This window comes from Chlamydotis macqueenii, chromosome 2 (assembly GCF_036417535.1).
Source record: "Chlamydotis macqueenii isolate bChlMac1 chromosome 2, bChlMac1.mat, whole genome shotgun sequence".
In the NCBI taxonomy this organism is placed as follows: domain Eukaryota; kingdom Metazoa; phylum Chordata; class Aves; order Otidiformes; family Otididae; genus Chlamydotis; species Chlamydotis macqueenii.
Window position 1 is genome coordinate 62,607,084 of NC_141557.1, and position 117,979 is coordinate 62,725,062.

General features: G+C 40.3%; 2 protein-coding genes across 15 annotated transcripts; one reads left to right on the top strand and one right to left on the bottom strand.

Annotated features, from left to right (window-relative positions):
* The first annotated feature begins 5,868 nt into the window (after positions 1 to 5,868).
* Positions 5,869 to 81,748, top strand: RECK (reversion inducing cysteine rich protein with kazal motifs). Of its 2 annotated transcripts, XM_086743115.1 has the most exons (21): positions 5,869 to 6,006; positions 9,873 to 9,931; positions 17,956 to 18,030; positions 24,885 to 24,921; positions 38,364 to 38,449; positions 41,862 to 41,909; positions 51,901 to 51,934; positions 52,810 to 53,007; positions 53,364 to 53,631; positions 55,127 to 55,306; positions 56,270 to 56,482; positions 57,248 to 57,384; positions 59,417 to 59,557; positions 61,229 to 61,417; positions 66,518 to 66,640; positions 67,073 to 67,244; positions 69,322 to 69,514; positions 71,786 to 71,996; positions 73,317 to 73,390; positions 77,522 to 77,677; positions 79,944 to 81,748. In XM_086743115.1, the coding sequence occupies exons 1-21, from the start codon at positions 5,928 to 5,930 to the stop codon at positions 80,157 to 80,159; spliced, it is 2,889 nt and encodes a 962-aa protein (XP_086599241.1). In that variant the 5' UTR covers positions 5,869 to 5,927; the 3' UTR covers positions 80,160 to 81,748. The 2 variants fall into 2 exon arrangements, with proteins under 2 accessions (XP_086599241.1, XP_086599243.1); XM_086743117.1 differs by lacking the exons at positions 5,869 to 6,006; positions 9,873 to 9,931; positions 17,956 to 18,030; ... (1 more) ...; positions 38,364 to 38,449; positions 41,862 to 41,909 and adding an exon at positions 47,255 to 47,361 and having other exon boundaries at positions 79,944 to 81,744.
* Positions 81,749 to 96,503: 14,755 nt separating this feature from the next.
* ADNP2 (ADNP homeobox 2) lies at positions 96,504 to 116,837 on the bottom strand. Of its 13 annotated transcripts, none has more exons than XM_086743105.1 (6): positions 116,240 to 116,375; positions 110,863 to 111,154; positions 110,529 to 110,689; positions 108,913 to 109,032; positions 104,701 to 104,790; positions 96,504 to 99,889 (listed from the first exon to the last, which is right to left on the bottom strand). In XM_086743105.1, exons 4-6 carry the CDS (start codon positions 109,018 to 109,020, stop codon positions 96,926 to 96,928), a joined length of 3,162 nt encoding a protein of 1,053 aa, XP_086599231.1. In that variant the 5' UTR covers positions 109,021 to 109,032; positions 110,529 to 110,689; positions 110,863 to 111,154; positions 116,240 to 116,375; the 3' UTR covers positions 96,504 to 96,925. The 13 variants fall into 13 exon arrangements, with proteins under 13 accessions (XP_086599231.1, XP_086599228.1, XP_086599230.1 ...); XM_086743102.1 differs by adding an exon at positions 113,511 to 113,552 and having other exon boundaries at positions 110,529 to 111,154; XM_086743104.1 differs by adding an exon at positions 113,345 to 113,552 and having other exon boundaries at positions 110,529 to 111,040.
* Between the last annotated feature and the right edge of the window lie 1,142 nt (positions 116,838 to 117,979).

A 117,979-nucleotide genomic window follows, 5' to 3' on the forward strand; every position in this document is an offset into this window, starting at 1 on the left:
GGATGCTCTGTCTGTCTAAGCCCAGTTACTGGAGGGAACCAGAGCACGCATGCCTGTGCGCTGGTGTGGTGGTGGGGGTTCCTCCACCAGCAGCTGAAGTGGGGCTGCAGGCTGTGGGAACCCACACACTCGGGTGCCAGAGGCTGGGCAGGTGTGAGGATCCAGGGGCAGCTGCTGGATAGGCTGCCTGAGCCCAGGCTGGAGGGATCTGCACTCTACATACATGTAGAGGTTTTCCACTGGCAGAACTCCATCCTAATCAGCCAGAGAGGAGAGCAGCATGAGTCTGTCGTGCTGTTTTTGTGTGTGCTGAGTGCTTCTTGCTGTGTCGGGTGCGGGCTGGGCTGTCCTGTGGGGCTGTGCATGGTCCCTGGACATGAGATAAACTCACCCAGTTTACTGCAAGCGAGGAGCCTGCGGGCAGCACTCACTCTTGCTAGCCCCCCTGCCTCGTCCCAGTCACTCTTCCCCGTCCTCGTCAAAAAAGTGACTCCCTCTCCCTGTTCTTCTCAGATGCGTGTGGCGCTTCCTTTCCTAGGAAAGACATCAGTGTTCTCTAGTAACTTCCTTCACTGTTAAACCAATATGTAAATTATGCATATATATTTTTATCACCAAAAGTTACAGCAGTTAGAACAAATAAAGTACCTTTTGACATTTTTATTAAGGTATTTTGAGACATATTCAGGATTAATGCATACTAGCAAAGTTCTACCCTAATTCAGTCATGTCACTCAAGTGAAAGTACAAATGGGAATAAGCATTGATCTGAAATTTACATAATCACAATGTCATCTTGACAGAACTTGCTAGCTAATGTACAGAATAGCAAGAATAAAATATTTTATTTTAGCTAAAACTGATTAATTTTAGCTCGTTTAACTAAAACTGATTTAAATAGCATGACATAAACTGGTTGCAAAAAATGGAATTTTATGCCTTCTCCTTTCTTTTTTATTTTATCTGCCAGTCTACACTGATTTTTTTTTCAGTTTGAAACTAAAAGCAACTGCATAATTGTCAATTAGCAGCATAAATGATTTCATACCACCCACACTCATTCTCGCAAAGCTTGCAGACTGTGTTCCTATGAAAATGTATGTATAGCAGTGAATGAATTACACACAGTTCTTCAAGATTACTAATTGAGAGAGTATTATAATTGCTAAAATGTGGAGGAAAATTTATAAAGCTCTTTGGGTGCTTTAAAATATCTCACTGTAGGTGCAGGTTATGATGTAATTTTTAACACAATTCCATAGTACAGCAAAATATAAAAATAACCATTGGAAAACATTCCAGTAGCAATTTGGTCCTTAAACACCATATGGAGAAGTAACTAATCCTATACACGACTTGATGATTCAGTGGGATAATCCACAGAAGAATTTCCATATGGCATTCTCAGTGTTCTTCAACACATCCTTTTCTACCTCCAACCCATGCTTGTGATACGCTGGCAGATGCACTGCTGGTACTGAAGCCTGAGTTGAAAAGCAAAATGGATATCCGTTTTATCGGTACTCAAAGACATAGCTGTGTCATCACTTGCTCAATGCTGTTATTGGTCCTCTTGGATGGTGAGCCAGAAAGAAGATAGGATTTTGAATGGCATGAGCCCAGCCTGTCTCTACTATGGTACAGATGTGGCAGACTTTGTATTTAGATGCCTGAGTTTAGATTCAGATTTAGATCTTTAGGATGGTTGAAGGATTCACTGGACTGAACATGATTCTATTTTAAATACTCTTTTCCCATGTTTTGAAGGGATCAATTTTCTACTCCCCAAACTCCAGAATCTTCCTGTATAGTTTCCCTCATTTCTGATTTCTCAAACTGAAAAAAAAAAACAACCTTTTTCTTCTATCAATCCCTTAATGTTATTCCAGAAATCAAATGGAAATTATCTTCATCCCATTAGAGAGCCTTTTACATGAAGGTACTCCACACACTTGGTAGCAACCCTGGCCTACATATAGTGGTTTTGAAAGCAGCAAATTGACAGTTACATTAATACGTAACTCCATTATAAAGAGTATGCAGTACAAAGACTACAGAGCATACAACACAGTATAGAGAGTAAAAAGCATCCAACATGGTAATTGGGCTTGACTGATGCAGGGGTTTTTTTATGCCAAAGAGAATAAATGGTCTTGATGCTTCTATCAGTCCACAACTCGTTTTTATGTTATCCATTTCATAAACTCTTTGACCAAGAAGTGTCTTTTACTTCACTCAGCACTCTCATTTGAAGAGAAGCAGACATGTCTCTAATCCCATCACTGATTTCAAGGGTTTAAAATGTAGACTCACAGGAGACTTTAGTTCCAGGTCATTTGCTCTGTTGAGAAAAGTTACACAACGTAAAGCAGAGCCAGATTTTTTTTTATGTTACCTTTTATGAAAATCAAAACTGCCTCTTTCAGCAAACATGAGATCTATTTCAAATTTCTTTCCAAAACTATAGAGTAGTTTCTTAACTTATGCTTACCGATGATGACAGAATCTTATTTACTTCTTTATTATGTTCATAGCAAATTGTAATTAATTACATACTGCACATTTATTTAATCACTTTCAATTGGCTATCCTTTCAGACTTGATGTATGCAACATTAATTATTTGCCTACAGCAAGATTTTTTTGAACTCTAATACATATCATATGTTCAACTTGCTTAAAATTAGCTGCAGACATTGTATTTACCATTAATATGCATCTTTATTGATTTTAATTTCACATCTGTGTTGCTTTATATACAGCTTTCTTTATCAATGTAACTGCACACTGCTTCTGATGTGTGCAGTAACAGCCACCACACCTTGCTTTTGTATTTGTGTTTTATCTTTTAATATAACTGTTATGAAAGAAAACATTATCATTTTCTGTTTTTTAAAAAAGTGAAGTAATTTGAAAATAAATTAATCTTTCTTATTCATTATTTGGGAAGTCAGCTGTAAATGCTGCCTGAGATCTGAGGGAGAAAAAATAAAGTAGCTAAGGTTTGCATGAACAAAAAGGTTTGTCTGTTTAAGAACAAAATATTTTTGAAAGATGCTTTGTTGTGGCAATCCATTGTTAGCCTGAAGAAACAAGCAACAGCCTCACTTACTAGCTAGCGGCTTGTTAAGGACAGTCCCACAACTGGTTCCACACTTCCTACCAGTTTGCACAGAGATGCATTTGAGGTAGCTGTAAAGCCCTACCTAGTTCCAACACAGAGATGAAACAGGACAAGCCTGAGCACAGGAAAGCTATTCAACATGCTCTAAAAATCTGGCACTGGCTTATCATGCAGGTATCTAGTTGTTGATACACAGATTAGACTAATGCTAATTAGGGTAAGACTACAAATGTTGTAAGTAGCTTTCCAATTGTGAGGTGTAGATATCCTAAGAATTACAGCAAAGCAATTAAAAAAAAAATCATAGCTAAAATATAATGGTTTTAGAAATTACCATGAAGGAAAATGCTACTGGTTTATAGTAACGAGATAAAAATAGAAGCAGAAGGTATAGAAGGTGAAAACAACCTTTTGTCTGATAAAGTACTGTGTTGAGAGGGGTAGCTCAGTGTATTGGTTCTTGAAGCTCTGAAAAGGTTGGGAAGCCAATTTTATGGTGCACGGAATTTACATACGTCTCTAAAACAGATGTAATAGTATGTTAAATTTAAATACAGGACAGTGTATTTTCAGTCCAGAGACTACTCTGCTGAAACATATACATATATGCCACATTGACAATATGGTTCTCTGGATTTAAAAAAAAAATGTGGCATCATTTTACTTTCTGAGGGGATCCTGATCAGGCCAGATCTCTTTCAGTAAAATGTATGTTTGAGTACTTCAGACCATGACTACATCAGAATCTTCACCTATTGCTGAGGGAGACTTCAACATGAAATACGGAGTAACGTTCAAACCTTTTAACGTTTCAGCAATTTTTAGGATAAGGGAGCAGGATCAAACGCTGCTCGGAACAAAATATAATGAACTAACCATTCAAGCTAACACAAAAAAATGTAGGTGAATGAGCAGATTTTAATATATTCTAAGCAACAAGAAATACAGCACAGAATAAAGTATTTCTTTTCCCTTAGCAGTTTACAGGAGCAGCACAAAACAAGATAGATTTGCAGAAGGGTTCCTGTCTTATCACCAGACTGTAAAAGTATGCTCTCAGTGAATTTGTAGGAAACTGCTTTACACTGAAGCGTTCAATTATCTCAAGCCCCAAAATACCACTTCTCATTGCTAAACATTGGGTAGGAATGAATTTCAAATGGGTTCTGTTTTAAAGAGGCTGATAAGCATGGTTTAACCAGAAAATAGTAGCGTGCTGATTCAACATCCAAGCTCCCAAGGAACAAAAGTCTTTGCTTTCTAGAACAATTAGGTTAAAATTTATACTGTCAAATTTTTTTTAAGCCAAATTTTAAAAGATTGCATCATTTCAAAGTTCAATTTGCTTCTTTAAAGTGAAAGAAATACTTTCAGTGGTCTTGGTTATTTCTTCTGGAACTGAAGCGGTGACTTGAAGTGACAATGCCAAGCCTTTAAATTATCTGACATACCAGCATCTTTTCTCTGCCTGTTCACTTGTGAGGTAAATTATTGTTGATAATGACTCCGCACATAAATAGCATTCAGGGGAAGCAGGCTGCAGAGCTGTTCACCCTCATCCAAAATCGAGACAAATTAAACCATTTAGCATGACTGGGGGTAAAAGCATTTATTCGGTTCAGGCCTCGTGTTATTTTCGGAGAAACTCAACCAGCCTGCAAATTTGATTTGCTTTTGGATCTGCTGCCACCTCGTGGGCCCATGATAAATTTTAACTCCAGCGAGAGCAGGCAGAACACGAACGAAAGTTAACCTTAGGTTTGGGGGGGAAAGCCCAGCCAGCTAACTGACATTTAAGCCCACTTACATGTAAGCATCATTTCTATCTTGGTGTGAAAAAGTGGGGTTTTTTTAATAATCAGGTTACATTTGCCACTTTTCATTTTCCTGAATTCACAATTACAGCAACAACTTTAATTTATTAGGCTTCAAATTAAAACACAACTAAACATACTGCTATTTCTTAGGGCTTTGTTCCCTGAAGAAGTAGTACATTTAGTCACTCTGTACTGGCCTACGGGCAGAGAGACAAGACACAATTTTTTTTAAACTCATGGGAGTGTTCTCCTGTATTGCCTCGGGTTTTTTTCTGGGCCATTTATGAATTTGGTACGGGAACCAAAGAGCACTACTGACTCTCCAGGCTGTAGAAGACCACAGAGTCGTTAACAGCTCGGCAGCTTGTCAGGTTGCCTTTGGAGGAGCTCATTGGGACCACAGACTGGAAAAAGGATAGAAGCAGTTTGTGGGACACCACGTTTTCCGGTTTCTTAAAAAATTTCCTGTTCTACCATTGCAGAAAATCCGATAACGGGATGCTACAGTGCTCGATAAAGGGGAGCAAAAGCGGCAGCGGCCCGGCAGAGCCTTCCAGGCTCCCTTCCCGAACTGAAGCCCCTGGTAGGCAACACCGCGAGCGAACAACGGGAGCGGCACGGGCAGGGGGAAGGGACACTGACACTGACACCGCCACTGCCACTGCCACTGCCACTGCCTGTCCCCTTCAAACCAGGCAGGAGCCGTGCCCCGCTGCGCAGCGGACTTCAAGCTGTGCTAACGCCGGCCCAGCCGCCTCCAACCGCCGGACCCTACAAACCAGCAGCCATTTCCCCTCCGCCGGCCTGCCCCGTCGGGTGCAGGGGGCGGGGCCCGGCGGGAGAGCCGCAGCCAATGGGAGCGAAGGGAGGCGGAGCCGGGGCTGGGCGGGGGCGCCGCTGGCGTCAGCGCCCGCCCGCTCGTCTGTCCGTCTGTCTGGCGGGCGGGGGTCCCGGGGCGGGGCCGCGCGGCGGGTTGGCGAGTGGGCCATGGCGGTAACGGCCGTGCGGTGGCCCTGGGCCCTGCTCTGCCTGGCGGCGGCCCCGCTACTTGTCCCTGCGGCGGCCGGTGAGTAGCGAACCGCGGGGCGGGATGGGGGGAGGCTGTGGCGGCTCCGCAGGTCTCTCTTCAGCAACATGGCGTAGGGGCGAGGCCGCCTGCGGGGTGCCGGAGCCGCGGGGCAGTGGCGGCGCCCGCGGAGGTGGGGCGCGGCCCGGCGCCGTCGGTCTCTCGTGCCCCACTGTAACCGGGGTCGGGCTGCCTGGCGGCGGGGGAGAGGCGGGGGACGGCACCCGGGCACCCGCTGCCGCTCGCACCTGCCCCGCGGGAGCGGGAGGCCAGTGGGCGCGGGGCCGCGGCAGGTGAGGGTCGAGGGAGGCTCCCCGGGTGCCGGCGGGGCGCTGCTAGAAAGGGGCAGTGTCGCCCTCCTGGTGTCGGTCCTGTTCCCGCTGCTGTCTCGGTGTCCGGTGTACCCCCCCCCACCTCCCCGCGGAAAGCACCCGCCTGAAACCCTGGGGCGAAGGCCGGCAGCAGGAGAGAGGGGGCTCAAATAGCTGCGGTAGCTAGCACTGGGGTGGGGAGGTACGGCCGCCTTTCCCACATCCTGCCTTGGCAGTGTGGTGGGGACAGACCCCTTCTTTTAGCCCGCCGGGTTACGTGACTCGGGGCCGGGATCCGTGTCTTCGGGTGTCTTGTTGGCAGTAGGTAAATTCCCAGGATTGTGGTTTGAAATGGAGAAGACCTGATGTCTTGCTCGACATGGGTACAACCTGACTTCTGGATTGCCGTACAAAGTGTCAGAACAGCCCTTGTATTCCACGGCTTGTATTCCTTGAGGTTTTCTTTTCTTATTTTCAATAAAAAGAATGGTATTGACCAAGCTATTGTCGATTTTGTTTTTTTTTTTTAAAGTGAGGGCAAGATGTTTAGTAGAGAGAAGGATAGTGGTAAAATAGGTTCCTACATTAAAGTTGTGATAGCAGATAACTTCTTGACAGGACCATAAAAGAGTAATGAAAACAGAAGGCAGCACAAGCACTGATATTGGCAAATAGCTTTTAATAAACAGATCACATCTGTAATGCTGTCATGGGAATGGCAAATACAAAATATGTAATACATTAAAGCAGAAGACTGCAATCACTGAGGCATTTATGGGCATTTCATTGTTGTTCTATAGTTTTGATTTCTAATGAGAAACAGTTTTTAGGAAGAAGGCCGTAAAAAGCTAGTGGAATGAAATACAACGTACTGTAGCCCAACTTTCCTATGCTAAACCTTCTCGTGTTGCTGAGATAGCAAATCTTATCAAAGAAGGGAGTGTAGATATTTCACAGTTGAACATCAACAAATTTTGAAATGAAACCTGGAAATTTTTTAGTAAAATTAAAGAAAGTGGGAATGAGAAAGTAAGTGACTGACTTGAAAAAGATGTCATAAGATGTTTCAGAAGAGGTTAACTGGAAAGAGAACTGAGGAATTGTGTTTGGAATGGATATTGTTAATAACTTCCATTTCTGACTTAAGCACTAAAGGTCACTCTGGGCCAGTTTAATTTGCTGCTGATTCAAGAGACCATCAATTAATTAGGGGTTTGTATAAAAGGGATTAAATTACCATAAAGTTTAGTATATTGTTACTTCATTGTTACTCTTTTTGGTATAATTGGTAAGACTTGAAATTCAGCAGTGGAAGTGATTGAGAAGGAGAACGATCCTGAATGTGTGTTAGTTCATCATAGGAGGGTTGAGAGCCGCTGAAAACAAGTGGATAAAAGGCCACAGAGTATTAAATAATCTATATGAAGGAGCATTTAATAAAAAGTTGCCTAAGATGTTCATGAACTGCAGTTGTAGTGACATATGCAGTTAAACATATGCATTTGCACCTAAGCTAATGTAGATTCTCCTCATAGGTTGAGAACTCTGAGTTGTTGCATCTCTTAAATGTAGCAGTTACTCTCAATAAAAAACTATGTAATGAAGAAACAGAACAACAAAATGTGATTGAGTAGCCAGTATTTCTGTTTGTAAGTGAAGCCTATATTTAAATATGCTTGGATGGATTTTTTTTTACTTCTGACAATTGATTTACTGGATGTCTTTTCATTGTGAACCATTTTTCTCCAGCACTATGTTAATGTGCTTGCAGTCTGATTGCATAGGCACTGAAATTTAGAAATGTTTTTGAGAATAAGTGCAATTCTTGCCTTAAAAAAACCCATCTATTCTTCAAAGTTAATGGTTTTTATTGTTGTATATTTTTAATTCCATGGCTTTGTAACAGAACTAAGAAAGTGTAAAGCAAGGCTTTTCAGTTGAGTGAAATAATAACTGAAGTTTGGACGTGGTGGAGCCTGATAATGATGAAGTTGATTCTTGGCACAGGTTGACTTACTGAACATAGTGCAGGAAAACCTGCAAGACCACATGTGTAGCCCTCAAATCTGAAAGACTTATAAGCCATCTGTGTCATATCTCACCCCTGTTCTGCAATGGTAGAAAATTGGCAAAAACCATTAAAGTCAGTTTTGCAATTTCGTTCTTTAATTTCATCACATTGTGAGCAGAACTTTGGTGCTTTCCTTATTTATTAGAGGCATTTTGCTGTGTTGTTCCTAGTTATTAAAACCTTCACCAGTAACAAGTCATACTTTGGTTTCTCTTCCCTTCTCTTCAAGAATGATAGATTTCTGCGTTAAAGTATAGCTCAATACTATAGCAGTCGTTTTAAATTGTGACTGTTTCAGACAACCTTTTCAGTGATTTCCTGCCCTCCATGCCCAGTTCCTCAACATTTTCAGTCTGAAATTTTGTTTTCTTTTTTAATGTCATTTCGATATTGGAGAATTTTTTTTTTTAGTGGTGGTGGATTCCTTTGGTTTTGAAATTGGCTGTCTTCTTCTAACAACTGTGAGCTTTCAGATGAAAGCACTTTTAAGCTGTGAAATTATCAAGGAATACATGCCCAAGATCCCTCTTATTGGTTTGGTCAAAATATATTTAGTAACTAGGTATTGTGAAATACAATTTTATATGTGTGTTATCATTATACAGTATTGATTTTATGTTGTATCGATATGATACAGTCAGGCATGTCCCTGCTCCTTGCAGGGGGGTTGGACTAGATGACCTTTGAAGGTCCCTTCCAACCCTAACCATTCTATGATTCTATGATATGTAGTTCAGATAGAGGTGAACAGAAATCTGTAATGATTAAGTGATGGGTGTGAGGATGTGCATGGAAGTAAAAACTTTGAAAGAAGCCTCTGTCTGTTTTCTAATGCACTGTTCCAAACACTGAGCAGTGAGGATGAAAATGAGTATCAAGGAATTGTGCAATTTATTTTGTATTGGCGGAGCTGAACTCTGAATGAAGGAAATATATGGATAGTAGAGGTAACAAAGCACAACAAAGTATAATCTTGAAAGTGCTGCTCTAAACCTTGATGTTTCGTGACTTCTCAGTGATTCGGTTCTCATTTGTTTTCCTGTTGATGTGTTCATATCTGTTTGCTTTATGACTTCCATCTAGTCAGGCAAAACCTCTCTTAGTCATCCATCACTAGTGAAACAATTTACAGTTTTGTTCCAGGTTTTTAAGAAGACAGAGTTCAATGAGCAGCTGTGTTCACATCTGTGTGGAAAGTTAAGCAGCAGAAATGTGGCTAGAAGTAGAAGGAAGGGGAGTGATATCTCCTTTTGGTGGCACTGAGTTTTCAGGGGTGAGACTCGATGGATGGATCTGCGTCGATTTTGGAACAAAAATTTCTCATGTTCTTTTTTCACCTTCTGGGAAGGTAGATTTCTTACGGTTATTTGTGGACCAGAAAGATTGTCCTGATAGGTCACCAAGTGGACGCTTCTGTTCAGAAGTGGTAGTTAAGTGCTTCAAGTATTTTAAGTATCTTTTTCCCTCTCTCTGCTTTTCCATAGGCTTGTCTTGTTGTTACCATGCAAAGGACAACTTAATGTGCCGTGATGTCTGTGAACAGGTAAGCTTGTTTTAAATTTGATTTATACCTCAGAGTTAAAATCCTGCCTTTAGACAACTATGTAGCAAGATTAGGGTTCTGAGTAAATGATTTTCTATGTGAATTCTATGTGTGAATCATGAGATGTAATATTATTGTTATTTAAATGAGAACTTAAAGGTTTAAAACTCTACTCCTCTTTCCTTTCGTAGTGCAAAACAAGGTTTGCTGAAGGTAAGGAGAAATAGAGGTACAAATCTGAGCTCAGGATTTGGTCAAGAAGTGATAAACATGTCAGGAATCGGAAGGGATGAAGGTATTTTACCCAATTCTGGATCTTGGGTGTTTCCAAGTTTTGGGGAATTTAAAATGAAGAACAAGGTATTAGTAGTGTTCTTTCTTCCTGACAGTTCTTGCTTCTTAGATAAGCACCTGAGTTAGAAATTATGATATATGCCAGCAAAAATCTGCTTACCTATTCTGTTCATAAAGTAATAACAGAGAGCTGCTTGTGCTAAATTCAAGCTTGGAAAATATTTTTCCACAACTTACATTTAGATTTGTACCTGTGGATAGTATGTTGTACGGCTTTGTGTGTGTGCATTTATATAAATTTTTATACATTAAAATTTTACATCAGTAAAGCATACATACAAATATACAGTTTTTATATTAAAATTGCATCCTTGCATCATACCTGCCCCCTTTTCTTGTTTTTGTTACCTGCTTTGGGGCTATTCAAGCACTAAACCTGGTTATGATTAATTTTGTGTTTGTCTGTGATTGTACTAATAGAACTTTTAGTTTAAATTGCACTTCTCCCTCCCTGATATAGTATGCCACTAAATCCCCTTTCAGCTTTCCTATTGTTAGCCCAAACAAAGAAAAGTCTTACAGTCTCTTTGCATAAGATATTCTCTCAATTTCTGTAATTATTCTTGCAGCCCTTCCAAGATAAGTTTCTCTCTTTGAATACAGGTAGGCAGAACTGTACATGATATTATAAACAAGAGTGTAGCACTCAGCCTTAAAAATTGTGTTAAAACTTATACATAAGTAAAAGAAAGATATCCATTCCTATATATAAACAAATTTAATTGGCAAGTTTAGTAGCTACATTAAGAGGGCATTTGGAATAATCAGTCCAATTCTTTCTTCTGTTCCACTGGTTTGAAGTTCTCAGTTTGTCATGTGAATTCCCATTAGCTCTTCCTGAAAGGCCTTGAGCTTTTTAGTGTCGAATTTCATCCCATTTCTGTTATACCAGTTCTAATTATCGTGTAGGGTTTTCTGTACTTTTTGTAAGATATTCTGATTTTGCCTCATCTGGATGATCTCTCTTTACTCAGATAATCAGCATATTCAGAGTCTTTGTGGTGAAAGGTCTAGCACAAGTCTAAAGCAAGACTGGCGCCCCTCAAATTGTTCTACGAGGAGCTATCTTAGACCTCACATCAGGCTAGTAGCATCATTTTCTGAATGACACTTTGATATAGGCCAACAAACTGGCTGAAGGGGCAGTCTGCTATTTTTCTAGTGATTTTCATGTTCTGTAACTTAACTATTTTGTGCAGCATGGTTCAAATGCTTTGTCTTTGTTGAATCTATTTTGGAATATATTATTTGATACTTACTCTCTTGTCTTAAACATAAAATTGGTAGCATTAAGGTTTACGTATGTGGGAGGTGACTGTAAGGGAACAGAGTGGGCTGAATCATTTGCCTTTTACTGTCTTTCCAAACACCTTTTCTAAAATATCTGCCATGCACCTGTTACCTTGTATGTACCACCCCACTATACCGTCCTGATATGATCATTTATTTTATAATAATTTTTAAAATGTTTTCCTCCTAGACTTGGTTGTTTGAGCCATAAAACATTGAAATTGCTTGCTAGGGACAGCAGGTAAAGAGAGCAGGCTTGTGCCCCATACTTCTATTTAACTAATGCTTGGAGAATGGCAGCGACCGGGGTGCACAGACAGGAATTTGGGCGTTAACACAGCCATTTCGTCTGGAGAGGGCCAGCAGGAGGTGCAGATGCACCTCTCTGCTTGAGACTGTATGTGCCTGTTGTCTCCAGCAGGACAGTCTCTTACTCTTTCTGGGCCAACCACTCGTGACATGTTGAGGTCTTGACCCAGAGGGCGCTTTTGAGGAAGAATGTTGTCCATCCAAGTCTTGGGCTGCGGGGAGAGGATTATGTCTCTCTTTGAGTCAGTGGCACTTAAACTGTGGGAGTAATGCTCTGGTCAGCTTTCTGAACTGCCAGATAAAGAACCTGAGGATAGAAGCATTGCCTCAGTGTGAATGGGTGCTAGGCAAGCTCTTCACAGAGAACCTGCAAGGGCAATAGCCTGAACTATGCATTGCCTGGAAAGAAGGATGGCCAGAGACTATGCTTCGTGGAGACTAAAATTGCAAGGTTTCTTTGACCCTCAAACTGTTACCCATTGGCTGCTCATCTACGTGGACACTAGTGATACTATTGAGGGAGGACTTGCATGGGTAAAAGGTAACTACAGCCCAGGGGCTAGGGTGAAGGGCACAAGAGACCCAGTGATGTTCTCCTTAATCTGACCAGTTAAGGAAGAGGGCTTAATTAGGAGTAAGGAATTCTGCTAACTAGTAATTCAGCTACTTTAAGTGAGCCCTTTGAAAAAGAAAACTTGGACTGCATATTTGTTTGTCAACTAACATGATTCAGACATCTAAATATTTGCATTCTTAGCAAGTATTATTCCAAGCTTAGTTCAGTATCGTCTCCTTTTCATGATTATTTGATTGTCAGGTACTGTAGGAAGGAGTAAGTGGGCCTGTCTTTCTTTAACTGACATTTTTTTCCTAAGTTTATTTCTGGGAAGTTTCACAGTGGTAAGTTTCCTGGCAGTATTTGTCTCCGTACCACTCCAGAGATCTCTATCCAAATCTCCTCCAGGCATAAGAACAATCCATCCCAGTCCTCAGGAAAACACGTTAATGTTTCAAGATGCTGGCTTGGCTAAACGGAGAAGTCATGAATAAGCTTCAGTGCAGAAAGGCAGTGTAGAGGAGGTAGAAGCAGGGAACAGTTATAAAAGAGGAATTTAGAAATTTTTCAAGTTTGTCTAGGTATGTAAGGTTGTGCTGGGAAAGAAAAGTTTGACTGGAGTTGAGACTTGCGGAGAATGTCAAGGTCAAAAAGACATGCTATGGCAGTGGTTAAAGGCTGAAGAAGGAAAAATGTCTGACTGTTACTGAATGAAGCACGTGATTTAGTGTCAGCAAACACAAATAAGGCAGAGGTATGGAATGCCTTCTTTCCTGAGTCTTTGTTTACAAGGTCTCCCAATCCTCTCTGTATAGAGACAGGATTCAAGTAGGAGTACTACCAGTAATAGGTGATGGTTGAGTTGGGAATTACTTAAGAATATTTGACCCATACAAGTCCATAGGACTAGGTAGACTGCATGTGAGGGTGCTGAGAGAGCTGGCTTGTGTCACTGCAAGGTTACTCTGTCATCTTTGAAAGGCTGTGGAGCCTAGGGGAGATCTCCAGTGACTGGAGAAGGACAAACAATGTACCCATCTTCAAAAAACCAAGAAAAAAAACAAACACGCACACACCCCCGTCCCCCCAAAGGGCAGTTCCCAATCCAGCAAACTACAGACTAGTCATCTTTTAAATCCCTGGGAAAATCATGGACAGAGTCCTCTTGGAACACATTTCTGAGCATGAGGGGAGTAAATCATGCCTGACAAAACTGATTGCCTTTGATAATAAGGCTGGATTTCTGGATGAGGGGGAAGAAGCGGATGTCATTTGTGTTGATTTTAGCAAGACTTTCAACACTGCCTCCCTCAATATTTTTTTTAATCCATTTTAGGATAATACGATTTTGATGGATGGACCACTAGATTAGTAAAAAAATTAGTTGGATAATCAGGCTCCGAGATAGAGGTTAGTGGGTCCTACTCTCCCTGCAGACTAAGTGGAATGCCAAAGGGATCTGTCTTGGGACCTGTCCTGTTTAACATATTTATTAGTGACCTGGAGGAGGTGACAGATTCCACTCTTGTTGAGTTTTCCGGCAATACCAAGTTGGAAGGAGAAGCTGATAATCCTAATGGCAGGACTGTCATCCAGAGGCATGGTGGTTAGGAAGATGGTGGAAGGAATTAGCCAGCGGGAACTTTATGAAACTCAGCAAGGAGAAATGCAAAGTCCTGCACCTGGGAAGAAAGGATCGCTTACAACAATATAGGATGGAGATTGGTTTGCTAGAGACCAGCTTTGCTGGAAAAGGACCCGGGGTACTGGTATACAGGCAGCAAGCTGAACATGAGCTAGCAGTGTGCTCCAACAATAAAGAAGGCATCCTGGGCTATATTAACAGGAGCATAGCCAGTGGGTCTAGAGAAATTATTCTCCCCATTTAGTTAGCACTTGCTGACCGCATCTAGAATATTGTGTCTGGTTTTGACCCCCCCATTACAAGAAAGACATCAGCTAACTGGAACAAGTTAGCAGAGAGTCACGAAGGTGATCAGGGTGCTTGAGCACATGCCATCTCTGGAGAGGCTGAGGGAGCTGCCTTTAGCCTGGGCAAGAAGGAGACCTCAGAGCAGCCTTCCCATGCCTGTGGTAAGATTGCTCAGAAGACAGAGCCAGGCTCTTCACAGTGGTGCATAGTGGGAGGATAAGTGAGAGCAGTCATAAATTGAAACTAAAGAGTTCCAGCTGGTTCTAAGGATAAAGTTGTTCACCATGAATGTACATAGAGGCTGTACATTCTCCATCCTCAGAGGTTTTCATACCCTGACTGGATAAAACTCTGAGCAACATGGTCTGGCCTCATAATTGACCCTGCTTTGAGCAGGAGGTTGAAATAAATTCTGTGACCCCAGAAGACCCCAAATACTACTGCCGTTCTTGTCATTTCTGAAACAAGTACTACTGTTCTTGTTTTTCTTTCCATGAGTTTATCATACTGCAAATTTATAATAGAACTGTAATGTATTTCTTATTCTGAAAGATCTGAAATGCATCCATGTTTCAGTTATTCCTGTAATTTCTAGGTTCATATCCCACATTAATAAGTCTGTTTCCATCCCTTTTGTTGCCTAGTTTCTTGCTTTAATTTGTAAGTGTTTTACTTAATTGGAGTGCTAAATGAACAAGAACTAAGAACGCGATTAATGTGGGACCAGAAAACAATTTAAAATGTGCTGAGAGCTCAACTGCCATTAACATTTCCAGGAAACTTTAAAAAACAAAACCAAAACAAAACACCACCACCAAAAAGATTGATGAGGTAAAGGGATCTTGCAATAAACTATTAAAATATTGCTACTGTTGTAAGGAAATGAGATGAGCAACACTACAGAATGGTCTGAAAAACACTTAGGAAAAAAAGATAAATTTACTTGATTTAAAATTGTGTACGAAAGTCAGTAAGGTATGGTAAGATTTCTTCCCAAGTATAGTTTTCCAATATAATTTAGTTTCTTCAGTATGAACAGATTCTTTTATTTTGGTCTGTTTCCGTATGTTGTAAAGTCCTGCATCCTTTGTGACTGGTCTCTCTGCAGTTCATTGATAACATTCCTTGCACAGGGGCGGCACAAAACTGGGTTTGGTATTACAAATGTGACCTCATCAGTGCCTAATAGAAGAGACTGGTCGTCTTCCTTTAACGTGCTGGCAGTGCTGTTGCTAATGAAGTGCCGTATGCTGTTAGATTTCAGTCCTGCATCAGTGTACTGCTGACTCATGTTCAGCTTGTCATCCACCAGGACCTAACACCCTTTTCTGCAAAGCTGCTTTCTAGCCAGTGAGCACCCTGCATGGGGTTATTCCATTTCAGCCTCTGTGTTTGTCTTCGTTGAACTGCCTGACTTTCCTGTCTGCCCATTGTTACAGCCTGTTGAAACACATCTGAGTGGCCGTTCCACTCCCCCCTCTGCCCCCCCAGTATATCAATGACAGCTCCCAGTTCAGTCTTATCTGTGAACTTGCCGAGGATTTTTTCTGTCCCGTTGTCCAGCTCACTAGTAAAGCCATTAACAGTATTGGTTTGACTCCTATATTATACCACTTCTAAGTGGCCAGCACTTAGATATTGAACTAATGACTGCTAATCTTTGAGCTGTACTGCCCAGGCAGCTTGTCGCCCACCCATCACATCCATGTGTCACCAGGTTGGCTCTAAAGATATAGTGGGAGACCATGCAAAAACTTTTTAAGTCAAGGTAAACAACATACACTATTCTCCACTTGTTTGGTTTTTTGGGGGTTTTTTTGTCTTTCTTTGGGTTTGGGGTTTTTTTTGTTTTGTTTTGTTTTTGTTTTTTTTCCTTGGTGTACCTGTGCTGACTGTTACCAGTCACCTTCTTGTGCCCTGACATGGCTTCTGTGAGGATTTGTTCTAGAATCTTCCTGCAGGGTGAGGTTAGGCTGAAGAGCGTGTAATTCCCTAGATTATCCTTCTTGCTTTTCTAATGGATATTAGGTTTGTCTATTATGTGTGTCTTTTTTCAGTCACCAAGAACCTCATCCAATCACCATGATCTTTCAAAAATGGTAGCAAATGCTTTGCAATGACAGTAGCTAGCTTCTCGACATTCTCAGTTGCATCCTATCCAATCTCATGAACTTCTGGATGTTCAATTTGTTTAGGTGGTACTTAACTTGGATCTTGCTTTGCTGTGAGTAGTATTCATTCCACTGTTAGTTTTGGTAGTCTCTTTAACTAATCTAGGTTTTGTTCATCTTTGTTCCACAAAAAGTACTTGTTTCAGGGTTTTTTTTTGGAAGGAGTTTAGTTGCCTGAGGTCATGTAACATGTAGCAGAAGGTTAATTAAGTAAATAGACTTGTATAATATTATGTGAGACTGAAATCCTCTGTTTTTCACACTGCCTACTCAATAGAAACTTTTTGACTGAAGTGTCTGAGGAGGACATTCTCATTCACTTCTAAATATTAACTTTTTTTCTTCATAAAAAAAATGGAACATCTTTTATGTATCTATAGTCTTTCAAATAAAATCTTAACTTTGCATTGTTTACGTTGTCAAAGAGTAGGTAGTAGTGAAGCTGAAAACAATGAAATCAATTGGAAAAAGTATTCAATATGTAGTTACATTCTATATGTTATCCCAAATCTGTGTTCTTCTGCCCAGTGTGCAGTGCTGCAGTCTTGCACACAGAGCAGAGATATTTATTTATTTCATTTCTGTGCAGAGATGGGTGCTAGGTGGCAATTCCACAAAGCTAGCACACCTGGTTGCAATTGTATTACCTATTTATACATTTCAGAATAACAGTTCTGCCTTTTGGTCACACCCACTTAACTGCAATTGGTCAGTACTTTTCTTACGTTAGTTTAAAAATACAATACTACTTAAATTTACTGCACGTGCTTGGTGAGTAAGGGGTCTTTATCTTAGGAGGGGGTGGTTTTAGCACTAGAGGCGTGGTTTTCATATTATAATGAGAGAGTTCACTTTAAGGACACTAATTAGTGGAATTTTGTTGACCATTCACAGCCTTTATCGATGTTATGCACCTGCAAGGATATACATCCCCTTAGTTTAATATATGTTTCCACACTCCAGATCCCTCCTCATCTGTTTGGGCTTCTTCAGCAGGTCTGCTTTCATTGAGCCTATCTTGGTGTTTCTTTGTTCTGGCAGATTTATGGCATCATCCTACTCTTTCAGGGCAATGTCTGCCTTGTTACTCTTTGCTTATCTTGGTTCTGCCTTTCCTACTCAGATCGTTGCTTACTTCATGCTCCTTTGACGGTCATCCAGCTTTCGGCACCTTCTGAGGCAAGGTGTTTCTTTTTTACCAATCTTTCAGCTTCTGTTCAAGAATAGTAGTTAGCAAGGTATGCATTATTTGTACAAAGTAACTTGGCTTGCTCAAGCCAGATTCTGTTTCACAGAATATTCATTGTCCTTACCTAATGGAAAATTTCATAAAAACTCATTCATGTATATTTCATAAACATGTAATTCATGTATCTTATACATGCTTTAAGGTGTGTTTTTTTCCTAACAGATTTTGTCTTCTAAGAGTGATTCCCGTTTGAAGCACTTATTGCAGCGAGCACCTGAGTATTGTCCAGAATCAATGGTAAGACTTGATAGGTTTTAATTAAAGGAAACAAAACAACTAATCTTTATATAAACAAAGTTTTGCTTGCAAAAATAAGGTTCTAAAATTACTTGTATTTTATTTACTTACTGAGTTTTGAGCTGGTAGAACATGTAGGTGCATCTTCAAGCTTTTTCTTCCTGTTATAAGAACTATAAAAAAATCTTACAGTGAGATTTAATCCTCACAGTAGGTGTGTGGCGGCTTTTGGTTTTGTTTTGGATTTTTGTTTTTTTTTGTAAGCCATCTCATATTAATGCTACTTGCAATAAGATGGGACTTCACAATTTTCCTGGATGTCTTCGTTGTGTAAGCTATGAAATGCAATGAAAATCTGACCTATGTTGTAAAAAAATTGTGCTGAGTGATTGTCACTTGCATGTTGATGGCAGCGACTTAAATTGCATCATGTGTTCCAGCTTGTGTATGGGACAAAGCTATGAGGTCTTGGTTGGCTAAGGCAAGGAGACCCTCATAGCTGCTCTTGAATGGCTTATGGCCACATCAGATAAACTAATGCTTTTACTGATAAGAAAGATTATAGTTTCCTAGTAGTTCTGTAATATAGCACTAAAAAAAAAAAAAAAGAAAAATGTAATCTGCTCCCTGTTTTAGAGATAATCTAATCAGGGAAGAGATAAACACTGTCATTCAGACTGTAAATTTTGGAGTCTTATCTCTTGACGACTTGGAATATCTCAACACGTTTACTTTTTTTTTTGTAATTTTTCTAACTTCTAAACTGTATCAATACTGTTTTCAGCTAGCCTAAAACATATACTCAGCTCAAGTGACCAATGGGTATGTGTAGTAAATCTGAGAATAACATTTGATAAGCAACTTTGCAGTATTGTATTTGCTTACAGATCCTTTCCCCATATATGTCAAAAGTATGTTTTTTCAGTGTTTGTTTTTTCTATGGATCATCAGCTCTAAGGTCTTGGAAAGTTGTAGACAGCTGATTATATGAGTAAAACCTGTAGCATTTGCTTTGGAACTGGTTTTCTTTATCTTTTATTCCCTGATAAGAAGGGTAGGATCTATCTGTGTAGTAGAGTGCCTTTTTAGAAGACAGGATTGGAGAGTTATCTGAAAGGGGGAGAATAACTGACACAATTATTATTTTAAAAAAAAAAACCTCCCAATTACCATTTTATAAATGACAAGTTTACTGTCCAGTGTGTGTATTAAATTAATCACTGAACTGTAGTATTTATAAACTTTTGAAAAGACATCTAGATATAAAATAGTTAACAGTTCAACTTAATACCATATTTGCTGTTTTCAGGTACCACTTGTCTTTGTGGGTGAAGTGTTCTACTGATATTGCACAGATGAGCGAATAGGTTATGAGTTTAATCAGATTATCTGTTTTCTGAAGCACTGGTTACAGACATTGTGTTGTCTACATTCCTTCAGGTAATATGATAGAATCATAGAATGGTTAGGGTTGGAAGGGACCTTCAAAGGTCATCTAGTCCAACCCCCCTGCAAGGAGCAGGGACATCCCTGACTACATCAGGTTGCTCAGAGCCTCATCCAGCCTGGCCTTGAACATTTCCAGGGATGGGGCTTCCACCACCTCTCTGGGCAACCTGTTCCAGTGTTCCACTACCCTCGCTGTAAAAAAATTTTTCCTAATATCCAATCTAAATCTACCCCCCTCTATTTTAAAACCATTACTCCTTGCCCTATCGCAACACGCCCTACTGAACAGCCTTTCCCCATCTTTCTTGTAGGCCCCCTTGAGGTACTGGAAGACTGCTATCAGGTCTCCCCGGAGCCTCCTCTTCTCCAGGCTGAACAGCCCCAACTCTCTCAGCCTGTCCTCATAAGAGAGGTGCTCCAGCCCTTTTATCATCTTTGTGGCCCTCCTCTGGACCTTCTCCAACTGGTCCATGTCCTTCTTATGTTGCGGGCTCCAGAACTGGACACAGTACTCCAGGTGGGGTCTCAACAGGGCAGAGTAGAGGGGGAGAATCACCTCCCTCGACCTGCTGGCCACGCTCCTCTTCATGCAACCCAGGATGCAGTTGGCATTCTGGGCCACGAGGGCGCATTGCCTGCTTATGTTGAGCTTCTCGTCCACCAGCACTCCCAAGTCCTTCTCCTCAGGGCTGCTCTCAATCCATTCTCCGCCCAGCCTGTATTTGTTCCTGGGATTATCATGACCCAGGTGCAGGACCTTGCACTTGGCCTGGTTGAACTTCATGAGGTTGGCACGGGCCCACCTCTCCAGCCTGTCAAGGTCCCTCTGGATGGCATCCCTCCCTTCCAGTGCGTCAACGGCACCACACAGCTTGGTGTCATCGGCAAACTTGCTGAGGGTGCACTCTATCCCACTGTCCATGTCGCCGACAAAGATGTTGAACAGGGCCGGGCCCAACACAGACCCTTGAGGGACGCCACTCGTGACCAGTCTCCACATGGACATTGAGCTGTTAACCACCACTCTCTGAGTGCGGCCATCCAGCCAACTCCTTATCCACCGAGTGGTCCGTCCATCAAACCCATGTCTCTTTAGTTTAGAGAGAAGGATGTTGTGCGGGAGAGTGTCAAAAGCTTTGCACAAGTCCATGCAGATGATATCCGTTGCTCGTCCCTTGTCCACCGATGCCGTCACCCCATCACAGGAGGCCACCAAATTGGTCAAGCACGATCTGCCCTTGGTGAAGCCATGTTGGCTGTCACCAACCACCTCCTTGCTCTCCATGTGCCTTAGCATGGTTTCCAGGAGAATCTGCTCCATGACCTTGCCAGGCACAGAGGTGAGGCTGACCGGCCTGTAGTTACCCGGGTCTTCCTTATTCCCCTTTTTAAAAATTGGGGTTATGTTCCCTCTCTTCCAGTCATTGGGGACCTCACCAGACCACCAGGACTTCTCAAATATGATGGCCAGTGTCTTGGCAACTTCATCCGCCAGTTCCCTCAGGACCCGCGGATGGATCTCATCAGGTCCCATGGACTTGTGCACCTTTAGGTTCCTCAGATGATCCTGAAGCTGCTCTTCGAGTACAATGGGTGGTTCTTCATCCTCGCAGTCCCTGCTTGCGCCTTCTACAGCTTGGGTGGTGGGACAAGAGCTCTTGTTGGTGAAGACTGAGGCAGAAAAGTCATTGAGTACCTCAGCCTTCTCCATGTCCTGGGTAACCAGGACACCAGTTCCCTTCCGGAGGGGGCCTACATTTTCCCTGGACTTTCTTTTGTCCCCTAGGTACCTATAAAAGCTCTTCCTGTTACATTTTATATCCCTGGCCAGATTCAGTTCTGTCAGGGCTTTGGCCTTCCTCACCTGATCCCTAGCCACTCGCGCAGCCTGTTTGTAGACCTCCCAGGCTACCTGTCTCCGTTTCCACCCTCTATAGGCCTCCTTCTTTACTTTCAGTTGGTCCAGGAGCTCCTTGCTCATCCACGCTGGCCTCCTGGCCTCTTTGCCCGACTTGTTCTTTGTCGGGATGCACCTCTGCTGAGCTTGGAGGAGGTGCTCCTTGAATATAGACCAACTTTCCTGGGCCCCTCTTCCCTCCAGGGCCGCCTCCCATGGCACTTGGCCCATCAGGTCCCTGAAGAGGCCGAAGTCTGCCTTCCTGAAGTCTAGGGCAGAGAGCTTGCCATGTAGTTTCCTTGCTGCCCCGTGGATCTTGAACTCCACCATGTCGTGGTCGCTGCAGCCAAGGCTGTCCTTTAGTTCCACATCCCCCACCAGCCCCTCCCTGTTGGTGAGCACAAGGTCGAGCATGGCACCCCTCCTTGTTGGCTGATAGAAAGGGTGTTGCCTCGTATTAAGTAATACAGTAACTGCCAACACAAGAGGCGACTTTATCTTAGAATCATAGAATCATTTAGGCTGGAAAAGACCCTTAAGATCATTGAGTCCAACTGTTAACCTTCCCATTAAATAAAGGCAGTCAACTGAATCAATGGGGTGGAACTAGTAGAAGCAGCAGCTCTTTACCCGTTTCTTTTGAGCTAACTTTGACTCTTATGTAGGTGGGAAACTCCTACAAATATGGAGGAGGACAGTTTTAGATAGAATCATAGAATGGTTAGGGTTGGAAGGGACCTTCAAAGGTCATCTAGTCCAACCCCCCTGCAAGGAGCAGAGACATCCCTGACTAGATCAGGTTGCTCAGAGCCTCATCCAGCCTGGCCTTGAACATTTCCAGGGATGGGGCTTCCACCACCTCTCTGGGCAACCTGTTCCAGTGCTCTACAACCCTCATTGTAAAACGTGTTTTCCTAATATCCAATCTAAATCTACCCCCCTCTATTTTAAAACCATTACTCCTTGTCCTATTGCAACAGGCCCTACTAAACAGCCTCTCCCCATCTTTCTTGTAGGCCCCCTTAAGGTACTGGAAGGCCGCTATCAGGTCTCCCTGGAGCCTCCTCTTCTCCAGGCTGAACAGCCCCAACTCTCTCAGCCTGTCCTCAGAGGAGAGGTGCTCCAGCCCTTTTATCATCTTTGTGGCCCTCCTCTGGACCCTGTCCAACTGGTCCATGTCCTTCTTGTGTTGGGGGCTCATTAAATCAATTAATTAATTTAATTAATTTAAAATTAATTAAAGATCATTAAATACAGATCTATTGCGATTTTAGGAAGTTATTAATTCCTGTGATGACAGAATCATTGCATGACAATATGTGTTGCTGTTTCTGTGATTGAATTGAACTTTTATTTTTGTCTTAAAGAACATGTTAAGTATCCTTTACTTGAAAGCCCCTTGTGGTGAGTTGAGCCTGGCTGGATACTAGGTGCCCACTAAGCCACTCTGTCAGTCCACCTCCTCAAGTGAACGGAGGAGAGAAAATATGATGAAAAGTTAATCGGTCAAGATAAGGACAGGGAGAGATCACTCACCAGTTACTGTCATGGCCAAAAGAGAATCAACTTGAGGATATTAATTTATTGCTAATCAAAAGGTCAGAGTAGGATAATGAGAAATAAGAACAAATACAAAAACACCTTGCCTCCAGCCTCACCTTCTTCCTGGGCCCAACTTCAGTCTTGACTTCTCTACCTCCTCCCTGAGCGGCACCGGGGGATAGGGAATGGGGGCTGTGGTCAGCCTCCTTTGAGCATCCACATTCCCCAGCATGGGGTCCTCCATAGGCTGCAGGTGGATCACTGATTCTCTCTGGACCTCCATGAGCTGCAGGGGGACAGCCTGGCTCACCATGGGCTGCAGGGGAATCTCTGCTGGGAGCAGCATTACTCCTCTCCCTCCTTCCTCACCAACCTTGGTGTCTGCAGCTGTTCCTCTCACAAGAAATTCTTCACAGTCCGCTCAGGCAGGTGCCTCTCCAGTTTTCTTCACATCTCTCCACTTCTTGCAGTTGGGCTGGGCCTAGTTGGGCCCAGATGGCTGCCTGGTGGGAGGCCAGAGGATGAGGGCCACAAGGCTCACGCCTGCCCCTCTCTGCTCTCGCTTCAGCTTCTTCACATCTTCTTCCTCCTTTAATTTATTTTTCCCCTTCTTAAATACATTATTGCAGAGGCCTTATCAGAGTACATTCCATCACCAATTGGCTCGGCCCTGACCAGCGGCACATCTGTCCTAGACCCAGCTGAGTCCACTGGACAAAGGGGAAACTTCTAGCAGCTTCTTGCAGAAGCTGCCACCGTAGGCCCCCCTCACTAAACAAAACCAACACAACTAGTTCCTATGAAGAAAATCAATTCTATCTCAGCTAAAACTGGTACATCCTTCAAGACTTTTCTGTACTCTTGTCATTTTAAATACTGTACTGTGATTGTATGGTCTAAGTGTTGTAAGACTCCAGTTGTAGGATGTTACATACATACAGTCTATAACAACTCCCACAGCTTTTAATTCTTCAGGCTTCTAATACAGTGCACCCACTGTAACTGTGTTATGTACTTGTTCTTGACAGTTGAACTAAAATTATACCTTAGATGGAGTTCTTCCTCTGCTGCTTAAACCTCCTTCTTCCAGGACGTTTGTAACTTCAGTTGGGTGGGTAACATAAGTACCAGTGGCAGACCAGTGTCTGACCTGAGATTTCTTTTTCACTAGCACCAATGTAAAGAATCCTCCATAGTCAGCTTGGCTGGCCTTGCTAATCACAGTAAGAAAGGGATAGGGACAGCAGCTCTTTAGTAAGATCTTAATATTTGTTTTTCTTTTTTTTCCTGCCGAAGAAAGAGAACCGTTTAAAGAATTCTTCTGCCTAATACCATCAGCCAGTTAGGTCATTTAGCAGAACCTGTGCTTAGGACCAGAAGTGCTTTGCAGTCGGGGTGAGCTCAGCAGATCACTATTGTAACTTTTCATGTTAGTAAACTTCACTTATACAACTCTCTTCCATATATCTATCTTTCCCTGAAGCTACATGTCTCTGATCTCTCGGGTACCTTAAAAACCCTTTTGTTTTGTGTGTGGTTATGTGTGTTGTTTAGGGTTTGGGTTTTTTTTCAAGCTAGTGGAAAGGAGTGCTAGAGCAATAAGCTTCTCCACAAGTCTTGGTCCTAGATAAATCTGTTTCTTTGCCTAAACAGTTGCTACTAGGTTCTCTAAACACCGATGGAGAAAGTTGACTAGCTAGCATATTCCAGGTAATCACAGCGCGTTCTGCACCTACAAAAATGCTGCTGTTGATTCCATACTCTGTAGATGGCAGCCTTCTCATCAGAGCAAGTAGTACTCAACTTACATCATGTAGTGCTTCTTCAAAAGGTGTTTTAGATATAAGAATATTTCCAATAGAATATTTAAAACCTAGGGCAAAAATGCTGAAAATGCTTTTGTGTTTGCTAGAAACTTTCTTGTTCTGTACGCTTCCTTTTGCTTAATTGCATTTTACTTTTTCAGGGAGAAGTGTGGGGTTGTATAAATTCTTCTTTGCCAGGTAAGACATACTAGTTTACTATTGAATTGTGTTGCTTTTTCACCATATGCATGTTTTGATGTTGTGTGTACCACCTGCACCTACAGATTTTGTGTTAGTTTAACTTTCATTATACATCCGTTATAAACTTGTCCTGGTTTTGGCAGGGATGGCGTTAATTTTCCTCTCAGTAGCTGGTATGTTTTGGATTTAATGTGTGAAGAATGTTGATAAACACCCTGATGATACCAATTGTTGTGAATGAAACCACGGACACCGTCCTGCTTTCCAAGTCTCGCTAATGTGCAGATGCAGGAAGCTGGGAGAAAGACAGACAGAATAATTGACCCAAACTGGCCAAAGAGAGTATTCCATGCCATAAACGTCATGCTCAGTATATAAGTTGGGGGTGGCCAGGGTGGGTATCTGCCTTCCTCTTATCCATCTTTTTCCCTCATTTGCTGGCATCGTTCCCTCTACCTTGCTGGCTTCATTTTGCTCCTTTGCTTGCCGCTCGGTTTTGTTTCAGTGATCGCTGCTCGGGATGGGCTGTATCGGTCACTGGGACATCGGGTGGTGAGAAAACATATATTGTTCACTTTGCACATTTTAATATCCTTATATTCTGTTATTATTGTAGTTTTCCCTTGTTATTTTAGTAAATTGTCTTCATCTCAACCTGCGAGTTCTCCTTCCTTCCCAATTCTCTCCCCCATCCCACTGGGGAGGGGGAGAGTGAGTGAGAAACTGTGTGGTGATTCGGGCTAAACCATCACAAAACTGTATTTGATGTCTAGTTTCCTTTAGTTTAAGCTGGGTTGCCTGTGTCTTGTTGTTTTTTTTTTTAAAAAGCTTATTTTATTTTCCTAGTTAGAAAGTGTTTAATGTATTCGTATGATTAAACGTGTGCTTCTGTGACACATTCAAGAAATATCACAGTTTCTTTCCTTAAAATATTTTCTAGTATTTTTAGTTCCAGTATACCTTAGTCTGACCTACGAAATCATGGATTATTGCAACTTTGCTCTACATGCAGTATAATTTGGAAAAAAACTGAGTAACAGAGGGACAAACAGTTTAAGATGTGCAGAAGCTCAGAACAGGAACCAAACTGCTTGGTGCAGGTGGATTTAGAAAGTTAAAGCATACATCACAAGACAAGACTGTTATGTTAAAAGGAGAGTTCAAAAATAGATGAAATTGGACTTAACTAGTACTATTCTATCATATGTCATTTCTAAAAGACTTCGAGTGAAGTTAGCGTGTTATTTTTGAAAAAGTGGTAGTGAGGAAAGAGGAGGTTGTAGCAGTATTGTGGCATCTGCTCAGGCTTCCCCCTCACCCCACCTCAGAGGCAAACTGTTGATTCCAGTGCATGCAGAGATTTACTATCTTATATTTTAATAGTTTTACTTAACCAATAATATATTTTGGAGTTGCAGTGCTGCTGTCTCATCTAAAACCTGATAAATTTTCAGTTGGAGACAATACCTAATCTTCACTGAAGCTTAGTAGCTATATACAAACGAGTGGCAATGCTTTTACCGCAAGTGAGAAATACATATTTTATTTTGAATGCTAGGTTTGTCTACGCAAATGAAAAAGCATAGGAAATCTTTGTTAATGAAGTGCTTCCAAATTGTCTTCCTGTACTTCCTAAACTGGTGTGAGGCCTCTTCGATGCCTTTATGGTAGGGTTCTGTTGTCCTCTGATTTATGGGAAAAAAGTTTTCTTCAATGGTGCTGTAAATCGTAGATCAGTCCTGTGAGAAAAGTGAAATCTTTCTGTAGTATCCTGAGCTTGTATCCTGCAAGAAGCTGCTAGAAGTTTCTACTTTGTCCAGTGGACTCGGCCAGGTCTAGGGTGGACCCGCCGCTGGCCAGGACCGAGCCAGTTAGTGACGGAATGTTCCCTGATAATGCCTCTGCGATAACATATTTAAGAAGGGGAAAAAACATTTTTAAAAAGGAAGAAGACGTGAAGAAGCTGAGTCGGGGAGGTGCGAACTTTATTCTCTTTCTCATTATCCTGTTTTGTTTTTACTACTAATAAGAAATGAATAGTTTTCCCCAAGTCGAGTCCATTTTGCATGTAATGGTAACTTAAGGATCTCTCCTGGTCCTTATCTCAAACCTCGAGCCTTTTTTCTTACATTATCTCTCTCTATTCACTTGGAGGGTCAGGGGAGTGAACGAGAGACTATGTAGCTTGATCTCGAGTGGGGCTAAACTATGACAAAAAGCCAGAGCCTGTCTGGAGTTGATCCTGGTGAGATATGTGAAGGGCAGCCAGAAAGCTGCTGCTCTTTAACTGCATCAGCAGCAAAAGGAAGACTATGGAAAATGAGGGCCTGCTGCGGAATGGGGCAGGAGACCTGGTAACAAATGACATTAAAAAGGCCATGGCCTTCTTTGCCTCAGTCTTTACTGGTAAGATGAGCCTTCAGGAATGCCAGATCTTGAGATCAGTGGTGAAGTCTGGAGCAAGGAAGACTTGCATTTGATGGAGGAGGATCATGTTAGGTAATATTTAAGCGAACTAAACACAAGTCTATAGGAATTGATAGATACCTTACAAATGCTGAGAGAGTTGGCTAATGGCATTGCAAGATCACTCTCAGTAATCTTTGAAAGGTCATGGGTATTGTGAGGAGATGCTGACGACTGGAAGAAAGCAAATGTCACTCCTGCCTGTAGAAAGGGCAAGGAGGACCTGGGGAACTACAGGCTGGTCAGTCTCGCCTCAAATCCTGGGAAGGTAATGGAACAGATCTTCCTGCAAACCATTTCCAAACACATCAAGGTAAAGAAAGTGATTAGTTATAGTCAGCATGGATTTATGAAGGGGAAATTGTGCTTAACCAACATGATAACCCTCTATGATGAGACAACTGGGTTGTTAGATAAGGGTAGTGGGTGTTGTCTGTTTCAACTTTAGTAAGACTTTCAGCACTGTTTTTTTGTAACATCCTTATAGACAAACTGATGAATTGTAGGCTGGATAAGCGAACAGTGGAGGTGGATTAAAAATTGGCTGAACTGCTGGGCTCAAAGGTTTGTGATCAGTGGCAGAGAGTCCATCTGGAGGCCAGTATCTGAGGAGGCTGATGCTGTATCTAGTCCTATTTAACATCTTCATTAATGCTGGGACAGAGTGCACCCTCGGTTTATTTGCAGATGATACAAAACTGTGAGGAGAGGTTACTAGACCAGATAGATGTGCCGCTGTTCAGAGGAATGTTGACAAGCTAGAGAAATAGGCAGACAGGAACCTCATTACGTTCCGAAAAAGGAAATGCAAAGTCCTGCACCTGGTGAAGGCCCTATGCTCCACAGCACACAGGTGGCTGACCAGCTGGGAAACAGGTTTTTAGAAACATGCCTGGGGATCCTGGTGGACAGCAAGTGTGTTGTGGTTTTGTTAGTGGGGGGGGAGCCTAAGGTGGTAGCTTCTGTAGGAAACTGCTAGAAGTTGCTCCCCTTTGTTCAGTGGCCTCGGCCGGGCCTAGGGCGGACCCGCTGCTGGCCAAGGCCGAGCAAACTGGTAGCAGAATGTTCCATGATAACGCCTCTGCGATAACGTATTTAAGAAGGGGAAAACAGAAAAAGAGGAGGAGAGATGTGAAGCAGCTGAGTGGGGGCAAAGAGGGGGAGGCGTGAGCCTTGTGGTCCTTGCAGGCCTCACCCTCTGGCCTCCCGCCGGGCAGCCGACTGGGCCTGACTCGGTTCGGCCTGGCTGCAAGAAGTGGAGAGGAGATGAGAAGTGAATGAGATGTAAAAAGATCCTGAGAGACATCTGCCAGCCTGCTGTGAGGAACGGCTGCAGGCGCCAAGGTCAGTTCAGAAGGAGGGGAGGAGTAATGCAGCTCCTGGCCAAGATTCCCCTGCAGCCTGCGGTGACGACCATGGTGGAGCAGCCCATGGAGGTCCATGGAGGGGCAGAGATCCACTTGGAGCCCGTGAAGGACCCCGTACCGGGGGAGGTGGATGCCTGAAGGCGGCTGTGGCCCGTGGAGGGCCCGCTGGGACAGCTGTTCTAGAGGGACTGCACCCCATGGAAGAGATGACCCATGCCAGAGCAGTTCCACGAAGGACTGTGGCCCGTGGGAGGGACCCCACAACGGAGCAGGGGAGGAATGTGAGGAGTTCTTCCCCCGACCATGAAGCAGCGGCATGAAGCAACGTATGATGAACTGACTGCAACCCCCATTCCCTCTTCCCTCCTGTGCCGCTCGGGGGGGGGAAGGTGGTAGAGATAATGTTAAGCTTGGGAAGAGGGAGGGGTGGAGGGAGGTTATTTTGTTCTCTGTCTCATTATCCTGCTGTTTGTAGTAATAAATGAATAGTTTTCCCCAAGTCGAGTCTGTTTTGCCCGTGACTGTAACTTTAAGGATTTCTCCCTGTCCTTATCTCAAACCTCGAGCCGTTTTTCCTTATATTTTCTCTCCCTGTTCTCTCAGAGGGTGGGGGGAGTGAGAGAGAGACTGCGTAGTCTGGTCCTGATCGGGGCTGAACTACCACAAAGTGGAACATGATCCAGCAGTGTGCCCTTGTAGCGAAGTAGGGCAACAGTACCCCGGCTGCATTAGGAGAGTGTTTCCAGCAGATGAAGGGAGAGGTGGTCCTTTCCCTCTACTCAGTATCCCTGGTGCGGTCTCATCAATGCTGTGTCCAGTTCTGGGCATCTCAGTACAAGAAAGATATGAACAGACTGGAGCAAGTCCAGCAAAGAGCCACTTTAACATGAGTAAGGGACTGGAAAGTATATGAGGACAGGCTGAGAGAACTGGGATTGTTTACTGCTATCATGAGGAGAAAGCTGAGGGGGGTGGATCTTATCAATATGTATAATTATCTGATGGAAGTGTTTAAAGAAGAGGGAGCCATGCTCTTCTCAGCAGTATCCAGTGGCAGGACAAGAGGCAGTGAGCACAAATTGAACAACGGTAACTTCCATTTAAACCTATAAAAAAAAACCACAACTTTTTTACTGTAAGAATGATTGAAAAGTGGAAAAGGTTGCTCAGTGTCCTAGTTTTGGAGTCTCCATCTATGGAGGTATTAAAAACCTTATTGTGCATGGTACTGGGCAGTCTACTCTAGGTGACCCTGCTTTGAGCAGGGAGGTTGGACTAAAGGATCTCCAGAGGTTCATTCCAACCTCAGTGATTCTGTAGTTTTCTTTCTGATTTTTCTTCCCTTTGACTGCCCTCAGTATAGAAAGTATTTCATAACGCAGTTTAGAATGGGGCCACAAACTGAGTTTTGAGTGGATCAACATCTCTGATTTTTCATAGTGCAACATCTGCAAAGTGTTTTCACACACACACTGACAGGAAGGCTGGACATTCCTCAAGAAGGAAGTCTTAAAGGCACAAGAGCAGACTTTCCCCATGTGCTATAAGATGAACTGGTGGGAAAGATAACCAGCCTGGCTGAACAGGGAGCTTTTGCTGGGACTTAAGGAAAAAAAAGAGAGTTTACCACATTTGGGAGAAGGGGCAGGCAACTTGAGAAGAGTACAGGGATCTGGTTAGGTCATGCAGAGAGAAAATTAGAAAGGCAAAAGCCCAGCTAGAACTCAATCTGGCCACTGTTATAAGACATAACAAAAAATGTTTTTACAAATACATTAATGACAAAAAGAGAGCCAAGGAGAATCTCCATCCTTCATTGGATGCGGGAGGGGGGAACATTGCCACCAGGGATGAGGAAAAGACTGAGGTACTTAATGCCTTCTTTGCCTCCATCTTTAATAGTCAGACCAGTTATCCCCAGGGTGTTCAGCCCCTTGAGCTGGGAGACGGGGATGAGGAACAGAATGAATGCCCCTATAATCCAGGGGGAAGCAGTTATCAACCTCTACACCACCTGGTTTATGGGGCTGAATGGGATCCACCCAAGAGTGCTGAGAGAGCTGGTGGAGGAGCTTGCCCAGCCACTCTCCATCATTTATCAGCAGTCCTGGTTACCAGGGGAGGTCCCCGTTGACTGTAGGGTTGCCAATATGATGGCTATATACCAGAAGGGCTGTAAGGAACGTCCAGGGAACTACAGGCCTGTCACCCTGACCTTGGTACTGAGTAGGTTTATGGAGCAGTTCATCTTGAGTGTGCTCACCTGGCATGTGCAGGGAATCAGGCCCAGTCAGCATGGGTTCATGAAAGGCAAGTCATGCTTGAGCAACCTGGTCTCCTTCTGTGACCAGGTGACTTGCCTAGTGGATGAGGGAAAGGCTGTGGATGTTATCTACCTGGACTTTAGCAAAGCTTTTGATACCATCTCCCACAGCATTCTTCTAGAGAAGCTGGCAGCTCATGGCTTAGACAGGTATACTCTTAGCTGGGTTAAAAACTGACTGGATGGCCAAGCCTGGAGAGTTGTGGTGAAAGGAGTTAAATCCAGCTGGCAACTGGCCATAAGTGGTGTTCCCAAGGCCTCAGTATTGGCCCCAGTCTTGTTTAACATTTTCATCAATGATCTGAAAGAGGGGATTGAGTGCTCCCTCAGTAAGTTTGCTGATGGCACCAAATTGGGTGGGAGGGAACTGGGATTGTCTGGAGAAGAGGAGGCCGAGGGGAGACCTTATTGCTCTCTACAGCTACCTGAAAGGAGGTAGTAGGGAGGTGGGTGTTGGTCTCTTCTCCCAAGTAACAAGTGATAGGATGAGAGGAAATGGCCTCAAGTTGCATCGAGGGAGGTTTAGATTGGATATTAGGAAAAATTTCTTTACTGAGAGAGTGGTCAAGCATGAGAACAGGCTGCCCAAGGAAGCAGTGGAGTCACCATCCCTGGCGGTGTTCTGAAAACGTGTGGACATGGTTAGACTTGATGGTCTTAGAGGTCTTTTCCAACCATAATGATTCTATGATGAAACTGTATGCAGCCTTCCCAATGTTGGTGTTATCATAGAGAGTTGCAGAATATTGACCAGATAAACAGATCACTTTGACAGTTATTTTCTTTCTTAACAGCTGTATGACATGCCTGGCAGTTTAATTAAGAATGCAGGTGGAAACCTGTTTTCCATATGGGTTTCAACAGCATCCTGTCATACCACAACATAAATGCTAAATAATTTGGACTCTACCTTGTAATTTGCTGCTTGATATATCCTTTGTTATTTTCATTTCCTTCCCCACAGTAAGTTGATATTACCAATCTGTGTTAAAATTTTTAAATTGTTTGATTTACCAGTAACTTCATCACAATAGTTACCTTAAAACATTAATATTCACAGCTACCACTTGAGCTACTGTTCTTTTTCACATTTTTTTCTACTTTCTTAAACCTGTCATGATGGTCTTCTGTTAACTTTCCTTTATGGCTTATCTTCACAAAACAACACTAAGTCATGTTTTCTTGTCCTTGCCAAGACGGTGTTGTAAGCCTTAAATACTGATGTTCAGATTTTCAGGAATGTGAGTATTCTCTGAAAGAAGATTGTTTTTCCATGTTTTCTGAAGGTAGATATCATTAGTTTGTTGATGTTTCTTTATTAAATCCAGTAGGCCTACAGAACATGTATTATTTTTTGGAACTCGTCTAGGAAATTGAAGTTTCTTGATTATCATGCACACATGATACTGTTCAAGAAACTGCCTGCAAAAGATGATCAAGGAGCACTGTCGTAGTTCAGCCCCGATCAGGACCAGACTACGCAGTCTCTCTCTCACTCCCCCCACCTTCCGAGAGAACAGGGAGAGAAAATACAAGGAAAAACGGCTCGAGGTTTGAGATAAGGACAGGGAGAAATCCTTAGTTACCGTCACGGGCAAAACAGACTCGACTTGGGGAAAAACTATTCGTTTATTACTACAAACAGCAGGATAATGAGACAGAGAACAAAATAACCTCCCTCCACCCCTCCCTCTTCCCAAGCTTAACATTATCTCTACTACCTTCCCCCCCCGAGCGGCACAGGGGGGAAGAGGGAATGAGGGTTGCAGTCAGTTCATCATACGTTGTTTCACGCCGCTGCTTCATGGTCGGGGGAAGAACTCCTCACATTACTCCCCTGCTCCATCGTGGGGTCCCTCCCACGGGCCACAGTCCTTCGTGGAACTGTTCCGGCATGGGTCATCTCTTCCACGGGTGCAGTCCCTCTAGAACAGCTGTCCCAGCGGGCCCTCCACGGGCCACAGCCGCCTTCAGGCATCCACCTCCCCCGGTACGGGGTCCTTCACGGGCTCCAGGTGGATCTCTGCTCCTCCGTGGACCTCCATGGGCTGCAGGGGGACAACCTGCTCCACCATGGTCGTCACCGCAGGCTGCAGGGGAATCTTGGCCAGGAGCCGCATTACTCCTCCCCCTCCTTCTGAACTGACCTTGGCGTCTGCAGCTGTTCTTCACAACAGGCTGGTAGATGTCTCTCAGGATCTTTTTTTACATCTTACTCACTTCTCATCTCCTCTCCACTTCTTGCAGCCGGGCCGGACCGAGTTGGGCCCAGTCGGTTGCCTGGCGAGAGGCCAGAGGGTGAGGCCTGCAAGGCCCATGAGGCCTGCACCTCCCCCTCTGCGCCTCTGCCCCTGCTCAGCTTCTTCACATCTTCTCTTCTCTCTTTTTTTTTCTGTTTTCCCCTTCTTAAATACGTTATCCCAGAGGCATTATCACGGGACATTCTGCTACCAGTTTGCTCGGCCTTGGCCAGCAGCAGGTCTGCCCTAGACCTGGCCAAGTCCACTGAACAAAGGGGAGCGACTTCTAGCAGTTTCCTACAAAAGCTGCCACCTTAGCCCCCCCCCACTAAACAAAACCACGACAAGCACCCAGCTGGGGATGGCGGGGGGACAGGAAACCCAGCAATCTGTAATTCTAGATTATAACTATGTTCTGATTTTAAGCTTTGTAATTTTCTGTAAGCAGACTGTAGAAGACTTTAATGAGATAACAAAGTTGGTTTTTACTTTCTTCTTTTTCTCTCTTCCTTCTTGTTTTTTTCTGAAGTTTCCTCAGGATCATAGTCATCTGGCCTTTCTCAGATACTTTCACAATGTAGACTGTTTCTCTCATCACAAAATAAATGTAGCAGAGATGACATTCTAATTTTTCGTGTTTGTGGAGCTTTTTACCTCTGTTTCTGATTTCAGTACTCTTGTGGAGACTGCAGTAAAATATTTTTAATAAAGAAAAATGTATATGTCTTGTAAAACATCTCACTAATGTGATGTGGCTTCTGAAAAATTTTGAAGGAGATGTGAGACAAGAGCCTGTGTTATGCAACTAGATGATCTTTTATAGTTCAGGGATGTGTATTGTGCTTCTGTAGGTAAATTTGTTGAATGATCAGAACTATGGACTCCAGTCATTGTGCACTGAGAGTGTATTTTCATCTAGAAATGCATACTTTTTAATTACCTTGACTACAAAACTAATTTATAAGTTGTTGTATTAAAATTGCAATTCAGTGTTTTTTCACATCAATTTTTTTCTTTGCAAGCTTGTCTGCTGTTCTTAAATATCCTGGGGACAAGGCCACTTGCCAAGAAAATAACTAGCTGTGGCTGAAATTTATCAGCATTCTTAATTTGGCATGTATTTGTATCTTGTTTCATTCTTTTGGCACAATTTAGTTCCCGTAAAAGTATGTCTGAAAACCACAGACTCTGTATTGCACAAAATAGAGATGCTTGATTATTCAGTGGTAATTTACTGGTGACTATTCAGTGGTGACATTGCCCCTAAAGCTGTATAGCCATATTTATCATGTGTTTCACCTTAATATAGCTAGTTATTGCGGCAGAGATTTCTGGAAATCGTGTTTTCATATTGCAGATGGTATTTCTTTTATATTTTTTAGATTACTTATATCTTACAGTATCAGTCCTACTAATAAATAGTCTACTGATATTACTGTTTAGATTGAAAGGAGTCGTGCATAGCTCCAGATATGAAAGTTATGCAGAAACAACTGCTACATTATTTTAAGTCTAAAATAGAATGTAGTGAGTAGTTGATTTGGCAATTAACTGTTCATATGTAGTTAAATATATGTGCGTGACTTACATGTAGGCATGCATTTACTTTTTGAATTATTTTAAAATATTACATCAAATTCCTACTTTTTGAACACTGATTACAAACTACGATGTGTGCACAACAGCTGTCTTTTTAACACTTTAAAAAAGATGCTCAATCTCTGAAAAAATAATTCCGTATTCCAGTTGTGGAAGTCGAAGGTGAGCTGAATTTGCAGTTATTCGTGGCCATCACAACTGCTTTGAACTAGTTTGAATTGAAAGGTGAGCCAATACTCTGAACAGATGTATCTGAACAGATTTGGACAGTCTCCAAAAAGACTGGTACATCAGTGGCCTGCAGTCCTTCCAGAAGGTCTGGACCATTCAGATGGTACACGACCACCTCAAAGTGACAGAATGCAGGCTGCAGCCAAAGCTGTTCTTCACCTTTGCCTCTCTGCTGCCTCCACCGCTATGCAATCCTTGCTTGTGTCAAGCATTAGGGTTTTAATTTCTATTTTAATAGAAGTAATTAATATTTTAATTTGCTAGGAAAATGTGTTAATTTAGCTGAAGACTTTTCTCCTCCTTTATAAATTTATTATTAGTGTGTTTTCTTAATTTGCCTATCAGAATGTTGTGAAAACTGATACTGGTAAGACTTCGTATGCCACCTGTGTTTGTAAAGCCAATAAAGTGTATTTTAAAGGCAATTTTGTTCATTATAAATACCTACTGGTGATTTTTTTTACATTGATTGCAATGATTTTTAATTTTTTTTTCCCAGTATTTCCTTAGCATTTGAATTTAAGCTCACTGGTGTCACTCCTAGCTCTTCCCTTTTTTAAAGCTGAACATTCCATGTGACTCTTCTGAATAGGAATTTCTACAAGGCTTAGGAGTACTTTTTAAAATTAAGTGGTTGATTCTTTGTTCTGGTTTTGTTAGTGAGGGGGGGCCTAAGGTGGTAGCTTCTATAGGAAACTGCTAGAAGTTGCTCCCCTTTGTTCAGTGGACTCGGCCGGGCCTAGGGCGGACCCGCTGCTGGCCAAGGCCAAGCCGATTGGTAGCAGAATGTCCCGTGATAACGCCTCTGCGATAACGTATTTAAGAAGGGGAAAACAGGAAAAAAAGAGGAGAAGATGTGAAGCAGCTGAGCGGGGGGCAGAGAGGGGGAGGCACGAGCCTCATGGGCCCAACTCGGCCCGGCCTGGCTGCAAGAAGTGGAGAGGAGATGAGAAGTGAATAAGATGTAAAAAGGATCCTGAGAGACGTCTGCCAGCCTGTTGTGAGGAACGGCTGCAGACGCCAAGGTCAGTTTAGAAGGAGGGGGAGGAGTAACATGGCTCCTGGCCAAGATTCCTCTGCAACTCGTGGTGAAGACCATGGTGGAGCAGGTTGTCCCCCTGCAGCCCATGGAGGTCCACAGAGGGGCAGAGATTCACCTGCAGCCCATGGAGGACCCCACGCCGGAGCAGGTGGATGCCTGAAGGAGGCTGTGGCCTGTGGAGGGCCCGCTGGGACAGCTGTTCTAGAGGGACTGCACCCCATGGAAGAGATGACCCACACCGGAGCAGTTTCACGAAGGACTGTGGCCCGTGGGAGGGACCCCACGCTGGAGCAGGGGAGGAATGCGAGGAGTTCTTCCCCTGACGATGATACAGCGGCGTAAAACAACGTGTGATGAACTGACCGCGACCCCCATTCCCTTCCCCCCACCCCGGGTGTCGCTCGGGAGGGGAGGTAGTAGAGATAATGTTAAGCCCAGGACGAGGGAGGGGTGGGGGGAGGTTATCTTGTTCCCTGTCTCATTCTCCTGCTAATTTTAGAAATAAATGAATAGTTTTCCCCAAGTCGAGTCTGTTTTGCCCGTGACGGTAACTTTAAGGATTTCTCCCCGTCCTTATCTCAAACCTTGAGCTGTTTTTCTTATATCATCTCCTCCTATTCTCTCGGAGGGTGGGGGGAGCGAGAGAGAGACTGCATAGTCTGGTCCTGATCGGGGCTGACCTACGACATTCTTTTACTTTGTGCTTTTTATTTCCATATAAAGGATATAATTTCTAGATGTTCTGAAATACTGCTTTATTTTTAAAATATTCATAACAAAAATGAGTGGTTCATTTAAGCTAAGTAACTCCACCTCCCACCCTAAGAAAAAAGTGTAACAAATTTGCCACAGTTGCTGGGCAGCTGCATAGGTTAAACATTTCCTTTAATTATTTCTGTTTTTAAAGTTATGTGAGAAATAAATACAGGAATGCATTCTTCTTTCATTTGAAGAAAATCTATATTTGTGAATTGAGTAAGAGGATGAAACAATTCATGGCAGCTTTTCTATGTAACATTATGGTAAGAAATTAGAATAATTGGAATAGTGAAATAAATGGGAAAAGAGAGACAGGGAGATGGAAAACTTTTCTTGAAGATAATTCTGGATATGAAACTATGTTATTGGGAGGATGTAAACTACAGAGGAAGTTTTGTGGTTTAAGCCCAACACAGCCACTCGCTCACTCTGCTGCCAGTGGGATGGGGGTAGAATGAGAAGGGTAAAAATGGGAAAACCCGTGGGTTGAGATAAAGACAGTTTAATAATTTAAAAAATGGAAGGAGAAAAAACAACAAAGAGAAATTAAAAAAAAAAAAGACAGAAAAAAAAATTATGCGAAAGAAAACAATTGCTCATCACCAAGGGACCGATGCCCAGCCAGTCCACAAGCAACGACAGCCTCCACCAACCTCCACCTCTCAGTTTTATTGCTGAGCACAGTGTCTTAGGGTCTGGAATGTCCCTTTGGTCAGTTGGGGTCAACTGTCCCTGCTGTGTCTCCTCCCAACTTCTTGTGCACTTCCAGCCTACTTGCTGGCAAATCAGTAAGAAAAGCAGAAAAGGCCTTGGCTCTGTGTAAGCGCTGCTCAGCAATAACTAAAACATTCTTGTGTTATCAACACTGTTTGCATCAAAAATCCAAAACATAGCCCCATACCAGATACTTTGAAGAAATTTAACTCCTTCCTGACTAAAACCAGTACAGGAAGCTTGAAGAAAAAGAAACATATTCCACTTTCACAAAGTTGGCAGAAAAATATGCTATTGAAAACAAGAGGATGTGTCTGTAGGAGGTAATGTTAATTTTAATGAGGTTTTTTTCCTGTTTTCTTTTGGCTTATATTTCAGATTAGATAAATTATCAAACTGATACTTTCAGTTAATATATAAAATACTTTCCATGACATCTGTAAGCTCAGTATATGTAGACGGTACTTCATAATTGCCCAGTCCAGCATTTATGAAGGTATAAACTTGCTTTTTTCTTGCTTAAAGTTGGTTTGGAATTACTTCATAAATTCCAATAAAAATGTAATCTGTAAATAGGCTTCTTGAATGAGAACAGGATTATCAAATTTGAAAAGTAACTGACTCACGGGGAGGCAAGGGAGCATGATGGCATATTTTCTCTTTCTACTGTAATATGTATTGTCTTCTTATTTTCAAAGGAGTTTTGAAGAAGTCTGACGGATGGGTTGGTTTAGGTTGCTGTGAGTTAGCTATTGCTGTGGAATGTCGGCAAGCATGTAAACAGGTAAGGCTTTCTAATTGTTTTTCTGTGGTTAATGATAAATGATGCTGTGTTTAATTCATTTATGTAGTACTGTTTATGAACTTCAGGCTTAATGCATTTTTAACATAAAAATTAAATTATCACATAAACTATTTTTAAAATTGCAAAATATGACTAGGTACTTCCAAGGAAGTACTACTGGTGATAAATGCCAGCAACCAAATTCCAAAAACTAAACAAATAATTTACATTTTTAAGTTAATTTTCAGTAAAAAAGTAAAAGTTCAAGACTGCTGAGATGAAAACCTAGTTTAAAAAAAGTGGTGAGGTTTGGGGAGTATTTTTTTTGGATATGTGTTTTCAACTGTGCTGTAGGACTAGGCTGCTTGCTGTGTCTTGATGAGCCTGAAGAAGAAATTTTAAGACCTTAGGGTTAGGTGTGCCTTTTTTGTTATGTTCTGATGCCACATTTAATTGCTCAGTAATAAAGATACAGTTAAGATGAACTCTTACTGTGTTTATAACTTGGGCACCACAGTAGCTCCAGTGCAAGAGGTAGCGAGCCTGGCTGCAGGCATATCCTAGCACCACTGCCCTTGGCAAATGGAGCTAATCCCCTTAGTTTTGTTTTGCAAGCAGTAGGCATGTGATTAGTGCTGATGTATCTAGTTTGTTACTTTGTAGTAATTTATTGACTGAATCCATAAAGATGCAGAAGCTCTATTTGATTATGCTAAACTTAATTTCTTGATTTTTTTTTTTTTGTCCCAGTCTCTACATAAAAGATGTTATTTTAAAATAATGCTAAGTGGAAGGCAACGTGTGGCTGTTTCTAAGCTCTCTTTGTTTGCAGTGTAATGTTTAGTGATGGAACATTGTGGTTAGAGCCCCAAATAGATTTTGGTGCCTCCTCAAAGAGGTTTTTGTTCATCAGATGAAAGTTAGTTGGTTTTGGTGTTAGAGTATCACTGTTTTTGTCAAGTGACAATTTTAAGCATAATACATAAATTTAGCAATGACCTTTTTATTAAAAATCTCATTTTGTGGTGTGTTTTCCCCAAATATATCCTTGTGACCTTAAAAACATCTTCAGAGTCAGAGTGTATAATTATTTATCATCATCCTTGTAACTCAGTTCTGGAGCACAGATATACTAAATATTCACTGTAGTATCTTGCGTGTTACCTGTGTGATCTTAATCTTGAACCAGCAGCCTACTGCAAACTATTGTCACACACAAAAAGATGCTACCTTCACCCAAAAGCATTTAGTTTAAACTATTTGACAAGAGATGAGCTGTAAGTACACAAACTGAATAGTGTGGAATTGAGTGAGTAAACAAACTGCATACTTTTAATCTTCTGGAAAGAGGATTCATGTATCAGTTCCCAAATGCCTTTCTTAGCAAAGCTTTTAAGTGTTTTTCAGACCTGATACACTTCTGTTTATTGCGGTGTCCTGTAAAATTCTATTAATCTTTTTTACTTTTATTTAATGGTTGTTACATCATTTCTCATTATTCTCAGAATCAGATGCTATATAGTTTGAGTGCAGACTCTGCTGTCTCAGAGTCTTGGCTATATTTTGTACTTTAGCCGACTGATACATTTCATATAATTTTCATTTAAACTAAAATACATTTACTTGCCAAACATTATGGATAATAGGAAATATTTAATTTTGATTCTTGAAACTTGAGGACCTTTTGGAGACATTTTGAAGAAGGTGATATGAGGTCCAAGGTCAGACTTCACGCTGGTATTTTAAATTACTGGAGGGGGAAATAACTAATATTAGTAGTAACAATTTTGAATATCTGTCATATGAAAAAGGAGCAAAAGGTACTCTACAGAAGAAACTGATCTCCAGTTTGAAGGGAGAATTTCTACAATTCTGTTTGACAGTAGGAACTGTAGGACTGTATGTTCAACTAGGTCAAGTGCAAGGTCCTGCACCTGGGTGAGGGCAATCCCAAGCACAAATACTGGCTGGGCAGAGAATGGACTGAGAGCAGCCCTGAGGAGAAGGACTTGAGGGTCCTGGTGTATGAGAAGCTCACCATGAGCCGGCAATGCACACTTACAGCCCAGAAAGCCAACTGCATCCTGGGCTGCATCAAAAGAAGTGTGACCAGTACATCAAAGGAGATGGTTCTCCCCCTCTACTCTGGCTCTCTTGAGACCCCACCTGGAGTACTGTGTCCAACATCAGAATCATAGAATGGTTAGGCTTGGAAGGGTCCTTCAAAGGTCATCTAGTCCAAACCCCTGTAAGGACCAGGGACATCTTCGACTAGATCAGGTTGCTCATAGCCCCATCCAACCTGGCCTTGAATATTTCCAGGGATGGGGCATCTGCCACATCTCTGGGCAACCTGTGCCAGTGTTTCACCACCCTCATAGTAAATTTTTTTTTCCTTATGTCCAGTCTGAATCTACCTCCCTCTATTTTGAAACCGTTACCCCTTGTCCTATTACAGCAGGCCCTGCTGAAAGAGTTTCTCCTCGTTTTTCTTATAAGCCCCCTTTAGGTACTAGAAGACCGCTATAAGGCCTCCTCGAAGAGAAGAAAGACATGGACCTGTTGGAGTGAGTCCAGAGGAGGGGCACGGAGGTGATCAGAATGCTGGAGCACGTCTCCTCTGAGGACAGGCTGAGAGAGTTGGAGTTGTTCAACCTGGAGAAGAGAAGGCTTGGGGGAGACCTTATAGCAGCTTTCCAGTACCTAAAGGGGGCTTATAAGAAAGATGGACTTTTGGCAAGGGCAGATAGTGATAGGACAAGGGGTAATGGCTTTAAACTGGAAGACGGTAGATTTAGATTAGACATATGGAAGAAATTCTTTACTGTGAGGATGGTGAGACGCTGGAACAGCTTGCTCAGAGAAGTTGTGGATACCCCATCCCTGGAACTGTTCAAGGCCAGGTTGGATGGGGCTTTGAGAGACCTAATCTAGTGGAAGGTGTCCCCAGCCATGTCAGGGGAGCTGGAACTAGATGATCTTTAAGGTCCATTCCAACCCAAACCATTCTATGTACAAGAAGGAGGAGAAGGGAAAGAGGCACATAAATGGTACTGTGCATGCAAAATAGGGACATTTTTATGCTCAAGTTCTTCCATTTCCTACATGTTTCCTGTATTCTACTCTTATCTCATATACCTTTCAAAAAAACAAAGTTGCTTTGTTTGCCTCTGTATCAACTAACTTGGTGCAGAAATATGAGGTTTTGGTTTTTAATTAATGTAGTATTGACAGTCATGATTTCTGTTTTTTTTTCTTAAAGCTTTATATGGATTCTTTAGGTTCTTAAAAAGGAACATCTAAATAGGTTATGAATCCACGGTTATCACAGTTAATATAAAGGTAGAATAATATTTATTTTGCAACATGATTTTATTATTTTCTACTTCAAGTGGATAAATTTGTCTTTCAGGCTTCTGCAAAGAATGATATTTTAAAGGCCTGCAGGAAGGAATATGAGGTATGTGTCTATGTGTCTGGATATATCTTAATAAAAATCAATGGTTTTGTAAATTCTGTTAAAAGTATCCTGTAGAAGAGGGAAAGTCCAGTTATCTTCATATATTCATATTTCTGGATATACTCATTTTCATCCAAATGTAAATTGCCTCTGTCTGCAATTTTTGTAAAAGTATAATCATTTTCTGTAAAAAGGACTTGTCTTTTTTTTTAGGCTTGCATATATCTTAATTTGAATGAAAAAGATGCAACTTTCAAAATGGAGATACGGGTTCCAAAAAAGTTTATTTCATAGGAGTTGTGATGAAAGTCAGCATTCAGTGTAAGCGTTCATTCCGTTAGAAACATTTCAGCTTCCATAGAGGGAGAGTGAGCTTAAAAGTAACTTGAAGAAATAAACTTAGGAAAGAATAACCTTTTAAGTACCCTTTCCTAATGTAAGCTATTTAAAATGAATATTTTTTTTGTAACATCAGTGAAGCTGTTAATACTTGCAATTATTTTTTTCTGTTCTACTCTTAAAATTAATCATCAGGGTATTTTTAGAAGTTTGCCTTTACCTATATTCTTTTTAACACAGTTTGTAGAAATGCTAATCTGCTAGGATTTATTTTCTTTCAATCTGTTTCTTAATTAAAAGCCAGATTCTTCCTCCCCCTTTCATCTCACTTCCTCCTGCCCTGAATTAGGTAGTCCTGCATGAATTCTGCTTATAATCAACAGTTTGGGATGTCGGACAGTTCTCTGTTCTCTTGATTTGGGCAGAAGTGTAGCAGGTTTCCTGTTTTTCCAGGAAATGTTAAATTCCTTTTTTTTCTTGGTTTTTTTTTTTTTTCCCTCCCTTTGGCCCTTTGATCTAAAGAGTCTACAGACTTTCCACTTTTGAAGTTACCATAGCTTGTTCTCTTAAAAATGAATTTTCATTTTAAGTAGTTCTATCTCCTCTCGTGCTATGATATGCTATACTGTCAACATCCGTAAGCTTCTCCTCTGTTATGCTGGTCTGTTTCCTTCTTTTTTTTCTGGATTTCTGCATTGCTGTAGGAGGTTGGCCAATATGGGTTGAAGGAGAACGGGAGAGGAAAGGTAAGAGATTAAAGAATGACTACAAAATGGTGATAGCCATCTTATTTACTTTTCCTAGTTCTTCTTTTTCCAGTTTTTAATCTGGAATTTTGTAAAGTGGGTCCCTCACTCATTCAAAAGTGATCTTGCTGTTATTGTACGGAAAAACCTTAACTCTTTCTATCTGTACAACTAAAAGAGAAGAAGAGGGAGAAAATAATGGGAGAAGGAATCAATCTTATGGCTGGGGAAGAAGGAAAGAGAACTTTTTTAATGAGCACTAAAGTGGTAGATACAGATACTGTGTTAGGGACAGAAGTTAGGTATCTGACATGGTAGATCTTCAGTTATTACAGAATTTTGTGTGACAAGGGTTTTCCTATGTATCTGAGCTTAATGGTAGTCATGAAAAATAGTACTTACAATGCTCTCAAGAGACTTGTTTACAAAAAATTCAAGGAAGTTTTGCATAAGATAGGAGGTTAAAAAAAAATACTTCTAGAGGGAACCCACACTTTTTCACACCCTAGTCATTCTGTCTCCTTTTCAAAAAAAAAGGTGCCTTGGTGAATGTGTCCTGTTCTCTCTATAGTCTGTTAGTAGCTTCTGTGTCTGTAACCAGTACCATACTTTGTACTCAGTTGGGCTGGCTGGGGAAGAAACTGAACCAGGATGGGAGTGGCTAGTTAAAAATGGAGACGTGATGTAAGATCAGAAACAGCTTATGAATCACATGAATGCAATGCCATACATACTCTCTTTGCCTCTGTGTTTAAGAATTCATATTTCATTCACTAAAAATGAGGATCCAATTTGAGAATTAGTTTACAATACAGGCCATAGTGCTTGTTCATCAGCTCTCAAGTCTGTTATTGAAGTATTGAATATATAAGTACATGATATGTAAGTGAAAACTAGCTGAATTAAGAATATGAAAGTGTAATTCCCTTTTTGTATATGCTCTTATAGCTTACCAACTTTCATAGCTTACTTATATGCTCAAATAAGGATTTCCCAGAGGATTTTCACAAGCTTCTTACATTAGTTGACTAAACTGTGCATAGGATTTTTCTGTAGTCTTTTGAGATTAGGGAAGCAACTTCATGAGTTACTCTTCAGCTTCCCTCTCATTTAGTGAGCATGAAGAATAAGGTAAGTCTTCCAAGGGTAGGCCATAGGATTCAGAGCAGTGGAAAAAAACCACCCAAACGTCAAGCAAGAGGTGTCACAAAGTTTGAAGTTGCTAAGTGGAGTCTCAGGTTGTACAGTAGCAGAATCACATTACCATTGATCTGCTAGCTTTTCACAAGATTAATTTAAGGTGCTTTTTCTGCTGATCATATGTTTCTAGATTACTTTTACTGTAAATGTTTATGAAGCTTGTTATTCTTCTAATTTGGCAATTTTACACATTCAAGAAATTAATAATGTTGTAATAAGCTATTCATTTTTGATCAGTACATTGAAGATTGTGTGTCCTATTAAACATTTTTTATTTTCAAGTAGCACTGCATACAGAAATTGAAAAATTTAACACAACTTGCTGAGTATTTTTGAGTGTTACTGAAATTTACTTTATTTGCCTTCTTTTGAAAGATTTTATTCTGATAGTCCTTTTTCCTATCTTCTGCCTCTCAGATACTTATTTTGTCATCTTAATTTTTCCTCTAGTTCTATGCATCGCAACTCTTTTATCTTTCACTACTTCTTCCAGCTTTCTGCTTTCTTGTTCATCATCTTCTAAAAAGAAGGTAGGTAATAGTCAAAAGAAGAAGAAAAAAGAAGTGGAGACTCTATGGATTGTATGTAGGATTTTCTGATTTTCCTTTTTTTTAGAAGTTTTGTGTAAAGTTTAGATTCATTTTTTAAAAAGACCACATGGGAATACATGCTTGGAAGAGTAACTGAAAATAGTTTATAAAGCTTGAAATAAGCTCTAAAGGCTTTTAGATCACTTTTCTTTCTTCTGTGCATGGAAAGAGTAATACTGAAATTTCCATTAGATCGCAGATCTTGAGTCTCTGCGCTGCACACAGTGAGTTCACTTTCTCTGCACTTTAAGGACTCCAGTTCTTATTTCATGTGTACTAAATAAGACATTCAAAATTCTCTAGTTAATTGGCATATGAGAGCTTTGCTGCAGCTGAGTATTATTAACATCTCCCGTGTGGTAGAAATGTAATTGGAAATGTTGCCAGTTATTTAGCTTCTGCTCTTAAAACTATTTTTGACATATGGTAGTAAACACTTTAGAGGTCCCTGAACTGTTTAAAGGTATTTTTGCTCTCACAGATTTGAGCACTCTTTAGCTTAGTCTGATTTTATTTTCTTAAAGTTTTTAAATACAGAAACTTCAAATGCAGTGCCCGCAGCTTCAAGTGCTGTAGTAGGGATTTGGAAAAGTATTCACTGTGCTGCAGTATTGGCTTTTCTGGGGTCATATCATCCTGCTTTATGCTGAGGTTTTAGTGAGTGCTGGCTACCAATTAGTCCCTCTGAAAAATGAAGTCAGCAGTTTTTAGCTCTTATCTAATTGTGCAGATTACTCAGAGACAATAGATTATAATTCAGGAAGCTGTTTAGGACATCATTTAGGAGAAGGGTCCAAAACAGTTTTAATGAACTCCTAAGGCACATGACTGTGTGTGGCCTCTGGAAGTACTACTTAATGAATTCAGGGTGGACTCTGACAATATACTGCGTATTGTAATTAATATTATTGTCATCTTATCTGCTAGTGCTTTTTGTCTCTGTTCTCAACTGTTCAAAGGTTGATAGAACACTGAATAATTTTGCCACAGTTTAAGTTCCAGTGATTTTGTTCTACCTTACTGTGCAAGTGTTGTCACTTCTCTACTGGTTTACATAATTGAGGAAAATCTTGGCCTTACTTGTAATTACTACAAGTTTTTAAAATTCTTAACAGATATGCACCGTCATTTGAAACTTCAGCTGACTCCACTAAACCTTTTATTGCTTTCTGACTTTATATTCTGTTGATAAATTCAAATATTAGATGAAGTCAAGGAGAGATTAACAGGACTTTCATTGCTGTTCTCATAGGAGTGGAGCATTTTGTTTCTTAGTGTATTTGTTAACTGTAGGTAATACTTCTAAATTAAGATGGCCTTAATTGGATAGGATCTATATTCAAATATTTAACATGGTTAGATTGCCCAAGACAAAAGTACTAAACTTATTTTTCTGCCAGACTTAGTAGAATACAAATACCATGATAATTTTTAGGGAGGAAAATAATCTTTGATTTTTAGCAAAATGCTCTTAATTTCTGGTGTGAAAGAACAGCTTTGCTGTTGCTTTTCATTCAAGACACAAGAGGCAGCCATTTAGAAAAAAATGTGCTTATTATATAAAAGTATGCCTTACAATGCGGAAGACTTCTTCCTTTAGCAAAATGTTCTGCTCTATTTGTGTTTGCATGCATGCATTTTTGGTTTTGAGCCGTTACCTGCAGCTGATGAGCTCCAAAAAGAGCGAAACCAGTTAGGTCCTGCAGTACTGGCTAAAATCTGTGAGGAATACTGGACAATATTATCTGCTGGATAAACTTCAGTTGCCTTTTTCAATTTCCTTAACATCAAAAGATCTTTGAGACTGTTTTCTTTTAAGCATACGTGGTTGTGTTGCCTGTGTCTGCCTGCCACTTTCCATTCCTTCTGTTTATAGTCTCACTGGCTTTAAATACGAGTTTCAGCAACATTTGGTTTTAAAAAGAGAGAAGTCTGAAAGATGAGATTAATGCAAAGTAAAACAAATTATTATATTTGAGTTTTATAAAGTTCAATATTGCCACCTTTTTCACTTAATATTTTATTCACAAGTTGAAAATGGAGTATCACACTGTGTGTCTACACAGTGTTGCCTTTTTATCCTCATTTTCCCAGATCTTGATTACTTAGTGCGTCCTTTAAAGAGAACATCCTTTTCTAGTCTTTGGGGTTTTGTTTTTCCTTAACCATGTCTGTTTTATCCTTCGCTTTGTTTTCTCTGTTTCTCTCTTCTGACTGTTCACCAGCAGATTCAGAAGGAAGCTTGAGTGGGCAGAAAAGCTGCTGATTTCTTAAATAAGAGTACTACTTTACTAGCGATGGGCATTAACCTTGTGTTCTGTAATGAAGTTATGGTTAATAATTCAAATCAGACTGACTGTCTAATGCTGTTAGCAGCTTTATTTACGAGCAGGTGACTACACGCTGATTTTTTTTTTTAAGATTCTCTCATGTCTGTATAGATACACTCACCACATGTGTACCTGTACTTTCTGGGAAACTGAATAATTATCCACACCTACATGAAGAACAAATTCAGCACCCTAACTAGCACTGTATTCTGTGGTGGCTACAGGCACTACAGTTTCATGAAATATAGTGAGTTGCTTTAACAACTCAGTGCAGCTGAAATTCTTCCTACTGCTTCCTGCAACTGCTGTTTTTCCACACACATTCTCTCTCTACTCTCCATACAAATATACTCCTTGCCTTACTCTGTCTCTGGCATCTGGCAGGCCCTTCTAAAAGATGATGATATTTAAAAGATTATAATATCTAAAAGATCATTCTGTTATATTCTAACTTAGTATTATACCTGTTGAAAATGCTGATAAATTCCTAGGAGATGAGAAAAAGCAGTTTTCAGCAGGGTTACTGAGAAAAATCATGAAAAGATTGTTATTATCAGAGCTGATGTAAAGGCATACACAACTGGGAACCGGGATAAAAGAGTTGAAAACAAAGTGGAAAAAAAAAGTAAGACTACCTCCTCTTAACAGAAGTACGATCATTATTACAGCGGTTCAGCAGTCTGTGGATCTATAGGTTCAAAATACAGAAAGATTATTTATTTTCTGCTTATCCTGCCTGTATAAAATTGGTGTGTAGAATTACTGTAAGAAGGTAATTATGTCTCAACTTGAGCCCTTCTTTAGAGGAGGAGCGTTGGTAGACCATAATCTTCTCAACATTCTTCTTTTGTGTGTAGTTACAAAATGCAATCTGAGCTAATAGGGCTAGTGACACTATTATCCCTGAACTGCTTTTTAATAACTTCTTTGTAATATTTAACTTTTAAATAACATGACAATTTTTAGCTGAGTTTATAGCAGCATTGCATCATGATTCTAAGTGTTGTTTGTGCTGACAAAGTCAAGTACTGGGGTATAACTGTGAGGTACAGACTTCAGCCTTTTCAGGAGCTTCTACTGTCCCACTGCATTAATTAATAAAGTTACAGTGTTGCTTTCTACCTGGCTGGTTTGTATGCCACATTCCCATGCTTGCTACAGGGTGGGTGTGAAGAAGTCTAATTTCAGCAGCTTCTGTGGACCGTCAGTTTTGGGTCAGAGTGATGTTGTGTATGGCAATTCCAATGTGACAGTTGTTTCTTTTTTTTCCGTACGTGGAATGTCCCAAAGAAACCACTACACTGAAAGAGTGACTTTCTGATAACCATTGTCTGGCATCCGTAAGAGAAGGGTGTAAGGTGCTGTAAAAATGATGTCAGCCTTTAAGCAACAGTATACATCAGCTCTTTACAGGTGTAGGATGATGACTCTGTTTACATGTTGTTTCCATGAGTTCTCTTGCCCCTTGTCAGTGGTACACGAATGAGTGACAGGATTTTTTTGTGGGTCATAAAAAGGGAAAATCTGAAGTAAATCAGATTAAAACTTCTTGCTGGGCTGAGGAATGTTGCTGCAAATTCATTCTCAGTCTCAGAGAAGTTATGCAGTACCTGTGCTCTTGGGAGAAAAGATTTAAAATTTGTTAGAGGATGTTAGAAAAATGAAAATACAATGTCTAAGATTTACACATGATCAAAAATACAATGGATGAGATTTTGGGTGTTGCTTTATGTAAGGGAGACTTCTGAATTTTTGTGTGAAGTGTTCTCAGTAGACCTGTGCTTTTATTCGTGATCACTAATGGTAAGTACCTGGTGTTCATGGAAAACTAACTTAGATTTTCAAGTTAGATTTGTATTTATTCTCTCAGAGTCATTATTTCAGTGCCACATCTGTCATGGTTTACCCATGGTTTAAATTAATTTGTAGCTGCAAGTAAAAGAAAGTGACACTGCTCACTACAGTATTGGGACTATCCTCTTTAAAATCTTTCATTTGACTGTTAACATATTTCACTATCCAAAAAAATATATTATTCAAAAGATTGTATAATTGTGAGACTGTAGAAAACAGGATTGTGGCATTACGATTTATATGACATAAAGAGTAACTGGCAGTTGGAACTTGTGATTTGAATTACAGTTACAATTTAAATTAAGGGCGTGATACAAACTGAAACCTCAAGGGTTGAGGCTTTTCAAATCTAAGTTAAAATGTGAGTCTTCCATGTTTTGGTACAGTAGATAATTCTTTTGGCTCTTTAGATTTTCATCAGAACTGTCTGTGCAGGAATACTAATTCATTTGAATGCTAATTCACGCATAGAGAGCCAATCTGTATTCTGAAGTGCTTACTCTTAAGTGAATAACAGAAAAGAGGATGAAGATAGCTATGAAAATGAAGAACAACATTTTAAAGAGAGTTATGTTTTTACTGGGATACTTATAAAATTTTCAGGGGGGGGGAAGTTTTAAAAAGCAAAAGTGGGATTGTAGAATTCTCTGGTTCTCTAGTGGAATACACATGCTCAATGGCAATGAGCACTTCAATGAAATAAGAAGTTGTGACTCTGTAATATTTACTGACTCTGGTGTCAGGATTTAAGATATCTCTGAAGGTAAGTAGGTAAGGGAGAGGGTGCAGAAACTGTGGATTATGTACTGAAGCTGTCTACTAGAGATGAGACTGCCTGTTTGTGCCATTCCTGTGAACAAAGATATGTTCTGTATTTACCCTTCGCAGTTCAGCATAGCTGAACACCAGCAAGCTACTTAAGACTAAATCCTCAGTATTCAGATGTTGAAGTTATTGGTATTTTTAGGACTTAGCCACTGGTACATTGGATCACTTGGATATTTACTTTGCTGTTTTCTGTAATCCTACCTAGACTGTAGGGGGGTGGAAATAAGGATGCTGCCAAAACAGATTGATTGACTAAAATAATTTCTGAGAAGAAAGTGAGTAAAGAATATGAATTGAAAAACAAACTCCTGGAACAATCTGTAAGACAAAAAAAAAATTGAGATGATTCCTAACACATTTGTATTTTCTTTAATAATGTAACGCTTTCATCTGTTTGCAGTAGTACAGATTTTCACAAAAATACCCCAACAATTATTGGGGATACCCACTTCTCTGCAATGCAATAAATATGAGTAACTAACCTAGATGAACAATTTAGTGAACTACTGAGCTTAAGTTAAGTCTGCATTTTGAGGTCTCTTCATTTTCTTATGTAGAGGTAGTAGCACATCTGATATATTGCTGCAAGATTTTAATCCCACATTATGTTTGTGGATCAGTATGAAAAGCGTTTCTGTTTTCTTCTCTAGATGCTGTGTAAAACACAAATTTGTTTAATGATGGGGATAGGGGAAATGAAGGAGATCAGGAACTTTATGAAGATGGGGATTGTGTTTTGTCACTATGTTAATGTATTTGATCACTTCTTATAATGTGGTCTGACAAGTGTGGAGGGGGAACAAATTTATTTTTCACAGTCATATTTTTTTTTAAATCTTTGATAATTGGCAACTACATTTTCGAATTTCAACCTTGAAACGTCATCTTTTCACGGAATTCCAGAAAGCTTATATGTGGTATCTATTTTTTTAAGAAGAAATGTGCTTTTTCAGTGTGGAGAAGGCTGTGGTTGATTTGGGCAAGAGTTCAATAGTCTTGAGCGAGGTGATTCTGCCCCTCTGCTCTGCTCTGGTGAGACCTCACGTGGAGTACTGTGTCCAGCTCAGGAGTCTTCAGCACAGGAAAGACACGGACCTGTTGGAGCGAGTCCAGAGGAGGGGCACAGAGGTGATCAGAATGCTGGAGCACGTCTCCTATGAGGACAGGCTGAGAGAGTTGGGGCTGTTCAACCTGGAGAAGAGAAGGCTTTGGGGAGACCTTATAGCAGTCTTCCAGTACCTCAAGGGGGCCTACAGGAAAGATGGGGAGAAACTCTTTAGCAGGGCCCGTTGTGATAGGTCAAGGGGCAATGGTTTCAAAATAGGGGGAGATAGATTTAGACTAGATTGGAGGAAGACATTTTTTACGATGAGGGTGGTGGAACACTGGAACAGGTTGCCCAGAGAGGTGGTGGATGCCCCATCCCTGGAAACATTCAAGGTCACATTGGACAGGGCTCTGAGCAACCTGATCTGGTTGGAGATGTCCCTGTTCCTTGCAGGGAAGTTGGACTAGATGACCTTTCAAGGTCCCTTCCAATGCAAACTATTCTGATCGCTCTGTAGATTAGACTCCTCTGAAACAAAACAGCAGGGTGTATGTGTTTCCCTTCTTCTGTCACTTAACATGTTGTATATGCCCCAACTGTACCCTTTGGCTGCAGTTTGAGGGAGTAGTTAGCATGCTTTAGCTTGTAAGGTATATTGTTATGGAGTTAGTTTGTTGAGATTTGCATGTGCATCTGTACAGAGTTCTTTTTTTTCACGTAGAATCTTTAAAATTATTGTCATAAAAAAAAAAACACACACATGTTGGGACATCCTATTATAGCATGCTGTTTTTAAGTTAGTCCAGGAAAGTCTTCCTATTTACTTGCTTGAATATTTATCTATTTTATTATGAGTGCACACAGAACTCAAGTGACCTCTGATCTTTTCATTTCCTACTTTCTATGGTTTTGTATAGTTCTTTTGTTTTAATCCGGTCTAACTGGAACAAATTATAACAAAGTTAGATTTATTAGCTCAATATAAGAAATGACTAGACACTTAAATATTTATTTGAAGTTTTCTTGCTTGTAATGCTATTTTTGTTTTGATTTCAGAATGCTCTCTTTAGTTGTATTAACAGAAATGAAAGTAAGTATCTAATGAATTGTTTGTCTTTTTTATTTTCTTTTATATTGTTCTACTCTTTTTTCTCTGAAATGGAAGAAATTGTGTTGGGTATACATATACACAAATCTCATGGATTCAGTTCCATAGAAGGACGAATGAGATGCATAAATTTTCTTGCTCATGTGATAAGGGGATTGGGTTGTTCATATAATTTATATGAGTTTTTAATTTGTGTATTTGTATTTGTTTTTTCTGTCCTATTTTGATGATTGCTTAAAGCTCATTCCTTACTTCTGCTTTGTTCATTTGATGAGTGTTAAGTAACCAAATGCATAAATGAAATCTTGCACCATGCAAGTGCTGTGTTGCCTGATCTTAGTCTTTATAAAATGAAAAGAAATTAGTGTCTCAGAATTAATTCTATTGAAAGTATTTCTCAATAATTTAATAATTTAATAACATATAAAAAATGGGTGAATCACAATACCACCTGTCCATTTTTTTGAATGAGTTTTAGTATACTTAACTGTTAATGTTTGTCAAATAATTCCATTATAGGACAAGTCTGGTTACCTTAAACAAGAACAAAATAGCTGAAGATAAAATTCAGCTGGCTTGCTGGTGTCTGGAACTTGAGTTCAAGATGGCTTTAGGGACTTATTTTCTGCAGCCAAAGAAACAAATGTAATTTGGCTAGTTACAGATATTCTCGGTCATTCTGTAGACAGAGATAATTTTAACAGAACACAGAAGAATGTCTGTCTCTTCCCACCTCCCCCCTCCCAGTAATACCTTGAACATCATTGTGTGTGGTACAGACATGCCCATTTCTTCATTTCTCCCTGTAGGAACCCATAGATTTTTCTGTTGTTTGGGTTTTTTGTTTGTTTCCACAGTGGGGTCAGTGTGTTGCAGTTATGCAGGTCATCATACAAACTGTCGGGAATATTGTCAAGCAATTTTTCGGACAGACTCTTCTCCTGGTCCTTCACAAATTAAAGCAGTTGAAAATTACTGTGCATCTATTAGCCCTCAGCTTATACACTGTGTGAACAACTATACGCAATCATATCCAATGAGAAATCCTACAGATAGTAAGTACAAAAAATCCTTCTTTACTAAAAGCTATTAAAAAATACTGTGTTATTGTGTAAGTCTATTGTATAAATTGTATTGATATATTTCTGTATTGTAATTGTAAATATATGAATTTATATAATGATAATTTTTTTGGTAGGTGTATTATTGGAGTTACTTTTTTAAAAATTCTGTGTGTTGGTGTTGACTTCTTCTAGAGTTGATTCTGTTTGCACTTAAAAGAAGCAATGTTATTTGAGATTATTTAGCAGGAGGGGAGCCTCCTTGTGGCACGTTTTCTTTGAGGGCTGTTATGTCATGCGTCTTGATTGTTGTTCTGTGCTTGATCATTAACTTTTTAATTTTTTAACAGGTTTGTATTGCTGTGATAGAGCAGAAGACTATGCATGTCAGACTGCTTGTAAAAGAATTCTAATGTCGATGAAAACAGAGCTTGAAATTGTTGATGGACTTATAGAAGGCTGCAAAACAATGCCTCTCCCTCAGGATCCACTTTGGCAGTGTTTTCTTGAGAGTTCAAGATCTATTCACCCAGGAGTCACTGTGCACCCTCCACCCTCAACAGGCCTTGATGGAGCTAAGCTCCATTGCTGTTCTAAAGCAAATTCTTCCACATGTAGGTCAGTATCTCTCTACCTTCATTTCCAGTTGTGAAAATGCTTCAGAATTTGTCTTATATCAGACCTTTGCTCAAATGGTGGTATGTACATCAAATAGAGTGCTATGAATTCTTAGAAAAAATACAGGTTTAGATCATCAGATAGGTGTCACATTCTGTCCAATACTTACTTTGTATCTCAAAACATACTGTTCTATGGGAGGAATCACGCTTTCCTCACATTTAGCACTGGCTCGTTACAGCAGACACACTGAGTTAGTGAAACCTGTACCTTACTTGTGTTTGTAATAGCCAATATGGCAACAAGGTGAAGACACCGTAACCAGAGCTAAAGAGAGCCAAGACACCGTAACCAGAGCTAATGAACTGCACAAACTCTCAAGTACTTGGTTGCTGCACTTTACAAACCTTAGCAGTATTCCTTACTAGATGCTATTCAGATTTTTGTCAATGAAAAATAAGTTAGGTTATTTAATAATTAAATAATGGAACTAACTATTCAGACATTTGAAAAAAAATAAAACGGTTTTCAGCAAATAGTTGCATGCTTGCGAATAACTGTAATTGGAACATTTTTAGAGTGGTTATCTCTGCACTTTAAAAATAGATCATTATTGCATTTTAAATGGATCAGTATGTCAAAATAAGTTGCGAACATTGATTTTTGAGCTGTTGCTTCCTTTTATATCAAAGTTGCCAGTAACAAAACAACAGATCCTGCGTGCAGCAGAATCTTGTAATGAATTTAGTAGTAGAGCCATGGCGTTACGTTATTTCTTAGAACATTCTAGCACAGAGCAGTTGATGGATCTTTTAGTTGCCTGCTTTGACAATGAATACTAAAAATGGATCCTTCCCTCATGTTTTCAGTATGCAGTAGACTTTAATAGTACCATGAAGTTCCGTACCTTCAGTTGTGATGGGAACAGTTGTAGTTTGTAGGATGTTGCTGTGAACAAAGTGACTTGGGTATTGCTGACACCAGGAAACATCTCAAACCCAAGCAACAAACTGTACACTTGTTTCAAACAGGCTAAAAGAAGAAATGTATTTTGCTTGCCAGTCATTTCTGTAGGAGGAGAGTATGTGATTTGAAGTTGAAGGATTGAATTAGGAAGTTGTTCGTTATTCTATATATAGATTTATAACAAGTAAAATTAGCTGGGCTAGTTCTCACCTCACAGTCATTAGTTCAGGTTTCCAGCTATTACATTTATATTGGATATTGCAGTTTTACGTTCTGAAGTCTTCCAGTCTTACTAGCTTAAAGATTTGCTAGCATTCTTAAGCAAAACTGGAAAACCTAGAAAACAGTGAAGTGAGGTTATTTGCTTTGAGCACAACATTTGGATACTCCTGTAGACTTTGTGGGTGCTAACGCAGTCTTTTACAGTGAGTGTAGACTGTTGTAATCAGCAGAGAAATTATAGGCTTTGCTGTATCTGAACAACTGCTGTTGTTTTCATTTTATTTGCTTTGTCTATAATTTTTTTCAGAGAGCTCTGCACTAAACTTTATAGCACTAGCTGGGGCAATTCACAGAGCTGGCAAGAATTTGATCGCTTTTGTGAGTATAATGCAGTTGAAGTTTCCATGTTGACCTGTTTAGCAGATGTACGAGAACCTTGTCAGCTGGGCTGTAGAAATCTTACTTACTGCACTAATTTTAATAACAGGTAGGAGAGACACACTGAATATTTTATAAAGGAATTCCTCTACTTTGATTTAAAAAATAAAATAAAATGTTGTTCAAGTGTATTTTAAGATTGTATGTATCTGTCTGCAAATATTTTTTTAGGTAATTTAAAAATAAGTAGTTTTTCTTTAAAATAAACTTTTGGAAATGTTTTTAACAACAGATATAAAAAAACTTACATGAATAAAAGCTAACTTACGAACTTGTAAAATTGTCGTTATGTATTAGCAGCATATTCCTCTGTCTTACTGTATAGACAAGTAAGCCATGATTACTGAAATGTTGTGTATTATAAATAAGGTAAAAATGCTTGTTAAATTTAAATGTTGCTCTTTTGCAAAATTCCTTTTATTTTAGAGATATTTCTGTGGTTTTTTACTCCATAAGGCAAAATACATGATTTAAAAGTGGTGTCTGAATTAATAATTGCAAGGTTACAAATTAAATAGTTTGAGTTTAAAAAAAATATTTAAGATTTTGTTAGCTGTTACAGATCTCTGGCTTTTCTTTGAAATGGTATACAGTGGCATGAGTGTTATGTGAGTAGTAGAATCACATATGTGATAGATACAACCTGGGCAAATATAAATGATAAATCAACTTGCATTAGTGATTCACCAGGAAACAATCACACAGATGTTCAAGATATTTAAGATATTTGCTTTTAAGTCAACTTTCTTTAGGTAAGAAAAATTTAAGTGATTTTTAATCTAAGAGGTAGAGGTAAGAAGGGTGTTTCAACTTTGAGTCTTAAAGAGCTTATTTTCTTTAAAGGCAGAATTCAAATTGATTTTGATCTTGCTTAACTGTGGAAGGGTTTAATTTCTTTTATACCGCAAAAAGCAAGCTATATTGAGGTTGTAGAATTCATATGGTGAAAGGTAAAATATGTGGTGTTTTCTTTTTCTTGTATACATGCCATGTCTTAACTTCTTCTTTTAAGGCCAACAGAACTTTTTAGGAGCTGCAATACTCAATCAGACCAGGGAGCCATGAATGACATGAAGCTATGGGAAAAAGGGAGTATTAAGATGCCATTTATAAACATTCCCGTACTTGATATTAAAAAATGCCAACCAGAAATGTGGAAGGCAATTGCCTGCTCACTGCAGATTAAACCTTGCCACAGCAAATCTAGAGGAAGTATTATCTGCAAGTAAGTACTGGGTGAGGGGAAAAAACAATTTAGAGGTGCTCCTAAGGATTTTAATGAGAGCTAAAAAGCTACTGTAGGACTGTTTGACTGATGTTAAGAAAACATGGCAAGGCAAACACGGAAGGAATATGACCTTACGTAGTTGCCATTGCTTGAGTTTCCATCACTGTAAATGGAAGGTGCTTGCCTGTTAATGAGATGGATGTATATGCTTCCACTGTAAAATCAATTTATTCTTGTGGTTTTTTTGGCTCTCTGTGGTGTCTGTAAAACCTTTATTTTTTGGTTTTGAGACCTGCTGGTGATTTTTCAGCTGACAAAAAAGGTCTGAAAAAAAATTAAGTTTATTTAAAAAAAAAAAAATTTTGAAAGTAGGTGATTGGATAGAAGAGAGACCAGTTAATAGTACACGTAGTGAGATAGAGTTCAACCCATATTAGACATCGGTAAATCAAGGAAATGCCTGATCTTGAAAGATACATGCATATGATGCCATAGCAAATAAAGATCACGAAGCCCAAAGCAGAGAAAGAGTTGCAAGAAGAGAAGCAGTAGTTCCTATCTTTGTGTCACAGGTTTGTTCCTCCTCCTGTATGTAAAATGTAGCATATACATATATATAGATTTATAAACACTCTGTTGTGAGGCAGACAGGGGAAGTTGTGGATTCGAGGAAGGGAAGAGTATGGAAAGAAATGCTTTTCATACAAGACCTTTTTTCTTCAAGTAGTATTCATGAAGCTCTGTTTGTTTATTTATCTGAAGATCAGATTGTGTGGAAATACTGAAGAAATGTGGAGATCATAATAAATTCCCTGAAGGCCACTCAGCTGAAAGTATTTGTGAGCTCTTATCCCCAACAGATGACTTGGAGAACTGTATCCCTTTGGATACATACCTGAGTAAGTATCATCCATTTTATTTAGCATATTAGATAAAATCAGATTTTTCAAACTGTCATAGCTCATTCCATTTATTCCTTCTTATATTGGGTCTGTGTGGCAAGGTTGTTTTGGTAGCAGTGGAGGCTGCAGGGGCTGTATGGGAAGATGCCAGGGACTGCGCTGTGCCAGACAGCCAGCTCAGCAATGGGCCCACTGTAAGCCAAAGCTGAGCCACTTAGCATAATTTGTGGTGCCTCTGTGAAAACATGTATAAGAAAGAGCAAAAAGTGCCAGACAGGTGGAGGAGAGAAGGGAACAGGAAGAGTGAGAAACAACAGAGGTAGCACCAAGGTCAGAGGAGCAGGAGGAGAGGAGGTGCTCCAAGGCAGGGCAGATATCCACAAGGCACCCTGTGGAGGACCCCGTGCCACAGCAGGTAGGTATACCCGGAAGGAAGCTGCAGCCCATGGAGAGCCCACGCTGGAGCAGAGGAATGGTATGAAAAAGAATGAGCAGCAGAAAGAAACTGCTGCCTACTGACCATAGTCACTATCATCCCCCACCCTTCCCAGTTCCCACTGCAGCACTTTAGGGCAGGGGGAAGGTGAGCTTGGGAAAGGGAGGAAGAAAGAAGTTGCTTTAATGTTTGTCTTTTGCTTCCCGTTACCTGCATCTATAATTAGATACTCATTTTAATTGGTGATAAATTTAGTTAGTTTTCCCCAAATCAAGTCAGTTTTGCCCACGATGGTAGTTCTTACACAATCTCCCTGTCTTTATCTCAGCACATGAGTTTTTTCTTCCCGTTCTACCTGTTTTCTACCCCCATCCTGTTTAAGGTGGGAGGATTGGGTGGCAGTTTGTCTGTTAGCCAAGGCTAACCCACCACCCTTCTCTTTTGGGAACTTCATATATTCAGTGCAAGTACGCTAATCTGTATCATATAATAATCTGGCTTGCTGAGTTTCAATTATTTTTACCTACTTGAAAATAGACTAGTTAATCTTACTTTAAGAAAACTCTGTTCAAGAAGTCATCTCACGTGCCAAAAAACTACTATAATAGTAAAACCAATAGCACTATTTATTTACATGACAAAAGCTGGATCTTGCTTGGGAGGGCTGATCTCAAATAAATGTCACTTAAACAATAGCATGATTTAGAGCACAATTTCTTGATGTACAAAGTTACACTTCTGCCTGCTCTATAAGATCTTTTCTTTAACTGTGCAATTAGAATAATCAAAAACCAAATTAACTCTTGGGGCAACAGAATATGAGTTTAGTAGGTATATGGAAGATTAAGTTTTTGTGACTCTGTTTTCTTCCAGCACGTCTTATCCCTTAGTGTGGAATACTGTGTTAGTAAAAATTTTTTTTACTAACACTTAGTAAAAATTTCATCTTCGTTCTAGATTTCATTTAATTCTTTTTACATTATTTTCCAGATCTGCTCTACTCTGTTACTACTTCCCATTGCATATTTATCTTTGTGGGATTTAGACCTTTTCAGCTTTATAGGATTTATCCCTTTTAGACCTTCTTCCAACTTAAATTTTGATATTTCCAGAATCCTGGGAACTTTGAAAATAGTAAAATTTTTATTAGTAACAGCTGCATCTGAAAGCATACCTCAACAAATATGTTATTCCCAGAGAGATGATGTATTGAAGCTTTGGGTGGTTCTTTCCATTTAGCTGCTGCTTTTCCATGTTGTCTTCCCTTTCTTTAATCTTCTTATAGGAGAACATTACTAGTGAGTTAAAGGGAAAACAAAAACAAAAGTTTATCAATGTTACCAAACTTGAACAAAATAGAGGAAATATATTTTGCTTGTGACTAATCATCTGGGTCCTTATTTCCAGGACTGAGGACTAAACTTTTGAACTATCTTGTCATGTCTAGCTTCCACAAGTATAGTTAAAAAAATAAAAAATATTTCACGGAATTATCAAAAATATTCTTTTACTGAACGTAATAAATGTCATGCTTTACTGAAGAAAAATAAAACTCATTTAAATCAATATAAGTGCTGTATATTCTGTTTTCAGGCCCAAGTTCTTTAGGCAACATTGTAGAAGATGTTACACATCCATGTAATCCGAATCCATGTGCAGCTAATCAGTTATGTGAAGTAAATAGAAAAGGATGTCAGTCTGGAGAGCTGTGTCTTCCATATTTGTGTGTGCCAGGTAAGGGTTTTTGGACTTCTATTTACCTGAATTTTGGTAGTAAACAAATGTTACTGAAATTTTGTTGAAGGTTTAAAGTGAATTGCTCGTAGCCCAAAAGAACTGTTATCACACTTATCTTGTGTTTTCAAAAGCTGTAGCCTACCTTCTAGCTCCTTCTGGTTTTCGGTGTGTTTATATGTTTATTGTCCACTGAAACATGACATCATACCAGAAGATACATTAATTTTTCAGTTCAGAAGAAATAAATGTCTGTATATGGTCTCTAAGGAGCCTGCCTGCTATTTAAAATTACATGCATGCGTGACACCATGACATGTATTGCCCTGTATTTACATACATTATTAGCCATTAGCTAATTGTTAGCATTATTAGCATTATTTTCCTTACTGGTGGAATAAATGGGTGTTATGGCTTGCCTTGAAATGAATGAAAAACAGGCTGTCAGTCTTGGGAGGACGTTTTGAGAGGTCTGAGAATCTGATCAAGTGCAGGGTGGCCTGGATGTACATTTGCATTGACAGCAATTCTGGTGTTACTTTAAAGTTCAAGATGGTATCTTAGATGGAATTGTCCCATATCCTTCTTCATAGGCCAGGTCAACTCCTCAAAATCTCTCCAGCAGCTCATGGTTCCAGTCTGAGTAAGTTAATGCCCAGGCTTTTTCTGAAGAGCTTTCACTGTTGCTGCCTCACTGGATTCAGAGTGCCCAGGTTTTAGGGCTTGGTAAGGAAGTAATATGGCACATAATTTATTTCTCTCTCCTTTCTTCTCTCTACTACTTGAGTTTGCAGCACTGATGCAGCATCTCTGCACTTCATCTTTAATGACTGACAGCACTGTGAGTTCATTGACTAGACAAAAAGGCAGAACCACTGGGTTTTGCTTCACTTGAGCATCTATTACTTTTGTGTTCTTCTAAAAGTAAGGATAGACTTCAGCTCATTCTTTTTGTGAGCCTAGGGATGTTTTGGTTATGTTTCTATGACGCTTACAAAATATTTGTGACTTTTATGTTTGAATTCAGTCTTTTTATTGCTTGAAAGTTTTGAGGAATTTGTTGCAGTTCATCACTTCCAGGGTAATTTTAATCTACTATTTATTTTTGGTTTTCTTCCCTTGCAATTTTAAAAACCTTTTTTCTTTTCCTTTTAAAAAAAAAAAATCTAGTTTTCTTGCTTTTTCTGCCTTTCTCCTCTCTTCACGTTTACCTATAAGAGTCTTTCAGTGTTCCTACAAGAGGTACAAGTAGGAAAGGAAGACAATAAAATATGTGAGAGGGGAAACGGCTGGGCTTTGCTTGTGAGACCCTTTGATTCAGATTCTGTATTGGAGAGGGTGAAGAATATGTGATATTTGTAATATCACATACATTTCATACTACTGCAGAACTGTGGAAAATGAAATTACTTCAGAATTGTTGGAATTACAAATCTTTTTCTCTAAAGTGTCATTTCTACAGGTACTTCAGAACATTGTCTCAAGCAAGTATCTTCTATTTCTGCTACTTGTTGCCTCTATGAAATGAGCAAATTTATCTAAAGGGCGAGAGCAAGGCTGCTTTAGGAACACCTTAGGTTTTTCGCAAGTCAAAGAGTAGTAGTTATTTTTGGTAGTGACACTTGCCAAAGTATTTACTAAATATGAGCTAAAATTTCTGCTTGTACATAGGTTGCAAACTGGGAGAAGCCTCAGATTTTATTGTCCGTCAAGGTACACTTATTCAGGTTCCATCCTCGGCTGGTGATGTTGGTTGTTACAAGATTTGTACCTGTGGACACAGTGGATTGCTAGAAAACTGCATGGAAATGCATTGCGTTGACCTCCAAAAATCATGCATTGTTGGAGGACAAAGAAAAAGTAAGTATAAGAACAGAGATTATATTTTTATACAGCACCTACTCCTTAAGTAATGAAGTTTGAGGTACATTTGAAGACCAAGAGGATCTGAATGCAGAGTTTATCAGAAAATACAGAAGTTAATGTGTCGTAGTTCAGCCCCGATCGGGAACTGATCTGAACTACGACATAATGTTTGCATCCTTTTATATAATATTTGTTTAATTCTTACATATACTGGAGGGTTGCAGTATTTAAATCAATACTGAACTGTGTCTGTCTCAACCAATGAAAGTCATGTGTGAAGCATGTTCTTAGTACGCCATTTTTCAACCAAAAGGTCACTGACTTGCCTCACATCCCCTGTATTTTATAGTACTTGATAATAGGTAGTTTCTTTTCTGGTAGAAGAACTTGCTGGTGGGAGCTCTGGGGATTGAGGAGGGAAAAATTTTGGAGAGGAGCCAGCAGGGATGAAGCAATAAGAGCAAAACAAATTTATCTGCTTTAAGCAGGCTGTATTTCTGAGGTTTAAGCACAGTATAACTGACTGTAAATAATGCCCATTTCCTGGATTCCAACTTTGTGGGTACTCTCTGCTTGTCACAGCATTGGATATCCAGTGACCGATAGAGGTGTCTGGGGAAGAATATGAGAACAGGCAGAGGATTTAATCATACTTTCCATGAATATTCTACCAGAATCTGTTCTGTGCTGCAGACCACAGACCCCTTGAGCAGGGGGTAGTTTCTTTACTAGCCCGAAATGGTTTTGGGGTTTTTGGGTTTCATTGTTAGTTTTTTGGTTTCTTTATTTTTTCTTCCATGGATTTGAAATATGGGTTTTTAAAAAGTCAGAAACTTTCATAATGAGCTATAACCTCTGGCAAAAATTTCCACATGTTAGTATATGTGTGCCTAAAAACCCTCCTTTTTGGGGGGGGAGGGAGGGGAAGTTTGCAAGGGATTTCTTTTAATTTGAGCCATGATAGTTTGTTTCATCTGGTTCCTCTCAGTGAGATTCATCCTAGTTCTTGTATTGAGGAATTATTGTTGCCTATTTGCCTCCTTTTTCACACCTCTGTGATATTCCCCTCAGCTTTCTGAGTTTTTCTCCAAGCCAGTTCCTATTCTGTTTAATCTTTCCTTATAAGAAAACAGTTGTGTAATTTTTTATCATATTTCTAAACTACTGTGGACCTTTTTCTAGTTTTTACATTTTGTTTTGAAATGGAGACTGGAACTTCATGCATCATTCACAATCAAGTGCCCAGTCAAGTGTATGTAAGAGCAAAATGATGGTCCTTTCATTATTCTGAACTTTATGTTTTTTCAGCTACTAATTCTGTTGAGGTCATGCTTTCACAGAGCTGTTGTAACACCATGGTCCAGTTCTTAAGTGGAAATGGTAGCTCACAGCTCATAGTGTGAATTGTGGAGAATCACTTTTTTCAGTACAATGAATTTCCTCTGATATATCCTTTCCTAGTTGCTCAATGTGGTGAGATTTCCTTGCGGTTATATTGTTTTCTTGCAATTATACTGTTTTAGTTCGTGTGGCATTCTGGAGAGGGAGTTTCTTTTACTGAGTGATGTAGGTAGTTTCCCAGCAGGGACAACGGTTTAAAAATTGTTTATAAGACTGTTCTGCTAATGTATACAAACATGTTAGAAATATATAGCTGTCAGAGACTGTCCTCTGCACTTGAATTTCTTTGAAACCTTCATAGCCTGCAATTAAGTATCACAAGGCAGCCTATGCATTTCAGAAAAAAAAAAACTTATTAGATTTTTTTAAATGAAATTAATATTAAATAAGAATTATAGTTTAATGGGGTGGTAGCATGCTTAAAAATGAACATGTAAGCAGATACATTATGATACCAAACACACATTGAACACTCTGGTTCTTTAAAGTCTTCCTCAGTATGGTGGGTCTAGACCTCATGCTGAAATGAACAGCTTTTTATTTTGACAATAAAAGAATACTAACTGTCTCTTTTCCTGACTTAGGTTTAAATTATTAATTTTTTGAAATAACTTTATTGTTACTGTTCAGAGGTTAAAATTGGCACGGTTAACGAGCGTTAATTGGGCTCTACCTAATCTGCCAAAGTAGTTGAAAGAGACTTGACAAATGATGCTTCTTAAAAGACAATATTGATTTACTTTCACATTTATTCATTACTTGAGAGCTTTAAAGGGATAAATTTGTCTTGCAAACCAGCACAGTACTAGTTTGCATGACCAAAAAAAAAAAAAAAGCAAAAACAAATTTAAAAGCTACTAATACAATAGGGAGAATTTTTTTAAATGTCTTGAATATAAAATGGAATCTGTGCTGAGCTGTAACCTGTCTGAAGCTGATGTCTTTGAATCAGTTGGCAAGCAAGAGCTTTTCTGCTGGTGAACAGGTACATTTCAGCACTGGACATTGTTTAGCATCTGTAAATCAGCCCTTTTAAAATACTGTCAGACTGAAGTCCAAACATAATTAAAGCAAGTCAAAGATACCTAATAACTCCAAAATAACTGAGCCACTTTTTTAACCATGTAATAAGAAAGAGTTATTTTCACATTCAGTAAATCTTAAGAAGCAAGGCACTTATTGTAGCTACATTTGTTACAAACATAATTTTCTAGTTGTGAACCAAACCTGAAATTATGAAAGAGTAGGTAATGGGATATTTCTTTCTCTTAAAAGATACCAAGCAGATCTAAATAATCAATTGTATAATGATTTTCCTCATTCAGGAAGGTCTGCCTGTAATGTTCCATGCATTTACAGCTTGTAAGGGTTTGCGGGTTTTTTTGTTCATCCAAAGAGGTTAAAAGTCAGACAAACGCAGTTACAATGATATAGTAAAACTGTCTGTGTAGTTTTATCTATGTAGTTTATTTATGTAGCTTTAACTATGATACTAACAGTATCTTTATCTATGATAAAATTTATTTTGTGTTGCCAAATTGGTACTATTTGTTCATGGAAGCAGAACACTGAAAATATCTTAACCTTAATGATATATTTGATGGGCAACTATAGAAAGTATCTGGTGATGCTTTTAAATACAGTTATTAGCAAATGTATTATTTAAATGATGACTGAAACTTTTTATAGACCATTCTGTCCAAAGAAACTTGTACTTTTTCACATTATTGGTGAAAATAATCACAAAAATGTCTGAAGTTGTATTTGTGTGTTATGTTTGCACAGTGTACAGCTGTCACTTGTTGTGGTAACTGTAACAAGAACATGTGTAGCTAGTAGTATTTGGTATTCAGTAAGTGCTTTCCATTTAAAAAAAAATGAAAAAACAAACAAACCATCATAGACAGCTTCCTCTCTTTTGCCGTAATTACTGATTCAGTGTGTGGTGATTTAAGACTCTTAAGTATTATATAATAAAATATACAATTTACTAAATTCCAAATTCATTAGATGTTGTATTGAAAACAAATAAGAATTTATGGTCACCATATGAACTTTTTGTAGTTACTATATTTAATTTATTTATATATCAGTTCCAAATGCTAGGGTTTAGTCGTAAAATCTGAACTCTGGTTTTTAAAACCATTCTTTATAAACCAAACAACCCTGAATACTTTATCTGATGCTGGGGTTTTTTTATGTTGTGAATTTACTCCAATTATAAAATTATTTCTGATGAAGAGGACAGTTTGCTGTGTGCACTCTTTGATAGTGAAAGCCAATAGTCTTGCAAAGTTTTCAGGTGGATCTTACTCTTAGGTCCATTACTCTTTACTCTTTAGAATTGCCTAAGAGATCCTGTGTTTGACATTACCTTCAAATCTTGGAAACTTTTCTTCTTCCCTGCTGACAAATTCCTTCTTCCTTGGGTAGTACTGTGGTTTAAACAGAGCTTTTTGTGCTACAGAGGCTTTATCTTCCATGTCCTCTTGTTCTGCCGTCATTCGTCTAGGAGTACCTCTTCGGAATTGCTGAAATGCTGAGGATTTTCCTTGTGCCCCTGTAATATTTTTCAAAAATTCTAATCCTTAATCTCAACCCTTTGAAAATATACTAGAGATAATTGCCTTATTTTGAAAGGCACAGTTACTCTTTTATTTTCTGGAAGAGCTGTGTATTTGTTGGTAGTCTTTAATAGCCAGTCTGGTTATGGATAAGATTGGCTGTCACCAGCATGAATGGGTTTTACATAAAACATTCAGCACAGTGAAGGGCAGTCATATGGAATTGCTAAATTGAAGGAAAATTCCCGAAGATTGCAGTTTGATTCTTAGATCCAAAGGTGAAAAGTTACTGACTTATAAAATGCAAAAACTAAGCAGATTGCTCCATCCTCAAAAAGCAGCTGTGATGGTGTCAGCTGCATTATTAAGGGCTCCTTTCTGAAAGCCAGTGGGTGAAGATAGACCTCTGTGTTTGTGTGTGTGTTGTGCTGAATCTAGATCTGGGTTTTCTGTTCAGCTTTGCTACAACCTTTCTCGTTCCCTGCTTTGGACAGAGCTGCATTGTAACTTGTACTGCTTGTTGAGGCTAAAATTAAAACTCTAATTGATGTTGTAAAACAATAAATACTGGCATGAAGCACTGGCACATTTTACCTCTTGACAAAAGTACACACAAAGGAAAGAAATGAGCACTGCAGTGGAGTTTTGCATTGTGTGTGAGACTATGGCTGAGAGTTTAGCAGTCTTATGTCAAATTAATTTAGGAGAAGAATGTATCTTTACAAAAGCTTTACCTTTAAAAATACGGAGCTTGCTAGGCAGAATTTATAGAAGTACTATGTACTATGATACCACTGCTTCTGTTTTATGAGTGTGTTTCTTTTTGCAGCTTTAAATTGTTCTTAAAAAAAAAAAAACAAAACCTAACTTATACAGGCTTTGAAAGGATAAATTGCTTGCCTCCTTGTTTAATTAATTAATCAAAAGCACATGTGAATAGACTTTAAATGAATAAAGCAAAACTTGAAATCTAGCAAAAGATGGAAATTTCAATGGGAAGAGGAACTGAATAAGGGAAATTACAGGAACAATATTTCAAGTGTAATATCTATGTAACACATATAAGCATATAGTCTTCTGGTATACTTGCATTAATTGTATGCATTTACTTCATTTGGTTTTTTTTAAGGCCATGGAACATCCTTTAATATAGACTGTAATGTCTGTTCATGTTTTGCTGGAAACTTGATATGTTCTACACGTCAGTGTCTAACTGAACATAGTTCAGAAGATGAACGTCGTAAGTTTACAGGTAACCTTCAAAACTATGAAAAACTATAATCTTGATATTCTTAGAGCAAGGATTAGCTACTAAATTTTTTCTACACTGTTCATGGAAAGTACCTGATAATTTGTTATTAATATGTTCTTCTAACTATTCTTCTTTTCTCACGTGCAGCCCACACTTCAGAAAAAAAAAACACATACTTTAAATTCAAAAATTAGTACTGAAAAATAAAACCTCAAGTAATATCCAAAAATAGGTAGAGACAGGGTAATGCCACTAGGGACAAGAGATAAGAGTTTGCATATATGCTACAGCATTGCTAAATTACAGGAGGGAGGAGGTGGCTGAAGATAAGACACATCTTTGCATTTGCTGGCAGGCAAAGATATCTTAGTGATCCCTTGTGTATCTTCTGTCATAGAAAATAAGTTCCTGTTTTGTGTGTTGCTTTTACAGGTTTACCATGTAACTGTGTAGATCAGTTTGTACCAGTTTGTGGTCAAAATGGACGCACATATCCAAGTGCCTGTATAGCTCGTTGTGTTGGGCTCCAGGACAATCAGTTTGAATTTGGATCATGTATTTCCAAGGATCCCTGTAACCCTAACCCTTGTAATAAGAATCAGAGGTAAAAGCAGAATATGTTTTTAAGCTTTTCTTGGCATCATCTATTCAGGAAGCAGATTTACTTTTTCTTTGAGTGTGTTGAATATTGTAGTAACATTCTACTTTTGGGGTACTTCAATAAAAATAACTGTTTGAAGTAGCTACTTTTTATTTATCATAGTTAGTAATGGACTGTAATAACTGCCAGTTCTTGGTTCTGTTTATGTAGTGCTATAAAATTCAATTTCATTATGCAGATCTCAATTTTAGCAATAAAAGAGAACTGATGTATGCTTTCAAAAATGGGAGAATCAAGTTTTTTTGAAATGGCTATGTGTCATTTTACTATTTCGTTTTCACACCTTCTTCTAGTTGTTAAAAAAAAGAACCCACACCTGAATGAAAGATTTGGATTCAGTCTTGCTTATTCAGTCAATAATCTGTGCTTTTTAGAGATAAAATAGGAAAATACTAGTCACTCTAGAAGACTTGAGTTTCTATTAATCAGATTGATATCCTGTGAAAACCATGTCTGTACACTCTCTGTTTTTTTCAATGTCAGACGAACCTAAAACTGTACAGATGAACATATTAAAACAAAAATATGCGCTGTACAGTGTCAAGAGAAAAAAAATCTGACCTTTCTTACAGAAATCAAAATCTGTGGCTCATAATACAGGTCTCTGTCTTCAGTTTTCTCAGTGTTGTGCAATACTGCAGTTTCCTTTGAATTTGTATGTTTCAATGTTTTGAAAGAAAGCCACCAGTTGTGTAAAACTGTGCTTTCTTGAAAACTGATTATATTAATTTTCTTTTTTTCTTTTTTTCTGCACTTTAAATGCCAGAAAACTGCAGAAAAAAAACCACTGCCAGTTTGTAGCTGTAATAGGCATTACAGCATTGAAAACTGGAATTTCAAAGCTACATTGTGGATATACACTTTTAACCTTTTGTATTGTTAAGTTGGAAGGTACAGAGAGGTTTTTCAGTTTTACAGAATAACCATTACACGTAGAACCTCAACTCTTAGTTTCAGTAAAGGACTGTATACAATGAATTTTACTGGGTCAGTTTGATAATGTAGGATAAACTAAAAATGCTCATTTTAAAGTGTCTCTGAAGTGCTTAGAATCTATTTAAGATCTTACATTCCACTTGTAAAGTGTTTAAAGATCAGAATCTCTCAGTCTTCCCTAAAATAAAAGGAAAATGTGTAATACATAGGACAGCAGCACTGAGATAACAGGGATGTATTATATATAATCCAGTGGTAGCATTTTTTGTCATTTACAGAAGGAAGAGATAGTTAGAAAAGCCGTTTGACTTTTCATCAATCTATTTATCAAACTCTATTGCTTAGCATTTCTCTAGCCAAGTGGTGTCTTGCAAGGCATGTGGGAAATGTTTTGCAGATAAGACCACTGAAGGTACATATTTAATATAAAGGGGAAAAAATTTCTGCTGTTTATTGCTCTTTACTTCCTATCTTTGAAGGCTTGAGAGGGATGGTGTGCCAAAAAAGGAAATTGTGTTAATACTAGGTTTTTCCGTTTGTTTGCAGTCATCCTCAAGATTGAATGTGATATAATAAACTGAACCAACAAAGCTAGAATCCAGTTAGATATTTGTAATTGAAACCATATAATCTTGTAAGTCTTGTTTTCTCTACCTTCTCAAGGAAGGGTGAGGCTAGACCTCTGCAATATAATCTTTTTCTCTTGCAGTTCATTGTTTTCATATTTTCTCTAGTTTTCCTTAAATATGCATTTATAAAATGAAGCTTGGGAGTAGGTAAGAAGTTTATTCAAGCCCTTTTCAAAAATTGATTGAAAAACACTTGGTAAAGGATGAGTTTTAGTGGAAACTGTAGATGTGTTCACATAGACTGACTAAACATGCTGTGAACCAGTTTCAGGTTTGTGATCAGACTTGAAATTGGCTATTCAGCATGTTTTATCACATGTATTTCCTGCAGCTTTGCTGAACCATAGTTAGCTCTAAAACACTAGAAAAGATTTCACTGAAAATATTTTCCCTGAATATTTTGAGACTTAAAAAAAAAATCGGCTATGACATGAAATTATTATTACTTTATGCAGGTGCATACCAAAGAAACAAGTTTGCTTGACTAGTTTTGGAAAGTTCGAATGTAGCCAGCATGAATGTGTGCCAAGGCAGTTAAATTGTGACCAGACACGGGATCCTGTTTGTGACACAGACAATGTGGAATACAGTAACTTGTGTACTTTGTACCAAAAAGGAAAAAGTTTAGCATACAGAGGACCATGCCAGGTAGGAAGTGGTTCTAGCAATAAATACCAAATCTCCTTTGTTCTTTATTGTTCAACTTTGCAATATTCTGGTTTTTATCGCTTACAAAATGTTTTTGTTAAATGTAATTCTTTAAAAATGTAATTTTCACTAGTATAAAAATACTGTCACAAAATTATATTCAGGATTTTGTCAAGTGTTTCTCTGCTCTAGTTAACAGTTGTTTCAAAACCAATCAAAAACTTTACTTATGTTTCTGGGCATAATAGTCTGATATTTATATTAAGTCTTCCTATATTTTTCACTACTAAAGCTTGCACTGAGGTATGTTCACAGTAATTAGTGCAGTTCCTTGGTTAGTTAAATGCTAGTTTTCACCAATTTGAACTTGTTTTAAATAAACATTAATGCCCGGTCATAGAAAGTCTCTAACATTTTCTGTGATTGTGCCCCAGATTTACGAAGTTCATTGTTCAGGATCTATTTACACCCAAGTTTTATTGGAGTCTAGGCAGTCTGTAGTATTTTCTTCAGTTAGTCTGAATTGGATTAGTCTTCATATTACTCCCTGAAAAGGATTAGGATTAGGTTTAGTTCTTCCATCCCACCAGTCCCTACAGTGCTGGCAGACAAGCTATTTCTGTCACTTTACAAGAAGAGTCAGGAGCTACTCTTTTCAAAATTGCTGGCTTCACTGTTGATAGGCTGTTCATCTCCAGGTTTTTCGCAAATTATTACAATTCTTGGTATCAGCTGATAGATTTCTTAGAAGTACAAAACATTTTTTCAGGGTTTTTCTGTATTATAAATGCTATTGCTCTTTTAACCCACTTCTAGTTTCTGCCTTTCTGTCTTTATACCTTCTTTTTCTTGCCCTTTTTCAGCAACCTCGTTAAGTACAGATAATTCTTCTCATTGCACATCAGATATCTCATGAGATACTCAGAGAATGTTCAGCCCTTGAACAGTAAGAATCAAAGGAATATTGCATGGCTGTTTTTCTTTTTTTTTTACTCCAGCAGTTATATGTGTAGTTCTATCTATGTTCACAAAGTCTTTGACACTGCTAGCTTTAAGTTTTCACTCTCCCTTTTGTAGGGAAGATGACTGCAAGATACAAAACTATTTGGGGTGCTTACATTTACTTGTTGTCTATCTGTTGTGTTGTTAGCTTAGGTGTGTAACATAGAAACTGTAGTTGTCTTGCTGCTTTAGAGATGAAGTGATCATATAGCTATGGTGACTTACTTGAAATACTAAGTTTCATAAAATATTTAGACCTTAGCAAGAAAATTATTAGTCATACCTTGTCTGCAAAGAGTCAGCAATTCCATTTGCTTCTGCCCATGTTCAGAAGATTAAGTTTATTGGCATTTGACCTCTTGAATGTGTTGGACTAATATATGTGCATAGGTGGGATAGGAAGAAATTACATTATAATTTTCTTTTATTTTTACATATGCTTGAATCAAATGACACACTAGATATATTTTTCATAAATAAAATGGACACAATACATGTATTTTTATAGATATAAAGGTCTCAACAATAAATATATTTTTAACAGAGGTGTCTAATAATGGATTTTATTCTTCTGAAATAAATGTATACATTTGGCTTCTCAAATAATGTGTTAGAAATACATAGAATCATTTAAGTTGGAAAAGACCTTTAAGATGGAGTCCAACTGTGTACTTAACACTGCCAAGTCCACCACTAAACCATGTCCCTAAGCACCGTATCTACATGTCTTTTAAATACCTCCAGGGATGGTGACTCAGCTTGTGCACACACACTAAATTTTAAGAATGCAGAAACACAGTGAGATGAATAAATACATTATTAATAAGTCATTAAAATATTAATCTGTCGATAGTATGATAGCAAAGATTTTATTAATAAATTATTTATTACTAAAATAATGTTTTATTTATTACATCATAAAATTACAATAAATTTAATAGGTAAGTTAATTTAAATGACATGATAATTTTATTGAAGCATTAGCTCAGAACAAAAATTGTTGTTTCCCAAAACGTGTCTTACTGTATATTTATCAGATTCCAACTTATATTTTTCTGTCACCTTCTTTAAGTACTTATTCTTTGCATTTATTACACATTTGTAAACTGGCACGTTATTTACTCTAGATTTCCTGCTTTTTTGAATGTTTGAAAATACTGTCAACAAATTCCCATTAACTTTGGTTTTCCTACTGTTAAAACTACTCTGAATTTTTGTCCGTGGCATGAATAAATTAATTGATCTTTGAAACATTTCTGTGTGTTTCAGCCGTTTTGCAAATCAGTGGAACCTGTATGTGGACATAATGGGGAAACCTACAGCAGCGTCTGTGCTGCCTATTCTGACCGTGTGGCTGTTGACTATTACGGACACTGTCAGGCTGTAGGTGTTCTCTCAGACTACGGTTTTCATACAGAGTGTGCCTTTGTTAAATGTCCTCGGCTTTCTGCTAGTGGCTGCAAACCGGTTATTGCACCAGGTATGTTAATGCGTTGCTGAAGGCAGGAGAGAGCCTCCAGCCTGTATGTATAAATAGGTGTATAGCTGGAATAAAACCTATGCTTTAAAATATTGTCTTCCATAATGTATTTGAGACATCTAAGAGAAAGGAATAAGTTGAGGCCTTTACTTAGGGCTAGACTAAGCCAGTATTAGGACTCAACCAAGTAACTCTCAAGTGGAAAGGCCTTGGCTTTCAGAGTCACGCTCCTTCAGTCTTTTGAAACTTGCAGCTGTCCCCATAGGACTGGTTTGGGAGAAATGAATGAGGTTTGTGGTGTCACTGGGAATCAGATGAGCAATTTTTTGGAAGTGGCAACATAGATATCACACTGGAATGCCAAACCATGGTCAAAGTAGAGTTCCCAGAACAACAACAATTATATTTAATTAGAAGACAGAGCAAGATACCATGTATATTTACTGTACTATGAAAGAGGAAGACAGAAGGAATAGTTTTGCAGTTTTACTGTTTTTAACTAGTTTTGTATTGTTTTCACAAATACTTCCTTTATCAAACAGTCAGTAACTAATCCCATGTAATACATAGAGCAAGGAAAGCTCAGTTTGTAAAAAGAAGCAGGTTTATGCATTTTTCTCATTCACTGGCTTGAAAAAGGGTCTTTGTTCTTTGGTATTACATTTAATATTGTAAAAGTCACTCTGTGCATGTGAATTATATATAATAAGTTGGGGGAGTGAATTAAATACACAGTGATGGGTAGAAAGTTGAAATATTAGCCCTTCAGTTTCTGAGACAGTGAGGAAAAACAGTAGGAGAAATATGACATGCTTCTGTGTTAAACACAAATCTGTCAGACAAGTCCTTTTTCCCCCTATTATATAAAGCTTCTAAGCTCCGACATAGTATAACTGCATAAATTACTGTTTGCAGTCTGCATAATTGCTTCTGTCATGTCCTAGCTATTTCAGCTCTTGAAAGTCATCATTTCTGTAGTTGCATATGCACACATCCATACAAAACCTTGGCTTGTAGTATACAAAGTGCCTGTGGTTTTTAGCTTACAATAATGTATCATCTTAAAACAAATGAAAAATTCATGTTTCATGTTGATAGTAGTAAATGTGTGTTGAAAGGTGACTGCTTTTGCGTAATAAATGTTTTAAACATTAAAAAATCTTAGAAATTGTGCAATTCTGCTTTTAAATTGAAATATTTCCTTTACTTTGGTACTTTTGCTATTTTCATTCTCAGTTAACATTCAACTTTTGACCTCTGCTTACTTAAAAGTGAAAGGACTATTTGCTTTTATTTCTGAGAGTTTTTTTATTCACATAGGAGCCTGCTGTCCACTGTGTGCTGGAATGCTGAGAATCTTATACGACAAAGACAAGCTGGATACTTTTGCAAGGGTAAATCATGTAATCATGCCTTACGTTAAGTGGTACATGGAAAAGTCAAGTTACTGTATACTCTCTCCTGGAAAGTTAACACATTATAAAACCAATTATTTTTCAGTAGATAGTGTGTGATTTTATTTTTCTTTCTTTATACTGTTTATACTTTCCTTTATTTCTTAGTATCATGTATAGAAATTGAATTACAATGCAAAGCAAAACAGAATTAGAGTAGGCACAAACAAGTACATTCAGGTTTACTGTTTAAATGACTTGTAGAGACAAATGATACAGGAACTGCATTTATCTTATGGTAGAAATAGAGTGCATATTTGTTTTATGGCAGATTTTTGTGAAGATTATTCTGCTAGCTCACTATTTCCTAATGTAAGTAACTTAGTTCTGACATTATCTTATGTTTAAATTTGATTGGTTTACACTCTTTGGATTATCTACATAGTTGTCACTGATTTTGTTCCACATCAGCTAAAATGTTGGGTTTTAATTTAATATCTCTGTAAGTTAGACACCAGCATCCTTCATTGCTGCTCTTTGAAAACCTTCACTGTGAGATTGATCTTCTGATGTTGATTGCCTATCACTGAACACAACATACCAGGCCCAGACTCCCCATGTGGTGTATAAAAGGATTGCACTGCTTTGACCCTGCTTTTATGCTTCAGTATATGGAACAGAGCAGAATGCTTGATTTTTGGCACGACATCACAACAAAATAAAGATGATGATCATGCCTAGTGAAGCAAAACAATTCATGTTTGCATCTTCACATGATTTTTATTTTCTTAAATATCAAGAAGAAAGAGAATTTCCCCAAAACAGTATAAAATTACATTAACCTGTTTATATGTTTAGAAGTAGAGATAATTAGCTATTATTGTAAAAACACAGAAAAATTTAGCTTGAACAGGACCCCTGGAGGAGTCTAGTCCGGCCCCCTGCTCAAAGCAAGGTTAACTCCAGTTAGATCAGCTTGACCAGCTGAGCTTTTAAAACCTCCAAGAGCAGAGATTCCGCAACCACAACGCCGCTGGACTCTATCCAGTTTGTCAGTGTGGCCTGGGGAGGGGGTGTAAATAAAGGGGGACGGTGATTTCTGCTGGCTCTGTTCTTGCTGTTGCAGCCCAGTGTGTAGCTGGCCTTCCTCTCAAGGATGTGTGCTGCTCATTGATGTTCTACTGATTTCCTCTGTGAGATTTTGTTTCTGTCTGCTCTGTGTGTGTGTGCATTGACCAGTTTTGCTGAGTAACAGTGTCTGTTACGTCATGACTGCATGCTGTTGTCTTCCAGTTGTCATCTTTAATGGAACCAGTGACGCGGTGACCACTGCAGCTTCTCAGTTCATACATTACGTTACATACATTACATACATTCATACATACAGACAGCAAAACAGAGATAAGAATTTTAAGAGAAAAATATTTTTGAGGAATTTGGGGGTTCTTTTGCTAGGGATTAGAACTGAGCAGGTTAATGGCTGAAACAAGTTAGAATCATAGAATAGTTAGACTTGGAAGGGACCTTCAAAGGTCATCTAGTCCAACCCCCCTGCAAGGAGCAGGGACATCCCCGACTAGATCAGGTTGCTCAGAGCCTCATCCAGCCTGGCCTTGAACCTTTCCAGGGATGGGGCTTCCACCACCTTTCTGGGCAACCTGTTCCAGTGTTCTATAACTCGCATCATAAAAAATTTTTTCCTAATTTCCAATCTAAATCTACCCCCCTCTGTTTTAAAACCATTACCCCTCGTCCTATTGCAACAGGCCCTACTAAACAGTCTTTCCCCATCTTTCTTGTAGGCCCCTTGAGGTACTGGAAGACCGCTATCAGGTCTCCCCAGAGCCTCCTCTTCTCCAGGCTGAACAGCCCCAACTCTCTCAGCCTGTCCTCATAAGAGAGGTGCTCCAGCCCTTTTATCATCTTCGTGGCCCTCCTCTGGACCTTCTCCAACTGGTCCATGTCCTTCTTGTGTTGGGGGCTCCAGAACTGGACACAGTACTCCAGGTGGGGTCTCACCAGAGTGAAGTAGAGGGGGAGAATCACCTCCCTTGACCTTCTGGCCACGCTTCTCTTGATGCAGCCCAGGATGCAGTTGGCATTCTGGGCCGCGAGGGCGCATTGCCTGCTCATGTTGAGCTTCTCGTCCACCAGCACTCCCAAGTCCTTCTCCTCAGGGCTGCTCTCAATCCATTCCCCGCCCAGCCTGTATTTGTGCCTGGGATTGCCGTGACCCAGGTGCAGGACCTTGCACTTGGCCTGGTTGAACTTCATGAGGTTGGCACGGGCCCACCTCTCCAGCCTGTCAAGGTCCCTCTGGATGGCATCCCTCCCTTTCAGCGTGTCGACGGCATCACACAACTTGGTGTCATCAGTGAACTTGCTGAGGGTCCATGTCGCCGACAAAGATGTTGAACAGGGCCGGGCCCAGCACGGACCCATGAGGGACGCCACTCGTGACTGGTCTCCACATGGACATTGAGCCATTAACCACCACTCTCTGAGTGCGGCCATCCAGCCAACTCCTTATCCACTGAGTGGTCCATCCATCAAACCCATGTCTCTCTAGTTCAGAGAGAAGGATGTCGTACGGGACAGTGTCAAAAGCTTTGCACAAGTCCAGGTAGATGATGTCTGTTGCTCGTCCCTTGTCCACCGATGCCGTCACCCCATCATAGAAGGCCACCAAACTGGTCAAGCACGATCTGCCCTTGGTGAAGCCATGTTGGCTGTCACCAACCACCTCCTTGCTCTCCATGTGCCTTAGCATGGTTTCCAGGAGAATCTGCTCCATGACCTTGCCAGGCACAGAGGTGAGGCTGTCTGGCCTGTAGTTACCCGGGTCTTCCTTATTCCCCTTTTTAAAAATTGGGGTTATGTTCCCTCTCTTCCAGTCATTGGGGACCTCACCAGACCGCCAGGACTTCTCAAATATGATGGCCAGTGGCTTGGCAACTTCATCCGCCAGTTCCCTCAGGACCCGCGGATGGATCTCATCAGGTCCCATGGACTTGTGCACCTTTAGGTTCCTCAGATGATCCCGAACCTGCTCTTCGAGTACAATGGGTGGTTCTTCATCCTCGCAGTCCCTGCTTGCGCCTTCTACAGCTTGGGTGGTGGGACAAGAGCTCTTGTTGGTGAAGACTGAGGCAGAAAAGTCATTGAGAACCTCAGCCTTCTCCATGTCCTGGGTAACCAGGACACCAGTTCCCTTCCGGAGGGGGCCTACATTTTCCCTGGACTTTCTTTTGTCCCCTAGGTACCTATAAAAGCTCTTCTTGTTGCATTTTATATCCCTGGACAGATTCAGTTCTGCCCGGGCTTTGGCCTTCCTTACCTTATCCCTGGCCACTCGCGCAGCCTCTCTGTAGACCTCCCAGGCTACCTGTCTCCGTTTCCACCCTCTATAGGCCTCCTTTTTTACTTTCAGTTGGTCCAGGAGCTCCTTGCTCATCCACGCCGGCCTCCTGGCCTCTTTGCCCGACTTGTTCTTCGTCAGGATGCACCTCTGCTGAGCTTGGAGGAGGTGCTCCTTGAATATAGACCAACTTTCCTGGGCCCCTCTTCCCTCCAGGGCCGCCTCCCATGGCACTTGGCACATCAGGTCCCTGAAGAGGCCGCAGTCCGCCTTCCTGAAGTCTAGGGCAGAGACCTTGCCATGTAGTTTCTTTGCTGCCCCGTGGATCTTGAACTGCACCATGTCATGGTCGCTGCAGCCAAGGCTGTCCTTTAGTTCCACATCCCCCACCAGCCCCTCCCTGTTGGTGAGCACACGGTTGAGCCTGGCACCCCTCCTTGTCGGCTCCTCTATCGCCTGCAGGAGGAAGTTGTTGTCCACGCATTCCAGGAACCTCCTGGACTGCCTGTGCCCTGCTGTGTTGTCTCTCCAACAGATGTCAGGGTGGTTGAAGTTCCCCATGAGGACCAGGGCCTGTGACCGTGAGGCTGCTCCTATCTGGCTATAGAGCGCTTCGTCTGCTCTGTCCTCCTGGCCAGGCGGCCTGTAAGAGACCCCCACCGTAACGTCCCCCGTCAGTTTTCTGGCGTGACATAAAGTTACCAAAACTGAAGGCGAGAAATGTAATTTTGCATAATATCACATCATCCACAAAGTTCTTTGTTTTCTTCCAGGTAACAAATAAAAAGCCTATAACAGTACTTGACATACTTGAAAAAATTCGCCTACATGTCTCAGTGCCACAGTGTGATGTGTTTGGATACTTAAGCATAGAATCTGAAATTGTGATTCTCATCATTCCTGTGGATCAGAACCCCAAACCGTTGCAGGTAGACGATGTTATTATTTTGTTTACCCAGCATGGATTTACTTCCTTTTTATATGTGTACACTTTACTATTTTCAATACAGCAGGTTTAAAATTGTGCATTTTCCTGTGTACTGAGTACATGGGGATTTCTCCAGTGACTCAAATCTGAATAGCTAGTATTATGGATGGTAAAATGTATCTTGAGAATCCTGCTTTTGTGGTAAGAGACTTTTGAGTCAGGGGGCAAGGGGGGGGTGAAGGAAGCCCAAGGATAGAGTAGTATGATTTTTGGTTTAAAATTAATAAATGCAGAAATCTCAACTTTCTGTGGCTAAAATAACAGAAAATGAAAGTATAAACTGATGAAAATAAATAAATTACTGAATTACCTCTTAAATTAATATTAATTGTATATTGAATGCGTACCTGCATGTGAAATGGTACTCCTTTGTCTCTGGTGTAATGGTTAAAAGTAGCTTGAAGTATATGTGCTATTAGGCTGAAGCACATCATAGGTATTGATATTGTATAAATATATTGTGCATGTCTTGATGTTAAGCAGTAGTTCATACCAAAGAAGATCGGTTGATACTATTCTGAGACCGTCCTGGTTTTGATACTCCTTTCCACCTTGTGGTAAAAAGTGCTGGGAGATTCCAAAATGCTATTACGACCTTAAAAAGGAAATAACATTCCAATAAGCTGCCCAGCTTGCCATGCCATAGCTAGTTCGTACTAGCAAACAAGAACTTAATGCTCACAGTACTAAACTCTACAGGTAAACCAACAAATGCAGCTGAAGGCTTTGACTATGTATTGCATTATTATTGTCTTGGAGTTGTTGCTTCATTTTTACTTTCTGCTTGTTAACCTGTGCAAGACCAGGGAGGATGTCTTCTTCCCATTAAAAGGAACATAATTCCTTGCCATTTTATGGTTGTTCCTAATTGTCTTGCGTGGCCATGCTGACAGCACTTTATAATGAAGTCTCTTTGGAGATTAGGTGCTCTGACTGGTTCCTTCTGTTACCTGACATGTTGATGTACTAGTGTAAAATGAAGGCTTTAGCTTTGAAAAGGAACCGGCCCACCATCTCTCTCGTATCTTTTACAATACAAACAGAATTCAGGCAGGTTCATTTCCTTGTTGTTTATTTTATGTTGATGGCTGCTTCCCATTTCCATTTTATTTCTACAGTCTCATTTTGCACGCTCAGTATTGCTTCTGGAAGGGGCTAAAGTTACGGTATGGTATAGTGTGAGGGGACAGAATCACTGCCATAAACTTTGCAAGCTGCAGTATCTAATAGGGTGGTTATTTCTCGGATATATTGTGTGTATTTTGCTTGCCCATGCTACTGGAGCAACCCTGTTATGCCCAACTCAGCTCCAACTTATGTCTCCTCCTTTAGCAGAAATAGCGTAAAATGTTACTAGGACTTAGGAAACAAGGTCTTGAGCCTTGCCAGTCTGGTCAGCTCCCACTCCTTCTGCAGCAGGTGCTGTCAGACTCCTGGGGAGAGGACTCTCTGAAATCAGAGAGGCCACCTGAAACCGGGGAGGAGCTGCTCATCTCACTGGTGACACCTGTTGCTGAGCTAGAAGTTCCTCAACTTTCAAAGCTTTGGGCATCCAGCTATTACAGCTTCACCAGAGGCAGCTTCCAAAGTTGTTTAAGAGACTTGGTACTAAATTGATTCCAGAGTTGCAGTAAAATGTAATGTGGAAAAAAATGGATTTTCTAACACAAATTCAAAATTATCATCATGTCAGTGGGGGAATGGAAAGCTGGGTTTTCTCAGGTTTTCCTATTACTTCCATTCTTCTCTTCCCTTCCTATAAAAGAATTCCGTTTTCAAATCAGCCTGATTTGGAAGAAAAAGCCAAATAGAAAATCCTAATTTTTCCACTGTTCCAGACTTCAAGGCAGTGTCTTGGTCAGTCAGGAAGTCAGTCCTCATTTTTAGAGGTACTTAGTTTTACTTACAATTTACTGTGACCTTTTTGGCATCAACATTCAAAACACATCACCAGCAATAACTTGTATGTCGCTTCCTTCCTTCCCTTTTGCTACTACTCAGGGCTTCAACAGTAGTTTTCATAGTACCAAAGTCTATTATAAGAGCTCCAATATGTTTTCTTAGAAGTACTCCCAAATATATATATAAATCTTGTATGCTGATGGGAATAACTCAGATTTTCTTTCCTGAATTTTGCTATCTAGCAACATTTTTGCATTGGCATTTTACATGGCAAGAAGAGAAATAATTGTCTTTTTTTTCCTTAGATCGAAGCCTGCAATAAAGAAGCAGAAAAGATAGAGTCACTGATAAATTCAGACAGTCCAACATTAGCATCACACGTACCGCTGTCAGCTCTAATTGCATCTCAAGTACAAGTTTCATTTAGCATTTCTTCTCCTTCTGTTAAAGTGGTACCTGTTCTGCACTCCCTGTTCATAAGCCTTGTATTCACCTTGTCAGGGTTAATATATTATATATAACTGCTAAGAAAATATGCATGAGTATTGCGGTGTTTTATATTGTGAAGGACATTCAGAATTGTTGATCACTGAACCAGAAAACAAAAATTGTGGAAGATTTGATGAATTAATATTTTTCAATGAAGAACTAAAAGTATTTGGAATAATGTGAAAAGATGATCCTTCTATCCTACTAGTCAGATGACTGTTTCAGCACAACTAGATTGTTTTCCATTGATCTTGGAAACATAAATGGAAGGTGCTGACTTCATGGATTTATTATTTTTGCAAGAAGGCATCTTACAGGGTTTTTTTCAGCAATGAACAAATAGTGTTTTGGGTTTATTGAAGAATGTTAATTTTATATTATTCAGATGCATATCAGTGACAACAAAAAGCATGCACCTATTTTAAACATCATTTTTTGAAGAAACAAATTGCTGCTACTTAATTACCTTACCAAAAATTTAAGAGTTTATTCTCATGTAAATACACTTTCATATTTTATTATGAAGAAAACTAACTAGCCCTGGGCCTATTTCAGTAGACATCTTTACTTGGACAGTGAAGATTTGCAGGACATTGGGCTCACTGCTTGTAAAGTGACAATCAAGCGCTATACCAGTACCTGACTTCAATGAAGAAATATGTTCTTTTTATAGTTTTGTACATTTCAGAATCTCATATTGGATACAAAATGATAAAGAATCTCAGTATCTGTATTTAAGTGCCATTTAAAATATTGCAGTATTTGCATGTTATCTAATGAAATTTATACTTTAAATGTTTATACAAACAGTATGTTTTATTACTTATTGTATTTTATGCACCTGACCTTAGTCTACATGAAGTATTTTATATCAGTATTATGATAGCCAACTTTTGAAGTATATACAGAAAAACTTATTTTTGCTAAAATGCTGAACTTCGAAAGAAAGCACTGAAAACTTTTTGAACGTGTATGTTGTTGTAGCATGTTTGTAGCAATTATTTTCTGCTAAATCTTTCAAATGCAAAAGTATTAAAGCTTTTTATTTTAATAAAACTTTGTCATGTGTCCTTGTATACAAATGCATGTCATTTTATAGAACTCTTCAATACAGCATGTATTTTTCTTTCTCTCTCAAATTACCACTTAAAACCAACTGCACTTACATACATTCGTGACTCACACAGTTTAATGTTTCCAAATAAAGTACATTTCAAGGGGGTTTGGGGGATGGGGTTTTTTTGTTGGGTTTTTTGTTTTTTTTTTTTTTTAGTAAATCTGTGTCACATGCATCTAAATTTATGCTATGAGTGTCAGACTTGATGAACTATAGAAGAAGAACGTAGATGTCTTTATGAGACCCTCCTGGGTAGGGTTACAGTCATCCTCAGTTTTGATTTGGAAGAGACTTTGCTCACCTACAGCTGGAAATCTGCACAAATGTGCATACACTGCTAAATGGAAAAAAAGTGTGTGCATTTCATCTCAATATAAGAAAGAATTTTTTTACAGTGAGAACAATCAGTCACTGGAGCAACCTCCCCAGGGATGCAGCAGAGTCCCCACTCTGGAGGTTTTCATGATGCATCTGGACACGGTGCTAGATAAAGCACCAAAAGGTTGGACCAGATGATCTTCTGAGGTCGCTTCCAACCTGGGCTTTTCTATGATTAAAGAATTTAATCATAGCTATTTAAATACTTTACACTCCTACAAGTTTTATTTAAATAGTGAATGATAAATAGACTTCTGCAAGCATAACACAGCACAAATTTTATGATCAATAAGTTCTTTTTCTTCTACTTGGCCTCTGCAATGCTATTGGGGGAGGAGAAAAAAAAAATCAAAACTTTAGATGAGTCCATTATCTCAAACTTCTGGCTGCTGTTATTTAGAAACAGATCCAAGTCCATGTAGTTTTAGCACATCACTGCTATGCAATCCTGTGCCCTGACCGCCCCCTCTTCTGCATTCTTGAACACAAAGTTCTTGCTGTAAAGAGACACTCTCGTGTGTTGGTAAATGATTTCTGTTATGCTTGCCAAGGTTTCTCGGTTTACTTATTTGTGCTTAGGTCTCAGCATCAGCTGCAACATAGGCAAAGGTTTTCAATCTGTTTTTTTTTTTCAGTTCTGATTCTCCTTCTAAGCTAGCAATCTTCTAAAGGACTTCTGCATAATCCCAGAGGGTTAAATTATTTAATTAGCAGGTTAGGAATATACAGCAGAACAGGAGGGTTTTTGCAAAGCCTTCTCACCAGTGCTTGTGTGGCAGGTTTCAAATTAAAGCCTGCTTTTCAGGTCGGTGATGCACAATTCCACACTGTTTGCTGACAGTGGAATGAGTGGTGGGTTATTACTCCTGTTCGGTGTATAAATTTACTTTTTAAGCAATTTTTGAACTGCAGCAGCAGGTGTAACATCAGTAAATATATAGAAAGATATATGTCCATACATATGTATACACATGTGCCTATAAATACATTTATCTCACAATGCCCTGTATCAGGCTTTGTATCAGCCCCTTCAAAAAGAACACATTTGGGTATTTTAGAGAATTTAGCAATTTATTTTAGCAAAGAATCCAAATCTTGGGAGTTAATACTTTTAAGTTTGGGTTTCAAGTACAAATGGCAATCAAAGATGCAGGATGCAACTGTGTGATTTGTTATGTGTTTAATGCACAGTGTTGTCTGGCTGGAAGTGTGCAAAAAGGTTAAAAAGCTGCCTCTGGATTGTTGCATTATAAAATGCACCCGTGAGCAGCAGTTCATTTTCCTCTGAGTTAGCAACACTCTGGTCCCTCCTGGTCAGGGCAATAAGAGCAGCTTCCCAGTAGCAGCATGGGTGCTGACGTTTGTCAGGAGCAGCTCTCAACCCCCAGTCATACGCAGAATTTCAGTTCCTCTGGCATGAGAAAGTGAGTTTAAATATTTGCAGCCATTCATTCCTTGCAGAAACTGAACTGTTGCCAGCAAGGCTGCGGTTGTGTTGGCACTAACCATGGCTGTGTGCACTACCAGCTTGCCTGAGCGCAAACTTCCTCCTGATCAGAAGCAGGCACGTGACTACTGCTCCTGACTTGGCCAGAAAACAACCTCCAGTGAGCAGCCTGTCTGGTTTTCAAGCTGAAAAATAAATGCTGTCATAAACACATTCTCTGTACGTGTGTTAGATCTGTCAAGTTGTGTGTTTTGCTTTTTTAACAGATTTGAAGTAGCAACGTAAACTCTGAATCAGCAGCTCAGCATACAGTGGCTGTAGTGGTTTCTCAAGTGCTGCTCAGACCCGTAAAGCTGGACTTCTTACTGCGTCCCTCAACCACAGTTTTAAGACCTCACTCAAGACCCAGATGAGTCAAAGAAGAAGTAGTAAGCAAAGCAAATACACATTTCAAAACTAGGAAAAGAATAAAGCTACGGTATTTTTAACTCCGTTTAGCTAAGTCGGGTTAGAACAGTCATAAGATGAAGTAACTTAGATTTTAACTTTCCCAAGCAATATGGAGAGGATGGGGGTCTTTGATCTCTGAATGCTTCTAGTGTGGTCCACAACAACGTGGATCCTTCATTCCAGTGCTATGCATCACAGCTTTTATCAATAGTAGCAGCCTCTGCAGTTCTCAGCGTGGAAACTGTCAAGTAACTAGAGTGTTGGATAGAATAATGTATTAAAAATATATATATATCAGATGTGGCCTTTTCTGTGCAATGGAAAACCAGCAGGTTTAGATTCCCTCTTTTCATAAATCTCATTTGGTTAAAACTTGATTTTCCTAAAGGCACAGGATACCACCACAAAACCGTAAGTAGGCATTTACAAAGCTTTTATAATGGAATTTTCTGGGGTTTTTGCTTCTCTTTTTACTTACTCCCCAAAATAAAAATGTTGTTTGGAATTGCTGATTATTTCTTCTTCAGCTTATGGTTAATATAAGGCACTACATAAAATTAAATTATATGCCATGTCCCTGAATCACTCCTCGTTGTTGCTGTGTGCTTTGTTGCAGCATAGCAAAGACTATGGGTGCAACTGGAAAAGTTAAGAGTTGCTTATAGGTTTCTTTTTACAGGCATTTTGAGAATATCAAAATAGATGGATATGTCTTTTTTCCATATTCTTGGAATCTTTCCACAATTTCTATCATCACCAGCTTCTTTTTATTTTTTCTATTAGTTGCAATAGCTGTGACTTGAATATTTACTTGCCAGTACAAACAAACTTTTCTTACATAGCACTTCTTAAAAAAAAAAAAATTACAAAAAACGTTCACTATGTGGTTTTTACAGTAATTTAGAAAAGCCTGTTCTTTAAAAACAGAAAGATGTTTTTTATTTTCTCTTCAGCAGAGTGCACTCCTCTGATGACAATACAACTGCATGTGCTCCACTACTTTGTCTTGCATGAGTTAACTAACCTGATGTTACAGTATAAATAAAGGATATCCTTTATCTGTCTGGCACGTATGAGCACGACCTTGTTAATTGGGTACACACCAGTGTCTACAGAAATGTTTTATTACCATAGCAGCTCTTTACCTTTGTCCCATTAAGTTAATTTGAAAATTGCAGAATATTTAATTAAAGTAAAATACCTAACTTACCTCCAAACTGCAATGTAAGCTTGTGTGTTAGCATTGCTAGTGTATCAGTAGTTGTGTGGCACGGCACAATCCGCTCTTGAATCCCATATTGTAAGTCACGAATTCAGTTCTCCAAGGTTTTCGGTTGGTTTTTTTTTTTCAGTTTGTTGGGTTTGGTTTTTTTTCCCTCCAAATGAAACAAGTGCCATGGCTTCACAACTTTCTTTTTGAATTCTGATGCCACATGTAGACTTTCCCTGCTTGTGACATACTGTAAAAAAAAAAAAAAAATGAATTCAGTTAGCTATCCAAACTGTCTTCCAGTGTTTATCTCAACTCAGCTAGCAATTCATAATACATCTAAAATATGGCATCACAGTAACAGATACCCACTTCTGTGTAGCACAAGGTTTGCTCTCATTATTTTACAACTACTGACCACTATGGTATTAATACGGTACACAGAGTTGTGATTCTGTCTAAACACCCTAATCACAACCTCACCCAAGTTTAGCTTTTCAGTCAAAGCCAGTGAAATTATGGTCTGTAATCATATCACAAAATGTATTAATAATTAAATACTCCCTTTCTAGCCTTAGAAATTTGTAACGGGAGAAACTGTAAATGGAGAAAGAGTCAGGGGAATCAAACCACATAACAGAATGCTTATTATACAGACTAACAGAAAAGAGAGATGGAAGCTACTTCCATCCGTACGTGATGTAATGGGGATGCGCCATCACCAAGCAAGCTCAAGCATGGACTTAGCCCTCCTCTGGGAGACAGAAGAGCGAGGCAGCGCTGACGACAAAAACAGGAGTTTGTAGCTGTAGTAACAGGGCAGGCAAGTTGTGGCACACGATGGGGAGCTAAGTTGCAAGTCTCCCAGGTTAGTAAGTTGTGATGGCAAAAAGAGTTAATGCAGTCTTGATTGTAAAAATACCGAATTATGTTACTCCATTACTTTTCTTTCATAATGGTTGTAGTTTTGCGAGTCTGAGCTGAGCTTCTCATATTAATCATCAAATGCTTTCTGTTAGCATAGCAGAACCTGAGGTTGGGTTAACCTGCCTACTGTTTAGATATTCAAACTACAGAGGGCTGCAGCTGAACTAGCCAACTGTTTCCTATATTGCCCATGGCGAGAAATAAGCATTTTCAGGATGAGTCATCTGATGTATCTTAAATATGTGTTGTAGGGAAAGGAAGATTGCACTCTAGAAACACTTGTCTGCTCAGAGGAGAGCTGCTCTCACTGACCTAAGGAACAGTGCACGCGGTACACATAATCAGGATTCAGTTCATCATTCTTAGAACAATTCTTGGCCAGGTTTAAGCGTACTCAAAAATATGCAAGGGCTTGACTACAATCTGGTAAACAACATGGGTGTGGGCAAGGGCCAGAGACTCAGAAATTCTCTGAACTTTGCACATCATTGTTACTGCATCAAGGATATGTGTTGTACAGAAGCACTGCCTGAAGCACAAAATGTTACCGCTACTGTGACCCTCCTTGCCCTGACGGTGTAACTCATGATCCATTGTACCTCACGTTCATTTTCCGTTATGCAGTTAGAAGCAGCACATTCACGCACACAAGGAGTAAATAAAATAGAAACTACCCACATTAATAAGCAGACTGAGTTAACATCACTGGAACAAACGCTGGAAATGAACTAATTATTCAGTACTTGTCCCTAGTGCAGTAAAAAAAAATTTCCAAAACTAATCAGTTCACCTGCTTTTCCTTTGCACAGCACTGTTGTACATCAGACATTAACAGATCCAGATGAAGACAAAAGCATCGGCAGCATGCATAGCGCAACTGCGTCATCCCATAATACTCCGATATTTAACAGCAGAGTTCCAACCAGACCAAAGCAGGACCATTTATTCTTAGTAAATGCATGTGCAGCTGCCGCTGATCTTTGACAAAAGTTTTACTACATACTGCAATAGACTTTCAATTACGTTCTTATTAACAGAAGCCAGTTTTTCAAGGACACATTCATAGTCTGGCAGGGGATGTGAAGGGCAGCCAGAAAGGTTTCTACAAGTACATAAAGAACAAAAGGAAGAGTAGGGAAAATGTGGCCCCTCTGCTACATGCAGGGGCTGGGGGGTGCTGGTGACACAGGTCACAGACAAGGCCGAGGCACTCAAGGCCTTCTTCACCTCAAGACGTTACTGGTAAGACCGGACTTCGGAAATCCCAGGTGCCCAAGACTAGAAGGGAGGTCTGTAACAGGGAACACTTACTCCTCCTGGGTGGAGGAGGACCCAGTTTGGACACATTTAAACACAGTGGACATACATAAAGACCATGGGCCTGGAGGGGTTGCATGCAGGAGCAAAGAGGATGCTTGCAGATGTTGTGCTTGCGGCACAAATGAGAAACCTCAACTTCCATCTGAACTCAAGAACACACTTCTACTGGGAGACTGGTCAAACACTGGCACAGATTGCCCAGAGAAGCCAAACGTATCCTCCATCCTTGAAGATATTCAACACATGACTGGACACAGCACTGGGATCTAGGTGGCCCTGCTTTGAGCAGGGTGTTGGATTAGGTGATCTGAAGAAGTCTCTTCTGACCTCAACCATTCCATGATTCTGTAACAAAGTTTAGAGTAGCTGAAAAGTAGCACTGTACATGCCAACCATTTTGCTGGTCTCCTCACTTATTCTGCATTTTTAAAATGTAGCTATTTCCAGGATTTGAAGCTCTAACCCACACCATATTTTCTCTTTGCAAGTTAATTCCAGAACAAGTCCACTGCAGCAACACATACCACGTAACAAATATCAAATATCTTTGAAATGTTTACTTTGTGCATCCAACCCACCTGTAGCCATTCCACAGCGCTGTGCTGCATCCACCCAGCAGGCATTTCACATCTTAGAAAAAAAAAAACAGCACTGACTCAGCAAGAAGGTTGAATTTGCCCAGTCCCTACCTGTCAGAATAAAAGTGGCTAGACATCCAGCAGCCCTCCTGACTTCAACAAAAGCTCTATTACCTGGGAAATTCAAGCCACAATTTAGTAACAACAGTCCTGTGGCTGAAAAAAGAGTCAAGTGAGTTGAAAATCTATCATCATACAGATGAGACATATTACATATTTCTCAAAGGTACATATTTTTCCTCATATACCATGGCCTCTCCTGCATTCTGAAATGAAAAGTCTTGCCCCAAATTCACAGATCGGTGAAAGACTCAGAGCCATAACTGAGATGTCTCCACTTTGAACGCTAAACACCAGATCACTTGCCTAGGGCTTAAGATGTTCACTTTGGACTATTTGTGTTTAAAAAAAAAAAATGTTTTTAAGGAGTTTAAAGCTTGTTTTTATTTATGACTTTAAAATGCTAATCTTCTAACACAGAAATCCTCTACTCTCCAAAACATGTATCAATTTAACAGGTTAAAAAACACAGCTGTTATGTCTTCAGTAACTCAAAAGATTTTTCATAAACTGTATTACTCTGATTTTTTTTTCTTTTTTTTTTTTTACAAAACAGATCCAGTATGTGCTAAGAGTCTTTTTAGAAATGCTTCTATGGACTGTAACAGGAACCGAAAGTGGTTCATAAGTTGTATGAGGTGTTTGGCTGAGATTTGTATTTGCTGAAGGCAGTATACCGAAGTTTCTGAGAAGGAATATAACTTTCCTTGAACTAAATACAGAAATAGTTAGGTACAGTGTGGGACGCATTTATTTTGATAGACTCAGGGGGACATCATGCTCGTGTGGTTTTAAAACAAAACTTAAACGCTAAGAGTAAAAATATACACACTGTGGCCAGGGCTGTGTTCCCCACAGCAAGCCCGTAGGTGGCACCAACAGCCCAAGTTCAATTACATTTCAGTTGCTTTTCATTTAGCAGGAATGCAACTGGTTTGGGATTTTTTTTTTTTCCAATTTCTGTTTAAAAGCTAGCACTTTTATACAGCTTCAGCTCTATCTTCTGTGTCATTTCATTCTCAAAACCAAATTTGCACAGGACAGATAAGTCTCTCTTGCTTTACATAAACTCACTTTCTCCTGGAGATGCCCATGGGGGTGTATTCAGGGCTGCCCCAAGAACGTGATTCTCCAGTAGATAAACGGGCATGTTGCTTTTGAACAGTTTTTGAGAAGCATGCCTGATACCAAGAACATGTACGGATGTTTTCAATTGTTGTCATGGAAATGAGCCAAATCCATAAAGATAATTTCTGTCACTAGCAATCTACGAAGTACATTTAACTGGGTATTTCAAGAGGCTAATCAGACACAGAAACACGCACACACACACACACACACACACTTTCAAGGCTTCAACCTTTGTGAGCAAAGAAGTGAGTATTTTTAAGATTCTTGAAAAACCTTGGTTGTTCAAGGAACTTGTGTGCATAGACATGAAAATAACACAAAATACAGTAAATTCAGCACTATTGCCTTAATCAGAAGAGGGAAAAACAGCAAATGAGGAAACCAAGTTATAGCTGGAGATGTCATCGGCGAAGACCAGGAAGGACAAGAGAAGCTAAACCTTCCACAGCACGTCAGGCAATGTCGCAAGCTGCTGGACCATTTGTCCATCATTCAGAAAGGACGTTATGAATTGCTAGTGCATTAACATCTGAATAATAACCAGTAGATGTCAGCATTATTTTTTCTCTGACACTGGTGGCCTCTGCAAGGGGAAGACTGGGAAGGCTGGCGAGGGGCCAAGGTGCACACAATCCAGCCCCAGTTCATGAAGCAAACATCCATCCCCCACGGGGGGATCAGGGCACAGTGCCCCTCGCTCCAATTACAGCAACGTTGAGTTGTTTGACGTGCAACCACCTGGGCACAATGTATATAATCTGCTGTTGAAAAGAAAAAGGGTGTAAGTCGAGGCAGGGACATCCTTGGGCTGAGCCTCATCTACATGCCTGACCCAACCCTCTGCTTCTCGCTTGCAGCCCTCCCTGCGGTTTCGGAGGCTCCCTGCACTTGTTGCAGCATGAGTGGATCATTTTCTGCTGTGCTGGCTCTGAAACCCCCCCATCTACAACCACATTGAGTCTCAGATTAAAACAGCATCTAGTATTGCTCCCACCTGTTCTTCAGGCACATTCTCCAGAGAAGGTCTCTCCTCTCAGGGACCTCAGACAGCGCACCCCCAGTGTTACGGACTGCAGATCAGACCCCTCATGGACACAGAATACGTGAGCAGAAGCTGACTTGTCATACAAGCACAAATAGTATATTTTAATTTAGTGGTATGGAGGGAAGGGAAAGAGGAAAAAAAAAAATAATAACCACCCTTGCAGGGTTTTTCACCCTGTTCAGGGCTTCTCACCAAGGTAGTATTTCCAGTACAGCTCATCCTTCCTACCTCAGCTGGGTCTGCCTACAGGGTTTGTGAATTCCTCTGTCTCAAACTGCCTGTGTAAATCTTTGCCCTTTTAATTCCTTCAACAATCTATCTCCTTCCACCTGCAGAGAGGGAACAGGGCTGGCCCCACTGGCTAAACATCTAATACTAATGTCACCGTACTCAGGCAGATCTCCCAAAGAGAAATCTGTATTTCCCAGCATGATGCAAATACTCCATCTACAGCATGAAAATTTGGCCAGCAAAACCAAGCAGATCTAACAATGTTCTGTCTCAGCAGTACAAAGCAAAAGTTATGCAAATAACCGAGATCTCGCAGACGGTTACCGCTTCTCTTCCACCTACTCCAAAACCAGAAAGTGGATAGAAAGTGTGAAACCCACATCAACACTTTCAGGTATTTCTATGAGCAGTTGACCTCTTGATCCCAGAGATACATGTAGCTTAGGGCAACAGAAACAGTAGGAAGCACACAGAAACATCTGCTCTAAGAAAATGTCGTCTTTTTTTTTAAATACATTTTTTTGCCAAGTTGTGTTCCCAGAGGAGCTTTGAACTATTAAGAGTTTTTTATTGCTGTTGCTGTCGTTCTGGGTCACCCACTCCTCCCCCAAACTAAAGCATTCAGAATTGTACATGCAATTTTTTCAACAATTGTTATCAGACTATTTTAATTTTTATATATAATATTTCACATTTTATTTATTAGAATAATAATATTTTGAAATATTTTTAATTAGAAAGCCTCTGGTCCAGGCTAATATACCTGACAAAGAACAGAAATAGAATCAGAAGAATCTGGTGGCAGAGGTCTTGCTTGCAAGAAGGATCTCCGCTCTGCCTGAGGAGACGTGGTCCCCCAGTAGCCCCAGGTCCCTTTTGTGCAGTGGCACCGGCCAGCTTGGCCTCCTGCCTCAGAGAAGCCCTGGAGAGGCTCCCCCATGGCACCGCCAGCTCCCACAGCCCCTGGCATCCAGCTCCTCTTCGCTCTCCTCACTTCTGCAGGGACCTGTCTCTGGTCAAGGCCACATTCAGCAAAATCCAGACCCTTCCAAACACCTCCCAGGAAGAGAAAGCCAGTGTGGGGCACAGCCCCTGCCCTCACAAGACAGACGGTTTGGAAATTCGCCCACAGTAGCCATCCCTCACGCAGTTTTTAACAGGGAGCTCCCACTCCCCTCCAAAACACCACTCCAGCCGAAGTGAAATACACCTGCATGTCCTGATCACAGCAAGCACCCTGCCCTCCTTAGCGGGACTTCCAGCCTGTCGCCAGGCTGGATCTTTCTGCAGAAATCAGCAGGCAATCATTCCCACAGAGACTGCCCAGCGGAGTCATATGCTTGTTACCAGCTCCTTTCTCTCATTCCTTTCTGGCACTTGGGCCCAGACACTCTCTGCAGATTCCCAGAGTCACATATCAGCACCTGAAACACAGGGAGCAAGGCCTTGGGAGGCAAGGCGGTGGGTGGCACCACCGCTCAGCCCAGTGGCAACCCTCCAAAGATGGTGGACAGAGCAGCTCAGTCAACAGGAGAGGCGTCATTAATAAGATCAGTCCCAACAGCTATCTTAAAATGGACACTTACTCCAAAATAAGCAAGCCAAGGCAGAGTAGATTCAGCTGTACTGTGCATGCTCTGCCAACACATGGTGCTACACGTAAGATCGTTGTTGACCTGCCCACCTTATACTTCTAGCTCCGTTGAGGATCATGTGCAGCCACCATAGCATTAATAAGACAGAACCTTACCACATGCATGGTCACACATAGAGCAGACTGCCAATGCTTGAAAGGTAATAGGTAGGTTACAAGGGTTACAAGGGCATTACTTATCCCAAGATAGGTAGTTACCTACCTAGTAATGTCCTTGTAACCCTAATTCTCTGCCCAGATGAGTAGAGGAGACTTATGAGCTTTGAAAAGCTTGTAATTCAGTGCTCAGTCTCTAGCATAGCGTATGACGCCAGTCCTGTGGCAGATGGATGACGCTGCATATATTTGCTATGCAAGATGACGTAATTAAATGAAGTTAAGGAGACTTGTCCTTCATGACCTAGAAATTATTTCACAGTGCATGCTCCAGAACTAGGTCCTTATGTGCCAAAGATAGTAACTCACAGAGGCTCCAAAAGCATTCTTCCTGCATCCCACCTGCATGTCAGTACAGCCAGCAAGCCCAGTCCACAAGACACAGTCTTCCACATCTCTCAGTGGAGACTGGAAACTGCCAGTGGAATTTCTCACCCCTTTCACTGTGTTTCTGCAAAGAACAACCAAAAATCTACAGTGCTTCTCTGAAATCTCTCTTCTGCTACTTATTTATTACTGCTACTTGACAATGCTTGAGTTGGTGTCTTGGCATTTTTCCATCCATCCATCCATCCATCCCTGTGCATTCTTCTTCAGCTACCCGCACAGCAGCTGCTCTAACGCCAGTTGGGTGTAGGCCAGTTGGGAACCACTGAGCAGCTAAGACTACAGCAACCACACCAGGAAGACTGCCACACCCCAAATCTCACAGTAGCCTTTTCATTCATTACACACCTATGCACTATGCCACGCTGAGTACAGCAAGGTCCCTATGGCCACAGATGTCTTCCTTAGCTCCTCTCTGTCTCATACTCACGCAGCAAATGGATAGCAACACCGCTTTACAGACTTCTCGCTTCTTTGAAAATTGAGTATTATTTCCACTTCCAAATGGATTGTAAGCCAACGTGACATGGACTCTGATAAGATCTTCCTCCAAAAATGGCCGTGCCCGATGGCGTTCAAGCATACATACGCAGTCAGCAGCTCCATACTCAGTTTCCTCGGTGCAGCTCAATGCAGAAAATACCTACCAGTCTCACAGCCTGGAGGATACACACACAGATGGCAAGAACTGCTACTACACCCATTTAACAGACAAGCAGCCAAAATAAAATAAACTCTGACAAATTCAAAGCCAAAATAACTATGTCATATATGTTTTGGAATCTGGTACCTAAGTGAAAAGAGGAACGGTCACAACTGTGGCTTGCCTGTAACAGCTGAAATGAGGAACAGGATACACAGGCAAAAAGCAAGGCGTTAGGTCAGACTTCAAATGCAGTACCACCAAGTTCTACTTCATTTAGGAATACTCTCAATTTGTTCTTTTCACACACATTTTGCAGAAGGACTGAAAATTCTGACTTTTAAAACAAGCCATGCATATTTTCTGAAGTTTTTTTTGGTCTTTTTTCCCCCTTGCTGTAAGTATCTTTCCTAGGAAAATGTGCCCACAGTTAAATGTGACAAATGTTATGTTTGAAAATGGCACAGCCATCCGCAGTAGAATTATAGTTGTACAGAGATATTTGTTGGGAATTGCACACCCAAAATTACATTTAACAGCTACTTACGTAAGGCCCTAAGCTTTCCTGAACAACTTAAAACAGTGAAGGGAAAAAAGAAGTTTGACGTGATGGTGAACTATAGTATTCTACACAAGAATACAGTACCGAAAAACACTCACAAGGGTGTTTTGGGTTTTGTCCACTTCCAAAATGTCAGTTTACCCAACAATACTAACTTAACTCCCAGCACAAGAATGTATACAGAAGAAAAATGACCAAGTCACATTATAATAATGATAAGCCTTCCTACTACACATTCAAATAATAAGTCATTACACTATTTCAAAAGTGCAATTTTTCTGCCAAAAAACTCAAGACATCACAAAAGAAAATATATCTCAGAGAGACTTCTCCAGACCAGAAGCAGAATACACGCAGTTTGGTTTTTTTTATTCCCAAAAGGAACAAGAACGTGCTACAATCATCCTGCAAACCAAGCAGTAGTCTTCCCAAGCAGACTTCTTTTACAGCAGACCAGAGCTTCATCCACGCACTTTAAGGACGTGCATTTGGAAAGTCTGCTGCAGAGGGCAGTTCTCTTGGTAGGCTTGTTTTCCCCAACAGCACAGACCAGGAGCGCCGGGCTCTGACCATAGAAGTGCCAGAGGCATTTACTATATTGCCCATATGCAGCCCTAGCCAGGGGCAGCAGCACCTTTCCAGACTAATATTTTCTAACCCAATGACTTCACACGTGAGAAGCCTACAGCAAAAGCCAAATTTAGTTAAAGCCACTGATTTAATGTATATTTTCAGGCTCCATAGCTTTTCTGAAAGCCATGACCATACTGTGTCACTACTTTCACATTTCAAAATTCATCTGTGTTTGTTTCTACATTCCTTATTTAACGACAGCAGGAAGATTTAGTGATAGCAATTCCATACCACGATTTAAGAACATCAGCCTCTAGGAAAACAGGCAGCAGTCAGTATTTGAGATAATAGAAGATATTACTATAAATAATGCACCAAGGTCTACCTAAAGCATCTGGATCTAAGTCTAGCTATTACTCTCTTGTGTCTTTTAACAGCTATTTTGCACCAAATGAAACTTTCACATCAATTTCCCTGAATAAATTAAAAAGGAATCGGGGGGATAGGTAATCATTTGCACACACACCTAAGAGAAAGTTAGAAAGTTGGTTTATTTGAAACTGTGAATTCAAAGTCCAATAAATAAAATGCTTAACATCACCACTGGACACCATGTAGGAAAATTCTGGTAAGATCAGACTGCTCCCTTGCTGCCCCAAGCATGGATGAACTCCAAAAGGACTTCCCAGCTCCCCACTCCAAGCCACGCTGTTATCTCAAGAACAGTCTTTAATTATTCATAGCAAGCCTTCCTCAGATGCACACTGCCAAATTCCTCCTTGCTGCAGTTCCACCAACACCAACAGAACTACCTCAAAGATGTATCCAGGTCTTAAGAGTGAAAATGAGTGCCTAGATTTCAGAACTTCTATAGACCATCCCTCTTCCTCACTCAGGAGTCCTTCAAACTGGTTCATGAACTGTGGTATGCCCAACTATCTTTTTTTAAATTCTTTTTAATGGGCTGCAAAAACACAGTGCTTCTTACTCACTGTCACTCTTTGGGGTGGGGCATGTGGACAATCCCATAAACGGTGCTTATGTTTGTTCAACACTGCTATTAGATGACTAGGTTTTTCTAAACAGCAGATTCTCTCAGTTTAAGTTAACTGTGTGTTACATACATCAAAATTCTTTTAAGTTATCATTATGAAAATATCAAGATTGTATCCAAAATAAGATTTCAAACAGCTTATAGAACCTCAGGTGGGTAGTCACCAAGTTCTGATTAAAATCTCATGCCCTTTTAGAAATGACACAAAAACCAATTGTTTAAACAATTCTGCTTTTAAAACCATTGCACAGGGCAAGAGTATGCTTACTACTTAAAAAAATATAAATAAGCTTGGGCATATCACCCTTTCCTTGAAACACTGGACAAGAGAAATGACAGAAGAGCCTGCTCTTTTTTTTTCTTTGGGGAAAAGGGCATGGAGAGGGTGACGAAGGGGTGGAAAAAATATTGCATATTATAGGTTATTTATTACGTAACTGGCTATTAATGATTATTGGAGGCACTGTTTGAAAAGCCAGATGAAAACAAGCATATCCAGAAACGACAGGACTAAACAACGTCCCAATGGAGCCACCGCTACTGTAGTTTGTTCAATCGGGTGAACGTTCCCAACAGCTTTTCTGTAATCTCCAGTAGCGCTGCTAGTTCATATTGAACAAGACAGGCTATATTGGTTTTACGCTGTTCCCATGCTCTCTATAGGACAATAAAAAACAATCACTACATGAGTATCATCGACTCAGGGACCCAACAGTTTAAAGTTGTGATGCTACCAATTCATCCAGTTTCAGTTTGTACAGTTTCTGACTCAAAGGACTTCAAGCCAGGTATCTAATTCATTGAGGAGGAGGAACTGCTCAGTTACTACTTCATACAACAGCAATTTAAAATAAAAATCAGATTTTTCACCAAACTTCAGCGCTATTTGGATAGCGCTTCTACAGATAAGTCATGTGCACAGAAGTCACATACTCCTCCACATGTCAAAACCATCTGCCACTCTCCAGACCAGTTTTGCTTTTTGAAAAATAAACCAAATACTGCTACCAAGCTTTGAACAACAGGTATTTAAACAACCAGGCTTCAACATCATCCAAAAAAGTAAACACTTCCGGTTAGAGAGATCTATTTAACAGATAATTACACAACCATTTAAAATCAGTAACCGTAACACTTCAATAGGCACCCTCAATCCCCACCAAGTTAATACTCATTAGATACCACAAGTCACTAGGACTTAACTGGCACAGGTATTTTGACTAAGGGGGGGCCAAAAAAAAAAAAAAAAAAAAAAAGATTGCCATGATTTTACTACTACCAGTGCACTGGGAATTTGAAGGGGGCAATGGATGTAAACGCTACAATCACTTCTTCAGTAGATAAAAGGTTACAAAAATTAGGAAGGCTTAAAAACACAAATAATCAAATACAGGTTTTTCATGTAGTTTACCTCAGTATTTTAACCAACATTATACGTTTTATTTTTTACAAAAGATGATGGCATCGCAGAAAAATAAAATAAAATTTGTTTTTAACAGGACAAATTTTTACACGGTGGTATAAAAAGTGTAATAAGAGCCTGGAGGGGAAAAAAAGGGAAGGGGGGGGTGATCACTACTCCAGAAAAAGTAAAAAGCTAAAACAAATTCCAGATGTGTAAGTCTGAAGGCTTTAGCTTTTTCAAATACACAACTACATGTGCCTCTCACAATAACAGTCACAACTGAACGAGACTTTTTGTACTACTGCACCCCTCAACAGGTGAGTCTGCAAGTTAAAACAAGTAATACAATAAACTGCTAAATTGGTGAGTATGCAATTATGGATTGCTTTTAGCTGTTACAAAACGCTTGTTTACATATCCAATGTTTCATCTTTTATATTCAAACTGTGCTTAATATTTTTTAGTTCACACATACTGAAACCCAGCAGCACAGATGGTTTGTGACTATTTATCGCCTTTAAGCATATATTCCTCCTTTTTCCAAAGAATGACGCAACATCAATTTTCCACGCATACAGCAGCGAGGAAAGCAATTCCATCTCTTTTTTAGAAGGATATGGCCTCTTGTGAAAGTAGTCTGTCAAAAACTGGTTTTGAGCCTCATACGAATTGTAATCATACTGTTTAGGATCTACTGCTAGAATATGAAGATCCTCACTAGAAAGAAGCTTCTTCATCTCAGTTCTAGTATTAATCCTTTGTCGTTTGAAAGGCACTACCCCTGAATTCACTTCCTTTCCTAGAGACAGAGCTATGCCAGTACTTAAGCTCAGAGGCTGCTGCTCCTTATTCCTTTGGTCTTCTGCCACAATGCAGGAATCCGATTGCTTTCTTTTCAGTACCACAGAATCATGCTTTTCACCATTCACCAACAGTAGCTCTTTCTTCTCGAGCTGCATCTTCATGCTGTCTTTGGGAGCACTTCTACAACGGAGCAGATGTACAGCAATAGCTGTGAGAGTCATATTGCCAGTGTACACACCACAACAGTGGATACACTTGAAAGCAGGAGACTTCAGAATTGTATGTACAGTTGGCATGATATGATGCCGCTCTTTCAAATGCATTTCATAGGCTTCTTTACTAACAAACGTACGAAAACAAAAGGGACAGGTTAACACTTTTTTGTTGCATCTACTGTTCACTTCAGCTGTCTGAGGTTTCACTTTGATGTAAACAGGGACAAGTGTCCTTGAATTTAGTCCAGCAAGCACTGCCAAATGTACTTCTCTTTCACCGATGTCTTCTTGTGGTAACATTGTACTGAAATCGAAGTGTGGAAATACAAGGTCACCCTGAGCATCATTACCCAGCTGGAATCCTCTGTTACTATAATCTGCATGTAACTGCTTTTTCCCATTGTGTGTAGTTTTATTGTGCTCCACAAGGCTTTTTAAGTCATGGAAAGTAACTGTGCAAAACAAGCAAGCTAAGCCATGCATCAAGAGATGTTTCATGAGCTCTTCCTCACAGAGAAAACATTTACAAGAGAAACACCGGACTGTCTTTTCAGTCATCCACCTTAGAAAGGGTGCACAAGCCGCAAGTTTGTCAGCTTCCGGAGCTTCCTCCGTTTTTACCTCATCATATTTGTGGGCCACCTCCATGTGCACCTGGTAGACGTTTGACGGGAAAAGCTCATTGCAAACAGGGCAAGTCTTCCACTGCTTAGCCTGTCTGACAGCCTGACTTGTTTCAGGACCAAGTAGGGAGGCTTGTAACGGTATATTCTGAGACATTAAAACCACTGGAGGAGAGGGTGCATTAGCTGGTGACTGGGACAACTGAGCTACCGTCCCAGACTGCATTAGTTGGATGGGCACTTGTGGTGGCGTAACAGTTGCTACGCCACCACCAGGAGGTACAGGCAAAGTAACTGAAACTGGGGCGAGTGTGTACGTAGGTATCCCATTAACCTGCTTACCAGTTGGAATCAACTGCCTAATTATAGAGCCTGCAGTCAAAAAAGTTGCATTCTGAGAAACTGCAGGTTGACCTGGCTGATTTACTGGGATAACTGCCGGGGCAACAGGTTGATTAAGCTGAAGAAATCCAGGTTTGACAGGCTGTCTGACAGGAAAAACACCAGAGGCAACAGGCTGGTTAAGCTGAAGAACCCCCGACGCAACTGTCTGTGCCACAGGAAGGACCCCGGGACCAATGGGTCTATTCACATTCCCAAGCGACTGGTTGACAGAGAGAACTCCTGGTGGAACTGGCTGATTCACAGGGCTGATAGGTTGAGTAACAGGTAGTGTTCCAGCTGCAACCGGACCATTTATAGTACCAATGGGTTGATTAATAGGAAAGAGCCCAGAACTGACAGGCTGATTAAGAGGAAGAACCGCAGGGGCCACAGTTCTATTTACAGTCCCAACAGAGTGAGTAAGAGGAATAGCTCCAGCCCTCACAGGCTGATTAAGGGGGAGTCTGTGGGAAACAATGATAGGCTGGGAAGGTGGTGGCTGAATATTAACGTTATTCTGACCTACAGGAAGATTACTAGATACAAGAGTAACGTGCGATGGGGTAACGATCGGAGCAGAAGTTGTATGTGGAAGGCTACCAGAGGCACTTGGAACAGCCAGTGACCTGACTGTATTTTGAACTGCTTTTGGCTGCACCACACTCTGGTTTTGATTATTCTGTGGAAATGCAAGCTGGATGCAAGCCGGAGCTGTGACAGAACCTGCTGGGCCAGCAGCGGGCCCCACAGATGGAGCAGTCACTGACACACTTTGGGGAGGCTTTGGAGCAATATGCTTTTGTTTCACAAGTCCTGGTTTCTTAATATGTTCCGAAATCACAGATCGAAGTTTGTTCTCCAGGTCTCGGTGTGTTTCAGCCGTCAAGACATGATACATTAAAGAATCCTGGCTGTTTGCAGAAGCATTACATTTTTTACAGTAGTGCTCAACACAATTCTCTTTACTTTCATCAGGTTTCTGGCCAAAATATGTACTTATTAAGTCTTCAAAATGGTTCATCAGCACATGTTTCTTCATATTGTAATACAATGTGTCTGTAAAGTGACATTTTAGACATGTAAAGTTTATTATGTCACTCCTGAATTGTTTCATGCCATCCAAAATGCTGACTGTATAGTTCTGTATTCTTTTATTAGATGAATGAAACATCCGGATATGTTTTCCCACTATTTTGGGATCAGAAGCAAATGCACATTTTGGGCAAGGAACCACCAGCTCTTGGTCCATTTCATCCTCATGGTAACGGTGCAAGTGATTCTTGAATGAAGTAAGCAATTTTGATGAGAACTTGCATAAGCTACAGCAGTACGGCTTTGTTCTGTATCTCTGCAAACAAAACAAAAACATCCACTTAGAAACTGCCAGTTCCTAAATCCCTGTTATCCATTTGAAAGTAAGTCTGCACTATCACCTGTCAAAAATGCCTTCACTGGATGTATAGCATGTATCTTCTCAGTTTCATGGAGATCTGTTTTTGAAAAGCAGACTTAAAGATGATACATTTAAATGCTTTAAAAATAAAAAAAACTTTCTGTATCTTTATTAAGAAACCTTAAGTGAGTTCATTTCTACTCCAGCTCACATAAAGTAATTCGGAAGCCCATTTTTAAAGATAGGAATTGCAGAACAAGCTTAGAATCTGTATGCTACTGAACACAGGAGGTTGTTGTAGTTTAGCCTCACTTGGGAACAGACTACGCAGTCTCTCTCTCACTTCCCCCACCCTCCAAGGGAATAGGGAAAGGTAATACAAGAAAAAAGGCTCGAGGTTTGAGATAAGAACAGGGAGAGATCCTTAAAGTTACTGTTACAGGCAAAACAGATATGACTTGGGGAAAACTACTTGTTTTTTAGTAAAAACAAAGCAGGATAATGAGAAAGAGAACAAGATAACTTCCCCCCACCCCTCCCAGGCTTAACATTATCTCTACCTCCTTCCCCCACCCCCGAGTGGCACAAGGGGAAAGAGGGAATAGGGGTTACAGTCACCTTAGCAATTAGGAATAGCAGCCATTTTATTATGACACCTTTAAAGCTTTATCTAGTTCAAGGCCACCTCCCATTTAACTGGAGAAAAAGAGACAAGAGAGGAGGAATGTGGAGTTTCTGTGCACTTCTACAGCCTACCCTTCAACAAAAGCTCTCCAAAAGTACCTCTCCCAGTAAAGCCACAGAAGACTAATTTTTTAGAACATTCTTTTGGAGCCAGACTAATAATAGAAAGAGTAAGGAATAAAATCTCCTTTCATGATAAAGCAGCAATGACCTCTTTGTATCATCTCAACATACTGGACATCCCATCACAGTAATTTATTGAAGAACTTTGCTCCAGCACACTCATTACAGAACATACAGATTCTTCTCAGAAAAAATATTTTAACTGTATAAAAACAAATCTGTCTTCCACTAAACACTAGTTTGCTCCCTCAAGTTACTTGACAGCGTTACTTTTGGTACCCATATGAACATTATTTGCTCCTTTCAAAAACCTGGTAGCCCTGTCAACCATTTTTTCTGACCAGCTTCCTACAAAGTTAACCCTGGCTCCTGTCAAAAACTACAGAATCAGTCAGAGCAACATCCAGGTGACAAATCTGCACTCTCAAACACCCAGTGGAACTTGTCTGTTCCCTCAGATGTGTTTTTCACCCTCCCGAGTTCTGCCCTTTATGGAACATCATACCAAGGGAACAAGCTGCTCCACTACTACAGCGTCCAGCCTAGCTAGATCACCCACATACATGTCACAGACACGTTATGAAGAACTGTAGCAAAACTTTGTGCAGTTTTTTTTTTTTGTCACTTCATACAGCCATGAAGGTGGTATCTATTAGCAGTAACAGAAGAGTCTCCTGATGATAACCAAAATCTAGCCTCCAAATTCAAAAGACTGGGTCAGGTAAAGCCACAGGCTGGCTAAGGCTGCTGAAGAGTACGCTTGCGAAGGCATCAGTGAATTATCCTCTACTTAGACTCTCTAAGTGTCCAGTCTCAGCTGCTAGTAAACAGCACCACAGCAAATCAAAAGTTTCAATCTTACTTTAAAACTGTACTGAGTAGAGAAAGGCCCCTGACACTACTGAACTAATGACGTAGACAGAGGATTATTAAAAACTGCACCTCACTAGCCTTACTTCAGAAGAAGTCAGGCGACAAGGAGAGGTGACTGCTTATTTTAATTGGTTGTCCAAGGCTCAGGAAAGCTTATATGCTTTTAAACACTAGGCCCATACACTCTTTACTTCCCTCTCCACTCCATTTCTGGTTTGTCTTTCTGCTCTCATAGACTTATATTACAGTGCAATACACTGTCAATATTACCTTGCTGCCAAGTCTGAACAATTGTTGTTAGGTGCAGTGAGAACACTCTACAAGCGCGTGCTCCAAGTGCCAAATTAATTTACTATTCCATAGTAACAATCTTTTACTTCATATACAAACAAGTATTGCAATACGTTAAGAAACTGCCACAGTCTCTGCATACTGGTAGGTCTAGGGGAAATAATGTTCTATACCTTCTTAGATCATTTATTTTTTTGATGGACACTTCAGAAAAAGAAAAAAAAAGTTCTATCAAATTGGGATGAATCCTGAAGTCTCACTACTTAGCTCAAAATAACCAACAACAACTAAAAATGCCAAAAAATATTTTTCAGCAGAACAGGAGTACGTGGCAGTCTGCTACTTCGATGTTTTCTCTATGAAATAGTTATTCCACACAGACACCTCAGAAAGTCATTTCATCAGCATGTTCTCATTGCATATGCATCCAAGCTGCTTTTTATATTCACAAGTGCTACTACAGTCTACTAATGGCATCTCAGCTTTATAGAAATTTGACAAAATAAGAATTCTAAGCCACTTATGAAAACAAAGTGTCTTGGAGAAAGACACCTAAACTGTACAAATGGAATCCAAAAAGGCTTATTAGAGGCATTTCAGAAAACTCAGTTAGTCCCACTCCAAAGAACATACCCCAGCATGCAGTAACACTTCCCGTTGTGTAGTCTCACATTGCCCACAACTTAGAGACAAGCAGAAAGACACCACAGCCTCCAAAAACTGAAGTCCTTCCAGAATTATCAGTGTCTCCCTAGAAAGAGTACTAATGGTAGCAACGACCAACTCATCTAAATAGACATCTTCTCCAGCCTACCAAGTTCCCAATGTAGCTCAAACAACTTATTTTCCCCTTACAACAACAATTTTGGAATAGAACATCCTGAAGCTAAATTTATTTTCTCCCAAATCTAGGCAGCATGACACCAAGATACACGAATGGTATGTATCAAGGAACCATGGCTGTTTAAAGAAAATGTATAGGAACAAGTTCAGTATTCAAAAGAAATAGCTTGGCAAATCTGCTCCACAGCAACACATTATAAACTTTACACTGGAGTTTGTCAGATCAGATTCTAATCTTGGGTTCTGGACAGATACAGATACTACAAATCATGGTGACTAGCTGAGTCAGGATCTGTATTTCTTCCTTCTGGTAAGGGATCAGGTCTCTTTGCCTGGTCTCTCTCCAGATAATAGGAATGAAAGAAGATCCCCTCTCATGCATCATTTTTAGTTCTTTTCCACTGTTACTAAAATGGATAATCATTTTTCCTAAAGGACTATGCAGGAAAGATAGAAGAAAAAAAAGAAAAAAAAACACCAAAAAAACCACCCTTCATCTTAAGTTTTAGACAAGAATCTTCACTTTCTCCATCTTTATCCTCTTCTCTGTTTCATGTCTGGGAAGGAGGAGGAACCTCACCTGCTCATCTAACACAGAAGACCTCACAACATTGAATTTCTCTTTTTAGTCAGAAGATGGGAGGACAAGGCAAAAAAAGACAAACTTAAAGGCTAGAGCTTGGATAACATGCTGACTGGAACCAGGAGACTTAAGTGCACGAAGAAGAAATAAAAGCGAAGGAGGAGGCAGGAGGAAAAAAAAAAAAAAAACAACCCACACAACACACCACACCATAAAAGAGAGACCACCATAACCATTATCAGAATTTATTCTATTCACCTACACTAAAGGTAGTCTTAAAGGTAGCCTTTAACTGAAGGTAAACTAAGAGGCTAGATGCAATCTGTCGTCAAACAAGTCACATTTGACTCTTTCATCCACAAATTCAAGTGAACAGATGAACTTCCATTCTTAAATGTGTGAGCCCAAGTTCAAGAAAGGAGAACTAGAAGACAAAGCAGAAAAAGGTCCTGAAGGGCAGGAGGGGTCACTTTCTACTAAATTACAGTTTGGCAAAGACTCAGCGGCTTTGTTTGGTCAGCCTGTATATTGAGGGCTTTGTTAAAAAGTGCAACTATTACGCTTGGCAGTCTCAGTTTGTTTTAGAGATGGTAAAGGCAAACTAAAAAAAAAAAATCCTGGCAAACCAGCACCACACTATTCTAAACCATTACCTCTTGAGTCAGAACGAAAAGAGCAGACCCAGCGCTGTTCACATGCTATCGACAGGCCTTCCTCACAGAAGCTATCAGGAGCCCTGACTCTTCAGCAAGACTAGGGAAAGACTACCTTTTCTTCTGGATATACTCCTGTGCTCTACTTAGTATCTTAGAAACTTGCTAGAGTATAAAATAATAGAAATCCTTTGGTTTGTTCATCTGAACCCTGCCTTTCTTTTAGATTCCAGCTTCACACAAGATTTCAGCTATACAGAACTAAAAGCTATTTCACATACACAAATCTAACTGGAATATGTTTTCCACTGCAACCCTATCCCAAGCCGCTCATGATAACTTCAGCTTAGTCCACTCACATCTGCGTAATCACATCTTCACCCTTCCAATGAAACAAGTATGCTGTGTACAAGAGTGTGTTAAGACTACACATTAGATTAGGCTAAAAAGGCAGAACATTAGTGTGACATCTCAAATACTGATATTCAAAGCTGTATCCTTCAAGACAGCAAACGGCATAAATAGTCCTTATAACCAGGTGCATGACAGGGAAGAACACAGAAGAAATGAAAGATTATTCCCCAATTAATAGTACTTAGATGCTAAAACTAATTTTTTACCATATAAAAGGTGTATTTTAAATTCCCCAGGACTTCTGACAGTGACAAAACTCAGCAACTTGACATGCACGTCTACCCAGAATTTCTAACACATACCTTCCTTTTGGCCACAGACTCCCAAGGAGAGACATCACTCCATGAAGTGTTACAAAAGTGTCTTTCACCTGGGTCAAAACTTTCAAGACTCTAGAAGAAAAGAAAAAAAACCAAGAAATAATCTGCTTTTGCATTCCATTCTGAATATACAAAAAGCCTCAATACAGAACAAGGAAAAAGAAAAACAGGAAAAACCACACAAACAGAGGATGAATGGAAAGTCCATAAAGTATTTGGATAGAGGCCTCAACCTCAGTTGAAAGAAGTTATTTCTTTGACCTCCCTTTGATTTATTTTACCTCAAATACTTGTTCGTATGACTGCCTTGTAATATCGTAGCAATTCTGAACACTTCGTAGTTACTGAAAATACAGGAGTGAAAATATTTACACTTTAATTCCATTGCTTCTAGTCAAGTTCACAGTGAACACTGAAAGACATTTTCTCCCTCTATCTTCCTCCTCCTAAGTCTGTAATATTTTACTGTTTACTTCCATTTATTAACTTACCACTATGGTCTACTTTGCAACAGGTTTTAGTATTAAATCTTTATAGCACCGCTATGCTTTTAACTTGGGGGGCAGGGAGAAGACATTCCCTGAAGCTTATTTCAAAGAGTAGCAGCAGTTTGCCTCAGGCTGTAAAAGCAGTAATATTACGACATCTGGAACAATCGTATCACGGTAAACAACTTCCCTTACAGCATTCCTCTTATCAATCCCATCAGAGTAGTTTGTGTTCCCCAAGCTAAAGCCAGCTACTACTCTAAAAATCTTAAGTTCCTCTCCAATTTTCTGAGGCCCACACATAACCAAACATAATGAAAAAAGTAGCTGGATTCCTGTTTGCTAGGCATTTCTGAAGATCCTAGGCTAGCTTTAACAGCAGACTACAGTGTCTTAGACAAAACATTGGCTACAAACCCAGGCTTAACCCACAGAAAAGCAGCATCACTTCTCCCCTCACATTCTCCTTCCCTTTCCCACATGCCTCTTCACTCAAAATTCTGCAAGATGCTTAGAGAGGACAAGATGTTTTCACCTCTGCACCAAACGCCACTGGAACAGCAGAAGCACATCATAAAGACTATTTAAGATTATATCATCTTCAAGAGAAGTGGAATTCATAAATCAAACAATTTGTGGTAAAAAAACAATGCAATGTTTATGTGAAATTTACAAGCAACATAGGATATACTGAGCAACAAAAACAAAGCCTTCAGCAGTCAAACACAAAATCCAACTTAACGCAGGCTCTGTCTGCAGTACGCTCCATCCACACCATGCAAATATGAGCAGCCCTATGTGTACAACTGACTACAGTAAGCCAGAAGGTCATGCCAGTGATAACTGGATTTAAGTTAAACTATTTGAGAATTTAGAAAGTGTAGCCAAGTTTGCAATAAGCTTTCTTGCTTTTTCAACCTTCAAGTTTCCCCAAGGAGCATCATGAAGAGCACAGGGCAACAATAAACAAACCCCTTCCATTTAATCAATATCTAGACTCTGAATGAGTCATCTATTTGCCCTTTAGCCAAACTTTCTTTAAAAAAAAAAAAAACCACCAACAAAAAACACACCTTAGAAAGTAACCTTGCATGGAACAAGACAAATCCCACAGCCTTAGAGAACACGATGCTTTTCTTACACATGCTTGATAGAGAAAACAAAGAGACTCAAGATTTACTAACAATTTTTTGGTCAAACACATTAGAGTGAATTACACAGTTTAAAAAGCCTCCTTGAAGTTTATGGCCTACCTCAAATATGTTCTGCTTTTGGTTTGAGTACTCTCCACCAGGAGAGGCTCCTAGACATGAACAACAGATTCCCAAAGCTAGATGTGTGTGACAGTAAGTCTAGATCATGCTGCTGAAACGGCCATTTTCTACAGAGAAATATTCACTGATAAAGAAAGATAACCATTCTTATCACTACATTAGTCAGTGCTGTCACGGGCTATTCTGAACTCTTACTTTAAACAGAGATTCATGTTGACATCCCAGAACCAAGCTTTGATTAGCTAACTTGTTATGGTCTTCCCACATTTCTCACTTCAAGGAAGGGAGGAAAACAGAAGGGAAAGGTAACAAGAAGGGAATAGAAAACCCTCTGAGAAGCCTGATTAATAATTTAAAACTAAGAACTGTTCTCCCCTCTGTATTAAAACCATCACATTTTCCAGAACAAAAAGATAAAATGCTTAGAGCTTAAATGAAGACTTAAAGATGACAATATGTTAAATAAGCTAAAATAGTTTACTAAAGGAAAGCCTCTGACATTACAGTGTATTTAAATTAGTACTTTGAGAATCAAACTAGTAATCTAGCACAAAATGCTCATGTTTTCTTCCTAGCAGAGATCAATTAAAAACTTTTAGCCTAAAAACTAGTAGTCTATTTGGTCTCCAAGCTACAAAGAGATACTAGTTGTATGTGAAATTCCTTCACCTTCCTCACTTGTTCATTGTCATGCCTAATCAGAAGAGTTAATACCAATTTTAAGACCAGAGGGCAGATCAAGTTTGTATCCTATCATTTCATATAGTTTCCTAAATTGTCCAGTCTTCTCACAAGGACAATGTCCAGAAATCAATCTTAATACTTTGGGGGGGGGGGGGGGGGGGGGGGGGAATGACAAACAAACAAAAAACCCCTTAAGCTACTTCTCATCTATTAAGACATCACACACCCTATTCTACCCAAAAAGAAATACGATCATCATACGAGTCAAGTACAAATCAAGTTCTAAAAACCATTCTTCTTGCTGCTGAAGTTATACCAAAACCAGTCCCAGATTACCTGGAAAAAAACAGGTTAAAGTTATGAATGTGGCTGAGAGAATTATTTGCAAAAAAAATAAAATGGTTATTTTTTTGGCCTACATCTCACAGAGCCTTTTCCAGAATGGAAAGGTTCCCTGGGTTCCTGCCCTCCACCATTTATTAAAAATGAAACAAAAACAAAACAAAAAAAAAAATCAAACATACCACCACCCCCGCCTCAAAAAAACAGCTAACCAAACATCTTATTCCTCATTCACCATTAAACTCCATACTGCAGTCAAAGTTAGACTGCAATCAGTTTCATAGTTAAATAGCAAGCATTATCAAAACATTTCTACTACAAAGGGTCAAGACAGAATAGCTTCTGACCAGCTGTCATTAAACTTAGAGGCTTAATGACAAAACAATACACAACATATCAAAAAGAGTAAGAAAATAAAAATTACTAGACAAATACACTTTTCAATGAGCTCTTATGACATTTATTTAGCTATATCAAACATTGTTCAACTGCAAGAACCAAGAACGGTCCAGAATTAGTTATGCATGTAGATCTTAAGTATTTTTTTTCCCCAACTGTTTATTTGTATAGTTTCAGAAAAAAAAACACCACAAAGGACACAACAGTACCAGTACAGAGAGTTAACTTAGTTTAGTACCATCACACAGAATTAATCCAAACTCTTGACTATGGTCAATGTGAAGTCATGAACATACTGAACAGCCACAGCCTGCGTAACAGCTGGCTGAAATACACTGCCTGTTTAGTCACTGAGTTGCATTACTGTGTTTGCACTTTTTCTGCTATCAGACTTGCCCATCTGATGGCGTGAATTCCTCCTGCTTGTTCCACAATACTTTCTCCTGAAAGTGTCAACAACGGTACTAGGTTCACCTTGATTGCCCCAGTACGCTTGCATATACTTTTTAAGATGCAGAACTTAACTACAACTCAGTAAGACAAGTTTGGTATTTTTCCCAAGTTTAAAGGCCTGCAACAAGGTTACTGAGTCCAATAGTTTGTCCATTTTCAGAAATACTGACAATTTCTATATCCTTCAGTCTTGCCCTTTGATATGTGACAGGACGCCTTTGCGTAGACTCAAGTCTCCATCTGCTTGTGATTTTAAAAGAATCATTAAAAAGTCGCTGTGTAGTACACAAATAACTATATGTTGAAATATTACTAGCAGATAATATGCACCACCATTGGTAACACATCTTGTTGCGAAATACTTTATTTCAATGTTATGTACTGAAACGCTAAATTCCACCTCAGCATATGAACAGTCAGTCATGAGTAATCCTTCGAGTAAAGAATCTGCCATAAAGATCTATGGCAGAGGAGTTCCACATGTACACTAAAAAGTGAAATATTTTTCAAGCGTTTACATTTCACATTGATTTACATTATTTCAAACGCTTTACCTTCAACAATTCCCTGCAGCTGTCAAGCCCAAGATCCACAAGAATGCCCTTCACCTTTTTTCGAGCCTTCCTGATATTATCAAGATTTTGAACAGGAATTTGAAACATTTTGCACTTTTCCTGAAAAAGAGATACAAAAAGTTATTAAATACTTGAACACAAGCACTTGCATTTAACAGTATTAAAACAAAAACTAAAGTCTGAAAAATGTATTCTTAAATGTGAAAACGTAAAAGTCTTAAGGCAAAGAACTGATCTCATTAATATTTCCCAGTAAATCACTTGCTGCTTCTTAAGAGGAAACAGAACCTGATTTACATTTCTTCTCTCCTACTTGAATAAAATCCCAAGTTTTTCTTTCAGATCTCTTTGTGTCTATATAGCAGCTACACTATGTTTTGTGTTGTTTTTAATAAGACAATATGAACATGAGAACTTTATAAAGTTCTATTCAGAAAATTACTGTCAGCTCATTTAGGAAGGAGGAATTCAACACCTCTCACCTTGAATGTTACGGTCAAGATGAGAAGCCTCTTTGATAATTTGGTTTGTTGTCATGTACACACATGCTTAAAATATGACTGCTAGTAAAATCTAAATTTCCTGCAGAAGCTTCTGCTGCTGTAAGCCAATACAGATCTTGGCATAAAGCAGGCTACTACAATATTAATGCAGCAGAAATAAAATGTAATCGGTATTTGGCACTGATAGCTAAATATGCTGAAGTGGGACAATTTTTTTTAATACTCATATGCTTTTAAGTCTCCTCCTCTAAGAAACATATATAGCTCTATCACCTTCCCCTACCCCAGAATATCACAAGTTGCAATAGCTGGAGTCCAACATACAGAGGATGATGACTACCAGAAAGACACACTATCTGCTGCTGGTCATCTGTTTGAAGGGTTGTTGCGCAGTGTGGAACATACCACCAGGAAGTGTCTAGCACTTCCCCAACAGCTAGGCTTTTATCACTCCCCATGTAGATGGACTATGGACACATCAGTTGCTTATCTTCAGCTTCCAGCACATCGTAAGTATCCCCATGGGCTTAGCTTCAGAAGTATGTGCCTTTATCACCTCCTCCCTAGTTTACAGCAAAATGCAATTTAAACTGAGATTTAAGAAACTTAAATAGGCACAGAATGCAACAGAACTACCCTGCACTGAAAAAGGTCACTGGGAGCTTCACAGGTAATGCTGTGTTCTCAAACAGCTGGCAGAGGACTCAGAGTTTAAAAGATCTCAGTCCTTACTGCTAAACAATTAATCCATCCAGGACAAGTTCTAACAAGAAGAAAAAAGCCCTGAAACTCCCCAAACAATACTTCTGTCTTGATGGTCCTGAACGTCCTGAAAAGCTACACTTCTCAAAAAAAAAAAAAAACAGACAAAAAAAAACAAACCAAAAAAAAAAACCAAACAAAAAAAAAAACCACCCACAAAACATATCCCTCCTGTATAAGACAGGAGCTACAAGATAAGCCTCAAGTAGGAAAAAAAAAAAAAGATTTCTACTCTGTATGTCATTACTCAAGAAGAAAAAAAAACACCCTTAATTTGTGTACAAAACAAACAATTGAGGGGTTTTTTTAATTAAAACTGAAAAAACTCACATGCTATTCTCCTCTTCTTCTCCCCCCGAAGGAAAGGTGTGTAGAGAGAAATGGAGAGGGAACCCCATTTGACAGAAGCTAGTCTCGTATTCTAATATTTTTTATCAGTAAGAAGTCTGGAAGATATTCTGATACCATTGGTGTGGGTGTGGAACAGGAACCTATACAGAATGGAATACATCAGAGTAACTAGTCTGGCATTCTATCAAAAGCCAAGGAGTAAAATTAAAATGCAAAATCCTCTTTTTAAAGTGAAGTAAACTGGGAATTTGTATAGTCTCTGGTTCAAGCTTTATGATCAGTCTCTCTAGGATAGCAGGTTATGTGCACCAACCCCATGGTCCACTGCAGGTAACAACAGAGCTGACAGGACGTCACCATGCTCAGATCAGACGGAAGGAGATGTGGTTCAATAAGTTAGGCTCCACTGGAAACAGTTCCTTCATCTCACTCCTTTAACTGATACACTGATGCTACTGAAGAAGGGGAAGCAGACATTTCTTGAAGCATGTCTATCTCACAAAAAAAAGAAACATTAGTCTACAACGGTGGTATAGTATGTAATATCCATGTATCTGAAGAGTTTTCTTAACCAGTAACCCTTCTGAAACTGTGAAGTCATTAATCTAGAGAAAGAAAGAAAAACAACAAGAAAAGAAACTTGAATACAAATTACTTATTTTCCAGTTTTCAAGTAGCTGGTCTTCAGTCCAAAAATATGTATATTTCTGTATCACGTACAAGGTTATTCAGCTGGTCTTTAAACAAAACTTGGGAATAAGACTCCAAGTTACCTATCCAACATTCTCTGTATCCATTAGACCAGGAATGCTCCATCATAAACGTCACAAAATTTCAACCTTACATTCCCTCAAGCCCTCAGTTCAATTCCTTGATTACTATACAGTTTATTACTGCCAATCTGTTTCTCTTGTGTTTTTGACATTCTTCAAGTCTTAGCTTGCACTTTGTTTCCATGCGTAACTACAGTTAAATTTTTGTTTGTACACATCCCATTCTTAACCAGCAAATTCAAGATGAAAGCACTACAGTAAAATTAAACCTGAGTCACTCTGGCCCGAGATTCTTGATCCTTTTACCACACTGGCTACCTAAAAGACAAATTTATCTTAAACGACTTTTAATTATCATTTCCAAAAAACTGATAATCCATTGAGTTTTCACAGACAGTACCTTTTCATAAACAGAACCAAGGCAAGCTTATAGCAAAATAAACTTTTTGATGTCCCAAACTCAGTTCTAAAAAGGTCATTCAACCCTTGCACACGTATCACATATTTTATTCATCAATTTATTCCTGCATTTACTGTTAATTTAGACAACACCTCCATAACAATACAGCAAACTGAAATTTTATGCAACACTAACGTTCCCTTCATTGCTACAACATTCGTAATCGCACACTGTAACATTCAGCTATGTTCAGCTTTTCAACAAAGATCACAAATGCAAGTCCCCTCTTCCAGCAGTACTGTAGTATTTTAATAATAGTCTAAACAACAAGTATCAGTCTGGACAGTATCTTACCAAAGACAAATACTACCAGCTTGCCAAGTAACTATGCTTGTCTATAGTTTCTCTGTATTAAAAAAAAAAGCAAAAATACTAAAATTTCACCTCTTCAAAGTGTGAAGTCACCACAAAATGGAAAGCTCCTTTTTGCCTTCCTTTTAGTTTGCTTCTTAGATCAACACTCATTCACCTTGGAAGGAACCTCAGTCCAATCTCAAGCAGGCTCAACAATGAACTGCAACCAGGGCACTCTGCATCTTGGCAAGTCAGGTCTTGAAAACCTACACAGTCAGAGGTTTGACAGCCTCTCTGGGCAAGCTCTTCCAGTGACAGACAATGCTCACAGTGACAGGTTTCTCCCTTGCACCAAATCAGCACCATTTTAGTTTGTATTCCTAAGGAAACTAGGCATCTGCAATCAAATTAAATATGCAGCTAGCACAGAGCTGGCACAAGGAAGATGTACAAATGTACCTTCCACGCATTTGCAAATATATCCAGAAAAATCCAGCAGTAAACTAGATAATGAAGCATTTCTAGACACTTCATGAAAATAGGCAGCTAGAGAGAAACCCTATTAGAAGATCCACAGAGAAAAAGGTTGCAGTGTAACCCTTTGCAGGCATCAGATAATCTACACATAAGCCACATCTCCAGGCATGTTCCTAGGAAGCTGGCCTTCACTAGTCTCCTGCTCATAGAACAGTCAGGACATCTGATCCAAACTGGCCAAAGGGATATTCCATGCCATACAATGCCATGCTCTGTATATGAAGTTGGCCAGGAGAGAAACGCTGCTCAGGAACAGGCTGGGCATCAGTCAGTGAGTGGTGAGCAACTGCATTTTACGTTACCTGTTTTGTATATTCTTTTATCATCATCATTATTATCTCTTTCTTTGCTGTTCTATTAAACTGTCTTTATTTCAACCCACAACTTTTATTTCTGACTCTTTTCCCATCCTACTGGTGGGAGAAGGAGTGAGTGAGCGGTTGTGTGGTGCTCAGTTGCTGGCTGGGGTTAAACCACGACAGCCAGCTGTCTGGCTGTGACCCCTCCCAGCTTCTTGTGCACTTCCACGCTTCTCACTGGCAGGGCACGAGAAGCTGAAAAATCCTTGTTCTAGTGTAAGCACTTCTTAACAACTAACCACCAACATTATTCTCATCCTAAATCCTAAACACAGCACTGTACCAGTAACTCCATCCCAGTGGAAACTAAGACAATCCTCATCAATTTTGTTTTGCTTCTGATAAGCTTACAAGCCCTCTGAGAAGTCACACCTGGATGGATATTTGCTCAACCGCATATTACACGGACGGCTTCATTCCCTGGACTCTTATCTGTGCCTTCTGAGAGAGACCTAACCAGATTTAAAAGTATGTTGGCACCATCAAAGCTTATCCAGCCTTTGGAGGGAGAGGGAAGAAATGGCATACAGCTTCCTACCAACAGCTCTAGGTCTTTTAACAGCTCTGACAGATGTGATTCCTGGAAAGAAAAACAGTCAATTGATTAGAATGGATACTATTCCTGCTTGTTATTTCATTTGTTGTAAACTAAAATTAAACTGACTACAGAAAAAAAAAAAGATTAATAAAACTTACTAAGAGTAGTTTTGGTCAACAAAATAATGCTACTTTATCTTCTTAAATTCCAATTTCTATCTAAGTACAACTTGATAGAAGTCTCAAGGTTAAAAAAATTAAACTTTTTTGGTGCAAATAAATCGGAAACCTTTAGGGGTCTTGAATTATATATCTCTTCTAGTCACAACAATTTTGCTCTTTTCTTGGCTACAAACCACATATCCATTAAAACAGTCATGAATCCAACACAAAACCAGCTATCATTCAATAACTGCTAACACAGTAAAAAGCATTAAGGCATGTGACTACATGGATAAAGATACAGCACATCAACCTGCATCTTACCTAAAAAGTCAGATAAAAAAAAAAATTAAATCATTAACTTCAGTTAATGTGGTTTAAATAACTATTGTGACGCTTCATTAACACACAATCAAGTCTGTTATCCAAGACTCCTTAGAAGAGAAGGGAGCACTAGAGCACTGTGACTCACACAGAGTTTTGACTCCCTTGGGGATCAGCACTAGCCAGAAATTCAACCACCATAACCCAAGCTCATTTTAGATGACTTGAACATCCTACTCAAATCCCATAGGACTCATCAGCCCCATGTGTCTGTGAGCATTAGAGTCAGACACTGAGCCCAGCTACTCCACAAAGAAGTACAACTGCACTTGTACTGTACCAGTCAGGCCAGTATGACTCAAAGACATCTAACACAGATACAGAGAACAGTCCACAGCACAGATAACCCACAACCCGAATAATTCAGCAAGGGGACAGAACTGAAAAAAAATAAGACCGCATGACAGGTTTCAGCAGAAGGATTGAAGTGTCTGAACACGAGCCAGGTCTACCAGCATTCAACAAGACTTAAATGAAGGAGCTGTTTGTGTGCTCTTCATTGCGTCTGAAGATTTGATATCATTTACAGGGGTTTGTTGTTGTGGGTTTTTTTTTTTGTTGTTTGTGGGGGTTTCTTTTGTTTTGTTTTTTACAAAAAACTTTCATAAAATGAACTATTAGAATTATAGGTCTTATTACAGCTTATAATATAGCATATTCATTATACAGTTTGTCTAACTATTGCTCTAAAGAAATCTTTTCTTGTTCAAAATTAAACTGAAAGTTTATTAAAAAGAGCACTAAGATTTACAGAATATAGATTGGATTCAGGATCCCAAAGGTGAGTCTTTGTAAGTATTTCATTGTAAGTCTTCAAAATTTTTAGGGGTTTAAACATGTATTTTCGATTACAGAAAACTGTTAAGAAAACCAACCAATTCCTCCCCAATGATTTGCCTGTCAGAACGTAAATATTTTTTCAGTTGAAAGGGAGTTGTTAATTCTGACATTACAGAACTATGACCCGTTGCAGCAATAGTCAAATACCCATCTTTTATTACATTTATCAATCAGGGGAAAAAAAAAAAAAAACCAACAGAAAACACACAACTTCCTGCTACTTTGCAGGCAGGTGCTTGCTTTCAAGCACCAGGCATATTCAAACGCATTTAATGATTTGCATCGTACGGGATGTTTGTTTACATTATTTATAAACTTTTTTTTTTCCAAATGTTTACGCATTGCTAAAGGACCTACAGAATAGTACCACAAAAAAAAAAAAGTTCCACAAAAATACTTAATGTTATTTTGCGTGCCATTAACATTTTAGTTGTCACTTTACATGCACGCTATTCCCGTGCACATTACAGGTTTCCACAAACTGTTTCAAACACCTGTATTGTCCAGAAGTAACCGACTCCGCAGACTTTGAGACAACCTGTTAAGTTGGTTCCTCAGATACTCTATCGCTTAAGCATCGACAGAAATTCGGGAGGGGGGTGGAACGCGACAAAAAAAAAAAAAAAAGTGGTCCTAAGGGCCGTTTAGCCCACAGCAGCCGGAGCGCAGCGAGCCGTCCCGGCGCTAACAAGTCTCCTGAGGTGAACCCCCGCTGCAGACCCCGGCCGAGCCCGGAAGCCCCGCCTCCGCTCGCGTGCGCTGCGGGCAGGGCAACGCGGGACGGCCCCCAGGCGAGCCCGCGAGGGCGCCCGCGGTTCTGGCTGGGCTGCTGTAGCCCGGTCGGCGACGGCGGGAGCGCCCCGCAGCCCCGCCGGCGGCGGACACCCCGCAATCCCGCCCCACCCGCCGGCCAGGTTCCCCGGAGCACGTCAGCGAGCGCTGGCACTGCCCGGCGGTGCCGGCCGGTGACCGCAAGGGGCCGACCCCACCTGGAGCGGTCCGGCTGCCCCGGGGGCTCCAGCACAGACGCCTCCGTGTACCCGCCGGGCACCGAGACTCGGAAGCGCCGCTGTCGCCGAGGGGCAGCGCCCCGGGCTGCGATGCGGCCCCGCCCGTCCCCCAGCGAAGCCCCTCAGCCCTCGGCGAGGCGGGACCCGGGAAGCGCGCTGAGCCAGCCGGGCGCGCTGAAGCCCGCGCTGACTGACAGAAGCCGGCCCGCACCCGCGGCCACCGCACCTCCGCCCGCGGAGCCCACCCTGCCCTGTTCTGCCCGCGCCGGGCACCTCTGCCCCCGCCTCCCCGTGCCCCTCGGGGCGGGCCGCCAGCTCACCCCGCTGCACCTACCCGGGCCGGGCTGCAGGGGGAGCCCGCCGCCGCTCTGCCGCCTCGCAGCCGCTCCTGCCGCCGCCTGCTGGGTTACAGGCCCGCGCCGCAGCCTCCGCCTCCCGCTCCTCACAGCGCTGGCCCCGCCGCCGCCGCCGCCGCCGCCGCCTCGGCTGCCTCGACCGCCGCGCCCCTCCCGCGCCGCGCCGTGCCCGCCGCCCCGCCCCGCGGCTCCTCCTCCCGCCGCCGCCGCGAGGGCGGCTGCCGCGCTCACTCCGCGCGCCGCGAGGGCGGCGGCAGCGGCAGCATCGCTGGAGCCCGGGATCGACCCCGGGACCGACCTCGGCTCAGCCCCCGCGCGCAGCACCCGCCGCCCCGCACCCGCCCTTCGGCCTCCACCCGCTCCTCATCCAGAGCCAGAAAGAGAAAATGGCGCTCGATTTATCCCAGGAAGTGACGTCGAGGCTCATTTGCATGCCAGGCATGGCAGCCAATGGGAAGAGACTTTGGCCCGTCCTCCCATTGGCTCCCCAGAGGAGCTGGGCGCGGCTGAGGGCGGGGCCTGAGGTGGAGGTGGGGTCCCTGCAGCCCCGGGGCTCACCTGCGTCCTTGCCACCTGTCCCTCCCGCGTGCGCCCTCTAAGGGGCACCACTGGAGGCTCTCGCGAGAGCTGGAGGCGTGACGTCATCCCAGAGTGGGAGGAGCCTGGTGCCATTGTGCCCATCACGTGGGGTCACCACGTGACCACCCAGCAGCACTCTCCTGATTTCAGCGGAATGTTGGGTCAAGCCTCATTTGCATCTGCTGGGGGATGGAGGCCCCACCCTCACCTCCACCAGCCAACAGGGCAAGGTGAGACCTTCCCATTGGAGGAGGTCCCTCCTGGCACCTCTGCACATGGTTTGCACCTGCCCACTCTGCTGCTCCTCTAGCGGGCCTGGCCGTCATGGCGGGGCTGGGGATGGGGCTCCAGGAGGCGAGGATCCGTGGGAGCTATGGTGTCCCCACTGGACACCCATCTGGTGGCATTGTCTGGGGGCATGGTGGTGTCATGCCCGTGGTGCTGCAACCCGCTATGGCCTGATGAAAGGTGCATCTCTGTAGGTCAGTCCCTTCAACTGTGTCTACCAAACATCTCCATGTTGAGCAATGACCACAGCTCTTACTCCTGCCATGCTGGCAGGTGGTGTCTAGTGAACACGCAGTGGAAACAGAATTGATCCCCTGTGCTGGCAGGCAACAGCCATACCACAAAGACCAAGACAACTGGCTACCTCAGCAGCGTGGGTGGCTCCCCACCGCTGAGACGCCTGGTGGCTCTGTGGCCAGAGCAGGCAGGAGGCAGGTCGTGGCAGGAGGTGCACCACAGTGGAGGCCCGTGGGGCCATGTTAGATCCCATCCTTGGCACACCAGGACCTGCTCCCTGCTATCCCTGCCATCTTCCCAGGACAGCTTTTAGTCTTCCCCTTCCCCACAAGGCTTTGCTCAGGCCATCTCCAAAGGGTTCACCAATGAATACTCCAACTAGAGTTTCTTTAAGTGTTCACCATGTGAACAATGTGCATTCTGTGGAAGCCAAGGGGACATTTGCCGTTGGCCTTGGTAGCCATAACCAAGTTGGCCTTGGTTGGCCAACTCCCATCAAGGCCTGTGAAGGCCAGAGCAGTTGATTCAGTGGTGTCTCATCAAAAAGTATTACTAATAAAATATTCACATTGCCAGAAAATTATTCCCTTTTCTTTACAGTAGGGGCCACAAAA

Excerpts from the sequence above, each read along its gene's own strand:
- RECK (XM_086743115.1), top strand. The coding sequence starts at position 5,928 with ATGGCGGTAACGGCCGTGCGGTGGCCCTGGGCCCTGCTCTGCCTGGCG. Across the intron at positions 55,307-56,269 it reads TGCACTAATTTTAATAACAG|GCCAACAGAACTTTTTAGGA; the intron begins GTAGGAGAGACA and ends TCTTCTTTTAAG. Across the intron at positions 69,515-71,785 it reads CATACAGAGGACCATGCCAG|CCGTTTTGCAAATCAGTGGA; the intron begins GTAGGAAGTGGT and ends TGTGTGTTTCAG.
- ADNP2 (XM_086743107.1), bottom strand. The coding sequence starts at position 109,020 with ATGTTTCAAATTCCTGTTCAAAATCTTGATAATATCAGGAAGGCTCGA. Across the intron at positions 104,791-108,912 it reads GCTGCAGGGAATTGTTGAAG|AGTCTTGAAAGTTTTGACCC; the intron begins GTAAAGCGTTTG and ends CTTTTCTTCTAG. Across the intron at positions 99,890-104,700 it reads AGTCTGTGGCCAAAAGGAAG|AGATACAGAACAAAGCCGTA; the intron begins GTATGTGTTAGA and ends TTTTGTTTGCAG.